The 129,004-nt window shown below is 38.3% G+C and overlaps 3 protein-coding genes and 1 pseudogene across 5 annotated transcripts in view; all 4 read left to right on the top strand.

Annotated features, from left to right (window-relative positions):
* Positions 1 to 1,640: 1,640 nt before the first annotated feature.
* On the top strand, positions 1,641 to 4,777 carry LOC114482035 (synaptopodin 2-like protein; annotated as a pseudogene).
* A 4,061-nt stretch (positions 4,778 to 8,838) lies between these two features.
* On the top strand, positions 8,839 to 20,218 carry LOC114481685 (myozenin-1-like). 2 transcript variants are annotated; one of them, XM_028476681.1, is made up of 6 exons: positions 8,839 to 9,001; positions 12,677 to 12,763; positions 15,747 to 15,916; positions 16,012 to 16,078; positions 16,972 to 17,158; positions 19,570 to 20,218. In XM_028476681.1, exons 2-6 carry the CDS (start codon positions 12,679 to 12,681, stop codon positions 19,802 to 19,804), a joined length of 744 nt encoding a protein of 247 aa, XP_028332482.1. In that variant the 5' UTR covers positions 8,839 to 9,001; positions 12,677 to 12,678; the 3' UTR covers positions 19,805 to 20,218. The 2 variants fall into 2 exon arrangements, with proteins under 2 accessions (XP_028332482.1, XP_028332481.1); XM_028476680.1 differs by having other exon boundaries at positions 8,841 to 9,001; positions 16,009 to 16,078.
* A 975-nt stretch (positions 20,219 to 21,193) lies between these two features.
* Positions 21,194 to 86,361, top strand: LOC114481684 (inactive ubiquitin carboxyl-terminal hydrolase 54-like). 2 transcript variants are annotated; one of them, XM_028476678.1, is made up of 21 exons: positions 21,194 to 21,383; positions 33,440 to 34,032; positions 44,199 to 44,291; positions 49,320 to 49,454; positions 51,310 to 51,423; positions 53,333 to 53,415; positions 56,546 to 56,651; positions 59,949 to 60,095; positions 62,967 to 63,116; positions 63,335 to 63,530; positions 64,364 to 64,546; positions 66,219 to 66,438; positions 67,507 to 67,875; positions 68,140 to 68,255; positions 70,367 to 70,525; positions 76,785 to 76,932; positions 81,649 to 82,397; positions 83,130 to 83,257; positions 83,339 to 83,482; positions 83,669 to 83,808; positions 85,153 to 86,361. In XM_028476678.1, exons 2-20 carry the CDS (start codon positions 33,877 to 33,879, stop codon positions 83,717 to 83,719), a joined length of 3,447 nt encoding a protein of 1,148 aa, XP_028332479.1. In that variant the 5' UTR covers positions 21,194 to 21,383; positions 33,440 to 33,876; the 3' UTR covers positions 83,720 to 83,808; positions 85,153 to 86,361. The 2 variants fall into 2 exon arrangements, with proteins under 2 accessions (XP_028332479.1, XP_028332480.1); XM_028476679.1 differs by lacking the exons at positions 21,194 to 21,383; positions 33,440 to 34,032 and adding an exon at positions 36,210 to 36,433.
* Positions 86,362 to 114,562: 28,201 nt separating this feature from the next.
* LOC114481294 (melanopsin-A-like) overlaps positions 114,563 to 129,004 on the top strand; it is a 25,255-nt gene continuing 10,813 nt past the window's right edge. The window contains exons 1-4 of the mRNA XM_028475999.1: positions 114,563 to 114,751; positions 122,313 to 122,449; positions 124,189 to 124,322; positions 126,710 to 126,913. Of these exons, the coding sequence (XP_028331800.1) occupies positions 114,632 to 114,751; positions 122,313 to 122,449; positions 124,189 to 124,322; positions 126,710 to 126,913 (595 nt within the window). The 5' untranslated portion in view covers positions 114,563 to 114,631. The remainder of the gene's footprint in view (positions 114,752 to 122,312; positions 122,450 to 124,188; positions 124,323 to 126,709; positions 126,914 to 129,004) is intronic.

Raw genomic sequence — 129,004 nt, 5'->3', positions numbered from 1 at the left:
TATGAATGATTGGAAATCTAAGTCTGAGTCTAACAACAACAAGATGAGGAGATTTTACCTGTAATATTTATAACTGTGCTGGTGTCATCATCACTCTTGACATTAGTCGTCACTGCCTTGGTATCTCTGCAGCTATTGGATAGATTAGGATGTTCTGACTTCCATAAACGTCAGAGGATGAACTGTAGGACACTGGTGATCCCTGGGTTCTCCTGTTCTGCTACCAGACATTCTTGTTTCATAGTCACGTTAAATATAAAGGATACACATAAGTTTTTGTTTTAAATATAGTGATTAAGTACAAAAACATCAATGAAAACTAGGACCAGGAATACAAAAAAAGATGAAATATAATAGTTTTACCTATAGCGCCACATTACAGAATAACATGGCTTTTTGTTATAACTTGACAAAATCTCTTCACGATGAAATACCTCACACCTTTTGTCATGATGTGTGTATTCTGATGAAAATAAATTCTGCATGCAATAGTTTTCATGCAAATATGATTGTTATTACAAAATGCTACAAAATAAAAATATATAATCATATGTTTCAGTTTCTAATAACCTTTGCAAATTGTAAGAATTTATCAAAAGTGCATTTATAGTGCATTTATTACAAAGTGTGCTCAGTTATTTAAAATTTTGTTACAAAATCATATAAAAATGTGTTATAATCTTTCACAAACTTTGTTCAGGGTCTGAGGTCATGTAGAAATATCTGTGAATTTAACCAAAATTGAAAAAAAAAGTAAATAACACTACATCAAAATGATGATCACTGTTGTAAGCCTCATATAGTGAAAAGCAGCTTTTTTTCAAATGGGGGTACACGATTGCACTGCAGGGGGCACTTGAGATAGCGAGAGTGAAAACTAACAAAGGAAGCGTTACAAATGTTGGGTTTATAATGGTTATTTTTAGTTAAAAATGATAATCATAACAATTCTTGATGAAAATGGTCTTGATTAGAACATGAACTGAAAATACAAGAGTCAGTCTTGGTCCTACAACAGGGTTAGAAATAAAACTATAGAAATACATATTTTCAGGAGGCACTATATACTGTTTCTTTCCACTTATTTACAAAATGAGGTTGTTTTAAATGTGTTATTACTCATCAAATCCATCATTATGCTCTATAGTTGTTTTTGTATAGATAATAGATTCTGAGTAAAATGTTGTAGTTGGACAAAGGGTTGTATTTGGATTCAGAAATAAGAAAATTGGGTATTTCAACCAATAAAGTTTGAGAATCACTGGTGTAAAGGAACTAATAGTAAGTTTTTAATGCTTGTGTACAATTACAGAGAAAAGTAATCTGATTACAATGATGCATTGTCTGCTTTGTAACACTTTGCACCCAGCTCTCTGTAAGCTTAGTGCGTACATCAGTGTATAGTTATGCAGTGAGCACAGAGTTGTGATGACCAAAGGAACAACATCATGATGATTGACTCAAAGTTATTTTAACCACAAACCACGTAGATTGTAACGATTAGGATCGTTGCCACAGAGATGAGTCACTAAGCATAAAGACACACTGATCCTACCGCTTTGGCGTATGAGGGCATCAGGATTCTCAGATCTAAATCCATCACACACATAATGCTGTATCATTCATCAGTAACAAACACCCAGCATGGGCAAATCATGCTATTACGCATCAGTTATTGTCGCCTTTTTTATCACATCAAATTTATTTCTGGCCTTTTCTTCTCTTCGTGTCTTGCAGAGTTGCAGCGTGGTGAGAGTCTGGTAGAGAAGCAGGTGAAGGAAGCTCGCACTAAATGCCGCTCCATTGCATCTTTGCTGACTGACGCTCCAAATCCCAACTCAAAGGGGGTGCTTATGTTCAAGAAACGCCGACAGAGAGCCAAAAAATACACGCTCACCTGCTTTGGCAAAGCTGAGGGAGATCAAGGAGGAGATACAGAGGGGGAGACTGGGGGTGAGACAGAGGAGGAAGGAGGAAGCTCTGCGTTAAGTGGCTCTGAAGTGGACGAGGAGGGGTTCTCAGCATCGTTTGACCCCACGTGGGATTCTGGTTATCTCGACTTGCTGGACAGGAGAAGCTCCGCCTGCCCTTCAACCGCCCCCCAACTACCCCAACCACTCCATCAACACCAGTAGCAAATAAGAGCTTAGGACTTGACACATCAGGTCATCAGACCCCACAACTTGCCCCCACTGTCACTCAAAGCCCAAGGTTGGAGGTCTCGGGACTGGACAGCAGCATCACGAACATCTCTTTAAATATGTCCCCTCCAGCGGTGGTCATGACCAATGGGGGCTCAGTAAATGTGAGTCGGGCCAATGTTGTCCTGAGCTCACCCAACCAGACCCCCGTTCGAAGTCTAAATGGACACCATGACCACCCGGAGTGTGCACCCACCCTCGATCCAGGTCCAAACCAAGCAGCAGATTCTCTATCCTGCGTCAGTTCTAATCCTTCAAGCCTGAATCGCACCGCTCGTCCTTTCTACCCCGGGCCTTTGTCTTCTCGCCCGACCGTGACTTCTGTGATGTTCGACCTCCACAACCCAAACCCACTGCCCTGACTATGGCAAACAAACCTGTGGCGGCCGTCTCCATGGTAGCCATCTCTCCCAATCAGTATCCATCCGATGCAAAAAGAGCGGTGTCCAGCACCTCCCTGTACATCCCTCCGAGAAATATCAACGGCAACACTCACACCTCAGATCACTCCCCACCATCGGCTCTTTCTCCTCCCTCCTCTCTGTCCTCCACACAGTTTTCACAGCCTTCAACTAGTCCAAACACTCCTCACCCCCCGCCTGTGGCTCCCCCCTCCACTCCCTTCTCACCCCCTGCTGTCCCACCGCTACATCCTTTGAATCCTTTATCACCTGCATCTCATCTCCTCCAAACTTCTTCCCTCATCCTCCTGATCTGTCTCCATTGAACCAGCATCATCCTGCTCCCCATGCCACCCAACCACTTCAGCCCCCGTCCTGCAGTAACATACCAGTTGTGGTGACTCCTGCTCCCCAACAAGCTTCTACAATAGACTCACTGGCAACGCGAGAGGAGCGTATCTCCATCCCAGCTGCTCGCACCGGTATCCTTCATGATGCACGTCGTCGAAGTAACAAGAAGCCAATGTTCAGCGCAATCCGGAAAAAAGACGTGTGCGTAAACCCTGACCTGCTGTCTATGGTGCAGAACATGGATGACCACTTTGGGAAAGCACCTGCTGCTGAACCTGGAGTTCCGACAAATACTGACGCTGGCCACGAGTCCGGGCCGGAGGAGGACTGGTTGAGGCTTGGAGCCGAGGCCTGTAACTTTATGCAGGCCCAGCGGGCCACCAGGCCTCCCCCTGTAGCCCCAAAACCGCAAGCTCCAGAAGTACCACAACTGGGAGGTAAGGGCGGGCAGCTGTTTGCCCGAAGACAACACCGGATGGATCGATACACTGTGGAGCGATCTCCATCAGTAGCCGCGGCTCCTTACTCACCAGCCCAGACCAGAGAACCGTCACCCACACCTTCCCTTCCCGCTACTTGGAAGTATTCCCCCAATATACGTGCTCCACCTCCCATCAGCTACAACCCCCTGCTGTCTCCCTCCTGCCCTCTCAAGGCCCAGAAAAAACAAGATATGACAAAGTCTGGAACTGCTGGACCCAAAGGAAAGAAAGCCAGCCTGAAGCCTGTGGATATCATGAGCCACCAGCCATACCAGCTCAACTCCTCTCTGTTTAGTTATGGAGGTGGCGTACCTCAGGATTCCTCCACCTACCAGGAGCAGAAAGGAAACACAAGTCCTCTGAAGACGGCACGTGTCTACGAAGTAAAACGCTTCTCCACGCCTCCTCCTTCATCCATAAGCCACACCCCCAAAGTCATCGCTCCTCGATCGACTACCACACTTGGCGAACCTTTGTGGTGCTCAGATATCTCGTCTCCTCCAGCAGCTCCAACCCCTTACCAGCCTGGGGCGCATCCTTCTCCTCCACAGTGGGCTTCCACCTCCCTGTTCTCTCCACCTCCTCCTGCCCCTACTGGCCCTCTCCCACAGCTGCCCACATTCTCCCACGCTGGCCTTGCAGTGCAGTCGACCACACCTGGTACAGCACAGGCTGACAGGCAGTTTAAAAGTGCTCCAGATCTGAGCCCTCTGAGTCCCACCACCAGCAGCACCCACCTCAGCAGGGTCCCTCGGCCAAGGTTCAGCACATCCAACCTGGGTCTGCAGGCCAGTGTGTGGCGCCCTGGATCCACTGCACAGTGAGGAGATTTCCTCCTGGACGATTGGTTTTTAAAACCACATCTAACTGTTTGTTTTAAAACTCCAGAGTGTATCACACTGATCCATTTGGATCTACCACATGTAGCAAATTTAATCTTTTAATTTTCTTTATTCACTTCTTTAACACTTTTAGTTTTACAGTATTTTAAAGATTTATGAACTGGAATGAAATGAAAACAAGGAAACAATGCAGCATGAAAGGGCAGAAGAAAAGCTTGGGAAAGTTTTGTAAATATTGCACAGCATGATGGGTAATTGAGCGAAGGAACAGAGCATGTGAATGTTAAGGCTGTAGTATGAGAGAAATTATTACAGAGGACAAAGAAGGAAGGAAAGTGTGTTTAGTTGGTTTGTTTGTAGCCATTCGTGATGCCTGAAGCCAGTTACAGCTATTTTGTTTCTTTTGTTGATGTGAGACAACAGAGGTTGTAACGTGTCTGTTTGGCTGCGATTTCTTTTCCATAGAGGAATGAAGCTGAATAAAAATAGACATGACTCACCTCAGCTGTCACTCGATCTCTCACTGTGTCACTGCCCACTTTCACACTGGGATCCAGTATGTCCCATTACATGTTTTACCACTCTGACCAATTTAATGGGCAGTTCTGATTTAAGAAATAAATTAGGAAGTTGGAGCATGAAGAATGTTTTGTTTTATGGTAATTGAAACTGTTAACCACATGGAGGCACTGTAGGCCTTCTTTGTGTCATTTCATATTTCTTATGAATTAATAACACCTCTATTCAACTCTAACAATGCTCCCTCTAGAATCTGTTATATAATTTTACTAACCAACATGTCTCTTCTCTATTAGTGGCTAAACAGACAACTATTATCATAGACTGTACATTTAAATCTAGTTTTTCTGAGAGTCACCATACGTCCTTGAAGCCCTGAAACCCAACCATAGCAGCGGAAAACGATCCGACCTTTGACCCCTTACAGGGATCAGTTAACGGTGGGCTAACTTTAGCAGCTAACTTTAGGGCCTCAGGTAAGTTTAGCAGCAGAAATCATGGAGGGTAAACTACCAATACAAGTAGGTAAAGAATCATATTTGTAGTGTTTTTCTCTCACTTTCAATATTTTGAATAAAGTAACAATGTGGAACACGATGGAAGCCCATTTCCCCAGTAAAAAACAACAAAAACAAAAACAACTATGAAAAGTAAAAATAATAATTTAAAAAGTCATAACCATGAGATACTATGATATGATTATGAGATACCATCTCCTACGAGATACTAAGTCATAATTATGACATACTATCTCAGGGGTGTCAAACTCATTTTAGTTCAAGGGCCACATACGACCCATTTTGAAGTGAGCCGGACCAGAAAAATCCATAATGTGAAACAACTGGTGAAAATTCCTTGATTTTGCAACAAACTTTCTGAAAATTTACAATGTAATTTGCCAGAATTCTGTCGAAAAATTTGCGATTTAATATCACTGTAAATAATGTAGTATTGTGACCCCTATCGTTTTCATCTACAAATTATATAACTACCTCTTTGAGCAAAATCTTCCCGTGGGCCGGACTACATGATCTGGTGGGCCGAACTTGGCCCGCGGGCCTTGAGTTTGACATATGTGTACTACTATCTCATATTTATGAGATACTACTAGATAGTCTGTCAAAAATATGACTTAGTATCTCATTACTACAAGATAATATTCCATAATCACGACTTAAGGATATTTCGTGATTGTCATTATTATTTTACTTTTCCTAATTTTGGTTTTTCTTTCATTTTTTTTACTGGAGGAAAGGGGCTTCCTTACATATCAGCCCCATACATCCTGAAACTTTAACCTTTCTATATCATCTTATAGACAACGTGTCAAACTTAACTCACCTTGCGTGATTCTGCACTGAATAAAATGAGACAGACTATACTTCATTGATTCCACAGTTGGGAAATCCACTTGTTACAGCGGCCACAGATAAATAGTAAAAGCAAGCCAAGTATATACTAAATACCAATGCACATCGTGAATCAGGTGGAGCTTGATCTACCTCCACATTTGTGCCCAAAGTGTACAGCAGAGCAGACATTATTTTAGGAATTACTGCTACTAGAGTCACTTATTTATAAGATGTATCGCTGAAAAAACAAACACTCATCCATGCCCGTGAGTAGCTGCAGGAATCAAAACAAGACTTCTTATGATTTATTATAAATTGTTTGGTCTGCTGCAGAAGTTTTTACAAAGCAAAATGAATGATATGATACAAAAAGGTTGGAAAACATTGGTTTATTTAGCATTTTCTCTCAGTTCATGATAATACAAACAATAACAAAGAGAACCTGTGCAGGGTAAAGATTTCATTTCATTCTTTACCATAACTAATAATTTACACTTCAATAGAGGTTTCATGGACTACCAGTGTAAATGCAGTAATAACTAAAGTTCTTCTTTAGAATCTGCCTGTTTAACATGTCAGATCTGTCACTTTTTAAGCTTCTTTTTTTTTTTTGGTTAATTCCTCCCTCATTCTGTTGCGTGCATGCAGACTCACTAAGCCTATTTGAGCTGATAATCTGCAGCTATTTGGCCAGATGCTTAATGCCAAACTGATGGGTTTTACAATGTGGTTGAAAATGAAAGAAAAATGGCACCTCACACATCCTATTCCCTCTTGTTGCTTCTGCCATTACCGGTAAATCTTTCCTCCCGTTACTGTGTCAGATCTCAGGGTTTTGGTTCTTTGATCATATTGTCCTTCATTTTCGACAAATATAATTTGTCGTTCCAAGTGTGCGAAACAGTTTGTTTTTGAAAAATACATAATATTGAATTTTAAAAAGCAGTTATTCGACTTTAGTGCAAAAAAATTGTATATAACCACTAAAATAGGGAGTAAACCCTGACAAAAGCCCAAAGTGATGGATTTATGTGCAGTGCACAGTTTTATCAAGGTCATATAAATCCTGTGTCCACAGTACAGTTAGAGGATTAATCAACCTCTGTGGTCCAGACTCAAAGTACAGTAGGTATCTTTCTACATTATATTATGTAGACCTTTCTCATCCATAGGGGAAGAAAATGAGAAACAAAATCAGAAATACTTTAATTATGCCAGCGGTAAATGACTTTTCTTACAGTGGCTCCTCAGAGAAAAAAAATATTGCAAGGAAAAAATTTATAGCAAGGACAAATAGAGGCACAAGACAAGGTAGATACAATGATCGAAATGTAAATATCAGGGACTATCATGTGGTGTTTCTTTGCATTTTAAGTAAATAAATAAGATATATTTATAAAAGAAAAATATTTACTCCAGAGATCTGCAACTTACAAGGACAGGCAAGTAACATAAAAGCATGCTATGCTATGCTATGCTATGCTATGCTATGCTATGCTATGCTATGCTATGCTATGCTATGCTATGCTATGCTATGCACCTTTTCCCAGTGACATCAGCATCCAGGACACTTGACCTAGCAACCCCCGCCGCCATTTTAAGAGGGGTGTATACCAGTGGTTCCCAGCCTTTTTTTGTCCCTTGGACCCCTTTGCAACTTTGTCAAATCAGGTGTAGGCTACCCCCTCTTCATATCATAAACTTCCATAATTTCAAATTTAACGCAATTTTCATGTGTCTACTTCATTAGTTAGTAAACACTTTTCTCAGTAATATACAGCTAACTAATTATTGTGTCCTCACGTCAGAACTTAAACATGATTAAATGGCCTCTGGAACATAAATGATTCCTGTTTCATTAAAGTACAAGAATGACAGCATTTTATTAAGCAATTCATTTTCCTATTATTATTCAAATAAATTGATCAAAATGACCAAGTACCCTCTTGCGATGTGTTGCTATACCCCTGATTGAGTGATTGAATCACTTTGCTAAGTATTGATGGATTAATTTACTTTTGAAAATATGAAATGTTGCCCAAGAGTAAGAAATAAGTCAGGAAGAAACAAAGACAAAATGAAAATGCAAAGTAAGATGTTTGATATATCAATAATTGATTTTATGATACTGGTTAACACAAAACACTGAGCTTTTATTTACAAAAAAATTAAATAAAATTCCACCACCAGGACTCCGTTCTTCTAAGAATCCATCAGATTGTAACAAACAAAGAGAGAGAATGAGATGAGGAGTGGCCCATTCATCATTGAACCCAGGGCTGTACACTTTACATTTCTCAGGTGTATTTTATTACTGTCAATAATAATACACAGTTTTGTTCTTCATTATCCAGTGTTTTTTGCTTGGGGACACATGGGCTTCTTCAACTGGGACTCAATCTTACAACCTTGTTGCGGTGAGACAGCAATGTTATGCAGTGCACCAACAAATCTATAGAAATTAATTAGTGTAACATGAATATTGTCTAAAAAGGCGTCATTTGATCAAATTTTCATTTTTTCTTTATCCTTACTACTTTATCCCATATTATATTCTTATTACCTTATCACCTTAATGCAATGAATGAATGAATGGCACAATAGTCAACACTCTGTGACCTGGCGGTGGGTGGTTTCCTGATTTCTGCACCTTTACCACACCTACCAATATCCAGTACTCCTTTCACCCCCACCCCTGCAGGACCTGGTTCGTAGCTCTGAAGGAGCCCTGCTGATAGGGTTTCACTCACTGCGGGGCAAGAGCAAGGCTGACAGTTCCAAACGAGCTCTGGGACACAAACCTACCTGGGAATCTTTTATCCGAGTCTTCCTGTGGATTTTTGTGACTAATAGGTAGGCAGGATGGTGAAAAGATGTAGTGAAGTGAATGTTTGGGGATTAAGTGAAGCTGATGATTCTGATTTGCCAGATGAAACAGTTCCTTTACAGCTCAAATAGAAGATTCTGCTACCTTCCACTATGTTTGAGTGTTTTTTTCAATTAGATTTTACAGACTTGATGAATTATTGATAGAGATGGTTCAACAGTTTGTCGCAACAGGATAACCGTGATTTCATCAAAAAAGTGAAAATCTACCACATATTTTAGCATGCATGGTTTGAATACGTGTTGAATTTTTTTTTTTTTTTTTTCGTGAAGATTTGTGAAGATCAGAATCCTGGCGTCTTGAAAGCTCCTCTCCAACCACATCGTATACCTAACACTGTAGTCCAGGAATGTGGCCCTCTGCGCTGGAGTTTTTTAGTCCATGTGTGCATTGAGGAATGTGCTGACTGATGCCCTTCCTTCTCAGCTGTCCCCTGGAGATTTATCTGGAGCTAAAACAGGCTGGTGGTCATCAGGGACAAGGAGTGCCTCAGAAACAGAACCCACAACGCACCTCCATCTTAATCTAAACTGCTTGCGTAGTTTGGTTATTAATCCAACTTTTAATCTCCCTCAATGAGGTGTTGAAACATTGGTATGTGGGTGTTTTTTGGAGTATGTACACTTCAGGCTTAGGGTCAATTATAATTGTAATTGCATAATTGAATTAATTACAATTATAGTATAATTGCAATAGTTCCAGCGAGATCCATTTTGTCTTCCTTGTGAACAGTATGTTAAGTTGAGTTTTTGTTTATTCCGACAAGGTTTTTTTTCAGGAAACATTTTGACATATTTTGACTTCTAGTCTTCATCAAAGGAGTTCTGCCAATCGCCTTTGATGTTTCCTTTGAAGTTTCACTTGAAGTTTCACTTGAAGTTTCACTTGAAGTTTCACTTGAAGTTTCACTTGACTCCCATGTAATAGTTCCAGCAAGATTAATTTTGTCTTCTTTTGTCATGTCAGGAGATAAACATTTCCTGAAAAACCTTCTCTGAATAAACAAAACCTCAACTTAACAAATTGTAATTGTTATTTTAGCAATCTGTTGCTGTCGTAATTGTAATTCAATAATAGATAATTGACTTTGTAATTGTAATTGCCATGGAAATTCTATTAAAAAAATGTCAATTATGATTTAACACTCTATGTACAGTTCTACACATATGTAGCTTCATATAAAGCTTTCCCACATTTTAACATTTGAAAAAATTTGAAATCTCGGGGTATACAGACATAAAAAAGGCTCAGACGCCCACACCCAAAATATAAAAATCTATATTTTCATTGATTAGGAAACCTAACGAGGTAACTAAGAGATAAGAAATAAATTAGATGATAGATATTTATTTTTAGTGTATTTTACAGCTGATTTAGGAGACGTTATCATAAGAGAAGCTAACAGAAAGCAAAAGGAAGGTAAAAGCTGATATCCGGAGTTTTTGAGAAATCCGTGTTCATGTATGATTGTTTTTAAACGCGAAAAAATACCTAACGAAACTGTGCACGGAAACAAGGCAACAGCAAACAGGTAAATATGATTTTGGCTCTTACCTGACCCATAGACCTATATTAATGCAACCAGATGCGACCTTGTTATGTTCTGCGATGCACGTGCAGAAAAGTAGAGGCGTGGCCTCTGGTAGATTGGAGAGGCAGTGGGAGGAAGTGATGCTGTTTAGGGCGGGACATTGAGACATTTCTCAGAAACTGGATAGCAGCTTTAAGCAACTTTAGTAATCGAGAACGTAATTGTAATTGACTTCATGAGGATGAAAAGATCATTTTAATTTAATTGTAATTGGAAAAAATGCAGGTCACTGCATTCATGATTGAATTATAATTGAACATGGGTAATTAAAAACGTAATTATAACAGAAAAAATTTAACTGATTCCAACCCTGATACACTTCATGCCGACGCCCCCTCCCCTTAGCTTACAGTGGTGGGAGTCATCAGCTTAGAGGAAATAAGCTTCAATTACAGCAAATGAAAAGCAATTACATTATCTATCTCCCTGTAGACCGCCTGCATTTTCTCCTCTTCTGGGATTCACGTCCAGCTTCACTTAATTGCTTTTGACCTGAGAAATTGACGGCGACGTAGGGCTGGGCCCCATCTGAGCTGCACTTTGTCAAGAGAAGACATGAGCTACTGCCAGAAATGAGTGCTCTCAAGGGCATTTAGGGGTTACACACTCTACTTATTGTGCGCTTAGCTTCATTTAGGGAATCTGGTGACTGTTTGGACGAGAACCGAGAAATAGAACGCTCATGTACACGACTTAAGTGCATGCAGGCTTTCCTTGGGATATTGAGCCGTATTGAACAGCGTTCACACTATGCCCTGTTGCTAATTCTGTCACGCTCGCTTTCACGACATGTGACTGACCAAATGCTTTGAAAGGCCCAGCAGAACTTTTACTGCCGGTTTAAAAATGACATTTCGGTTTTTAAAAAAGTCATTAGCAGGTCATATTTTTTTTATCTTCTAATGGTTGTGGAAGGAAAAGAAGCAGGACATTTATTTACTCAATCCTGTTTTGTACGTCAGAGGTTCCCAATCTGTGGGTCGGGACCCATTTCTCATGCATTGCAGGCTTTTTCCTGGGCCTAGAAAATTGCTTTTTATGCAGTCCAGTCAATGTTCAGTACATTTAAAAACATCTCTTATACCTTATTTGTCCTTAATAACCACATTAGAAAGATAGATAGATAGATAGATAGATAGATAGATAGATAGATAGATAGATAGATAGATAGATAGATAGATAGATAGATAGATAGATAGATAGATAGATAGATAGATAGATAGACATAGACATATTAGTCTAACTACTGTTTATATTTGTTTATTTTTTTTCTAGTTAATGGTTATTATTTAATGTATACATTATTAGAGGGAGCACAGTTCAACAAGTCAAATTCCTCATGTGTGTAACATACATTACATGGCCAATAAAGTTGATTCTATTCTATTCTATTCTATTCTATTAAACTATATTATTCCTTTTTACTTAGAGTAAAAGGGGGTATTTGGCCTTGTATTTCAAAATTATTTTTTGAATGGTGCCCACTGTGATTGTCTATTTCAAACATCTCCGTTTAATGTAAAAATATGAATAGAAATTGAAGAGTTTGAAGAAGATTATATTGCAGCTTGTATTTGTGGGAGGTTTTTGAGTCCCAAACCCTAACAGAACAGTTGAGAGCCTCTGCTTTATTTACTTGATTCTTCAAACTCTCCATAAACTATTGATCCTAGATTTAAGACCCTGTAAAAGAAAAAACAAGTGGTTACAGAAGGTACGAATGAATGATTTCATTTGAATTAAAAATATGAAAGGTAGCTATGAAAACATAGTTACTATATTGACCAAAGGTTCAAAGTAGTTCTTTTAATTTTTGTAATTAAAGATGCTGAAATGCAAAAATATTTCAGGTGTAAAAAATAGATCTATGTTCAGTTTTTGCAGCTAAATATTTGAGCACTTGTGAGTATTTTCAAAGCAGAATTCACAGAAACATATTTAAAAACACTGTTTGTTAATGCTCAAAAAGTTCATTGTGCATCTTTAAACTGAATTAGCATAGAGCAGCAGCACGGTGCAAAATGTAACTTTGACTTTTGTCGTCCTCCAGCCATGCCTTTTGAAACTCCCGCCCCTTCCAATAAGAGGAAGAAGTCCAACAAGATCATCACTGACCTGACCAACATCAGTCAGATTGGTAACGCCCTCGCCCATAACAGCCACACTATCACACACAAAGTACGAGATCTTTCAAAACCAACATTTTGATTTGATCTGATTTATTTTGTAAAAACAAAAACAATACTTATAAAATGAAAAGAACCATCAAAACCAATTCATTTATAAGCTACTTATATATGTACACATATATGCACTTACTGTATACATATATACTGTGTACAGATATACACCTATACATAAATATATACATATACACACATACATCTATATACATAAACGATATACAAACAGTAATATTATAAACTAGCCGTAAACAAGTCACAATTATAATATAAGCTGCCTATATACATATGAGCACAATAATAATTACACTAATTCAGGGAGAGACTTCATTTATATTGTACATAGAACCAAATTTCTATACATTGTTATAACTATACCAAAGATACCATATATACAGCATTTCAATTATATTATTACATATTATTCTGAGTTTTACAATTCTTATTATCTCCACCAATGTGAATGTGCATCAATGTGAAAGTGAGGCAGCATTAATAGATTTTCTCACCTTGCCTTACAATATGTTTAATTTGGGTTTTTATTTTCTAGCTTTGGAGGAGGTTTCCACTGTTTCCCAAATGTCTTTAAGTGCGTCAGAGATTTGACTTACTGCTAGGCCGACCCACCCAATGCACTCTGCCAGAACCATCAGTTGGTCCATCTGTTCAAAGTCACGCTCAAGCAGTCATTGGATAAGCTCAGTACACATCCATCCATCCATCCATCCATCAGTGCATCCATCACAGAGTACGAGTTTTCTTCTTGTTTTTTGACAAAAAAAAAAAACTAAAAACTAAAAAAACAATGATGTTTTGGATCAAATCAAACCAACTTTTTAGGGACTGGATGGTTTTTGTTTTCAGTGTGTATTTATAAATGGGAACAGTTAATAACCAAAAACTACCATCAGCGTGAGGCCAGGCTAAAGGACATTACAGACATTTTCTCACAGCGACAGAAAACGAGCCTCCATTTAAAATAACTGACATAATGAAAGGAAAGACATGCGCTAAGGTAGAACATGCAAATTAGGCATGAAATCATGTAAATGGTGCTTGAATCAAGTACGGTACCTTCCAACTGTGAGGTATTTTTTGACATTTATCAGATTTGCATGTGGGATATTTTTTAAATGTGAGAGAAAAGCAGATGTGGATAAAACTACTGAACATATATGGAGGTAGATTTGTGTCTTTATTATTCAATAAAAAATCAACAACTACCTTTTCAATCAAAGAAAAAGGTGTTTAAATGCAGTTTTTTGGGTCTGAAATATTTTTTTGCATTTGGACACTGAAGTTTTTTTTTTTTTTTTTATTAATGATAAAGACACATATACACCCATAAACATGCATGAAATAGGCAGATCAAACCAAAGCTCTTAAAATCTGTGGGGCCGCATTGTTAAACTCTACAATACACAGGAGCAAGTAATATCAATAGATGCAAATTCTTAAAAGCCAGGTCAGCAGAATGAAAGCAAAAGTGAGTTTAATAATATCAAGTATATTGGTGTGTGGTTTGCATTTTAAAACACATTAAAGCCCGGTTTGAACTATAACTGTAAAACTTTAATGTTGTTAGAATATTAGAGTCACAGTGAGGACCACTGGACTAAAGGACTGACTGTGTGTACCAGTGATTGCCTTTGAATGACTGGCAATCAATAAGTGGGCGAGTTTACTATAAGATCAACTCCAGAGATCTGGGAACCAGGATCAGAATCCAGGTCATGGGACTTAACAAGATGAGAAAGTCAGGGGTGCCTGAGAAGTAAGTCAGCATTGGTCATCATGTCACCAGTACCGTGTACATTTAATTTAGGACATCCTCAGGTCTCAGAGTGAGGTCAGGTATCAGGGAAACCTTTGTCATTTATCAGACTAAACAAACTCATGACTCAGCAAAACCTACGTCAGATGAAACGGCCTCAGGCATCAAAATAAAAGTTATGAGACTTGATAGCCTCAGGCCGTAAAACTCGAAAAGGTGTTTTATTTGAAAAGCCACTCTTTCCTTTTATTTATTTTTTTAAGTTAAGATATATCAAGGTATTGTTTGATTAATAAATACATAGTTAAATGAAACATTGATATATCTTAACTGTTAAAAATAAAAATAAAACAGTTTTACGACTTACTCTCGTATCCCAGTTTCTTCAAAATACAACGCCACGTTATGTTTTACGGCATGAGGCGGTTTTATTTGAGGCCCTTTATTCTGATGACTTTCATTTTGAAGCCTGAGGCCATTTCATGTGACGCCGTTTGGTTTGACAATTGAGGCCGTGTCATTTGACGGAGGTTTGGCGGAGATGAGTCCGTTTTGTTAAGATTAGGTTTCGTTTACTCATACAAGGTTTTTCAGGAAATGTTTTATTTCCTGACATGTTTCGACTGTCAACTGTCATCTTTTGTCAGAGGAGTTCTGCTGATCGCCATTGGTGATTCCTTTGAAGTTTCACTTGACTTCATGGAACATGTCAGGAGATAAAAATTTCCTGAAAAACCTTGTCTGAATAAACAAAACCTCAACTTAACATACTGTACAAAAAGAAGACAAAATGAGTCTCGCTGGAACTATTAAATGAGTCTATTTTGTTTGACAAGTGAGGCCGTTTGGTTTGACAAATGACAGATGTTTTCCTGATACCTGATACATCACTCTGAGACCTGAGGATGTCCTGAAATGTACACCATACACAGGACATAAATGAAGTCAGACAGCGGTGAGGTGTGCTGTTAGTGTGGGCAAGGTGTCATGAGCCTCTTTATTTTTGCAGTACATGGACAGGCTAACAGATGAATTAGGGATAAAGGACGCTCCATAAACTATGATGGAAAATGAATGGAAATAACTTTTATTATTAAAGAAAAAACATCTCAGCATTATTCTTTCATGATGTTACCCGTTTGCATTTTTCTCCTTTTCATCAGATGATGATGAGACGGAAGCCGACGCCACCGAACTGGACCTGGGCACCAAAATAAAGACCCCCAAGGATGTGATGCTGGAGGAGCTTTCCCTTCTCAATAACAGAGGGTCCAAGATGTTTAAGATGAGGCAGCAGCGAGTTGAGAAGTTCATCGTGACCAACGAGAACATGGTGAGAGTAAAGAAGATAACGCATGGGGTTCTAGTGCTTGATCCACGATATAACGTTGTGACAGAATCTTCTGTTCTGTTTCAATGATCCAGCAGAACCTCCAGAACCTTCTGATGTTGCCTCCTCCTGTTCCCCCAAAGCCCGAGATGCCTAAAGAAGAAAGTAACAACCAATAATGTTCTGTTCACTCTTTCATATGCTTTGTGAAACCATTGCATGTGCAACAAATGGCTTTACGTTCTATCAGAGGTGTAAAGAGTACTGATATCTCCTACTCAAGTAGAAGTACTGTTTCTTGATTGAAATTGTACTAAAGTACAAGTACAAGTAAGTCATACATAAAATACACAAGTACAAGTCTAAAGTATCTCAATTGAATTGTACTCAAAGTAAAAGTTACTAGTTACTTTCACCCCCCACGTTAGATTTTGGTAATAAATCATGCCACAGTTTCATTGCATACAGTTAACATCTCATGTATAGCCTTAAAAAGGAAGGGATATGGGATAAAACTTGTGCCAGTCGTAATTAAATTACCAAATCTTGCACAAGTGGAACTTAATTTATTTTCCACAAAGGCATCTGTATAAAATAAAAGGTTTGTCTAAATGTACAATTCTTTTAAAAATAAAATAACACCAATAAATTCAACTCAAAATAAAAAAATTATCAGGCTCTAAGTATAGCTATGTTTATGAACTCTAAAACTGAGAAAATATTCTCCATTCAATGCTGTTTTAGCGCTGTGCATTACATTTAATCTGATTGGTCGGCTATGATGTGATGCATTTGATTGTTGTCTGGTCATTTCATTTTTTTTGTCGTTTCACAATGTCCGTTGATCATTTTAACATAAAAAATAATAATTTACTCAGTAAGGATTGGGTGCAGGAATGTAACAAATTACTTTACTTCTTCTAAAACGTTCTTAAGTACAAGTAAAATGACTGATTTAGAAATATACTGAAAAAAGTACAAGTACCAATAAAAGCACCTCAATTACAGTAACATGAGTACTTGTAATCAGTTACTTTCACCTCTGCTTTCTATCCCAGTAAAAGAGAAGACAGTGGATGAGGAAGTGGAAAAGGAGGAGAGCAGAAAAGTGTATGTACGTACGTATGTATCGCCATGGGAACGAGCTATGAAGGGCAACGAAGAGCTGAGAGCAACAATGAGATCTAGCATGCCGGGACCCATCCAGATCCAACCAGAACTGCCTCTGTACAAGAGCTTCAACAGGTATAAAGACGACAATGTCATCTGAGCTCTTGTATCATCATATAGTGTCACACATAACACAGGCCGTGCTTCTTTATTAAAGAAATAGAGCTCAAAAGGAGAGAGATGACAGGACTGAATGCAGAACAGTTGAGATAATATCCCAGTAATTGTTACTGGGCTTTAGATAAAGAGAAAAAGTATAGCTTTTTATTTATACCTGCAGCTGCACTTCCCTCACTGACCCTTTTGTCATCGAATCACTCCCTCAAACAGCACTTTGCTGTTTCATCAAAGGAAAAAAGAAAGAATTTCCCTCCAGGCACTGTCGCCATGACTTTACTCAGCAAGAAGCTACAACCTTTCCTTCTGCTTCAGAGACATTTAGAAATGTACTTAAACGTGCCTTACCACTGGTCCTACTGTTCCACCCACAGGTCATTATCTTAATCTTATCTGAGCCTCTGATCTCTGCCTGTAATAATGGAGTTAGTGACTATTACGGACCTCAGTAATAGACGCTGTATCCTTTGTGGTTACTAATGGGTCTGGATGAGCTCAGGTATAAAATAAAGACTGGTCTCTGTGGCACAGAAAAGCTTCTCGAATTGGAGTGAGAACTTGCCGACTGAAATAAAACCCGATATAACAATGACCTTGTGGCAGGAGCTTAAATATTTAGCTTTCATGTATGTGTCATTTTGTTACTATATATTTTAGAGCAGTGATTCTCAACCTTTTCAGCCTGCGACCCCCAAAATAAAGGTGCCAGTCAGAGACCAGGGACCCCCACTGTACATGAAGATGGAAATAAAGGGGAAAGCATTTTGGGGTCCATCCATAAAGTCAGCAAAATTATTGTCCATTGTTCTATGAATCTGTGATAACCACATATATTTATTTATCTGAATAATATCCACTGTTATCCAGGAAGTTTAGTATTATTCACGCCATAGTATATAGTCATTTTAAAGATATAAATCCAAATAAAATGGGTTAAAAATGACCAAGAATGGTGGGAAAGGTGGTGAAATGGAATTTTAAAAACCACAGACATTAGTTAAAAGTTGCAAATTAGAGTGGTCAAAAACAGACAGAAAAAGTGGTAAAAAGGGTTCAAAGTGTCAATATTCAAACAATTAGTTTACACTGACAAAAAATGGGCACAACAAATTGTGAATGTGGTTACATTTGAAAAAAATAACCACGAAATATGGCAAAAAGAGGTTAAAAGTGACATATGCGATATTTGGTGGTAAAAGTGGTGGACAGTGTCAAAAATGTCTTGAAAGTGGAAAAAATGTGCAGAAAAGTCATTGAAAATTGATGGAGAAGTGACAGGAATAGAAGTAATGTAGCAAAAATGCATTAAAAGGAGCAAAAACATGTCAAAAAATGGTGATGAAAATAAGTTAAAATTTGGCAAGTTTGGTGTAGTTGCAGAAAATGGTTAAAAATAATGAAAATAAGCTCAAATTGTGTAAAAAATATTCTTAGTTTCTTGAAGGGATCTGGTGACCCCTCCTAGTGTCTCGTGACCCCAAGGTTGAGAACCCCTGGAATAGGGGAATCCACATCCCACAATGCAAAGTGTGAAACTTGAGAGTTTACAATGGAGATCAAAACAAACTTTCAAGCGGCAATTTCAATGTTTTACATCTTTTTTTCGAGCAAATGATCTTTGTTTTATTGATTCAATTCAACTTTATTTATATAGTGCTAATTATAACAAAAGTAATCTCAAAGCACTATCAAAATATAAAATTTGTAATAAAAAGGAAAAAACCGAACATATCCACATGAACAAGCATCACCGACAGTGGGATGAAACAACTCCCTTTTAACAGGAAGAAATCTCCAGCAGAACCTGGTTCAGAGGTGGCAGCCATCTGCGTCGACTGGTTGGGGTTAGTGGACAGAAGGAAGAGAACAGAACAGGATAGAGAGATAGAACATCAGAGTGTCCCAGACTAGTTGAACAGTGAACCATTGATCAGAAACTGCCAGCTCCAGCAGTGTCCAGACGAGGAGAAGGCACAGACTGCAGAAAAACATGATACAGTATTAGCAGGTCTGCCTGCATGGTTTTGGGTTTTGTTCCTAGTGGTTAGGTTAACGTCTTGAGGCGTCTCCATGGTCTGTAAATGCGGCCATCACAGACCAGACTTTGTCTGCAATGGCCGCACGTAATGGTCTGTAAATGTGGCCATTACAGAAAAATTGCTATTGCAACAAGACATCATAGGGTAAAACTAACCTCTCTCACGACTGTCTTTATTTTTTAGAAAAATTATCATCTCCAGTAGCTTTAAGGAGAAACAGCAATTTTCACAAGTTATTCAGAGCAAAAGGGCATGTTTTTGGACTTTTTTAGAGGGTGACGCTGGTGATCCTTTCCTTATTTGTCCTTTTCCTTCGCTGGCCCTCCCTAGGAGTGCGCTGCCATTTGGAGGCTACGACAAGGCCTCCAAGATGCTGACGTTCGAGCTGCCAGAGCTGGGCGTGTCGGCTGAGGAGCCGGAGCCTCTTCCCTCCCTGCAGGCCGACATCCGCTCACGCCCCTCATTCAACCGCACGCCCATTGGTTGGATCTGCAGCGAGGACAACTCACACATCCACATGGACTTGGACACCATCCCCTTTGACGGGGAGACAGATGACCTGTGAACATACATGCACACAAGCTTTTAAATACTGGACATATAGCCAAAAACACACACATTGGCAGTTATAAAGTCACCCACAATAAGATTAGACTGTTACATTAGAAAAAGGCATGAAGTGGATCTTGAATTTACACCACAAACAACAGAATATATGCAACTGAGATGCTGATTAAGCACAAAAATGATGTAACCTCTAATTGTATGAGAAATAATAACAAGATGATGGAACGTGAAGTAGCCAACATATACCTGGACCTTCTGTGTGCTTTTAATCAACTGCATAGGTTTAGAAAACATGTTTGCAAATTACAAGCTCGTGCTAGAAGTGTGTGAATCTAAATGATTCGGCATTCTACACTCCTAAAAAAATGTATCAATGCAAAAAATAAAATAAAAAAAATACTTTCACTGATTATATGATGGCCATTTTATCATGAAGTTCAGTCCTTGGAAGTTTTCTTCAAATAAATGTGGCATAATCATGTATTAATTTATTTTGGAAAAACTCCGATTGAACAAACGGACCACATTGCTCTCAGAGTAGTGAATGGAGCAACAAAAAAGGCATTTCACATACAAAGTAATTTAATGTGGTTTAAATTATTAAAAAAAGTGCATCAGAAAACATTAAAAAAACATTTAAAAACATTAAATCAACAATAAAACGATTTAAAAAGTCCCTCAGTCATAGGCAAAAGAAAAAGGAAAAGCTTTTACCTTAGGTGTTTCATTATATAATTATATATAGTGATATCTGAGCATTAGATAGGTGTAAGGGTACTTTAAGGCACACATGCTGATAATACTGAAAACTGTGATTAAATTCTGAAAATATTTAGCACCTTTACCTCCAAAGGTTGTGAGAAATTAAACACATATTTACGCACATATTACCCCCAAAACTATGGAGGACCAAACCTGCCAAAATTAAAAACAAATGAATAACTAAATAAACGTAAAAAAATAAAGAGGAAAATAAAATACAAATAAATAATTATAAGTGGAAAAAAAGAAAAATTACAAATATATATTTTTTAATAACTTTCATTCATTTATTTTATACAGGTAAAATATTTTACTTTAAATTTTATCATTTTATTCATTTATTTATTATTATTACAAAGGTGAATGCCAATAGTGTTGTTGAATTAAATCTCTTCAAAAATAAACTATCTTCTCCAGGAATAATAAGTTTCTCATTGGTTTCTATAAAATTGTTCTATCCTTTGTATTAATGAATGAAAAAAGCTTAGTCTGCATGTAAATAAGTAGCGCAGAGGACGATTTGTAACGCAAGTAGTAACGCAGCACGCACGTGCTGGCCACGGGATGACGTCACTGGCACATCCCGTGTGCCCAGGAGGCGGCGGCATCTGACCGGACTCACCGGCCCGGTTTCACAGCAATACGTCACTCGGTGAGGATGGAGAATGGCTCGGTATCGCGAGAGCCGCGTGCCGCGACCGCAGCACTGGCTGGCGTGGAGCGGGAGGAGGGGGCCAGGGGGACCGCACGCGCCCACGGCTCGCCCACTCTCCCGGTAAAATATCACACGGCGGGACACGCGAGCGGACTGGAGGGTGAGTACGGGAGCGCGAGGCTCCGCTTTTTTTGTTACAATGTGTGCATAGTTGGCAGCGCGAGACCCAGATGTGACAACGCTGTCCAGATGTTTTCATTTTACCATCACATACTCCACTGTCATCAGCACGCGCTGTGCCAGCCTCAGCTGATTTGTGTTACAAATCATCCATGCCGTAATACTCACACACTTCCATAGTGTGTGCCATTCTTTGCACAGGTGCACTGTACCCGTCCCACGCGGATAACTCCTGTTCTGCGTGGAGTGAGTGTGCGTGTGCGTGTGTGTTCAGTGACTTGTTGATGGATTTTTTTTAGTGAGAACCAAGCAGCCAAAGCGGGTTCACGCGGCACTGTCGTCACTTCACTGCTTTAATGTTGCGGTTTTGATCCGCGTGATTGATGACTTCGGCCCGCGCGCATCACGTCATTCAGACAGTGGCACGTGAATACACACACACACACACACACACACACACACACACACACACAGAGAGAGAGGAAAGGCACGTTTAGTTTGATGCACGAGCGTTTGTAGAACGAACCAATGGGATGCTTCATGATCAAACCTTTGTTCTGTTCTTTTTCATTCAGTTTTCTCCAGATGTGTAAAGAGTAGTGATATATTCTACTACTCAAGAAGTACTACTATTACTGGATTGAAACTAAGTCATACATAAAATACTCAAGTACAAGTAAAAAGTAGTTCAATTAAATAGTACTCACAGTAAAAGTTCCTATAGTTACTTTCACATCCCCATGTTTATTTTTGGTAATAAATCTTGCCACGGTTTCCTTGCATACTGTAAACATCTCATGTATAAACTAATAAAGGAAAATACGAAATCTTGTACAATTTATTTTTCACAAAGGCATCTGATAAAATAAAAGGTTTGACTAAATGTACAATTGTTTTTTGTTTTTTTTTAAATGTTTTAATAAAATAATAACACCACCTAATTAAGCTCTCAGGCTCTAAGTATATCTAAATTTATGAACTCTAAAACTGTAAAAATAACCTCTATTCAATGCTGTTTATGCAGGTGCATTACAATTAATCTGATTTTGTTTGGCTATGATGTGATGCATTTGATTGTTTTCTGGTTATTTCATTTTTATAGTTTCGCAATGTCCGTCAATCATTTTTAATACAAAAAATAATAATTTACTCTGTAACGGTTGTTTGTAGAAATGTAAAAAATTACTTTACCTCTTTTAAAAAATACTCTAGTACAAGTAACATTACTGATTTAGAAATATACTCAAAGTACAAGTACCCTTAAAAGCAACTCAGTTGACCTTCGCAAAACCCCGCCCACAAACAGTCATTGTCCAGTCATACGCCAGAACAACCGTTACTATGTAAACAGGGTCCGCTCATGGCTTGTGCAGGTCGGATACCAGGTACCCCAAGACTAGAGTAGGGCTGGGCGGTATGACCAAAAGTGTATATCACGGTATTTTTCAAAATTCTAACGATTTCACTGTTTATGACGGTATTTTATTTTTTTTCATGCATTACTGAATTACTGCAGTAGATTGACTTAGGACGGTTTTATTTTACTGTCATGAAGAGTGAATATTGTAGAATGATTTCACACTAATAGTATAACAAGTTTGCAACAGCAGCCCAATGGCTCTTTGCCGCGCTAGCTTAGCTTTAGCATTAGCTTGATTTCTAGCTTTGAATGCTGCATACTCAGTGGTGTGGTGGTTTGTTATGGTGAATAAGGTAGCGTTTTGTTTGCAGCTCCACCAGGACTTATTTGCGCATTTAGGAATTACAAATTGTGATCCTTTGCGCTTTTTTTTTGTGTATTACTGCCGACATGCTAAGCTAACCTTGCCTTCGTGTCCGTGAGTGTTGTTCTCCTGTAGCGGAGGCATGCGCACGCAGGCACATGCAGCTTCAAAACTTTCAATTGTGTCTTTCTTATTTATTTACACGTATGATTTACACCGCACCAGAGCGCTACTGTTTACCTTCCATTTTAGAAGTGCAACGTTGAAAAGGGTCCGGTCTGAAATGCGGTGTAGCGTTCTGAAAGTTGTGTAATCAAATACACCGGTTTGGCGATATATTAAAATTCATATCATAACGAAGTGTATGGGGGAGTCGTGTTCTTTCCGTTCCCAAAGCCAAAAACACAACTGTAGCGATGTCTACAATGGATTATAAAACTATAAAAACATCTCAGGGATGTGTGTGCATGTAGTATGTAAGATGTGTATGTTTTTAAGGCTATCTCATCTTGTCTGCACTAATATGTATGTTCAGCAAAATGACAATAAAGCTTGATTTGATTTTCATTAAATAAGGTGACATAACTATACATTCACATACCTATAGCGCTGTGAGCCACGACTCCGTAAACATCAGCAGACTCGCCTCCCGGAAGTCGTTCTCATGCCGGTTAGCGCTGCTAGCTCGTCCATCTTATTAGAGATGTAGATCAAACATTCCCCATGATGACGGACGGAAGGATATGATGATACCTTCTCCTCCTTGCTCGGTGCTTTGCCCCCGACATCCCAGTCGTTTCTTCCTCAGTTTACGGGGGATGTCGTGTCTCGCTGCATAGGCTGACGTAGCATTAGCATGGAGTGCTAACAGCTGGTCGATTGTGAGCTGGAGCTGCTGCTGTGCCCGTTCGGTGAATCGCTTCGACAGTTGTAATGTTTGTTTTAATATGTTGAATATATCCCTCCACAGCATATTGTAACCGCTTTTGCCTGGATCTGGTGGATATCGCACAGGTATTGCTCCAAAAAGAGTCACTAACGCGCACCGGGAGACCATTCCAGACCAGAGCAACTCAGGAAAATGTCGTACATCTCAAAAGTAAACATGGGGGGCGGGGTTTTTCTGAAAGATCAATTAGAGTAACGTGAGTACTTGTAATCCGTTACTTTCACCTCTGCTTTTCTCTTCTTAGTGAGTGAGTGTCAAAACGAGAAGAATATAGGTATTTCTCGATATATTAAGTGCATAGCGTCATAGAATTAAATTATCAAGTTTTGTATTTTGTTATTGATTAACATTTAAACATTTGATAAGACTTCGGCCAATTGCGTTTAAACAAAATTAATTAAAAATGTATGTAACTAGATATGTTCATTATTAGCTTTTTTGCCAATATAAAATTTGCAGATATGGTCAACCACTGAATGTTTGATTTCCGATAATTACCGATAATGAGATATACACACAGAGCCCCTTCCCCCTCAACCTAATTTAAGGTCACATTATATAATTCTCCATGGAAACAACAGGTAAAGGCTCCTTTTAATGAAGGTATTCCACAAATAAACATAATCCGTGCAAAATAAAAAATACTTAGCTTTAGTTATGAAAAAAGTGCCATATTTGTCTTTAATATGTGTTCTCAAACAAAATCACTTATTGGTTTTTCAATATCTGTGGAAAACGATATTAAAGATGTAGACTGATCATGTTTTAGAGCTAATATTGACTGATAAAATTGCCCACCGTTTATTAACCCATTGGTTAATAATAAATGTCAGTTTTTCTCATATCTACTGCTGCTGACTATTATTCTCTGAGTAAAATTCACTTGATCAAGCCTTTTCTAACATTCCACACTCCAAAATAAGCAATAAAACTATGTATTATTTGTCCTAGTGTTGTGTCAGATGTATAAGCCAATACTCAAGGCTGCTATATACAGTATATATATATATATATATATATATATATATATAAATAAGTGAAAAAGTTTGGGACATCCCTAACATTAGTTAGTCATGTGTGTGAGGTGGTTTGAAATAGTATGTTACTCTGGTATTCCTATGACTTCACACAAAAGCATTCAACTAAAAGTTGTTTAGAACAAATTACTTTCGTCCTCATAATATAGTGAAACATTTCCGACACACTCGGTCATTAACAGCAGCGCACCTTCACCTTCTGAACCAAGTCGAAATGTCACTGTGGCATTTACGACGGACTAATCATCAGTTTTAGTTTTGGTTGATGAAATACTTTGGAGGGCATCTTATTTAGTTGCAGCTTCTGTGCTTAGGTTAATAAAGCCATCACTTTTATCTTGCTCTTTGCCAAACTCTGAGGCTATGCATGCTTTATTATGTTCATCGAGCTAGAATTTACTAAATGATAACCTTTGTTACTCTGAACGTATAGGCTGCTGCCAACCAGTTAACCAGTTGACTAATCGGGTCATTTGTCATTATTTTTAAGAAGAAAGACACGATACAGAATTTACTCGCACATGCTGTTCCTAATGAGGGGAAAAGCCGTAAGTGGTGTAACATGTTGATTTTGTTAATAAAAGTGCCTGCGTAGCATTTTTAGGGCCTCTGATTTTCCGTGATTGCAGAATACAGACGAAAAAGACAGAATTTGCTTCTTAAAATTAGAAACAGAAAAATAGTGTCATTATTATTATTATTATTATTATTATTATTATTATTATTATTATTATTATTTAATTATTATGATACATTTTAAACAAAATCAACCATAAATTGCAATATGACGGAATATAACCCACATGCATGTTTTGGGGCAAAATCACACATTTTCTCACAATTTTCTTCCATAAAGCCAGTGGTCTAATGTGTAGCTACTTTAACCAATGAACAGATGTCAAATCTCATGCAAATCTCCCGGGATTTCATCGCGTGCATTCAAATTATTAAATTAATACAATACAATGTTCAGCTCAATTAACCAAACTTAGCATGTTTGGCACAATTTCGGGAAGTTTGAAAACCAGTAATGATGATTTCTGATTAGGCAAAGCTGTTGTAAACTGACACAGAAATTGTTAAACTCTGAAACAGAATTGGTGAAATTTCGGAAAATTGGAGTCTCGACATTTTGCACCAGTGTCATTCCATGTCATTTCAACAAATTTTCAGGACATCCCATGCACTTCGGTCTCAAAGAATTCTGAAAATTTTACCGCTTGTTCATTAATTATTCAATTGGCACACTGTTCATATTTACGTTGTTGGTTAAATACTTTTTGAGTAGAGATGTGGCGAAAATTCTTTCTGAAAATCGCAGTACTTTTTTTAAACAGCAGAGGGCGCTATATATTTATCCTTCTCTTGTCCAAATGCTGAGGCGGCGGGCAGAATCTGCTACTTTTTTTCTGGCCGCCTTCTACTCTTAAACATGTTCATAAATGATTCCTTACCCCTTTGGCACCGAAAGAATATCTGTAATATTACGTGAATATCTGTAAAAGTCACGTTTTTCTATTAACTCTGTCTGCTAGCATAGCATCTCTTCATCACTGCACAGAATAGCTGCATCCCAACTGACCACTGGGTTACCAGCGCCCTCTGCTGGTCCAAACAAATATCTGACGTAAATACAGTGCAGACAGTTTTTTTTTTTTTTTAAAAGTCCAATTATTAAGGCGCAAAATACATTTTCAGTTGCACTTTTAAAAAGAAAAAGAACTGTTATGCAGTTTTGCATTGTTTACTATAGAATCAGAATTTAAATGAATGGGCTTCTTCTTCATTTGTATTATTCCTTTATTTATTTCATTCAAGATTTATTTTTAGTTGAATTTCATTGTTTTGAATAGTTTATCAAGGGATTCTTTTGACAATGAAAAATAAAAGGAAAATAGTACAATATTTTTCAATCAAAATAAATCGTGAGAAAATCGTATCGTAAATCGAATCGTATCGGGAGTTGAGTGAATCGTTACATCTCTATTTTTGAGATATGGACAATTTAGTGAGGGGGTATGAGTCGATTTTTTTACCGTCCATCTTTCTCTTCCCTTTTCAGCTTCCCAATATGTCAAAAATTACACCACATCGGAAACTGAAATTTGCTATAGTAATACAACTGCACCTACTCTCGGATTTCAAAAGACTGTCACCCAAGAACCAATGCATATATCTGACTAATCATTAGTGATGTGAACAGTCTATGTTCAAAGCGCTAAAATGATGAAATTACAGTGAGCTGAGGCATATGCTAAGTAGTTTACTGAAATCCCAAACATGTTGGAGCTTGAAATCTTGACAAACCTTTTTCCAATTTTGAGGACTTGGTATGTCCATTAGATAGAATGCATAGCAGATCTTTTTGTATATTCTGAGAAAGTAGGTGGAGCTGTATTACTATACCAAGTTACAGTTTCCTATGTGATGTAGTTTTAGAAATATTGGAAGAATAGAGGAAAAATAAAAACTTGCGAAAATCGACAAATACACTTAACTAAATTGGCCATATCTCACAAAGTATTCATCTGATCAAAGTAAAAATTTACAGTGTGACTACTGAATAATCACAGAACAATTGGTATATTGGTAGAATTTTCCATGACAGAAGTGCGTGGGCCATTTGTGAAATGTCATGGAATGACCCACCAGTGACTTTGGCTTGTAATTCACCCTCAACCCTGATCAGGATATTCATCCTCAAATGGCAGATGCTCAGCTTAGTTTGAACAACTTATTCAGCTGCTTTATAACTCCCTTACACATCATATCAGTTGCTTGAATGGTCGTTTATTTGTTGGTGAGTGAACATGATTGGCAGCAGCTGTCAGGACGGTGATGTAGAATGATGCAGAAAAGGGAAGTAAAATACCTCCTGTGACCTTTCCACCTTGTGTTTCTCTCTTCTCTTCTCTGTGATGTTCTTTCCTTTCCTCATCTTTTCCTTTTCACTGTCTGTTTTTCTTTCTCATCTATTTGCTTTATCATTTTCCCCTGCTTTCTTCCTTTCCCGATCATTTCACCTTATTTCCTTTCATGTCTCCATTTTCCTTATCTCCAGCTCCACCTGTCTTTTCCTCATCGTTTTATCCCTCTCGCTTCCATTGTTCTCCTCTCTATCACCTAAATCCTCTCTTTTTTTTCCCTTCACCTAAACTGTAAAAAAAAAAGCCTCCCATAATTCCCAGCATGCATCATGAATAGTACTGGTTATGTAAGCGCCTAAATATTAAGCATTGGTTCGCCCCTCTATGTTTTCTACTGATAGGATTGGGTAAGCACATGTGCACAATTATAATGGGTTGCATCTAGGTTATTGTGTGTGGCTGGTGTGTGCGTGTGCATGCACTCCTGTGTGTATGTTATTGTGTCTGTTCTCACATGTACACTTAAACGTTCCACCGTCTGAGCGAGGAAGTGACCTTGACGATCACAGTCTCAGTAATAGGCTCACACATGGTGCTGCACGTGTATGCACCTAGCCATTGTTCTCGGACGCTCACAGCCACACGCGCACACGTACGCACGCACGCACACACACGCACAGAGAACACTTTTTTTCCCTTTAAATCCAAGTGGAAAAGAGAGGTGAAAGAGCAGCGCTGAGTGGTTGAACTTTGGGCCCTCCCTATTGTCAGCCAAAGCTATTTGAAGTTACACATAACCCACTTAAAGGGAAACTACTGTACGTCTGTCTGTGTGTGTGTGTGTGTGGGAAGTTTTTTGGAAACAAAAAGCAGAGACGGAGATGAATGGTTGATGAAAAGGAAAGAGTGAACGAGAATGAAAAATAAAGGTCAGTGGATGAAAAGTGAGAGACGCGAGCAGCAGGAATGATGTGGATGGGAAGAAGATGCCGACACAGGAGATGGGTTCTCAATGATCAGGGCTTCTTTCTTCTTCTTCTTTTTTTTTTTTTTTTTTTTACAAATTACACTAACTCTGCTTGTCTTCATGTTTGCCTGAGAGCAAAAGGAGACAATGTGAGAGACAGCCTATTGTCCTCTGGGACAGTATCAGCTTTGTTCTACTTGCTCGACACAGACGTCGCTGTCACTGAACCACACACACACACACACACACACACACACACACACACACACACACACACACACACACACACACACACACACACACAAAAACAAAGAGTGTGTGTGTGTGGTGTCAAAGGAAGGAAATATATTTCCCTCTAAGGTTGAGGTGAGTTCTGTCAAAGACAAATATATATTGTTCATGTCGGATGGGAAGAAAAGAATAACAGCGTCTTATAGGTTTATTTCATACATATTTGTACATTTATTTTATCCATACAGATTTAAATACTGTATAATAAACCAAAATACTATTCTGAGACTTTTTGGTAAAGTCCCAGTTTGGAAACTAGATACGAAATACAAAGTCATAAATATGAAACATGGATTTAAAGTACATTTTTCTATTTTTTTTTTTTTTGACATGTTTCAAAAATAATACTGGATTTATTTGTTAATTTATCTATTACATTTATTTTTCTTTTTTTCTTTTTTTGTCTTTTTTTTTTTTTTATTTGTTTGATTTATTTACAATCGTGAACAGAAATAAAGAGACCAAGATAATATAGACTTGTTTATCGTAAGCAAGTTTAATATTTGGCTTCCATTATGAACTATTTCAATATTGATTAATTAATTATTGGTTGTGAAAATGTTAAAATAACTATTGTAATCTACATCAACACATTGAATAAAAAATTACTTAATACAAATCCTATGTAACGATATACGTTGATGGCTATTGTGGTGACGTTGACGTAACATTTTTCGTGTTGTTTTTTTTTTGTTACCTTTTCAAACCATGACAGACCCACACACATTCACATTAATGCAAAAAACAAACACAACACCAAATAACCAATAAAGAACATCAAGTGATAATCAAACACCCTCTTAAGTTTTGTAACATGTGAAAGTCACCTCCATGGACTTTTGGTTTCACAATTAGTAACTTTTGAAAACGATTAGCATACCAAAGCTGCATAGTTTTGCACAATCACAGCAACGTATCTTAAGTTTTGCAAGAAATATTACACAGATTTTCCATCTCGAATTTCCCCAAGTTCCATTTCAGGTGATTCTTTTCTGTATATATTCATTTTTGTTGGTTTTTGACGTACAAAATGTCCCAAAATCATGCCAAAAATGCTTTATACTCAGTGGAAGATATTGTAACCATGACGCGGCATTTTTAACCTGTATAAAGTGTTTTCTGTTCATTTCTGCTACCGTCGTGTGTTAGTATTGCAGTGGCAGCAGAAGTTTCACTGATAGAATTACGTTCCAAACATTGAAAACCTGCAGTCACGTGACAAAGTCATACTCGGTGACTGACTTTTTCCTGGACTCAGTCAGACCTCCAAGAACTCTCCACCATCAGTACACATCATCATCATCATCATCACTTGCCTATCCCATGTGTGTGCATGTGTGTTTCTTCACGTTAGTGTGCGCATTCTCACTCAGTGCGACAACAGTGTGTCTCTGCGTAAAATCACATGGTTCGGCTTTCCCCCCCGCGTGCTTGCTGCTTGGCCTATTTCCATGGTAACGAGCCCAAGATGTGGGGACACGGGGCCGGGCGTATATAACGCATGCGTATAAGCACACACACACAACACTGCGTGTGTGTGTGCGTGCGTGCGTGCGTGTGTGTCTGCAGGGTGCAGTCACAGAGAGTATGTGTCATCATCGCACACTCTACACAAGCTCAGCGGGAGACCCACATACACACTCGCTGAGAAACACACGCACATGCACACTGTATGCTGGGATAGAAAGTCAGGATGCTGCACTGTAGTAGGAGGAAATATCCACCCATAAAGCCTCGTTTAAGAGTGGAATAATTTATTTCACCTTTGCATCAGGGTGGGATCAATTATAATTGTAATTTATAATGAATTACAATTATAGCATTATTAAAATTGTAATAGTATTTTTTTTTAATATGCTGTTGTAATTGTAATTGAATTAAGATAATTTACTTTGTAATTATTTTCATGAAAATTTGATTAAAATTGACAATTATAATTTAACGCAAACCTGGGGAACCAAGTTACAGTTCGATGTACAGTTCTACTCATTTGTAGTTAACAATTATTAAAATATGTTCCTTATCAAGACACCCACACCAAAAATATTAAAACCTATATTTTCATTGATTAGGAAGCCCAAACAAGGTAACCAAGAGAAAGAAAAGAGAAATTAGATGATAGATATTTGTTTTTGTTTTTTACAGCTGATTTAGGACCTGTTATCATAAGAGATGCTAACAGAAAGCTAACACAATAGGAAGCTTAGCTTTTATTAGGTTATTTATTTCAGACTCAGTAATTGTGATTATTTGCAATTGAACTTTAGTAACTGAGAACGTACCTGTAATTGACTTTCTGAAGATAAAAAATAATTTAATTTTTAATTGTAATTGGAAAAAATGCTGGTCACTGTAATTGTAATTGAATTGTAACTGAACATGGGTAATTGAAAAGGTAATTGAAACTGAAAAATATAATTGATTACAGCCCTGCTTTGCACCGATGCGTTTCCCTTTCCATATCTGTGGTGATCTCTCATTATCATCCCCTCCCTCGTTTCTGCTCCATAACCCATTGTACTTTGCGGTCGCCATGGTGACGGCCCACGCTGCTCACCTGCTCGCTGCAGCATTCCTGCACCCGGTGGCCTCTGGCCAATGGGTGGGGGTGGTGGCTGTGGCAGTAACGCAGCCTGGCAGTGAGGCCAGGGCTCTTTGCCAAAGAGGGGGGGAAGCTATAAGGGACGGTGAGGAGGGAGGGGCATGGGGGGGGGGAGTGCACTGCGGATCTGTGAGCTACTGCTTTGTTATGCAACTTCAAACACACATCGAAGGGTGACAAACATCACATGCTGCCTTCAGTAAACAATATGAAACTGTACAGAGATTCAACATGAGGTCCAGTTCATGTCCCAAAGTAGAGATTATGAAATGACATAATAACCAATGTGTCCGTGCACTTCCTGTCCCCATGCAAGACCTTGTTGTTGTTGATGTTGTTGTTGTCTTATGATGGTTATAGCTATAGATTTGAGGTCACTCAAAAAAGTCAAAGGGTCTAAAGCAGTGATTCTCAACTGGTGGGTCGGACCCAAAAGAGGGTCAGGGACCCCTTTCTAGTGGGTCGCAGGCCTTTTACTGAAGAATAAAAGAGCAAAAAAATTACCGTCTTTTAATCTGGAAAGGCTCAGAAAGCCGCCTATTGACATACAGTGAGTTTGTAGTGAATATTACGGAGTAGGGGTGTTCCATCTAAGGAACCTCATGATTCGATTCGATTACGATTGAGGGTGCTACGATTCGATTAATCAACGATTATTACAATATTTACTATTATCACGATTTTCAATGCATCCACCCCAGTAATTGTAGCTAAAGAGTTAGCTGCTGCTATCGCCTCCCCTTACCTGGTCCGTTCCATCAGGTGTCCGGGCGGCATGCGCAACTTAAATTTTTGTTCCACGAGCAGCGGTAGTGTTCCTGTCATTTAGTTATTATGAAAAGCAATCAATTTTTTAACATTTCTGAATCATTATCGAATCGGCACATATTGGATTGCGATTATTGAATAATCGATGTATTGGCAGACTTCTAGTACGGAGTGTCATTTTTGAGCACAGCCATAGTGCAGGCCTCATATTAGGGCTGGGAATCTTTAGTTACCTCACCATTTGATGCATTTTTTCCCTTATAAATCTCAATAATTTTAACTCAATAAAGTCTGACCAGAAAGACAATTCTGGGTTAAATTTGCTGATTCAAAATGCTGCACAGGCACATTTATTAACAAACAGCAGCACAAAATGTTCCACTTTAGTTTGTTTCTAATGTAAGGGACAGCACGTGTGAGTGAGTTCTGTAGTGTGGATTGTTTAGGGGAAGATCTGGGTTAGGATGCACTCAGCAATCCATCTGAGTAAGCTTTTATGCTGTTCTGAGAAGTCGCGGAAGCAGCAACTCCTAAACAAGTATTCTAAAAACAAAATAAGATACAAAAAATATATATTATAATATTGTACATTTCTATATTGCCAAAAAAGGAAACTTGATATATCTTGATTCTTGATATATTGCCCATCCCCACAGAGTAATGATCATCAAATGTTTTGTTGTTGGTGTTCTCCTGGAAAACTGAATGTTTTAAACTCTGTAAAAGCAGAGCTGAACACCAATTTCATCAGACGCCTTTACACTTGTGTGGTGAGATGTAAAATGTGTTATACGTTCTGTTTCCTAACATCCTGGTGTTTTTGTCCTGCAGGCAAATAGGAAGACGGGAATAAAAGCATTGAAGGAAGTCCCCGCATGTGAGCAGCCGTGGAAACTAATCCACTTTTATCTGACGGAATCTGCCAAAGGACGCTTTGGAAACGTTCTCATGTCTCCAAACACAAACCGCTAAATCCCAGGACCTAAAAGCAGTCCCACACAAAGCCAAGTGAAAGATTTTAAAGTAAAAAAAACCACGCCTGGCGACGAGGGTTGTATGGGTGCCAAATCTCAGCCCAAGACACACCACAGCTCCTCAGTCTGCTTCCACCGCCTCCTTCCTCTTCCCTCTTCCTCCTCGTCCTCTTCTCCTTTCCGCTCATTCCCACTCGTCTTCTCTCATGGGAGTGACATAGAGGCCGTCCCTTGGTCTGCCGCCCCGCCCCTTCTCCGCCTTGCCGCGGACAACACGGGGGCGTCCAGGTAGTGATGTCGTGGAAGAGGAACTACTTTGCATCGGGCGGCGGAGCGGCAGGCGGGGTGCAGGGGCTGGTGACCCCGAGAACCATGAACTCCATCGCACCCAGCAAAGGCCTTAGCAACGAGCCGGGACAGAACAGCTGCTTCCTTAACAGCGCCCTGCAGGTCAGTCATGGGAACACACACACACACACACACATAAACATGGGAACATAAACCTTTTGTCATAAATTGCTTAAAAGTATCCGAATTTGTTTAAACTGTGGAAAAAAGGTCAAATAATCATTAAAGCAGTGTTTTTTAGGCTTTACACCGATCTGATTGGCTATATTGGATCGACCGATATTTTGCATTTTATGCAATTAATGTGATTGGCTGTAATGTCTTAATTTGCCGATCCGATCAATGACGTCATTGTCGTGATGAAACTTTATGTAGATGTTATTATTTACACCAAAGAGTTGTTTGTTTTACATGACACAGCTTTATTTTACTCACATTTGTGCACAAAGGTGAAAACCTATGAGTGAACGGCAAAAATGTCGATCGGTTGGAGCGAAGCGGCTGAGGCTGAGCACTGGACTTCTTCCCCAGTCCACTGGCTCTGAAAGCGGGGACAGCGTCTGCTGTTAGCGCCTGTGTGTGTTTGTATGTGTGTGTGCGTTTGTTTTGTTTATCCAGCCCGAGCATGTTAAAAGGGAGAGTTCTAAAGCAGAGCGAGGCCTCCCGTTTACTTTCGCGTTCATAGTGTACACTTCTGTCCATTTCAGGGCGGTGGGTGGACACAGAAGCGCACATGTGTATATATAAATGTGTATATTGTGCTTATAATCCATTCAGCCAGCCTGGTGACAAGTGTGAAGCTTAGGTATAATGGTGGTAGTCGTCACTAGAGGGAAGGAGTGAGTCGTGATGCCTAAAACTGGTATTTGGGATCGGCGTGTCTAAGGTTAAGCCCAGTACGACTTTATCCCACAGCCCAAGACATGTCCAAGTCTATGACCAATGTTTGTGCAAGATCTGCTTCTGCGAATCCAGGCTCCACCCCGGGCCCGAAGAGGCCGCAAGGCCAGCAGAAAGAGCGGGGGCCAAGGAGCCCCAGGCCACACGCCCAAGTCCGAACACCCCCCAGACACCCCACAGGCTGAGGGCCCAGTGCACCCTGCCACCGACCCCAACCCCCAATCCCCCCCCTGTACTTTGGAGAAAACCACTTTTAGCAAAACTATTAAAAATGAATGAAACTTTTCAGCCACACACAAATCAAAGTTAAATAATATATTTTGTACAATAATTTTACTCAAGATATTATCCCTTAGTGATATTAAGTATAAATGTCAATTTGTGCGTTACCGTAGTTCAAAAGTGGTCAACTGGTGTCCCTTTAACTTTGTGTGGCCCCCAAAGAAAATGCACCACAAAAAAATTACAAATGAATACATGAGATGACAAAAGATATACGAAATGCTACAAAAACTCACAAAATGATAACAAATAAAACACTATAACTCCAAAAATTTGAAAATTTGAAAATAATGGAGTCATAAAAAACACAAAATGACTAGACAAATACACATGACAACAAAAATGCACAAAATTACTTTTAGCACACAAGACAAACAAAATAAACGGGAAAACAATAGTGAGGATGCTTAATGTCCTAACGTCTCATTTCCTGTATTATTGCTCAGATTGGTCTTTATTCTGAATTCTTACACAAATGTTGATAATGCTGCCCATTCTCTGCCGTTTTTGCTTTATTTTAAGACGTTAGAGAATCTACAATTCTCTCAATTTTTTCCAGTTTGGGTGTAAACATATTTAAAAAAAAAAATATGGAGTGTCCATTATTCTCCCTCACCTAACAAAGATAAATGCACTATTTCAAGCAGCTGCCATCTTTACCATGGTGGTAATTTGCCCACGTTTCGTATGTGGAAACATTGCAATCGTTCATAACTCCTGCAGTTTTTGGATTACAGTACAGCTGCTACACTTTTTTTTCCAATTTCCAAGCTTAAATTGTTCTCACATATCCGTCCCCACAAAATCAACACCCGCCTCCCTTTTGCACACTGCAGTAAATTGCTTTTTAAAAAACGTGACAAGGCTGGGATTAGTGCCATATTAAGGGGAGTTTGCATGTTTTGATGGCTTTTGGCAAGCGTTGTCTGGCTTTAGTGTGGGACGTCCACTCCAGTGTGTGTTTGGAGATGCTCATGCTACGCTGCGACTGCTGCATCTCAAAGACTCTCTTCACTCCTCAAAAGACTTCCAGCTGGCACAAGCGTACCTGACACACACACACACACACACACTGGCGTGAAAAGAAAGAGAGGGAGAGGGTGTGAGGAAAAGGGGGGAGAGAGGAGTGAGGCTGGAGTAAGCATCGGAGCGGTGCCTGGGCGATGGGACAGAGGTTTTTTGGAGAGTCGCAGAGAGCGAAAGGAAAAGTGGATGAAGGAGGCGAAGAGAAGAAGAAAGAGGGATGAGGAGTATACAGTATGAAATAAGCAAGAAGAGTGAAGGAGATCCTGCTGGAGGGAAGAGCAGAGAGTCGGGGAAGGTAAGGACGATGATGGAGGGATGGATGAGAAAAGAACAGGGAGAGACAGAAGGGAAGGACACAAACTTCAAACTTTTGTTGGATAACTTGTGCGCAGAGCTACAGCAGTGTGAGAATTGGATGAATCAAGGACACAGATGTTTTATGTTAACAGGACAATGACAGGAGAGTGTTTACCCTTCTTTTTCTGCCTCTTTGCACAAATATTCTAATAAACCCAGTGTGTATAGGATGAAACTACAAATACTATGTTAAAGATCAAAGATCAACTGTGTGCTTATTTTCCCTTTTGTTGTGTCCAGGCTGTTAGAAACAGCTGTAATGCAGCTCTGTTTGCAGTGCAACGTTGCACTGCTCATGCACTGATAGCGCAGCACTCCTCTGCCCCTGAGGGCCCCTTTGGCAAGAAATGTTTAACCCCCCGCTGCTGCAGTCAACCTGCCGTGTGCAGCATCAGCTTTTCTCCTAAACTCAATGCTGAAAACGAGTGCTGTTGGGGTTTTTTTGGCCAAAGAAGTTTATTTATTTATTTATGAACATTTGATTGGAGGATCAACCTCATGAGATGAATCATCTCATTTTCAAGGGGGATCATGTCCAAAGAAAATTTAAGGTTTAAATCAAGGCTGTTCAAAGATTGCATCTACTGTATAGTGTTATTTGCAATCAGGATGCTAATCTGGTTCAATTGCAGTGTATGTATCTTAAAACTCCTTTTGTTCTTTTTAAAATCAGTTGAGATGCTGGATTAAGGATAGAAGAGGGGAAACTGAAGGATTTCAGCTCTTAATCACCCCAGTTTTTGAAGAAAAAAAAATGTAAAAAAACAAGCTGTGGAAAAATGTAGTGTAGCATTACCAAGGCTTAGATCTGCTCACATATATATGTATCATTTCAAATTCTGACTTTTGTTTTAATGGATGTTTGGTTTCAGATTTCCACATTGTATTTTCACACCAGACTTTTCCGAGAGGGAAAATTTAAAAACACCTGCTGACATTGTCCTAAAATGTATCAACTAATTTTGTTTGGTCTGGATTGGATTGTATTGTACAGAATTGGAGTGTCCTGATTTAAGTTTTTCACTTCCGATGCAATACCAATATTGCAACCTTGGCCGATACCGATATTCACCTGATTCGATATCAACGTGAAAATATATATATTTTTATCACTTATTTTTTTAGTCTGGAATGTTAGAAAAGGCTTGATTAAGTGATGTTACTCATAGAACAATAAAGAAAAACTGACCTATTTATTATTAACCAATAAGCTACAAATAGAGGTGGGCGGTTTTATCGGCCCTCCAATATCATCGGTGGATATTAGCCATAAAACGTGATATTGGTTTACATCGAAATCGTTTTTTTCACAGATATTGAAAAATCAATGAATGTTCTTGTTTAAGAACACATATTAAGGGCCCGGGGCAGCGCCTGGGTTCGCAGAAGCAGATCTTGCAAAAACTTTGGTCATGGACGCACTGGCATGTCTTGGGCTGTGGGATAAACTCGTACTGGGCTTAACCTTAGACACGCTGATCCCAAATACCAGTTTCAGGTATAACCACTCACTCCTTCCCTCTAGTCACGGCCAACACCAATATACTTGAGCTCCACACATGTCACCAGACATGGATTTCACAACACAATAAGCACAATATACACAACTATATCATCACATTTCACTCTCACTTTAAAGCACTCTCACCTAGGTGTAACACTGCCCTCTCTTTTTATATCCTCCCTATAATAAAGTTCTTCTTACCCTTCCTTAGGAATGGCTGGTGATGGTCACAATTATGCAATAAAATAAATTCATTTATTTAATTCCAATAACAAAACATACATTGCTGTCTATAAAAGATTGCACTTCTTGCAGCGCAAAAAATAAATAAAATAATATATACATATTAGGAGAAAGAATGTGTCACTTTCTTCATAACTAAAGCTCAATAAGTGTTTTTATTTTGCACAGGTTATGTTTATTTGTGGAATACCTCCATTAAAAGTAGCCTTTACCTGTTGTTTCCATGGAGAATTATATAATGTGACCTAATATTAGGTTGAGGGAGAAGGGGCTCTGTGTATACCTATATCTGGTTATCGCTAAAAATATCAGAATTCAAACATTCAGTGGTTGACAGTATTGACAAAAAGCTTATATTGAACATCTCTAGTTGCATACATTTTAACATAATAATAAATTAAAAAAAAAAATAAAATAAAAAAATTATTTAAAAAACCTTCAATGCAGTGGAATATTTTGTACAGATGATGTTTGTTTGTGGAATTACCCAGAAAACAATGATCAGGAATAGAGAAAAACTGACCCATTATTTGAAGTAGTGGACCAGAGTCTGGAATGGACTTCTTGTATTGCAGGCCGATATAATCAATACTCTGTATTTGCAGATATCCGATATGATTATCGAATCGGGGCACCCCTACTTAGGGCTGGGCGATATGGACCAAAACTCATATCTCAATATTTTTTCTCAAAATAATTTTAAATCAAATAAAGTCTGACCAGAAAGACAATTCTGGGTTAAATTTGCTGATACAAAATGCCACACAGGCACATTTATTAACAAACAGCTGTACAATATGTGTCACTTTTCGCTTTTTCTCCTGTAAGGGACAGCACATGTGAGTGAGTTCTGTAGTGTGCCTTGTTTAGTGGTAGATCTGGGTTAGGACCATGGGCGACCGTGAGTCAGGTGGTAGTGGGTCGTCTTCTGATCGAGAGGTTGATGGTTCGATCCCAGTACCTGACTATGTGTCGAAGTGTCCTTGGGCAAGACACTGAACCCTAAGTTGCTCCCAGTGGTCGACTAGCACCTTGCATGGCAGTCCTGTCCCACTGGTGTGTGAATGTGAGAGTGAATGGGTGAATGCGCTGATATGTAAAGCGCTTTGAGACTGCTTCAGTGTGGGGATAAAGCGCTATATAAAATCAAGTCCATTTACCAAGTCCATTTACCATAAACTGAAAATAATGGACGGAACATGCTCCTGGTGTAGTAAAGCTTTTATTTTTAGAGCTCCCCCTGCTGACTGGCTGCAGTATAGGTCATAAACCCCTCCTCATCAATGATAATGGGTTGGATGTGGAATGTTAAAATATTGATAGCATAAATTATTTTTTAAACCTAAACTCTGCTGTCATCATTAGTTATTATCACTCTACATTGTGTTCAAGTGCTCATTTTTCTGTGAAGTTTGTTTTGAATAAGTTATTTGAGGTTGAAAAACAGGATTTTACGTCGTATATGATGATGATTGACAGCCGCTGATCTTGCGTAGCTCTCTTTGTGAATAGCAGTTACGTCGTGAAGGAAAGCCGAGACACCGTTTAACTAGACATTTGAGTTGAAATATATTGTGGTTTTGTACTAACATCTACAATCTGAACAAACCGTTGAATATTCAAGATGTTTTGTTCTTGGCGTAGCTGGGCTTTCGTAAGTCATCAGGGCAGTACGCTTAATGGGCGGGGCGTGTTACCAGGGCTCCTCCCGCTGGACCCTACTGCACAGACTCTGGCTCCAAATGACATCAAATTTGCAAGATGGAAGCGCCCCTAAGTGCTGTATTTTGGCTTCAAGAACATTGAGTTGGAGCAGCTACAGTACACGCCCACTGGTTAGGACACAATTAACAATCCATCTAACTGTGCTTTTCATGCTGTTTTAAGAAGTAGAGAAAGCAGTGACTCCTAAAATTAGTATTTTAATACAAAATAATATAGGATATAGGTGATATTGTAATTTTCTGTCACCAACATTGGAAATTCGATATATCTTGAAGCTCGATCTATTGCCCAGCCCTACCCCTACTTGGGATTCTTGGATTCTTCCAATTATTCCTGAACCCTCTTCGTTTCTCAGAGGCAGAAGGTGTTAAACTCTGTTTCCACAGTGTCAGGGTCAGCAGCACTGAGACTTGAGATGGTGTCAAATTATGATGAAAAATCCAAGGTTTGCTCAGAGCGTCACACTGCCTTCACAAACGGGGAGGGGGGGTTAGGCTAATGAGCCTTGGCCACCCATGACCCAGTCCACCTCTTTTTATCCCAGCATCCCTTTTGATAGATACGGCCCATTGCGGAGCCCCATCACCTCACTGGCACTCAAAGCGTTATGAGAGCCCATCTTCTCCTGTTTCTAACTCATAAACTTTTAGGGCAAAATTACCAGGCTGCCTAAAATATCCCACTGACTAACAGGCTCCCACGATGGAGGGATGATCAGTGTTATTTACTTCACTGCTCTGTGGTCGTAATGTTATGGCCGAACTGTGTTTGTGGAGATAACTTTTTATTGCCGACTGTGTAGTATTTTGTCATAGGGATGCTCCAGCTGTCTGCTCATCGTCTATCAACGTCAGGGAGAGAACATTGGGATGAGTACGAGGAGAAGTGAAAAACAAACCATCGGAATGATGGAAGAAGAGATGGAGAAAGAGAGAGAGAGTGAGTGAGGAAAAAGACAAATGGATGAATGCCGGTAAAAGGAGACGGGGATGGAGGGAGAGTGCCCTCCTCGTGGCTGCTGCAGTGTCGTTGCAAAGAGCCGATTCATCACCACGGAATAAACCAGAGGGAGAGGAGGGTGTGTGCGTGTGTGTGTGAGCTCGCACTCCAGCGTCAGCATGCAGTCTGTCATCTGCTGCTTCCTCTGTTCTCCACCTATCACTCTGCCTTTAACACACACACACTAACGCTCGTCTATTCAACTACGTTTTCAACTGGGCCACATTTTAAAACAAACCGCTAGAGCTGGGACGGAAATTTTTCACACACACTTAGACACAGTTTATATGCAAACGATGCATAAATGAACGAATGTTATTTTTTCTTTTGTTTTTTTTAATTCAGAAATCAACAACGGAAGCATACAATGTTAAAAAAAACTTCTACAAGAGACAAACTTGTGGACATTTATTTAAATCGGATGAAATTTTATTTAATGTGGATGATCTTAAAAAAAAAAAAAAAAACCTTAAACGCAATCCTAACAAGACGAACCGCATTTCTCAAAGGAAATGCAAGTGAGGATGCATTATCTGAACCCCTCGGAGTCAGTATAACCCCTCGGAGTCAGTATATCATGACTAACAGCAGAAGGCGCTGTGTAAACGTCCTATGATGTCACTGTTCCAATATGTTTGAATGGAATTTTTAATTTTTTTTTATTTTGCCAATAATTCATTAACAGATCAGTTAAAACTGATTAAATTTGGAGGACAAGTTATCAGACAAAAATCTATTCTATAATAATACTAAAGTACATGGGAAACAAGGAATAACAGGAAGTAAACATGTTGGTTCCATTGGAAGTGATTTCAAATGATTTCTCTGACAATTAAAGCAAATTATTAAAGTTATTAAAAGGTGTAGTCGTTACTTTTTGAGACTGAAATCCAGTTAAGATCTTGAAAATAGCAAATAAACATGAGTGGTGTTAGATATTCACCAGAGACAAATGCACTAAAGCATAAATCAGGAGGTTCCTCACTGCGTCCTGTTCATAGATCAACTGTAGTGCTCGTTTTTAAACACAAACCTTTATTAAATCATCCCCAATGTGTGTGACGTCCTTAGATCTCTGTACAGACTCCAGAGACATTGTTGTGTCAATGTTAACTTTCAGCACACCGAGGCAAAATACTGCTTCCTATTATGCTTTTGAGGGAAAAGGAGACTTTTACCTCTAGTTTCTAACTTTCTACTTTCTCTGAGCCTCGTGCAGGTACTTTATGCATCTTTCCTGCACTTTGTCTTGCTGCGACTCCCTTTAATTGCTGAAATTATACAGAATAGAAAGTGCTCTCAGTAGGAGCTGCTGGGAAAAAAAAAACAATTATCTGAAAATGGCTGAATGCCACGCTGAGCTGCCGACTTGGGTGTTGATTTTCTGCCTCAGTTTTACAAGAAATTAGTGTGTGTGTACTGTGTTAAGATTCCTGATGCAGGATTGTGTTTTTCTCTCCAGAAGTTGGTGATTTAAGTCAAAGCTCCCGACTTGGTCATTAATCACAATGGTAAACTGTTCCTCCATTAGGACCGCACCATTATGTCTCTCATTCAAGTCAATCACACCCAATCAAGGAGGATCAACACTGAAACGCCAGGATGTAGCAGAGGAAACTCACTGTTCCTCAACAAATCCATCCACTTTAAAGCTAATATACACTCACTAAGAGCTTCATTTGGTTAATCCCAGTTTAGGCTTCATTTTTCCCTTCTTTACTAAAGACATTCATAACACAAGTCAACAAGTGCTGGAAATGTTCATATGGGCAGATTATATTTACTTTTTGTTTTTGTATTCTGTTGGTGATTGCAGTGTGCGATAGAGCAGTACTTTCTCAAATGGGGGTACACAATGGCACTACAGAGGAAAATTAACGAATAAAAGCATTAAAAATGTCATTTGTTTTTAGCTAAAAATGATAATCATACTAAATATTACCAACAACTCACAAAAACACAAAAAAAGAGAATAATTTACAGAATAACACAAAGAACAGACAAACGACAACAAAATGACACCAAAAACACACACACACTTACTATAACCAGCGACACACAAAACGACAACAAAGACACACTAAATGAAGAGAATAACACACAAGATCACTACAAAACACGCAAAAATAACAGAGAAACATACAAAAACGACATAAGAAACAACCAAACGACACCAAAAACGGAGAGAATAATTTAAATAACACACAAAAAACACACAAAATAAGAACTGAATAATAAAAAGACAGACTAACAAAACACACAAAATGACATAAAAAACACACAAAATGATGTTAGAAATGATCTTGATTAGAACATGAGCTGAAAATACAAAGGTAAGGGGAGATGACTTGAAATTATAAAAACTATAGAAATAAATCAATTTAGGAAGCACTAAATACAGTTTCATTTCACTTATTTACAAAATGAGATTCTTGTAGTCGGACAAATGGGGTACTTTGATTCAGAAATGAGAGAAATGGGGTGCTTCAGCCCAAAAAAATCCAGTTCAGCCCACTAATGTGTAATATTCCTATAGATGTGTTTGTGGTTTTGTGCCTCAATTTAATGATAAACCATACATTTTACATAAATTACATCTTTAGATTTAGAGATGTTTCTGAAAAAATGTTACCAATGTGTCAAATCAATCTATTAAGTGTTTTTAGATGGTCATTTTTGTTGGTTTGTAAATAATATTTAATGTTTTTAGTAATATTACTATAAGTAGTGTGGTATTATCACTACTATTGTTGCACTGCTAGTATAATATTGGGTAATGGGTATTTTTTGGCCACTGAACTATCAGAAAAGTTGAGGAATTGAACCCAGACTCTCCAGCCTCTGTTTTCTCTCCTGATCATAAACTATTTGTATCTTTCTTCACAAATGCTGTGGCTGAGGCAGTGTTCGTGAGTAGCAGTGAGATTCTATTTCTGTCCTCGGTGTACCTGCAAATTTAACCTGTCGGATAACACATTGTGTTACTATGGCAACCCTCTAACGTCATACCACCAATCTAATCTATTAGGAGTGTTTATTGGTATTTCATATGCTGGAGAATAAAAGAATGAAAATCCTCTTTGGTTTACTGTCTATTTTTCATTTTAGTTATTAAAGTATATTTTAATCGAAACATTATTTGATAAAGTTACTACATTGCTGTTGCACAGTAAGAGCAACAGGGGGAAACTAGAACCAATTTTTGTAATTTTCTTCTTTTTTTTTCCTGCAGGTTTTGTGGCATCTCGACATCTTCCGCAGAAGCTTTCGACAGCTGACCACTCACAAGTGCATGGAGGACTCGTGCATCTTCTGCGCTCTGAAGGTAAAAAAAATGCTGATGGACTGGAAGAACCTTAAGTGAAGTGGTTAGATGTGCAGTAAATATCATCCCACAGATAATGAATACCAGTAATCTGTATATGAAAGTCTTTCACTGTGTTTTTGCCATCCGGAGTTATTACACTTTAATGTTTCTTTTGTTTTTTAAATCCTTATTGCACAAAATACATATTTAGTAGGGGTGTAACGATTGGTTTTAGCACTAATTGGATTAAAATCATCATTCGTTGTTGGTGATTCGATTCATGGATGATATTGGTTAATTTAAAACGATTCAGTAACTTGAAATTGATTCAGTACCTTTTTAGCCAAAATAATAATTCACAGGTGTAACTGTGAAATAAATACCTGAATAGTGCACAGTACAGGGTTTCATACAGGTTTCATAGATTCCTAATGTTTCTTGCAAGGGAATTGTTTATAAATTAATTATGGACATAAACAAGTAAACAACATTTAATGTCAAATGTATTTAGATTTTATTTGAATAAAGGCCAACAAACATTTCAGTTTGACATAACAGGACGTTACCTTTTTCTGCTCTCATTTTAAAAACTCAATACATTTTCAATAAAAATAATACAATACTAGAATATTTGCAGGATGCAGGTGATGGCCTGTGTCGCACTGCATTAGCTAGCATTAGCATTAGCTAGTTTTTACATTAGCATAAGTTAGTATTAGCTAGCATTAGCTAGTATTTACACTAGCATACGTTAGCATTAGCTAGAATTAGATAACATTAACATTAACTAGCTTTAGCATTATCGTAAGCTAGCTTTAGGTTAGCATAGCATAGCATTGCATTAGCATTAACCTAGCTTTAAACATGATAGTGAAGCCTGAGGCTTCTGCAGAGCTAATGCTAACAAGCTAATGCTACCACCGCTGCTGCTACTCCAACTTGCCGAGCACAGATTGATGTTGTTGGACCACAAGAAAATAAATCAATTTAATTTAATGAAATAAACCGTTAATATTTATATATATATATTTTAGCATTTTCCCCTTGACAACATTTCACAACTTAAACATGTAGATACTGCAGTTTCTTTGCTCCACTGTCATAAATCATAACTTGTGCCTTAATTGACTATTTATTTAGAGTTTAATTATGATTTTGGCTTTGTTTTTGCTTTAACTTCTGATAATTTATGCTGGGAATGGAATTAGTCGGCCTTTTTGTTTAGTAATCAATTTTGGTCATGCTGTAACTTTTGTTTTCACACATCTGATTTATTTAACACAGTGAAAATCATCTTATCCTCATCCTACGTTTGTTCTGATCTCTACACACAGGGACCTGAAACATCATATAATCCTTTTACGCTATGATCTCCTTAAGTTATATAAATCTATTAAAATCTACTCACTATTAGTTCAGCAACCTTTAGCATGTTTGAGAAAAAAGAATGATTCAATCACATTGAAACAGGTTAAATGGCTGTTGTGTAACCAAGAGGAGGATGAGGATGTGTTACAGCTTGAAACGCTTTTAATGAATGACTGTTGTGCTGCTCAGTTCCTGCTATTTGTTGCTTCAATGATGACAGATACATGTCTGAGGGAAGGGAATTATGTGTGTGTGTGTGTGTGTGTAATATGCACTCAAATGTGGGTGTGTGTGTCTTAAGTGTGTGTGTGTCCTACACGCTGGCCTGTCTTCAGTGCTTCTCTGTAATTAATTGGCTGTCTGAAAGCGCTGAGCCAGCAGGGTCCGTGCTGGGATTCCACACACACACACACACACACACACACACACACACACACACACACACACACACACACACACACACACACACACACACACACACACACACACACACACACCCCAACACACACACACACACACACACACACACACACACACGATCCTATTTCCCTACCCAGCATAACACACTGCTACACACATGCACCTAAAGATGCTCACAATTCCCTCTCACTGCACTAGGATGCGACACACACCAGAATTATACACGTTCAATTACAACGGAATTACAATTACGTTGACTTGCTCAATTACTAAAGTTCCATTACATTTAATCACAACTACTGAGCCTTTACTAAATAAGGCAGTCCATAAAACTGTTTTGACCCATGTCTTAAATCAATTTTAAAATACACAAAAAAATATTGTCTGTCCTCCAAGTACTTTTTCATTTCTTGTTTTCCTTGTTAGACTTCCTTATTCATGAAAATATTACTATTATTATTTTTAGTGTGGGTGTCTGAGCCTTTTCGCTGTCAGTGTACCCCTTAATTTCAGTTGTTTTTTAATTAGAGAGGCTTAACGTAACCGTAAGAGGTTGAGGGTTTTTTCCTCTGCCTCTGGCGTTTGAGCGATGTTGACCAATCAGAACGGTGGAGGCTTGCGATCTCAGATTCAGCTGGAACAGATAAAAGGTTGAGTTTCCATGAAGCAGATCCTAAAGTGTTTCGACAGACGCTCTGTGATTCCTCCAGAAGAGGGCGCTGTCCACATTAAACCAAATATTTTTTAAAGTAGATTAATGTGTTGTTTGACAGTCTACAACTAACATGACTCCTTCACGCATCCTTTTAGCAGTTTATGCATTTAAATGTATCAAATATAAAAAGTGCAAATCAAATCGCAATCGCAATATTGGTCCGAAAAATCTCAATTAGGTTTTTGGTCATAATCGTGCAGCCCTAACGAACGGGTAAACCTAATCTGAAAAATATTTTAATGATTGTTAACTACGTATGTGTTAGCCATAGAACTGTAACATGGTTCCCACAGGTTTGCATTTGATTGCATTGTAAATAAAACATTTTTTAAATAAAATGTTTATACCAATGTGTGTGCGTGTGTGTGTGTGTGCGTGTGCGTGGAAATCAAAGTTATTGTCCCTGTGTTAAGCCATTCACATTTTCCTGTCACTTTTCATTCCACTTCCTGTCAGAGACCAGATGCAACGTTTGCTGCCAAAGCTACAGCCGTAAAAGACTTTGAATAAACCGATTAGGATACACAGTAAAATAACTTTTAATGGGATGGTAAATTTTCAGGCATTCATTGTAGGGAACTGAAGCAACAAATGATGATTAGGGGGTACTTTAATTTTGGCCTGTGCTGAGATTTGTATGCATGAAATCTGTAGCGCGCGCACAGGAAGAGATGAAACGGCAGGCGACAGCGAGGGGAAAATGGAAGTGGGAAAGATGAATGAATGTGGGAGTTGGTGTCGATTGCTCCTGTCTGTGCACACATACGCACACATGCACACACACACACACACACACAGATACACACTTCCCTCTCTCACTCACTTGGCAGCCTTCCTTTCTCCACCGACCTCTTCCCTGCCCTCCCTCCTTTTCTCTGTAGGGTATATTCCCCCTCCATTCTCCTTGGCGCATTGCTGCAGTCAGCACAGTCACACTGCCACCATGACACACACGCAAGCACACACACACACACACACACACACACGCACACACACACACACACACACACACACACACACACACATACACACACACACACACACACACACACACACACACACACACACACACGGACACACACACGGACACGGTCCTTCATGTCAGCATGACTGCATTACCTCTTCCTTTGCAAACTGTCATCATGCACATGCTAAAGATATAAAGTCTATTGTTTTAATAAAATGCTCCCTCCATATGAACACAATGTTGCGTTTGGTTATGATTTCATTCACAAATTTGGCTTCAAATAAAGATCTGACATCTATAGGTGGAGTTTGAGATTCTTGCTGGGGGGGGCAAAAGAACAAATAGAATTAAATATATAAACCTTCTCGAGATTCACGCTAACCACAATGTGTGTAACATATACAATAAAGCAAAAATGATCAGTAACATAATTAATGATGTTGACTACAAAAATTTGCATCGACGCGCCGTTTAATGTTGTAAATTTTTACAATTTTACATTATATTAAGAATACACATTTTTGAATTAATTTGAAGAAACTGTAACAGAATCCATCCCCTAATTCAGTTAATCATTCAGCTGATCATGTTCCATGCTTCCCATTGGTCAGAGTTAGTCACAGCGCTGCATATAAACCGCCACAATGCCTCGCAACCCACCCCCATCCAAGCTCCTCCTCTTCTGTCTAATTAAACAATGTCTTCTGTTGCCAACATCTGTGGTTCTGTTCCTGGGGTTCCTGCTGACCGCTCTCTCTGCTTATGAATCTCAATGTAGCTCATGGAAGAGCGAGGGGGGAGCTCCCTTTGCTTCGGGCTTTCCATGCAGCCGCGTGGAATGGCAGGAAGATCCCAGACCACAGCTTTATTGCCAAATTTAAACTAATTTTTTTTTTTTTGTGATACTAAGGAGACTATAACTAATTTAAAAAAAAAAAAAATACATGTGAACGAAAATTATATCAAAATTTATCTATGTTTTTGTCAACCAATAAAAACGAAACTACGATTTTGTCACATGGGATGAAAGCCAATCAGATCACATCAAATCTGTCTGTGTTTACACAGTCTCTTGCACATGGACATGAAAATTAATGCCACAACTTTGTATTCATTCATAATTCAGGAAAACGGAACAGTGTAGTAGAACCAACAGGAACAATGAACAATAGAATGTGGGATTAGGTTTGTTGCTGTCCTGCTGTAACTTTCCTCTCCGTTCTCTGATTAGGTTTCTCTGCCTCACAGCTCTCTCATATCTGTGTTTGTCGCAGGAAAGTGCAGCACATATTCCATGTATAATTGATGGTCTGAAACTGAGGCTAGTCAGTTGTGATCCCCGTCCAACGTGTTTGTTGAGCAACACTTTGGTCCCAGAAGATTGGACGACTTTTCTCACTGTTTAACGGATCGTTTTGATGCGTTTGGACTAGTTTTGTGTCTCAGAGACGCAGTGATACGCAGCTAGCGCTCTCGCTACCAAATGTGTTTAGGGGTGCAGTTTGCATTTGTTGCAGGAGAATAAATAATTAATGGGATTCCATATGTTTTTTTTTTTCTTTTTTTATGTCTGCAGAGTATCTTCGCTCAGTTCCAGTTCAGCAGTGAGCGAGTCCTGCCATCAGATGCACTGCGGAGCGCCTTGGCCAAGACTTTCCAAGACGAACAACGCTTTCAGCTGGGAATTATGGACGACGCTGCCGAGTGCTTTGTGAGTGTGCAACGACACACACACACACACACACACACACACACACACACACACAAAGGTGATTGGTTGGATAAAGACTGAGTTAGAGTAACAGATCAGCATGCATTAAAAAGTTAATTTAAAGTGTGAACTTTGGGAGTGAGAATGTGTGGACTGTGTTTGCAGGTATTTTTTTTCTATTTACTGTATGGTGCTTTGAGACATTTCCGAATTAGTTGTTGCTTTAATCTTTAACCCTTTACAAGTAAGTGACCATTTTCGTATCATTTTCATTTTACATGAAAAAATGCCTCCTTTGTGGCTCCTAGTGAGGATTTTATACAAGGAACTGGCAACCTAAACATAAATAGATCACCTTTACTACTTGTTTGAGTGAGTGGTGTGTGAAGAGGTTAAGTTGATGGTGTGCAGGCGTGTTAAACCTTTGTATACTCATAAGTGGCAGAGTGTTTTTTTTTAATGGTGCACTTATAGTTTACTTGTGGTTGTGAACTGCTTTAAACCCACAACACATGAAGTTGTAAAGGGAAAAAGGACGCCATGGAAAAATGCAAACAAAGTCTCACATCTTGATGAGTTAACACTCATTAAATCCAGAGATGAAGTACTTACGTTACTGTTATTGAGTTGCTTTTATGGGTAATTGTACTTTTTTGAGTATATTTCTAAATCGGTAATTTTACTTGTACTTGAGCACATTTTAAAAGAAGTAATTAGTTGCAATTCTACACCCAACCGTTACTGAGTAAATTATTATTTTTTGTTTTTAAATGATTAAATGTAATACACCAAAACACCATTGAATGCTTGTTATTTCCTCTCTTTTAAAGTTAATAAATGTAGCTATCCTGAAACCCTATATTTTGAATTGATTGAATTCATTGGTGTTATTTTATTTAAAAAATAATTGTACATTTTGACAAACCTTTTATTTTATACAGATGGAAATTAAATGAAGTTCCAATTGTGCAAGATTTGGTTTCTTCCTTTTAAGTTTATACATGAGATGTTTATTGTATGCAAGGGAACCGTGGCAAGATTTATTACCAAAAATAAACGTGGAGGGTGTAAAAGTAACTAGTAACTTTTACTTTGAGTACTATTTATTTGAGCTACTTTTTACTTTACTTGTGTATTTTATGTACAGTATGACTTACTTGTACTTGAGTACAATTTCAATCAAGTAACAGTACTTCTACTTGAGTAGGATAATATCAGTACTCTTTACACCTCCGATTAAATGAGTTTGTGCATATTTCATGTGTTTAAATAATAAGATAATATGGTAATCATATTATTATAGCTGTAAATGTAAAAACTTAGCTGTTTATGGGTTTATTTTGTTGGTGAAATATGTAGGTTTTGCAGAAAATCTCATAAAATTGGTTCAAAAAAAAGCAGCCATTGTTAGACAGTGTTCTGCAGCTTTAAAATTTGACTTCAAATTAAAAGCACAGGATTTTTCACCACTTGGCCCATTAATACACGAACTCTTGTCTAAACCATTGAACTGTTGTTTTAAGCCATTTTTTTTTGGACGCCACTAAACAGCTTTTGTTGATTGTTGATTAAAGTGGTTAAAAGGAATAAGGAAAGAAATGCTTACGGGAAAAAACTTGACTACTTTATTGTCTTGTTCTGTGCAGCCAATCTTGTTGTTGTTTCGTTTCTGCCACATAAACCTCCACCGTGTGTGTGTGTGTATATGTTTTATGTTTGTGTCTGAGAGTGGCTCTATGATCGATTGGTACTAAATATGTTCTGTCAGGGAATCCTTCGACTTTCCCATGAAATAGAAACAAATCAACAAGAGTGTGGACAGAGATGAGAGATCAAACATGCTGTGTTTTTTCAGGAGAATCTGCTCATGAGAATCCACTTTCACATCAGCTCAGAGAGCAGAGAGGACATCTGCACGGCCAAACACTGCATACCGCACCAGAAGTTTGCCATGACTCTGTTTGAACAGGTAGGACAAGCCTCAGTGAGTAAACTCAGTGTAGACCATGGTGCTAACCACGCATATGAAAACGACTTTGATGAGCTGCATCTTGGTTCACTGTGTGCAGCGAGTGACTGCATGGAATGTGTAGGGACATAAAATCGACAGCTATTGTGGGAAAATCTGTTCCTAACTTCCATTTGATTGGATCATTGATCTAGAAACTGTTTTAATTTTCTTTTTATAAGTTATGTCTAAACCAAATATTTGGAAACATTACCTGCATCACTCATTACATTTGGTTGTGGTGTCCTAATGGGTAGAACAGTGTTTTTTAGCCTTTGGGTCACCTAAAAAAATCCATTACTGATTAAAATTATATTTTCAAGTTATCATATAAACACAATAAATCTCAAACAACTGTGTTCTATTCTTAGATTTTCTCTAATATAAATCTAGTAAATAAAAAAAAGCATTATAAAAATATCTTGTTGCTACTATTTGTAATGCCCTTTAATAAACATAATCAAAAACTAATTCTAGGAAGAAAGAAAAAAAATGACCCTGGGGTCGCCAGAAATTTGTGAAATCAAAATGAGGTCATGACACAAAAACAGTTGGGAACCACTGGGTTAAAGAATCGAGTGGTATGTTTGACCCCTAGAGTGAGGTATCTATTCAACAACTTCACTGTTCCTTCTTTATTTTGGATTTTTTTTCTCATTTGTTCCTATTTTTGAACTGAAGAAAATGTGACGGAACAGAATTCTGGACAGTTTTGAGCTAATGTACATGCTTCTCTCCAAAAGAATATTATGCACTATGTGACAGATACACTTATTGATGTATGATGTCCCCTCGCACCTTTTTAGGTTAAACCTAGCTTCTTCTTAAATTATACAGCCTTAGCGTGAAACAGCTTAAACAGCATTGACTGAAATTACAATGTTCGGGTATTCCATGACAAAGTTGTTTGTTTTTTACGGAAGCAGATTAGGGACAATTTTGATCAAATCAAGAATAAAGTTGAAATGTCGAGAATACAGTCGAAATATAATTTCAAGATTAAAGTGAAAAAACTAGATTAAATTTGAAATATTGTGATAAAAGTCAAAGGTTTCTTAATAAATTCAAAATTTTGACTTTAATCTCAACATATTTCAACTTTAATCTCAACATTTCGACATTATTCTTGATTTGCCCAAAATTGTATTCTCCATTTAAAATTGGCCCCAATCCATTTCCGTAGTTTTTCAATACAGATCATTTGCATTAAATACAAAATGACATCTAACAATATCCTTCATTATGATGCTTTAAAAAAAAAAAAGTGCAGAAAACAGGCTGTAATTTTTTTTTTTTTCCTATGTGCATTGGTGTAGAATTCACCACGATAAACATAGTTTCAATTACCAATATAAGTCAATTTTATTTATAGAGCACATTTTAGAACAACAGACATTAACCAAGTGCGGTACAGAGGTTATAAAATGTACACAAGCAAAAGAAACTGAGATAAAATAAATGTAAATACAAAACCAAAAATGCCAGTTCATAGTTTGGTTAAAAAGCCACAGAATATAAATTGGTTTTTAAACGATTTTTAAAAGTATCAACTGTAGGAGAGGTCCTGATAAGGAGGGGTAGGCTGCTCATTGTAATCTATCATCCTTCTCTTTGCACTATAATTAAAAATGAGGATTTAAGGTGTGAAGTGTAAGGCCTTCCCGGGTCATCATTTCCATGTAATTGTTACTCATCGATGTAATTCTATTGTGCCGCTTGTTGAATTTAGCAGATGGAGCTTATAACAGAACGTGTTTATGGACAATAAAGTTTGACCTTGAATGTGGCTGAAAACAAAATTACTTCCTGATAAACATGTGAGACGTTTAACCTCAATATGTCTTTTTTTATTTTTTTCTTCTCTTTGCAGTGTGTGTGTAACAGCTGCGGAGCCACATCAGACCCCCTGCCCTTCATTCAGATGGTTCATTACATCTCCACTACATCCCTCTGGTAAGTCCAACGTACACACACACACACATGCTGCAGTAAATCTGGCAGTAAAGGAAGGTACAGCGTGTTCTCTCCCTTCCTGCCCGGGTCTTTGCTGAATGAGCACCACCCATACGTGCACACGTAAGCGTGCACGATCATGCATATTCAAAAGCATATAAGAGGCTGATCATCATAGCCCCTGCATGTGAAGGTGGATGTTAGCGTGTCGCTCTGCACGCAGGTGCATGGACACGCAAAGGAAGTTGGAGTTTCTGTGTGGGTGTGCACGGCGACCCGAGCTGTTGCATAAGAGTCACACACGAAAGAAGGAAACAAGGGGAAGAAATCAATTGTGGTGTTTGATTCAGTGGACTCGGGGGACCGCATCGATCTATAAGTGGAACAGTTGGCCAGAACGATTTAACAGGAAGAAAATAACAGGAAGTTTTGTTTTATTTGTCTCAGAGAAATGAAACACTGCAGAGGAAATTGAAGGATGAATGGAGGCAGAACCCTAAACAAACACTGCGTGTCTAGGTAGTTGTGTGTTTGTTTGCATTGGAAAGCATTTTTTTTACTATCAAATACCAAAAAATCAAGTGAGTTCACTGTAGTACAAAAATTGTTGTACCATTGTCTTTCTTTGGCATCAAATTTAATTGTATGTGTGTGAAGAGGTGGCAGAAATCGAGACTGGGGAGGAGAAAAGTTCACATCAGGCTAATGGTGTGAAAAGGCAAACTTAGGTCAGATTCATAACTGGGTAAAAATATGTTTTCTTAATGAACTACAGCGCAAAATGAAAAAGTTTACTCTGCCGAGAGGATGCTAGGTGGAAACAATCTACTGTATATACAAAGCTCTAAATCTGGATATCTGCTCCTTTTTGCAACATAAATTTATAGTAAGGTGTTTATTAAGTAACTGTACTGAAAGGGATGATTCACTGTTTTTACAAAGGTGGCCTAAAACCTTTGAAATGTACTTATAAGCAGATCTATGATAACGTTTAAAAATAGGACTACTTTGCCATTTTTTATCCTGTGTTCTGCCATCTTCAAATCACGTGATTGAAAACATCACATGGCCCCACTGCCTGTAAACATCCAATTGTTTCCTATTGGAGTGAAACATTCAGCCTGACTTTTAGATAATTTAACAGTTTTTTTGGTCAAAATGAGCCACGCACTGTTTAAGGGAGAGTAAAGGCCCCTTAGGAGAAAGCTGCCAAATGATCTAAAAAGCAGACTGAATGTTTCACTCCAATTGAAAACAATGGGGTTTAACTTTCCACAGCCACCACCATTATACCTAAACTTCACACTTGTCACCAGACTGACTTGATTACACAACATAAAAAGCACAATATGTTCTACTATAACTTCACATCTCACTCTCACTTTAAAATAATCAATTCTTCCCCACCCTTTCTATTACCTGCCTTGAGTTTCTCCTCCCTGCTCCCTTCCCCTTCCCCCTCGGCCACCACCCCCTCACCTAGGTGTAACACTGCTCTCCCTTTTTATATCCTCCCTATAATAAATTGTTTCTTACCCTTCCTTAGGGAGGGCTGGTGATAAAATCAAATAATTTATTTTATTGCAATAACAAAATATGCATTGCTGTCTCAAAATGATTGCACTTCTTGTAGTGTTGACCTTTGACAGCATGTGCAGACAAGTGAAAAAAGAAAACAATGGGATTTTTTTAGGCAGTGTGACATCATCAATCATGTGATTTCAAGATGGCGGAACACAAGCTCTAAAACGGTAACGCAGCCCCATTTTCAAAAGTTAATAATACAAATATGGTGCAAAATAATGCATTTTGTTAAGCATAGATCTTTTAATAAGGACATTTTAAAGGTTTTAGGCCACTTTTGTAAAAACAGTGGAGGATCCCTTTAATGCATGACTGCTTAGCTCAGTTTTCCCAGGCAGCAGTTTTCACCTTCAGAAGCTTCAGAAGTTTAAACACAAACAAAATCTGCCTGACATCACAGAAATGCTTTTTATTTTTACTTTGTGTAGCCACATTTGTTGCTTATGTGTTGTATATAATCGACTGTTACAGCCTGTGCATATATTTAGCTGTAAAATTACTTATTCATAATATAATGGCACAGGATGAATTATTAATTTAATGCTCTATACGTTGTTTTTATTCACTGCCAGACTACTTCTACTTCTGGTTATAGACAACCCCCTTTTGCAAATCATACAAAGTTCATTCTAATTCAACGTCTAATTTCTAATCTTTATTGTACATATGTTCAAAGTATTGCTACTTGTGTGTAGGCCAGGGATTCACCATTTTTGCCTCAATTTATGATTTAAATTATTTTGGTAATACAAAAAAAGAGTAAATAATTACAACTATATTGTTTTCATTTACTCTGTATATTAGGATTTTGTATTTTGCAATGTGAAATGTCACTGTATTTGTAATCCTTTTCCACTTAGCATGCTGCTGTTGTATTTTGGAACGTTAAAATAAAGTTGCTCGCCTTAATATATTAATTTAGCTAATGCGAGCAACAATATTTCCAGCAAGTTCATTTTGTCTTCTTTTTCGAAAAAATATGCTAAGGTTTCATTTGTTCAGACAACTTTTTAGAAAATGTACTTTGATCTCTTGACATGTTTCGGCAGCCAATTGTCAGTCTTCCTCAGAGGCGTCTACTGATTACTTTGATGTAGCCTTACAAGTTATTTTTTAAGGAAAACATCAAAGCATCTACCAATTGCTTTCATCAAAGTGATCAGTGATCAAAGCGATCAGTAGATGCCCCTGAGGAGGCAGAAGACTGACAGTTGGCAGTCGAAATTACTTATTCATAATATAATGGCCTGGACAAACTGAACTTGCTGGAATTATTATTGCTAGCATTAGCTGCTGGTGTTTGAGCTTGTTTTCCCATCTCCTGTCCCCATAGTAGCAGACTGCTCCTACTTCGGTGTTCTAGTTTTAATGGTGACCATTTTATCTGATGCCAAATTTACAAAACCAATGAGCTTTGCTTTCATTCAGGGTGATTAAAGAAACTGAAAAATCAAAGTTGTTTACCAGTTTCATTTGCTGTCCAGGTTTATCATCCATTATTGATTGTAAGCAAACTGTGTGTGTGTGTGCGTGTTCAATGTTGCAGTAACCAAGCCGTGAGGATGTTGGAGTGCAGAGAAAAACCCACACCGGACATGTTTGGAGAGCTGCTTCGCAACGCCAGCAACATGGGAGACCTGCGCAACTGCCCCGTGAGACTTTCACACACACATGCACACACACACACACACACACACGTCAATGCACACTCAGCAGCTTTGATTAAAAAACAAAACAGTTTTTAGTTTAATGTTTGTGGGTTCTTGTTACATCTGTCAGTAAAATAGAAACAAAGTGAAAAGTCAGATTGGAATAATTTTTTCCCTTCTGTAGCACGGTAGGTTCATTATTTCTTCCCTTTGTTTTGGTGTCTGTGTTGTATAACCAGGAGTTAATTTGCATTTTTCCCCATTTTTCTCAGCACTTTCAATTACCAGCAGCAGCAGTGTTTGGCATGTCTATGGCGACCTCATTTTCATTCGGCTGTAATCATCATCATCATTGTGCATCAGAAACGCACGATTCAGTGAACAGGCAGCATTGGTTTGACTTATATTTATTAATAAGTGGTAAGGCTAAGAGCATTAGATTTAATGTACATCCAGCAGCGTGGAGGATTATGTAAGAGGAAGGCGTGTTGATTCAGAGGGGATGATGCTCTAAGGAGGGTTTCAGTCCTTTGTTCTGCAGGGTTGTGTTGTTGTGTTGCCACATGGGGAAAACGCTGCCGTTGAATGGATTGGTCTTGGCACGACACACTCTCTGCTCTCTGCCAGTGTCCACACATGAAGCCTCCTGTTGGGCCTCCAGCAGGCAGCGGCTCCTCACCTATTACACCAATGACGCATTTGGGCTTCAAACGTTGACACTGTGCAGTGCACAGTCCTGTGGGGGACGCACAACCTGTGTGTGTTTATCTTCCGTCACGCTGCTCTTTTGTTAAGACCACGTTGGGCTTCGCTCAAACAAACGGCTGGTATTTGGATGAACGTGCGGCTGCTGGAAGAGACTGTCAGCAGCAGATTGGAGTCTATGCGCGCACGTGTGTGTGTACTTGATGCCACATTTTTTTTGGATTGGGAAGATGGCTTCAGTTGGATGTAATGAACAGGATAGGAAGTGTTTAACCTCTTTACAGTGAATTTCTATTTTAAAATCCATAATATTTCAACTAAACTTCAATGAAGCAAAGAAGAAACACCAATCAGCTGTTATTATCAACAGTATCAGTATTGTCCAATATTGATATTCTGATATTAACCAATACCGATATTTACATTAACACTCCTCCCTCCACACCTAGTTTTAGGTCACATAGTTTACTTCTCCATAGAAATGGCCTACTTATAATTTCATGTATCTCACAATAAACATAATTTGGGCAAGATAAGAATACTTATTCAACTTTATTTATGCTAAATAGTGCAATATTTCTCTAGTCGTTAGTATTGTGAGTCCTTTTTTGTGCCATAAATTAGTCAAACAGTAGAAATTATAAAAGTATCATAGTCGCACAATGTGTTCACATTTTGAATTATTTTTCTTTGTATATTGTGCAAACTTTTGTTTTACCTATATTAGATATGAATTTACTTATTTATTTCTTAATGCATTATTAACATTTTCATTATAAACAAGAATTAAATTTTTTTACGACAGTGACAAAACCAAAAGTGACCTTTAGGGGGAGCGCTAAGCGCAAGTTACTTAGTTCTGCTTTAAATAAAATTACGATTTCCCACGTTTGTTTAAGTTTGATTAAAAGCCTTCATTTATTTAAACCATGAAGAGCTTTACAAACAAACATTAAAATCTTAAAATCTATTCTAAACGTAGTTAATATGTCATGTTGTTGATGTCATGATGATTTTACTGATGATTTTAATTGATTTTACTGATGATTTTAATTGATTTTACTGATGATTTTAAATGTTCTTATTGATTTTAAAACAATTGAATGTTTTATCATGTAAAGCACATTGAGTTGCCTTGAGTATGAAATGCGCTATACAAATAAATTTGCCTTGCCTTGCCTTGTCTAATAAAATACAATTAAATTGGGTTAATTACAGTTTTATAATCCTTGCAGGGCAGGTAAACCTTTACTTTGGATACAATTCCTAAATAATAAAAGCTGTTTTTAATATTAAGCTAAACAACCTTTACCTGGCTACAGTCTGAGAACTTTCACTGGTGTGTCATCTGAGACCAGTTTGTATCATTTCCTTTAATGCCTGGTTTGTTTACTTCCTGTTTATGAATTCTAATAATTTCCTGCTAATCCTCACTTCCTCTGAGGTGCTTTATTTTGTTCTGAGCAAGGCTTTAATCAGCATTCTGCAGAACTGCTGCATTGTTTGAACAACAGCCGTGTTATGTAACTCAAAGTCATTTAAAAAGGACAAAAAGAGGGGAAAAGATCACTAAAATTTTGCAGAGGCTACTGTGGGGACTTTTGTTTTTATTAAGAGGCCAAGCAAGTTAGTTTGCACCACAATATGATGAATGATAATGTCAGCAGAGAGGGAACATGTCAAAGTGAGAGTGCCGTGTGTGTGTATGTGTGTGTTTGGCAAAGCTTCTGGTTACTAGAGTGTTTTCAGGCTGTTTCCAAGCTCGCTCTGCCAAAAGCCGTGTGTGTGTGTGTGTGTGTATCTGTGTGTGTATCTGTATGTGCGTAGCTGCTTCATGGTGGGTCACGACTCAAAGGAAGTACTCGGAACAAGCGGTTCTGAACTCAACAGAAGGGCCCAAAGGACAAAAAACGACTTAGCACAGCTCTTTTTTTTTTACTCCTTCACTTCTCCTCTCTCTGCAAACTGTGATCCTTTGTTGATTTAAGTTTTACATTACACTGTCATTATTTGTCATTGGCATGAATAAGATGTCATGAAGGCTGTCATTAAGTATCGTTCGCTAAATTATGAGACATTTGGAGCCATGTTGGCTTTTTTTGGGTTTGGTGGATGGATCTAGTGGGGTTCGGTAGGGTTAGGGTAACAAACAACACTTAATGACAGACTTAATGACACCTTATTCATGCTAATGACAGGTGTCATGTCATAATAATGACAGCATAGTGTCAGCCTTTACTGTATGTATAAAACTTCAACTAAAGTGCTACCGAATATTTCATAAGTCCACAATTTATAGTGTAAAAAAAAGCTCAGGGCTGCTGTATTGCACAAAAGCACAAGGAATTTTTTGTCCAGTCAGGAAAGACTTTTGAAATGCAACCTATATAAGAAGTTAGTCGCCTCCATGACAGTTTGTTCAGAACCAAATATTCAGATAACCATACAATGTCTTTGCGTTCCACGGAGGTTTACGTCACTGAAAAACATTAAATGGAAAGAAGAAAACCGTCCATGCTTCATTCAATACAACAAAACATCTCCTAAAAATAAAAAAATAAAATCCTCTTCTTTTTCTTGATTTCTCGTTTCCAGAGCAACTGTGGAGAGGTGCTGCGCATCCGTCGGGTGCTGATGAACTCCCCAGAGATCGTGTCCATCGGGCTGGTGTGGGACTCGGACCACTCTGACCTGGCAGAGGACGTCATACACAGCCTGGGAACCTGCCTGCGTCTTGGAGATGTGAGGGCATCGCACAATCACAACATGAATTTATTTACCTGGATGTTATAAAGCCTGTTTTCACATTTCAAAGTCGGTGTCAAAAAACACACACGATTTATGTAACAAGACGTAACAAACACAAGGCCCAGGGGCCAAATCCGGCCCTTTGGAGCATCCAATTTGGCCCGCATGACATGAATCATTGTGTAAATAAAACTTGACAATATTTGTAGGTGCTCGCCATTTTGCTGGTGCTTATATCACATGATGGCAGTCATTTTTATTGTTAAAATTCTTACAAAATCTTTAAATTTTCCTCAAATTATACATATTCCTTAAAATAATTGAAATTAGTCAAAAAATCGAGTAAATTTAAAGTGTAGATCCTGTTGGAACTGATATCTGTCACTTGTTGCTTGGATATTTTCGGCTTTCTACATATTTTGTATTTTGTGTATACATAGAAATGCAAACTCGGGGTTCTCGCCAGCGCTGTTGAGTGTAGGGGCCCTCCATGCTGTGATTCTGATCAATGCGTTTTGACCAGCGTAGGGGGCTTTTCTGTTGTTTTTAAATTATTTTTGACACAAAAGGGACTTCCAGGCATGCATTGGTTGTTTTAACTCTCTTTAATCTGCGTAATTCTTAAATCTGCCCCTGGACCTCCCTATAAGACTTGTGCGCCAAGCGATCCCTCTATGCTGTGAAATATTGAATGGACAGAAAGTGGGCAAGGCTACGTTTGATTTTTCAAAATAAAAGCCAGGGTAATAGTCAGGAAAAAGTCAAATATTATTTGAAAGTGACTTTTAAAATATGGCAATAATACAGTATAATGCAATAATAATAATTTGTCATCATTGTAGTCATGAAATCCACATGCACACATGTTGTAGTGTGTCATATTTGCTTCCCTCGAGTGTCAATGTGTGCACAAATATCACTACGAACGCAGAGTTATATAGTTAGAAAACCAACATGCATACTTCTCCTGACCAGCACTTCCGTGTCATGTTTATTCAGTGTATTTCATCATGGCTGTCTCCACTGAAACTTCATCCTGAAGTGATAGCCATTTATAATGGATTAGTGAATATGAATATATGCTACAGTGAGTCAACTTTTACCCATTATCGTCTCTCTTTGCCGGCGCCACAACTCAGGTTTTTTTTCCCCCTGAATGCAGCTCACAGTGAGATTGCAGTGAGAGTTTAGTTCTTTTTCATGTCACTGTTCAAAGCAAAGCCATCTGTTTCACTTCCCTACTGCAGCTTCCACTTTGTCTTTCTTCTGAATCTGTCTTCTCTCCGGTTTGATAAAATGCTTAAAATCCGCTCTACCTTCAAAACTGAAACTTTTCAGTTTCGTCTCAGAGGATAGACTTTATATCTTCCAGGAAATTGGAAGGTTTAAGAAGCTTTTCACCCAAAAATGTGCCCTTTGATCTCATTTCAGCTCATGGTGACATTTTAACAGGGTTGGGGTCAATTATAATTGTAATTGAAAAAATGTGTTGCTGTTGTAATCATAATTTAATTGTAATTGGCATGGAAATTCTGTAATAATAATTTATAATTTAATTAAAAGCAAAACTGGAGAACAATGTTACAGTTCTGTGGCTTACACATACACAGTTACCAATTATTAAAACATGTTTTCCCATGACCTGTCGGTTCTCTTGAGGATCATTTCACCATTTAAAGAAAAAAAAAATGAAATTGAGATGTGTACTTACAGAAAAAAGGCTCAGACCAAAAATATTAATATTAATATTTCGATGGATAAGGATGCCTGATATTTTTTAGTGTATTTTACAGCTGATTTAAGACGTGGGTCAAAACTGACCCATTATTATAAGAGATGCTAATAGGTAGCTAACACAAGAGGAAGGTTACGTTTTATGGGGTTCATTATTTCAGTAATTGTGATTTATTGTAATTGAACTTCAGTAATTGAGAACATAATTGCGAGGATGCTAATCTTAATGCTATTACTAGGTTATTTTTATTGCTAGGTTCAGCTGCAAATAAATAAAATAAAAGGAAATGCTAATGCTAGGCTAATGCTGTTGTTATTTTATTGCTAGGTTAATGCTAATGTTAGGTAAAGGCTAGGGTAATTCTAATACTAGACTAATGCTGTTGCTAAGCTAATACTAAGGCAAGGTTAATATTATTGATATGCACATGCTAATGCTAGTTTAATGTTAGGCTATTTTTTAATGCTCGGTTGATGCTATTGCTAGGCTAATGATAATTTTAAGCTACTGCTAGCTAATATTAATGTCAGGTTAATTCTCGTTAATGCTAAGGCTAATGCAGTAGCCAGCACCTTGCATTTTCTTCAGGAAATGCAAATGTTCTTGTTATATTTAACTCTCAGGGATAAAAAAAAATAGTTGTAATAAAAATGCTGGTCACTGTAATCGTAATTGAACATGGATAATTGAAGATGTAATTGTAATTGAAAAATGTAATTGACTCCAACCCTGCATTTTAAACTCAGGTGGTTCATTGTGTCAGGATTTAATGACAGGTTGATTGTTGAATGACTTTTCTGTGTGTGTGAAAGTGTGTTGGGCTGCTTTATCTGCTGCAGGTGACCTTTACTGAGACATCAATGTGAGATGTGGGCAGAGTTAGTGCATGAGCAGCTGCAGTGTGAATGCAGCAGCAGCAGTGTTAGTGTGCTGTTTACAATAGGACGGCAGTATGTGAGGGATTACCGCATGCAGCATCTATACTTGCTTGTTTTCACAGTAACTCCTGTGTTTCTACCTCCCCTCCTACCGGACACCTCGCTCCTGCACGTGTCCCCCCTCCTCCTCCTATCCCACCTCCCTCCCCTCTCTTCCTCACTCTCTCTCTCTCTCTCTATTTCTCACTGTAGTTGTTCTACCGTGTGACAGAGGAGAGGGCTCGCCAGGCAGAGCTCTACTTGGTGGGCATGGTGTGCTACTACGGCAAGCACTACTCCACCTTCTTCTTCCAGACCAAGATACGCAAGTGGATGTACTTCGACGACGCCCACGTTAAAGAGGTGAGTGTATGCAGGAGTTCAGTGGATTTTGTGCATTTGAATTGTCCTTGACACGTCACTGACAGTTCACACAGGTCAGTGACAGTGTGATAATATGATATGATTAAAAGGACGCTCAGCAGCACAAAATGCGCTCGACCTTCTGCTTTTTGTCGGAGTGTGTGTAATGTTATATCTGAACATGAATAGTCGTTTCTGAGTGTGTTTTTTGGATGCAGATCGGACCCAAGTGGAAGGACGTAGTGTCGCGCTGTATCAAAGGCCACTATCAGCCCCTGCTGCTGCTCTACGCTGACCCCCGTGGGACACCCGTAATACTGCAGGACGGCCCCAACCCCTGTAGCAGCTCCAACCCGCAGCTGGAGCTCCGGCACTGCAGCAGCAGCAAAGCCGGCTACGACAGCGAGGACTCAGGTACGAGAAAGTCAAGCAAGAAATTAAAGTTCTTGGCCGAAACCGAAAATGAGAAGTTGCTTGCAGTGCACACAGGGGGGCAGACATCACCTGCTCAGCAGCTGATCCTCTTCCACAGAGCGTTTAAATGCGTCATTTTAAGTGAAGTTTTCACACGGTTAAAAAACCATTTTTTGTTTTGTTGCACCTCAGATGTGAGAATGTCGATTTTCATCTTGGAAAAACTTATTTTCTTGTTTGACCTCATTGGGCGGGGCCTCCGTATGAGAAAACAAGATCGGATGAGTTTGTTTTTACAAGGGATGCACCAAATTGAAAATTCTTGTCCGAAACCGAGGCAGAAAACCGAAACCGAAATTATTATTCCATTACATTTATGGCTCTGAATGTCTACTAACCTCACTGAAGCAAAAAAATTGCTCTTACAGGATTTAATTAATATTAATGCTTCAAAAAATAAATCAATTAAAAATATGAAAATATTTATTTAACACTGACATTAAGTAATATTGTACAGGCCTATAACTGACTGGGCTGCTGGTAGATAGTCAAATTAAATTTGTTCTCTCATTAAAACACAAAGTGCATTGAACTTCTTGTTAAAAATCAGCTTCTCTGCTTAATTTAGTATCTATGCATGTTCTAGGAGATGCACACAGAGCGTATGCGTCTACTGTCAGCGATGTTTGCTTGCGTCTTTACAACATCCTGTTTCGTTTGCCTTTTTTCAGTTGCTGCATCACTTGTTTTTTTTTTTGTCTGACCAGACCTCAGAGTCCGTGTGCAGCACTTACCTACCTCTGTAAACAAATGGAGGTCACTTCTCTCTTCAGGTCGGGAACCGTCCATATCCAGCGACACCCGCACCGACTCCTCCACGGACAGTTCGAGCCACCGAGCCACTCGCAGTCGCCCCCTCCACCAGTCGACGGGGAGCCACTTGTCCTGCGAGTCCCAGACCACCGTGGTCTGCAACTACAACCTCATCACACCGCCACTGGGCTCTGACACTGGAGGTAAGACTGTAAGTGTGGAGTGCAAATACTCACACTAAGGCTGCCTCCCATTACCCACACTTGCACCCTTGTGCCCCTTGGTTGCGTGCTCCTGCTGAAGGGTGCGAATGTGTAGGGTGTCCCAATCCTAAGGAGTGTGCTTTAGCTCCACCCACTATGCAAGTTTCATGCACATCTGTGTGAATAGTGCATGCAAGCAGACTTTGATGAAGGGAATTACCCATAAATCCTTTTGTCGTGGGACGCTCCAATTAAAAAAAAAAAGAAATTGATGATATAAAAACTGTCACAGTAAACCATGCTGCTTGCAAAAATGGGAGAAAAATGTCTTTTCAAGTGTAAATAATGTATCAATTATGTAATTTCTGTAATATGTATTATATTAAAATACTTTTTGTATTGGAATGGCTTTGGTACATGTAGTTATGTCCCGTACATGTCCCCAAATTCCTTGTAATAGTGAAAATATTCAACATACATGAAATGGCTGATTCAATTTCTAATCTTTTACAGGGACAGAAAAAAAAATACACTTAATTTTATCCAGTTGAGGACAGAAAATTATGACGTCCTGACTCAGGTGGATGGTGTAACCGCAAACTGTCCTAATTCTACCCTCTCAGCACACTTGTTCCCTTACACACTTTACATCCAAAGTGCACTTTAACCAAGTGCGCCCTTTGTGGAAGTCCGTAGGGCGTAGTGTGTGTATTGGGACGCAGCCCACATTCTGTTAGTCTAACACACTTTTGTCAAACTCAAGGCCCAGGGGCCAAATCCAGCCCTTTACACCAGTGCTTCTCAAACTTTTTTGGCTCAAGTACCATCATTCTCTTATTTCTGAATCGAACCCCTTTGTCCAGCTTCAACATTTTGCTCAAAATACTATAAAAAAAGAAAACGTAATGAGCATAATGATGGAATGAATGAGCGATAACACACATTTGTAAATAAATGAAACAGTATTTAGTGCCTCCTGAATAGATTTATTTTTACAGTTTTTATAATTTCCAAAATGATAAATGAGGAAATGAAAATAACCCTTGTATTTTTAGTTCATGTTCATGATTAGTATTTTTAACCAAAAGTACACATTTTAATATCCCCATATTTTTCATGCTCTTATTTGTTAATTTTCCACTCTCTCTTTCTCTCTCTCTCTCTCTCTCTCTCTCTACCCCCTGTAGTGCCATTGCATACCCCTAGGGGTACACGTACCCCCATTTGAGAAAAAATGCTTGAGACCATCAAAGTCGGCCCGCAGGAGAAAGTTAAAAAGACAGAAAAAACATCAATTATTGTCCAAATTACCAAGCAATGAAGTTGTAGATACCTCAAATATCTAAATACACAAATTCAATGAAACTCCACAATATTTGGAGGATTGCAATTTTCTAATGCTTTTTCATCATTTTAAATCTCAAATTGTTCAAAGAACTTTATTTTCCTGAAAGCATTTCACATAAGACACACAACAGAGAAGATAATTGTGGAAATAAACAAAGATCTAAATATTAAAATGGAAACATAATTCAACTTATTTACTATTTAAAAAAAGCTGTTCCACTTTTTATTCTTTTCATTCAAAAGGACGTTACACAAGAGAGACGACATTAACTTTCTGTGACACTTTTTCTCCTCTTTTTCTTCTTCTCTGTTTTCCTGCTTTCAGACTCAGCAGTGGAGGGTCCGCCCCGCCCTCCCTCTCCTCCGCTGCAGGAGTACAAGGAGACGGCCGTGTTCCTCCTCTCCTCCCGCAGGCCCCTCACCTCCTCTTCTTCTTCCTCTCGTCCGCTGTCGTCGTCCTCTTCGTCAGGAGTCGGGGGCTGCGAGAGTGGGGTCGGCGGGCCTCACTGGGAGGATGAAAGCACCAGCAGTGAGAGCAAGTCCAGGTACATGGACACACTTCGGACCTTAAAGGAGGTCTAAGTCATATTGAAATAAGTTGATTTTAATTAGCATTTTACAGTCAGATCACTGTTATTATTCACCACTTTTGCATACTTAATCACTGGAATTAGGGAGTAGTGTAAACATCCAGCCAACTTTTTTAAGCCAGTGATGCAGATTTTTTCACTCTACCGTGGCACATTTTGTAGTGCAGTCGTCACTACTTTTTCTACTCAAGGTTTTACAGTAAAACACGAAACGGAAAAAAACTTGATCTATTTTATATCATCTGGAGTGGAGCTTTCCCAGCATACTTTGCAGTGTGTTTTAAGATCTTGTTATTCATTACAAAATTGAATTCACTTTGTGTTTAAGAGTCCTGCTTGCATTAATATGTCACTATGAGTAACTAATGTGATATCCTGGTGGTGTTTTCTCTTTAATCTGGTTAAAGCTTTTGCAGCCTTAAAAAGAGTTGCAACACTTTTTTTTATTTTTTATTTACATTTTTTAAATAAAATTTTATCATTAACAAGCTTTGTTTTAAAGTCACATATATTGAAAGTAATATGGAATATCTCAGAGTAATGTATATTTAAAAAGTGAGTTCCAGGAATTTATTAGCCAAAGATAAAGATATTTAGCATAATACATTTAAAAAAATCGTGCATAATTTAGGGATAAACCGAACTAAAAATGCCTGGTGGTAGATTTTAAGACATGGCTGGAAATGTGAGTAATTGTGAACTAAAAATAATAGATAATATCTACTGACTAATTAAGTTTTTTTGACTGTGTAAGCTCACTGTAGCATTGAATAGTTTATGCTACTAAGTTTGTACTTGTACTCATTCCTTTGAATGTGTACAACCAAGTTGTTTGGATACATAATTATTGTTTGAAGTCAGTTATTATGTTAAAAATATCACCATGTATTTAGCATAGTACAATAACAGCTTTTTTGATTTCAATATTTCATATCTCCTGTTATGAAGGATCATTTACTATTTTTCATCTTTTAGAAAATAAATTCCAGCCAATATCACAAATCTTCTTGTGCTTCTCTTCAGTTCCTCTGGAGGCCATTACAGGCCAACCTGGAGACCCAGGAGAGAAGCCCTGAACATCGACAGCATCTTTACCCGCCACCGAGGCTCTGCTCTGGGCTATAGCGGTCCCACCGCTCCCCCTGCAGAGTCCCAGGACTCGCCCCCTCTGGCAGGAGCCCCCACTGCACAGCCGCTGCTCCAGGAAGTGGAGAGGAGGGAGGTTGGCGAGTTGGAGGCTGGTTTTGGGCCGCCCAGGTCTCCGGGCAGCGGGCGGACAATGGGTCCCCCTGCACCTCCGCTCCTGAGAGGGGTGGAGCACCAGCCGCGTCTGATTCAGAGGATGGAGAGCGGCTACGAGAGCAGTGAAAGGAACAGCAGCAGTCCCGACAGGTGCAAGACTCACAAATAACAATTACTGTCGCGAGCTCTCAGGCTTTTGCTCTTCATCATGTTTTCCTCTCCGAGGCTGTTGTTTTCTCTTCATCTTCCACTTTGTCAGCATGAAATGTGATGCGAAGCAGAACAAACGATCCACAAGTGGAGGGTTTTATGGCGACAAATCCATCAATGAGAACATATTTTCTGCATTCTCGTCAGTCCTCATCTCGTTTTAATCTGGGCCGTTTTCTCACTTTATTTCCACTTCCTGTGCAGGGAGCTGGGCCAGCAGAAACGAGCACTGATGTCTGGACCTTCGTGGCGTTCGGTGCCCAAATCGAAAAGCAGCAGCGCCATCCTGCAAAAGCTGCCCTCGACGAGCAGCGACACAGGTGAGCTTTTGAACTCTTAGCTGCTTAGATGCTTCCATTAAACTCTGAGCATCATGTCAATAGGACTAATCCAATAATTACTGTTGAATTTCCTGAAAAAAGTTGTCTGAATATTAAATATTATTAAAAAAGAGGACAAAAAGCTTGAGGAAGACTGGCAGTTGACAGTCAACATGTCAGGAGATCAAAGCAAATTTCCCAAAAAAAACAAATCTGAATAAATGAAACCATAACATATTATTCAAAAAGAAGACATTGCTGGAATTATTACGTGGAAGTCAAAAAAACATCAAAGCAATCAGCAGACATTTTGGAAGAAGACTGGCAGTTGCCAGTCGAAACATGTCAGGAGATCAAAGTAAATTTCCTGAAAAAATGTCTGAATAAAAGAAACCTTAACATAATATTCAAAAATACGACATAAAGAACTTGTTGGAATTACCAAGCAGAAGTCAAAGACACATCCAAACGATCAGCAGACGCCTCTGAAGAAGACTGGCAGTTGAAAGTAGAAACATGTCAGGAGGTCAAAGTGAATTTCCTGGAAAAAAAGTTGTCTCATTTTTATATATTTTTTCAAAAAGAAAACAAAAATAATTTGCTTGAATTATAACGAGGAAGTCCAGGACATATCAAAGCCATCAGCGGACACCTTTGAAGAAAACTGGCAGTTGTCAGTAAAAACATGTCAGGAGATTAAAGTAAATTTCCTGAAAAAAGGTTGTCTGAATGAAAGAAACCTGAACATATTATTCAAAAAGAACTTGTTGGAATTATCAAGCGGAAGTCAAGGACACATCCAAGCAATCAGCGCAGATGCCTCTGAAGAAGACTGGCAGTTGACAGTTGAAACATGTCAGGAGATCAAAAAAGTTGTCTGAATAAATGAAACCCTAACATACAGTTGAGCCGTTGTTATTAGCAGAACAGAACCATCTGTAGCAGTTACTTTATTGAGAAATATACAATTAGAAACAACTTTCCTGTGAAAGAAAAATGAAAATAATGACGTTTCATCATGATAATAATATTGGCGTTATTACAGTAGAAGTAATTCCCTTAATGACCAACGGAGCATATTGCTCCATTTCTTTACGCTGTAGCTGAATATCCATTAGTGGAAGCACACAGCACTGTTTGTTTGAAAGGAGGAATGTTTGTGTTTATAGAAATGTAACCATGAAGCCACAATACTTTTATTCTAGTTATTTTTATGTTAATTAACAGAAAGAATGAATATGTATCTTCTTTTGTTGTATTGCAACATCAACCCTGGATCACAAAACAAAAAAATGGAGTTGGCATTTTAATAAATAGTAAAGCCTCAGCATTTTAAAACAGTGTTTATTTTCTTGTCGTGATGCCATTTTTATGTCTTCGACCTCGGATACTTTTTTTTTTCTCTAAAATTAGTTTTTTGATCATGTTTGCTATACAGTGTTATAATACAGAGTAGCCACTATCAGTGCACAAAGTAACAATTAGCACCACCTCAGATATTTTTATAATGCATTTTATTTTAACTAGATTTATATTTGAGAAAGTGAAAGTATCGAATACAGTTGTTTGAGATTGTGTCTGGTGTTTTCATATGAAAATATTATTTAATCATTCTCCCTCTTTCTGCTCTGTATATCTTTTTCTGAGATATGATGTGTTGATTTTTTATTGTGCAAAAATAGATAAATATAAATTAATCAATTAATTAAATAAAAAATGTACTAATAAAAATGTTTCATTGTTATTATTATTATGAAAAAATATTTATATTATAATTATTATTAGTAGTAATGTTGTTTTAATGTAGAATTTTTAAAATATAATTTGTCATCTTTTGAAAGTTTTATTATTTCTAGACATTTTAGGTGACCCCAAGGTTCAAAAGCTCTGATTCAAAAGCATGAAGTATTGGGTATTTCTGCTCAGTGTGATGCTTAAAAAAAAGGCCAAAGGAACAAAAGTCCAGCCTTAAAACTCTAGATTATGTCCAAACTGGATAAATGGCTAAACTGGGAGGATGATTTATAAACTGTGGGATATCAGTTGTTGTTCTCTGCTTTTGTGAAGTCGTGCAGCGTATTTACAGATTGCGTTTTTGTTTGTGTTTGCAGGCTCAGGGCGCAGCGAGCTGGACGAGCTGCAGGAGGAGGTGGCGAGGAGAGCTCGTCAGCAGGAGCAGCAGAAGCAGAGGGAGGCGGAGCGGGAGGCGGCCCGGGGCTTCAACCCCAAACCCAGCAAATTCATGGACCTGGACCAGCTCCAGCACCAGGGTACAGATCAATGTTGGGGTGTGAGTGTGAAACCGTCCCACGAGAGAAAAAGAACGAGTGAATGTTTACGTGTTTTTACCCTATGGGTCATTCCATGCACTTCGGTCTGAAAAAATTCTGACATTTTTACCAATTGTTGCTTAGTAATTCAATTGACTGTAAATATATAATATATTATTATAAGATGTTTTATGTTAATAGTGAAAAACTAATAAACAACAAATGTACGTAGCATAACATGTAATGTACATAGCTCAAAGCTGATCAAATTACAGGAATCTGAGGCGTATTTTAAGTCGTTTACTGAAAGCCCAAACATGTTCCAGACCCAAACTCTGACAAACTTTTTTCCAATTTTGATAGGTTGGCATTTCCACCAGATAGGATGTATGGCAGATGTTTTTACATATTCTGAGGGAGTAGGTGGAGCTGTATTGCTATATCAAATTTCAGTTTTCTATGTGGTGTAGTTTTTGACATATTGGAAGCTGAAAACGGAAGAAAAATAAGAACGCGCAAAAATTTACAGTTTGCCTATTAAATGATTATGGAACAATTGGTAAAAATTGTCGGCCATTTTTGTAATAATAATAAGGATAATACATCAATTTTATATAGCGCTTTTTTGGACACTCAAAGTCGCTTTACAGAATTAAGGGATTATTCTTTCACTCCACACTTAGTGGTGGTAAGCTACTATTGTAGCCACAGCTGCCCTGGGGGAGACTGATGAAAGCAAGGCTGCCATAGTGCACCATCGGCCGCTCCGACCACCACCAACAGTCACTCACACACTACATTACATTCATACTAGGCAATGTGGGTGAAGTGCCTTGCCCAAGGACACAAAAACAGATTTCCAGAATTCCAGGTGCCACTGTGGCACCTGGAATTCTCAGTGGTCTCCCATCCAACTTCTAACCAGGCCCAGACCTGCTTAGCTTCCGAGATCTAACGAGATCGGCCACAAATGACATGGAATGTTCCATATATCAAAATCAGATGCTTATTTAAGTAATTTAATGTAGTTATCCCACAGGTGCTGAGTTGCAGTTACATCACCTTTGGTTTTGGTTTAGCATCACCGTGACCTTTGTGTCCCTGCTTGTGTCTGCCCTCGTCTCCGTCCTACAGTCCCATCTGTTGGCTCATCTCCCCCCCCATCTGTGTCCCTATGCTCCTGTTTTTTCAATTTCCTAATTAACTTGTTTCAGCTAAAAAAAAACCAAACGTGCATCACATTTGTTCACACAGCATTTCCCCTACAGATCCAGAACACTCAGGGCGGGGGTCTTTTTGGTCCAGTGTCTGTTTGTGTGTGAGTGATTGTGTTTTTTATGGTTTTAGATGTAAGATTTGGACTCGTAGCCTACTTTTAGAGGTGATTCGTTCATGTTTCATGTTCGGTGGGGATAAGTTCTACGTGTGTGGTGTGTGCGTGGCTCTAGAAGAGATGTCTGGTTTTTTGGCACGATTAATTGGCCCACATCCTCTTGGATCCTCATTTGAATGTTTCTGTGAGGCATTTGCTTTTGTTGGAATGAAATCATCTTTTTTTAATCCAAATACAATAGAAATATATGATTGTTTTTGCCATTATTTGCTATTCACTCATATATACAGTATGCAGGGTTCTCACTAGGAATATTTCCCAGCATAGGGGGGATTATGTCGCGCGCGAGCGAGGGACACCAGCCTGGAAAAATGTGAATTGTTTAACTCTCTGAGGACCAAATTTAGTGAAGTAAAGCAAAAGTTTGTTTGTTTTTGTCTTTGTTCCAGCCTTACTTTAAAGCTAAAAGTTATTTGTTGAATTGGTGATGATGCATGTAGTTAGTGACTCATCCTTGGTATAGATCCTCCACTAATATGGACAAGAAATACAATTTTATTCAAAAGACTGATTCCAAGATGTGCTTTTCAAATTTAAATGAGGTATTATGTGGGACCTGCAGTAATATTGGAACACAAAAACATACACACACACACACAGTAGAGCTTTAACCAGGCCAAAATAAGAACACCCAGGTCGGGAGAACATGGCCTGAACCCATTTGATCAGAATGAAGCCGATGTCTCTTTAAGCCCGAACATGTTTAAACTCGACGGTGTTCACATCCATGCGCGTGCAAGTAGAATGATTCGTTGCGAGTTATAAATATGACTGACGAGCAGCTTCATGTGCACACAGGCAGCATTGGGAGTAGTTAAGTTGCTGCAGGGGTCCTCAGATAAAGACGGAAGTATCCGAGCAGATCACCTGTATTAAATAGACAGTGCGGTTGATGTACAGTATGTGTTTCTCAGTTATTCTGATTAAAAAGAGAGTTAAAACAACCCGTGCATGCCTGAAAGTCCCTTTTGTGTCCAAGTGTGCAACAAGTATTACAACGGTACCGAATAAAAACGGAAAAAAAACAACAGAAAATCCCCCCTACGTTGCTGAAAACTGAATGTAGGGGGCGCCATCGCTCCATAGTGGAGAAAAATGACACCGTCGAGGGCCCCTATGCTCAACAGCGCTGTTGATATCCCTGGTATGTTTTGTGACATCAAGACTAAATTATTGTATTTGTATTTATTTATCAGGATGTCCTAAATGTTGCAGTCTAAGTACAAACAGGTAGAGGCAGGAGAGCATGAATATTGCCCCAGTATTGGCTTCTCTACAGGAAAAAAGAGGAACATGATTAGAGCATCTGAAATTTAAATACTTGGAGAGAAAAGACAGTGAAAATGTCCCACATATGCTAAACCTCAGACAGCACGAAAACAGGGTTTAGGATAATTCCTCTGAGCCAGAAATTTAAAAAATTGTCAATTTTTACACTCGTATTTAGGTGTTTTCCTACTATTTGTGTTATTTTATAATTCTATGATGCAAACAGGAGTATATATAGTTGCTATATTGGACAAAAGAAAAAACAAAAAACCCTTTCAAAATGTCCATTTATTTTTAAAGTGCAGCACAGCTTTGCTAAGCAGCACCAGTCAAAGTGACAGCTGGAGCTCAGGCTGAGGCCAGCAGCTCAGTGACAAACATCTGTGTGACAGCTCACCTGTCTGAGCAGAGAAAAAAGACATAAATCATTCGCTGTCGTATCCCAAGCAATCCTGTACTGCTGTCAGGCATCAGTAAATAACAAGGTTCCTGCATATCACTCTCTGGATTCTGCCAAAGTTGGGGAAATAGTTTACCATAACCGCGGTTATTTTTAATAGTTTAAGATGTAATTTTATTCTGCTTTTAATATGATTTACGGATGTTTGTGAGTCCAATTCAGGAAAGGCCTTGGATTTGGAAGTAAACACTTTTACCTTTTGCAGAAAAGAGTTTAAATGTGTACTAGAGGCACTTATTCGGTGCAGCTAACGGATTATTTTCAAGGAGCAAAGATGCTTTTCCTCCAGTCATTGGCTGTAGCTGGAAAACATATTCCTTTGCAAAGTAGTTAAAAGAACAATAAAAGTCTGCACTCGTCACTTATGGCCTAGTTTTCATCGGTTTGGTTCTGTGTGAAAAGGATCTTAGCGAGTATTACGGCCCACAGCTACCTTCATATTTGTATCGGCCCAATAAAAGCATGAAGCAGAACTGAAAAATGTAAACTTTGTCCGACAAAGACTCTCAGCTCACATTCTCACAGTGTGTTAGAAGCTCTAATCTGCTTAGCATCTGCTCATTAGCATGGAGCTCAAAGAGCTTCTCTGCTCTCAAAGCCCTGATCGTTGCTCCCGTTATCCCTCTTTTGGAGTCTGTAGTGCTGATCCACTTTGCCCTAGACATGGATTTATTTATTTATTTTTACTCATTTATTTATTTTACTGTAAAGGCTTTCTTTAGTTATATTACACCAAAGAACTACCAAAAATATCTCATCCTTCTCCACTTTCCTCCCACACTTTCTACAGTAATTCACACAACTTTTAGTTACTGTTTCAGTTAGTGGTGTTAGTGTGTTTGGAAAGAACTTAATGAAGAACTGAAGTAATGTCTGCACTGTCTGAGTGTATATGTGGGTAAGAATACACAACTTTGAAATGTATTATAAATACATTATTATATGATATGTGTATAGATATGTACATGTTGATATATATACAGTGTGTGATGTACAATATATGATAAATTGAGTTCACAATTTGTTAGACCAGTGGTGTTCAACCTTTTCCACACTTTTCTGCCAGCAATATAATTCAAGAAGTAGAAACATTTTGTTTAAACTAAATAATGGGTATGACAAATTGAGAAAGTGGTTAAATTGGCAAACAATAAACATGAATTATGGGGAAAATAATTTAAAAGTCGCAATAATGGGTCAACAAATGTGACATTAGGTGTGAAAAGCGGTGGAAAGGGTTTAAAAGTGCCGAAAATGTCTTGAAAATGGAAAAAAATGTGCAGAACTGACATTGAAATTTGATGGAGAAGTGGCAGAAATGGGAGTAATGTTGCAAAAATGCATTAAAAGGAGCAAAAAGATGGCAAGAAAAAGTCATGAAAATAGGTTAAAATATGGCAAGTTTGGTGTAGTTGCAGAAAAAGGTTAATAATAAGCAAAAATGGGCTCAAACTGTTCAAAACATTCTTAGTTTCTTAGTGTCTCGTGGGTTGAGAACCCCTACGTTAGACAATAGTGGGCTCACAATAACGATGTGATACTATATTTTTTAAATTGTTTTTTTTTTTTTTTTTGCCTTTTCAAAAATGTTTTTTAGACCAATTAGGTGAAATTGAATAATATTCCACGGCACAGTGGTTGAAAAAACCTGTGTTAGTGTGTGTTGGAAACATGATGGACTGGCAATGGCTTTGATTTCTTTACATGGGATTAGAATGTATTACTGTGCTTTGTTACAGTACTCAAACAATACTATAGGGACGCTAATCATAGTTTTTGCAAAAAATGTATGTGCATGTGCGTATATCTACATGCGCGTGTGTATGTGTGAGCCTGCAGGGTGGCAGGTTTCTCCCCCTTAGCATCATCACTACTGTCCTGCCTCTCCTAGTGTGTGCTTCACCCTCAAATACCTGACACAAACACGCACGCACAAGCCCACTCCCATGTGAGTACATTCAACCTTGATGAAGTGAGAGGACGCCTCGTAAAAGGAACAGATGGCATCAGTGTGATTATGTAACAGAATTTAGGATCCCACATCTCCATCGATGGATTTAGAATGCAGACAATCTGCCTCCGTGTTTTAAAGGCCGTCAACCATCGAGCTGCCACCAGCATTCGTTTTCCCCTCTATAATAATCAAAAGTCTGTGTAATGGAGCCTCAGCGGGGGGTGACAACATCAAACTGGGGTTTTTAATAAAACATTTTTGCTACAGATGGTTTTCTTTTTTGAAAAAAACGTATTTTGAATTTCCGTTTGGCGTGGCAGCAGTTTAGTTAATTAACTTTTAATACTTAACATATTTCTTAGTTACACCATGAAGTTACAAAGTGGGAGCGAAGCTAAATGCCTGAGGGACTTTTCCATTTTCTTCGTTTAGAGTTGCCGATGCAACTGCTCTTATTGACACAAGTGGAAATCAGATTAATTGTGGAGTCATTGTTACGAGTGGAGTTTACTGCAACAGTAAAAGTGGGGGAAAAAAACTGCAAAGGCAAACTCTGACACAGCAGAGTTGTCTGCTCTGCGGCAGTAGGAGCCAACTTCATATGCTTGTGTTCTTAGCAGGAAAATGAGAGCTTTCACAGTACAACACCCGCATCAACCTTTCTATGTTTAAAAGTGACACCGGTGTGCAAATTCATACAGAAAATCAGAGTTTACAAAGCTTTGCAATCAAAACCGTCTTCAAACTGTGGATTATTGCCAAAAACATGTATTTAATCATTTTAAAAAATTAGGAAAAATTCCGGTCTTTTTACATTTGTGGTTGTTACAAATCAGGCTATAAGGTGGCACATTAAGTCACTCTGCCAATGAACAGTTAACACAACACTTTTTCACACATCACACCACATCTTTCATGACGCGTATAGAGAGATGATCAGATGTCTCTTCTCTCTTAGACTCAGACGTGTGACATCTTCATTAACTGCAGTTTACATTCACAGTAGAGAAGCATAAATCATGGCGTCCCCATCGTAACCTCTTCTTCTGCTCTCACTGTTTCATTTATGTCTTAAATCCATGTATTTCTCTTTCTCTCGCTGTCACTCTCACACGCCCACTCTGTCCTTACGATTCTGTCTTTTCTCCTGTTTTATCTCCCGCTCTGTTGTAAACCACCTCAGCTGTGTTTAGGCCCCTGCATGAGGCTAACACCAATAGCGGATTGGCTGTAGCTGCGTGCATGAGGAGCGCTGGGGGCCCAATCACACGCAGGCAGGATCAGGAAATGGAACGGGAGACAGGAAGCGCCCGCCCACAGGGGCCTCGCAGGTACCACCACTGTCCCCCCATTTATGTGTCCTCAGCGGTGCCTTCAATGTGTGTGTGTCCTCAGAGTGCTGGCTGTATTAAAATGCCTCAGCACGTGTGTGCGCGTGTGTGTCCGGCTCTGGATGGCCAAAATCCTGACTCTATTGTTTGCGCCTACATCCTGCTGTGTGTTTGTGTGAAAGTGTGTGTGTGTGTGCCCTCGAAAACACACTCTTAGCAATGTGAAGCAAAGGTTCTCAAAATGTTGGTCAGGAAATAAAAGGGAGTCGCAAACCGACTTTTTATTTACATTGATTAACAAAAAAGATCACATGCTTTTAGCTTGTGCTTTTATTTTGAAGGGAATTATGTTATGCACTAGAATTTGGTAAATAAATGACTCATTATTTATTAGTGTTAATTTGTCGACAACATTTTTTGATTGACAATAACGACACTAAGACTAATTTAAAAACGATACACAGAATCTATATAAAAAATATTTATACTAATTACGTTAATTTTGTTAACTACGGTAACTAAATCTATAATTTTCACATTGGACGATATCCAACCGGAACTAAGTTTATTTTTTCAAAATTACAATACGTTAGTTAAAATTTTAGTCGACTTTGTCCATGAAGGTTTTAGTCGATTAAAATCTTACTGTCGTTTAGCTGAATAAAACTAGACTATAACTGAAATAGTGATTAAATGTTGACTAAAATGAAGTGGCATTTTATTGACTAAAGCTAAATTAACACTGAGATTTATCTTTTTGATAACAAGAATTATTACATGTATCTACATTTTTCTTATTATAAATGACAATTTTTTCAGCTTTTCAATGAAAACATGTTCTGTTAAAACTCTTGATGAACACTCAACACATAAAAATGTATTTTCAATGTTTCTGTATTACCTCAGGTTCAAAGCATCATTAGATGAGTTAAAGTTAGTGATGGTGGGTTTAAATGCCCGACGCGTTGAGAACCTCTGGTGCAACACAGCCTCTTCTCCGTGCGTGCGTGCGTGTGTGTGTGTGTGTGTGTGCGCGTGTGTGTGTGTGTGTGTTGGCGTGCAGTGAAAAGCTGCTTTTGCTCCCATTGAGGAACAAAGAGAGCGAGTCAGAGCAGCTTTTTCTGCTTCTCTGTGCTTTGCTGCTTTTCTTCATTGTTGTTCTGCTGATGTCTGTGGCTGTTACGTTCCCTGTGAGCTGGTCCGCCATCGCTCTCCTCTCCTCTGTCACTGATCCGTGATGCTGTGATTCTGTGAAGCTGCAGTCGGCTGCTGTCCAACCATCCTGTCTCGCTTTGTGATTGTGGATCTTTAAATGTTGTGGTTTTTTACTCCTTGCTGCTGTGTTTAGATGTTTACCTCCAGGTTTCTAATTTTAGGACGAGAAAGGAACTTTCAGCAAAATGAAACCAACATTCAGGTTGCAAGATTTAATGCATGTACTGGAATTTGTTTACTTAAATATATTTTCTAGCACATTTATGTGTTTGCTTTAAAAACCTCAAACTTTAGCCATTATTTAAGTTTTTTAATTTTTACAAATGTGGTCCAGAAGTAACAACAAACAACTGGTTTCCTGTTGATCAAATTGCGTTGGATGTTAATGCTGGTTTTGAGAGAAAAGTGTCAAAATACAGAGTGCATTGCCTTTCAAGTGGACAAAGTCAGAATTATCCTAAGAAATAACAACAATCTAAGCACTATTCTGCCCTATTTAATCATTATTACACATTAATGAATAACTCTAGTTATAAAATAATCTGCTAAAAAGCAAAGCATTCCATCAGAAATGACCGAAACTGAGGTTGAGGGTTGAAATAACAATAATAAAAGCACTCAGAGCGCAAACCTCCGCCAAGCGCCAAATCTCCTTTTTTCCAGCTATTGGCAGTTATCTGGATCAGCGCCATGATCATTAACACCATCAATAACAATATTGTAGGTCCAAATGTATCAAAAAAAAATCACACTGAAATGTCAGATCCAGATCCAATCGGGATGAAACTCAGTGAGGTTCTGAAGTAACCAACTTAACATAACAGAGTAATATTTCATAAAGATCAGTCAAATCCAACCCGAGATATGAATTTCTATAATTTGGTCAATGACGACAGATTGAAATTTTTTGATTTTTGAATCCGAATACATTGATCCTGATCTACTCCAAAATTCTTTGTTTTTTTAGTAGTTTTGATGTAATGTTGCTGATAAACAACTAAATAAGCGCCAGTGAAAATTTGACATCCTTAGCACAGGTAAATATTACCAAATTCATGCCGAGGGCCACATCAGAGCTGTGATGGGCCAAAAAAGGGAACACAGGCCTCGGGTTTGACGTGTTTTTTAGAAAACAAAAAAAGCCGCAACATTGCTGGTAAAATCTCACTTTTCTGGTTCAGTTCATTTGAGATTTTTGTTCCTTATCTGGCCTATGAACTAAAGTGAGTTTAAATTACCACGTAAATCCTTCATTGGAATAGAAATGTTTGCAGAAAAGGAAGCTGGTGCACATCAGTGATACATTCACAGAAATATCAGAACGTACCAAATTCCCAAGTGACAAAAGTATTTTTATATTCCACGTTTTCCTGTGAGAGCGACTTCCTCTGCTCGAGGCTGCTCTCTCAAAAATGTAATTCAGCACAGGATAAAATAAACGTCTCCAGCATATTTGTGTCAAGTGTAGTTGAATATTCATAAATGTTGCACGTTATGAACGGGAGCAGGCCTCAGGTGGTAATGACTGATTAATAATGAATGCTGAGCAAGAAGACGGCGTCATTAGGATATCCACACAAATACGAGGGTGAATTATTCACATTTCAAACACAAATAATTCATTTTAGGGACAAATTTTACAGGAAGGCTTTTTTTGGGGTTTATTTTTTTACACAGACATTAAGAAAATAAAAGATAAGAACATCTGCTGCTGAACTCCTGAACTTGTGCTAGGGCTGGGCGATATGGACCAAAACGGACATCTCAATATTTTTTCTCAAAACGGTGATATACGATTCAATTCAAATAAAGTCTTACCAGAAAGACGATTCTGGATTAGATTTGCCGATGGAAAAATGCCACACAGGCCCATTTATTAACAAACAGCTGACCAATATGTGCCACTTTAGTCTTTTTTCTCCTTTAAGGGACAGCACATGTGAGTGAGGTCTGGGTTAGGATGCACTCAGCAATCCATTTAACTGTACTTTTCATGTTGTTCTGAGAAATAGCAAATCTCGATGTATTGCCAGCGCTAAGAAACGCACTCTGACTGAAACCTCGAGTCATAATCAATTGTAAATCCACGCTGGTAAACTGCAGGATTGAAAAGCGGAGGTGGAGGTAAAGCTAAAGCTCTGCCTTTTTTTTTTTATTACCTCCTCCCACCTCTATTGATCAACATAAGCCTGTGATTTATAGCTTGCTGCTGCAAAGCCTGCTGGGTAATCACTGAGAATGAAACAGACAGGAGAGTTAATACAAGGAGGGGGGGACAGAGGACCCAAAAGCATTCATATTTTTGGTGACTTTTTACTTTTACTCCTTATTTTTTTGAACAAATATCTGTACTTTTTACTCCTTAATTTTACAAATAAGCTCGTTACTTTTAAGACCTTTGAAGATGACGTCACAACATAAAAAGACGCAAACCAACAATCTGCTTCTGCTACTTGTGAAAGGCTTTTCAGCTCAGCTGAGGAACTTCTCCATTCAAGAAACCTGGAGAACATGATTCTATTGATGCTAAATGACAAATGTTGGTAGTTTGAAAGAAGTTAAATTCCAGTCCAATGTACCAGATTTCTACAAGTTGTTAAAAAACATAATATAAATATGGGATTTGATGATTTTATTGTTGAAGGGACATTTGTTTTACTTTTTACTTCAGTACATTTAGTAGCATGTACTTTTTTGACTTTTACTCAAAGAGCAAAGTCAGTACTATTACTTTTACCAGTCATTTTTTTATTGAAGTGCCTATACTTTTACTTGAGTACTGAAGAGTAGTACTAATGTTCGGCAGCTCATAAAAGTGTATGTAAATCAATGAGGTGAAAGATTGAATTAGTTTGCACAGTACGAGTCCACATTTATTCGTCGATTCACCTTGTTGTTGTTTCAGTTCAGGTCTGGAAGCCACCCCTCCAAAAAAAAAATCCGCCCCCAGTGGTCAAAAGTTTTCCAAAATTCATAAGAATTTTTTTTTTCTGCTGCTTTGATTCCAAGATATTACTGTTAGTTTAATGTCACAGATTTTAGTTCGGTTGTGTAGTATTTGGTATTTAGTGAAATGGTCCCAAATTTCTTCTTCTGTTGCGCAATTTTTCTTCACAATGTAAATGGTGAAGCGACACTGCACCCAGCAGTTCCTGTATTTAAATCAATAAACGAGGCGTCGACGCACATTTTTGGAGTCAACTTTATCAATTATGTTACTAATCATTTTTGCATTATTGTATATGTCACACAAATTATGGTTGGCGTGAATTCGAGACGGTTTCTTTACAGTATTTAATATTTCTTTTCTTCTCAAACTCTGCCTATGAGCCCGACTCATGAACAGCATGGCTGTGAACGGTGGCTGCACCACTGTAGCTGTTTGTTTAGTGTGTGTGTGCGTGTGTGTGTGTGTGTGTGACCTTCCTGCGATGCAGTAACTCACCTGACGTCAGAGCAGGAATGTTTTATCTCTTTTTCTCTCTCTCTGTTGTCCTACAGTGAACAGCCTGGCCCGCTCCAAGTATTGCTGACGCCCAATCAAGAGGAGGAAGAGGACCAGGTGATGCCCAGCCAGGCCCCGCCCCCGCCCCCTCCACCATATCGCCCCCCACTCCCTCGCCACGCACTCGCCCTAAACAGCGCTCGCTCTTGTGCTCCTTACAACCTGGTGGAGGGGAGAGATGGAGGGGAGGAGGTGGGGTGCGCTGGTAGGAGGGGGGAGGAGGGGGCGAGGGTGAGGTTCTGTGAATTGCTGCAGGCAGGGGGGGTGAGTGTGAGACCCCTGGGGAAGCACTTGGCCATCTCCCTACCCTCGCTCCCTCTGCGTCTCTGGGACCCTAACACCTCACAATCCACACACTCAGACCCTCCCCCCTCCACCCCCCCGCCTCCGAAACCTCTCAACCCCCTTTGGCAGGCGCCCCAGCACCAGTCCCCCACCGCCGTCCCCACGCCACCACCACCACCACCGTACCTCCTGGACAGCGGCACGCGTCATTGGTCCTCCTGGAGCCTGGACCACCCCAATGCTGTGGTGACGCCGTATGACACGCCCCCCGACCGCTGTGTCCCCTTCAGGCCACAGACCTCCACTCAGAACCTCAGCTACAGTTGCCAGTCGTCGCCGGGGCACCACAGCTCCCAGCATGCACTGGGGCGAAACGGAGATCCCAGCTGTGAGGGGGAAGATGCTGAGGTGTCTGAGCTGGACTCACTTTACCAGGCCAGTCTGCAGGCTGGGAGGACAGGTACACACACACTAGCACACGCACACACACACTAGCACATGCACACGCACACGCACAGACGGCTTTGTGCAGGTCACAGGTCGCACACTGCGGCCTGCGTGTTCCTTATGGCCCTTTGAGCACATTTTTCTGGCCCAACTGAAATTCTGCCTGTGAAATAACTTTTTTAAATGGTCATTTAATTTTTTTTTTTTTTTTTTTTTAAATAATCCTTTTTACGAAGTTTACTTTGATCTCCTGACATGTTTTTGATTGTCAACTGCCAGTCTTCTTCAGAATCGTCTGCTGATTGCTTTGATGTGTCCAGTGCTTGGACAGTTTTGTCCATGACTTCCACAAAGCAATTCCAGCAAGTTTGTTCAAGTTCGCCCGTGAGGAAGACTGGCAGTTGACAGTCGAAACATGTCGGGAGATCAAAGTAAACTTAGTGAAAATAAAAGTTGTCTGAATATATGAAACCTTAACATATTATTCAAAAAGAAGACAAAATTAACTTTCTGGAATTTATAATTTTTTTGTTTAATCAAGGTAAAATAACAGCTACTTTAATATTCCTTTAAACAAGTCGTGTAGTTACAATGAATATCAGAGAAAAGAATTGCTTTACGATGAAATTATTAGTTAATGGTCATTTTTGTCATTTATTGAATTAATAGAATAGTGACAGTTTGAAGTTGTGAGAGTTGCTGTGTGTGTGTGTTAAGTGTGTGTGTTATGTGTATATGTTGGCAGGCTGCAGCCCCTCAGAGCGGCTCATATCCAGGGTGGGGGGACAGGTTCGCTCCAAAACCCCCAACGCTGACTTGGAGAGAAACGTGTACGGGGCCGGCTGCACCAGCACCCCCACCTACCTCAAGAAGGCAAGACCAGCGACCCCCACACCCCCATCACACCATCAACACTTTGAATCAGTGTTTAACAGATCACTTCTCCCTCTGCAGCCAATGAGAGAGAGGCATATCGGAGCAGAGCCAGGTGATGACGCTGAGGAGATGTACAGTGAAAACCGGAGGCGAATCGGACGCAGCCTGAGTGGCTCCGTGGTGACGTCACGTCGCAGCCGCCTCAGCTCCACACGCAGCTTTGTGAGTTCACGTCAACACTGAGACGCTCCCACGCTGCACACATGGCTTCTCCCAGTGCTCGTCCTCTTCCTGCTGTTTGTCTCACTTCTGTTTGCCCTGCTTCTCTGTCTTCTTGTCCTCCTGCTCCCTCACTCTCTCTCTATTTCTCTCTCTCTCTCTCTCTCTCTCTCTGTCCATCTCTCAAAGGTGAAGCAGGCTGATGTCAGTGCCTCTCCTTGCTTGCTTCCTCTCATCTGAGTCCCTGTTGCTATCTCACCGCTACCATCTCCTCCATCCTCTTCATCACCAACACCTCCTCATCACCACCTCCCTCCACCGCCTCACAGGTAAACACTCGGCTCACCTTTTAAACCTGTACACCAATTTTTTTTAAAGGAAATCATTTCAGTGAAGTTTTTTTTCTGAGTCTTCACAACTTGGAACTTTTCCAACGAACTGCAAAGAAAAGTCACGTCACATTTTATTTGACGGTTTATACATAGAGCTGATATTACATGTCATTAGCATTAATAAGGTGTCATGAAGGCTGTCATTAAGTGTCGTTCGCTAAATTATGACACCTTTGCAGCTATTTTTTGGCTTAGGTGGAGGGATCTACTGGGGTTAGTTAGGGTTAGGGTAACAAATGGTTAACAAACGACGCTTAATGACAGCCTTTACGACACTTTATTAATGCTAATGACTGGTGTCATATCATAATAATGACAGTGTAATATCAGCCTCATGTATAAAAATTCAGGTAAAGTGTTACCTGAAGTTTTATCATATTTATATAAGTCATATTGACTATAAAGCATGTAACAGCAAAGTAGAGAGAGTTAATGTAGCCTTAACTTCTGTTTGCTTGAAATGTCCTTATTCTTCTTCTACATCTTGGTAAACCCTGGTTGGCATCCAGCATTTTGATTAGCATTAGCGCTACTACTGGTGTAAACTAAAAACACATTATTTGAGTTGCAGATCTTTATTAGACACATAAAGGCTGTGTTCAAAATGTCATACTAACATACTACTCATACTAAGTTTGATGTCAAAATGAGTATGTAGTGCGTTCACGTTAGATGGGCACACTAGTCACACTCATCCGCCCCATGATGCATTGCGAGCGGAATGTAAAAGCGTCCTGGGACTGGCTTCAAGCTCAAACCTTTTCAAAACAAAAGTATTTCTTCTTGTCTTCCATTAGTTTTTTAAGGCTTTTGTAAATAGGGCTCTTGTTTTGAAGTGAATTGGTTAAGTTTTCTCAGTAGCACAATGGAAAAAAAATCATATTCATGACAAATCTTGAATGTGGTTGATTTGGCAAAAATAAGCTTGAAATATGCGGAAAAAAGGTCAAAAGTGACAATAATGGGTCAATATATGCGACATTAGGTAAGAAAAGTGGCGAAAAGCATTTATAAGTGCTGAAAATGTTTTGAAAGTAAAACAGTGCAGAAAAGAAATTGAAAATTGATGGAGAAATGGGAGTAATGTAGCAAAAATGCATTAAAAGGAGCAAAATAGGTTAAAATACGGCAAGTTTGGTGTAGGGTAAAAATGGAATCAAATTGTTTAGAAAATATTCTTAGTTTCTTAAAGGCATTTGTGGGTTGGGTGAGAAGAGATTTTTTAAAGAAACATGACTAATCGTGTGATTTGTCGACCGTGTTGTGTCTCCTGTGATGCAGGAGCTGTCGGGGGGTGCAGGGAGTTTCTGGCTTTGTCTGACGGGGGTCAAGCTGTCGTCTGACCAGAGTCCCACTTTCCTCCACTGATGTTTCCGCCACCACAAACCTGGATCAATCAATCAATCAATCAAAACTCTCTCCATTCTAACACAAACACATGCACGCACACACAAACATTTGCACAGACATGGAGCCTCCCTCAGCGCCTGCAGCATTTGCTTCGCCTTCCCTCGTATTCCACCTACTACTCTGTCTATGCAGTCACTCCAACCCCCAAAACGTTGGTGTCCCTCCCTGTGCAGTCTGAGAGGGAGACGTGTTGACTCACTGCTTTTACCCAACGGGACCCTCAGCTCAGGGGGGAGACGCTTTACCAAGTAGCCACGCCTCTTCCTCTTCCTCTTCTTTCACGGGCATTTCCAGTTTTGGAACGCACACGTAGCTGAACTGTTTCAGATGGACAGCCATATTAGTTTTTTCTCTTTTTGTTCTTTTGGGGTTTTTCTTTGTGTGTGTTCACACAGTAAACCTGCTGAGACTGAACTCTCTAATACCTACAAGTCATGTACAAATAACTCAAGTATGAAACCTGTATATTAATTAATAAGACCTTATGGAATGTTGGTAATGATACTTAATTAACTATTGAAAACTAAACGTGGTACTTCCTCATGTCTGCATTTCAAATAGGAGTGGAGTGCACTTCACAAGTGTCTAGCTGGAGTTTTCCACCCCACCCCCCCTTCGCTCCAAAAACCGCTCACCGACCAATGACAGCTCTCCCGTTTCTACCGGGAGATTATTCAAAGACAAGCGCTTCCTGTTCAGTTCCTTTCCTGCTCCGCTTCGGTTCCAACGGAAGAAGTCGCGATGGAACGAGAGAATGTAGGTTTCGCTTCGGTCAAGTTTTCTGAAAACAGATGAATCAAGTGCACTTTGCATGGTTACTGAGCAGAAGTGCACTTGGAAATGCTTTGTGAGTGAAAAGCTCAAGAGAAGTCAGTGGTTTGTTTGGTTTTTACTCCAAGGCCTGAGGTCACAGGTCTCAAACTCATGGCCCGGGGGCCAAATCTGGCCCTTTAGACTCGAGCAGTGGTGTTAAACTAATTTGACTTTAGGGGCCAAATACAAACTAGTTTGATCTTAAATGGGCTGCAGATTTTAGGTGGGAAATCAAGTAATTTTATAATTAATGTCACCAAGTTTACACTTGACACAACATATAAATGATACAAAAAGTAATCAAGGCGATAAGTGACAGATATTAGTCCCTGCAGGATTTTCACCTTTAAATTTATTTGATTTTGTGACAAATTTTTAGTTAATTTGGGATAATTATGTGAAATAATTTCTGTAAAATTAAGTTTTTTGAACAATTTGAGATTTAAAATGACTGCAGTCAAGTGAAAATAGCATAGGAAAATTGCGATGCTCCAAAAATTGTGGAGTTTCATTGAAGTTGTGTATTTAGAAGGGCTTAATTATTTGGTAATTTACACAATAGTTTATTTTTTCTGTCTTTTTTTTATTTCTCTTGCAGGCCGAATTGGATGGTCTAAAGGGCCAGATTTGGAGCCCAGACACATGTGCTTTAGAGCGTCCAATACGGCCTGCAGCACTAAGTAAAAATGCCTAAAATCTGTGGCCCACTTCAGGTCAAACTAGTCTGTATTTGGCCCCTGAACAAAAAAAAAATAGTATTTATGTATGTATTATTATTATTTAAGGTTTGTTTTCAGATATGAGCAGTTTCTCAGATCAAACACTGATTTGACTTCACTCCCTTCCTCAGTAGCATTCTAACATGTGTTTAATATTTTTATTATATGCTTTAAAGTTAACATCTACCAGTGAAGGTCAAGTTCTTTGAGAGTTTGCTGAGTTTGACTGATAGTTTTAAGGAAACCAAAGGTTGGCACCTAACTTAGAGAGCGACTTTAATGTTTTCATTTTTCATGTTTGTTTATTTGTTTGTTTTGGGGGGGTTCTGGATGTGGGAGAATGTAGCCAATTGTAGCGCATGAGTCCGCTATGCAAACGAACCTTCCCTCACTATCCTGTGTAAGCAACGGACAGAAGGTGAACACACCCACCCAATGGGTGCTCCCATGGACTCGGAGGTGGAGGAGACCTCGTGTTTAATGCTGCTGGTCAACTGTTGTTGTTTCCTGTCTATCTGCTAAGTCTCACCCAATGGGTAACAGAAAAAAAAGAAGCAACCAGGAGGTGAAGAGAGAGAGAGAGAGAGAAAGAGAGAGAGAGCAAATGAATGTAAACTAAAAGATGAAAGTGTGTGAGGAATGTGTTGAAGACGGGGAAATGTGGGGGTGTGTGTGTGTGTGTGTTCATGAGGGATTGTGTTGCTCTGGGATAGAGGGAACCTGTATTTTTGCAATAAAGTTATTACCAATGCACTCCCACAGGGGGCGTGTCCACCGTAACTCGTCTTTTTCTCCTTTTGTTTGATAATCACTCAATAACATTTTCACTCCAACCTTACCATAGCTAAGCAATGCCGTAACGGCCTCTAATCAGATATATTTTAATCAGTTTTAGAATAACATTTCAAGTGAATAAAACTTGTTATAAAATTAGAGATTGATTTCATCCAAAAACTATGAATTATATTAAGCTCGGAATGATCATATGGAGGACCAACTCCGCCACAATTAAAAGTAAATAAATAAATAGCTACAGGGCTAATAATTAGGTATTAAGTGGTTTATTTATGGCAGATATATGTTGGAATTTATCATTATATATAGTGTGTGAGTGTTATATATTTATATTCCTTTTTCCAGTTTTTTATTTAAATGTGTGGGATGTTATTCCTTATTCTTGGAGAGAACATTCATTATGTTGTACAATGACAATATAAAAAGCTTTTTTTAATTTATGACATTTTTAATTGTTTAGTTGAACAAGTCACAATAATTAGGTTCAGGTTTATTTAAACATGCAGGAATTTATGTCATTCTGTATTCTGTTTATTGTAAGCAATTTGTTTTTTGTGTCTCCGGAACAATTAGAAATGAATTGATGGCTCTGTTGAATCAATTCTCTCACTGACTGAAACGACGATTAGCAAGTTTATTTTAGAAATGATTTGATGTTTTGGCATCACTGTAGAGGATGTACTGTGAACATATAAATAGGATTGGCTGATAAATCTCACAATATATTTACTTTAAAACCATAAATCTGTGCCTGAAGCACAAATGTCAAATTTAGATTATTTTTTTTTCTTTTTTTGCAGAAAGCACATTTTTCTTTAAAGTGTTTTTTGTGAGTTACTTTTCTAACTACTTATATCTGATGTGAACAATGGATGAATAAAGACAATAGAATAAAGAGATGAGGATTACAAAAATGTCCACCCTGTGCAAAAAACTAATAAACTATTCAAGTTTTTCGTGATGCTTTTACCAAAGTAATTTTCTTTTATATTTTATTACATTCCACTAAATCTAATCATTAACGTAGATTTAAACCGACATTCTTACCTTAAACTAGAGATACCTGCAGTTTTCTTCTCCTCCACTAGATGGCAGCAGTTGTACAATTCAATTCAATTACAAATCCTCATATGCAACATATTCCTGGTTCGTGTTTTTTTCATCAAAAAGAGGAAATTGGTGAGTTGGTACATGGTTACAAATAAATAACTATCACCTGTGAGTGTTTATTTAATGTGTGTGAACTGATTTCTCCTTTCTCACAGTCAACTGTTTGAAGTGACACGTGTAAACATGCAGAGCTCACAAACATCTCAACAGCAGCGAGAAAACCACTCTTCATGAATGTTTGGTGAGTTTTTCTTCTTTTTTAAATGTAAAAATGTCAGTCAAGAGCTGAGTGAAGACACCCAGGTAGTCGTCTGATCCAAAAAGAAAACTAATGTACTGAAGAGGTCTGTTTAGGTGGTAATGCAATGAAGACATGAAAAATCAAGTCTACAATCCCAATAACAAAGGAGCACATGAACCAAGAAATGTACAAAACTGACCAACTAATGAACCAACAGACAGAATGCAAACGAACCGAGAGAGAAAACGGACGGTCCAACAACAAACCTATCAAGACAGTGAAGGAAGGCAATCAGGAGACGAGGCACACCTGAATGGAAACAGCAGGGAGTCAAATCACTTTCCAGGCAGGGTGTGTTGAAACAAGCAGATACCCTAAGCCTACAGATAGAGAACCCTAAAGCAGATGCTCTTATATGAAATAATATAACACCAATCAATCGAAAGCCACCACATCACAAGTAATAATGATAATATTTGGAAGGACAATTACTGCAGAAATACTGGAGTCATTTCATCGGCATCAAAGCTTGCTGACTCTGCATTCGGGAAGTCGGTCTTATGTCACAGAATAAGTTAGCGATAGTAAATAAACGTGCGCCATCTTGATTCATATCTCTGTATTCTCATAAAATGGCTACAATTATAAAGACACACTACCAGAAGAGGGGATGATAAGGCCTAGTTAACAGTGCTAGGGATATCTGAGTGTCCATACAAAGTCCATCAAAATATCCATGTCAACTTTGCCTGATAAAGCCCATTTTATGAAATATCATGTTAATAACGGTGTACTTTACAACGGATATAAATATGTACAACACACTACCATTTAGAAAGAAAACCAAAGCCACCGAGATGACCCTAAAATCCTCAATCCTCACTTCAGATCTTAATTGTTCACTTACCTTTTATGAAATGTAGAGATCACGCGTAGGAATAGGATGTTTTTGGAGACCAGTTTTTAGCATTGTCCACTCTACCAGATTTTAGCATTTTTGACCGCCCTATGAAGGGAAAGCCAGCATTTTCTGCAATTTTTCTCTCTTGGAATTATAAAAAACTGTAAATCTGAATAATTTTTGCTGCGAGACGAACAGCCAAACACAGCAGCTCTTCAGCATTGGTGAAACCTTTACTGTTACAACAGGAGTCAACACTAATGCAGGAAACTAAACTCTGGCCAGCGTGTGGCCAGGGTCAGTTGGTATAGGTCTGACCTTTTCTAAAGATCAAACCTGGAGCAGGTGAGAAAAGTCTTTCACATTCTAAATGGAGTAATTTCACCAAATTGAAGGACAAAAGACTAAAAACAGGACTGTTGGCCTAGCCGCGAGAATTTAGAACTTTGATGCATTTTATGTACAGGTATAGATCGCATGAATTGGAAATCCTACTATAAGAGGGGGTAAAAACTGTAATTATTCAAACTAGAACAAATGAAATGACTGATTCCATCCATCTACTACTGTGAAGAATGTTCTCGTTGAGAGAAGCAGAACACTGATTCAATCCAATCCGACTCATTCTTTGTGAAAGCAACATCAGACCTTCAGAGGAGAAACAGCTCATTGTTTCTTTCTCTGCATTCCACATATTGTGCAATGCGAGTTCAATACAGTGATGTTTTATAAAGCACGAACATTTAGCCAAGCATTTTCCTCATTTAGCCTTCCATCAACAACAAACGTTAGCATTGTTCCACGTCAAATTGGTTGCACAGCAGATGCATGCACTTTTATTAAGTTTTTATGTCATTAAAAACTGCAGATTTAAGGCTGAAATCATTCAAATTGTGTTTGTTAGTAATGTGGAGCATTTTAATGACTGATGTTGCAAAGTAAAGCTGCACTAGCAGCACAACGTGGCACATCCAGGGAGAAGGCCTTTCTAATGTGCAAATTAAACCGCACAGCGATGTAAACACAGGCAGCCGAGCTGGATAACGGTCATTTATGTCATGATGATCATAATCTTTCCTTTGCATCACAACGGATTCGTCTAATTTTAGATTTGGGAAATAAAACGCATCACACAAATTGATGGTTTGCCTCTTTTCACGCTGTGATCTGTGTGTTGATGTTTACATGCAGCTTTAGAAGATCAAATAAATGTGTTAGCATCATGATGATCGTGATAATTTGTTGACCAAAAAATGTTGTTGTAGTTTTCGTCGAAAATTCTACCAAAATGTATAGATATTTGGACTAATAAACAAAACTGTAACACTCACTCTTGTGGTCATGTGATCTTATGCATTGATCACAATTCATATTTTATGAGTAGGAGAATATATGATTGTGACGGTAATTACTTGCTTTAATTATTGAAATATTTTTTGATTCATGGTTTCTATTTTCTGTCACATACTTCTATAGGCAAGGCATATGTATTTGTATAGCATATTTCATACACAAGGCAATTCAATGTGCTTTACATGATTAAAAAGTGCAACAGAAAACATTTAACAGTTTAGGAATCAATAAGAACATCAAAGTCAAAATTAAAAACAGCTGTAATATGATTAAAAATCTCCCACTCCGTCATACGCAGTAGAGAAAAAGACAAACCTTTAACTTGAATTTAAAAATGTTCCCATTGGACGCTGACTTCAGCTCTGCTGGCAGTTTGTTCCACTTCTTTGCAGCTTAACAACTAAAAGCTGTGTCACCATGTTTGCTGTGAACTCTGGGCTCCACTATCTGACCTGTGTCCATGTCATTCTTTCCATCAAATATGTTCACTTTACTCGTCTACGCAGAATGGAATTTAACTTGGAGAAGGTAACTGCTCAGCTTTTGAGATAAGACCACCATATTGGTTTTCCTGCTTGAGAGATGGACCGAAAAACTGTGCTTAGCCTGACCAAAAAACAAATCTTATCTCATTTGACTCCTTAAGCCAGCCTTTCAAGGCTGACTATTCTCCAGGATGTTTGTGTTGACTGACGCTCCGTCCCCTCCTCCTCCTCCTCCTCTTCCCCAACACCACCTGGAATTTTGCTTCTGAACCAGATCTACCCAAGGTAGCTTCACGTCATCTGCGACGGATGAACTGTACAGAATAAAGCGAATGGGATCACGTTTCAACGCCTTCTTTGGCCCACCAGTTCATGACTAAGCAAACAGATCAAGTGACGTCACATTCAGCCATCCATCATTTGTACCAATTTAGAAAATGTGCGTATATTATACTGTATATACACATCAGTAGTACATTATCAGTAAAGACAGCGCTGAGGAATTTAAGGTTTAGAGTTTCCTCTTTTCTAACGTACATTAGTTACAGTTGTTACAAATGAGACAATAGTCACCATCGTCATTTCTTTTTCATTGCTCTCTGTGGTTTTCCACGCTAAAGAAACACAGATGTTGCATAGATGCAAACAATTATTGTTAAATGATATTTCACTGCAGTTTTTCAGCAGAAACAACATTGACCTTGAGCAATGTTCACTCACAAAAGACCAGATTATAGTCCTCTCTTCATTCTAGTCAGGTGGGAAGATATATTGAGGCAGAGGTGGGATGTGGTATGCGTGGACAGCATATCCCCTATAGCGTTTGCTCTAGCCATCAAAACTCCTCGGATCACCAAAGTCAGTGAGATTTATCCTAAGCAGCTCTTGAAAATCTTTGCACAGAATGTAATCAACAATCCATCCCAAAGCTTTTTAGATTGAGTCGATACAAGTGGTCAAAAAAGTGTGGATTTAAACACAGAGGCCCCCACTTCCTGCAGTCAGCTTCAATTTAAAATGGCTAATATCAACACAAAACACATGTGCACTGTACGGTACTGACGTGTAAGAAACACACTTTTGACAGTGAATCCAAAAGTTCATATAAGACCCGAAAACAGTAAAAGAACAAAATGTAAATATCCTTTTTAAATCCACTCTACTGCAAGACACCAGTGACAGTGGGAACGTGAGATTTGAAACATGCTCATTTATGGCTTCGGTAACACTTTAGTTTAAGGAACACCTATAAACCATTACTTAGTTGCTTTTTAGCATTAATAACATATTGGCTCTTAATTAATGGCAGTCTTGCAGTCCAAACAGGGTTAGTATTAGGATTAGGGTTAATGTTAACACTAATCCTAACCATATCATGTTGAGACCATAGTTCATATACAACTTACTGGTTGTATAATAAAGCCATGCAGAATAAGGCATTAATACGTACTTAATAATGTCTAAATAAGAGTCAGTACGTTACTAATTTGCATGCTAATATGCAACTAACTAATGGTGAATAGGTGTTCCCTAAACTAAAGTGTTACCGAGACTTTTGATCGATTGATCTGAGTATTGGTTGCATTCATGTGACGTCATATTGCTGCATCGCAAGAGTGTTGAATTCAGATGGAGGGCAGGAAGTGAAGTAGCTTGAGAATCTGCCGTCTGAAATCATCAAAATGCCCATGTTTTGTGGAGTTTACAGCTGCTCCAATCATTCTAACCGAAAAAAGGAAAAGAGATTTTATAGAGTCCCGAAGATTGTCGTTCACAAAGGTGAGAAATGTAAAAAGCTCACAGAACAGTGGATTTTAAACCTACGTCTGCGGTCGGGAGAAGCAGAGTCTGCTAATGCCAGTATCTGTAGCGACCACAGAGGTATGTTAGCGTATGTTAACTTTGTTTTTGTGGCTGTGCTTATATAGCATTAGGTTGTTGTTAAATGCTCATTGACGATATTATTTACCTTTTTTCTTTCACCCCTGCACACTGTGCACAGTTAAAGCCGAACACCTCACTCTGGCGAAGACCAAACGATAATCATCGTGGAGCCGTTTGGTACCGAGGTTGTGGACCCACTGGCTCACAAAAAAGTTATATTTTTCCATATTTTTATAGGCTTTCATCTGCTGCTTGGTGTGGTAGGATGTCTGAAGGACCAGATAGTTTGTGATACCAACAGCCTCGATTTGTAGTGAAACTGGATTTAAATCAGTACAATACGTACTCTCTGCAACCGTTTTTTCCCATAGGCGTATTCTCCATTTTTACATCCTTCTCGCGTCGTCATAATCACGTGACTGAAACCCAGCTGTTGTCGATTAAAACAAAGGTTCTAGTGGTACTTTTAGCCATAGTTTGCGGAGGGGGGCAGTGGTTTTTAATAATAACTTTTATTTAACATGATGTGCATCTTGGGAACTGTTATTTTTTTTGGTGCTCGAGTCATGTGACGATTGTCTTCCTTTCATGGCTAAGTTATTGAGATTTTTTTAAATAAAAGTGTTTTGCTGCATTTGATTCTAACATATTACTGTTAGTTTCATGTCACAGATCGAGTATGACTTTTCAGTGAAATGGTCCCAAACCTTTGAGACTTTAGGTTGGTTCTACTTTTGTTGTGCAATTCTTTTTCACAATTTAAATGGTGAAGCGACACTGCCCCCAGCAGTTCATATATGGTACTGCAGCAAAAATGAAGCAGGAAGCGGCCGCCGGCCTGATTTTATCATGAATTTACAACATTAAATAATGTGTCAATGCAAATTTTTGTAGTCAACATTATCAATTATGTTACTAATCATTTTTTCATTATTATTATCATATGTTACACACAATGTGGTCTTGAGACAGTCTTTATATTCAATTCTATTTTTTCTTTTGTCCTCCCTGGCAAGAATCTCAAACTCTACCTATGCTTTTTTGTGCTTTTGGTTTCATGAATTGTGTGTAATTTACTTTTTTCTCCTTTACATTCCGTGCATCAGATGAAGACATTGGGAAGAAGTTTTGCAGACAATCTTTGAGAAAACCAACTGTTTTGCATAAACCCCATACATACCAAATTGATTCTGTAAAGAAAAACACGGTGAACAATGAATGGATGATTAATTTGGTAGATCTGCAAGGAGTGAGATTTTCTTTGGAACATGTTTCTATTGGAAAAACAGTGACATTTATCAGCTTGGAGTCGCTAATGACCTCATGTCGTTTTAAACAGTTACTTTAAATAGACTTAAAATAGACGCACTCGCATGTTGAGTAAGAAGTGTTCAAATATTTATGCGTGTCATTATTTCCCCCTGATGGGGACATTAATTCCACTTCTTTCTCTCTGGGTCTCACCGGAAGTGTCTGACGCACCATCAGTAAGACGAGTTGCACGTGCGGAGGGGCTCACGTGCAGCCCAGTGGCAGACAAGGAAGCTCACGCGCTGGGTTTACAATTCAACGGGAGCTAAAAATAGCACGTACACGGAAGGGAGAGATCAACCGGAGAAAATAGAAACTTCAGGGGTATTTTTATCCTCTGCCGCATCCCGAGCGTGACTCTCATCTTATTCTCGGAAGAATAAAAAAAATCCCTCTTCAGAGGAGTTGTTGATGTGCATTCCTCTCTGAATTTCCACATTTTCCCAGTTCAAACTGGTATTTTCCTCCCCTCAAGACTTCACCCAGAGTTGAAGTGTAAATTGAAGGAATTCCTCTAATCATTGAGTTCAACTTTATGCACAAACGGCTGCGGTTTTGCCTCAAAGCGAGCACGTGCACAGGCCTTTGATTGACTGAATGTAGATTATGCTGAGCGTCCTTTAAAGCCAGCCCTAGCTGTTACCGTAGCAACCGCAGACCATCCTCCCATAACACGTGCACGGGCTTGGTCATTCAATTTCTCATTCATTCATCCATTCATTCATTCAATTTCTCATTCATTCATTTATTTTTCAGTGCCTCTTTGACTAGGCTGCACACATTTCAGTGACATCACAGCAGAGTGAGTGAATACCATGCAGTAAGTTTGCAAAACAGATGTTTGGAAATGGATAAATGTAGAGATTTTTTTTTTTTTAAAATACTTGCAATAATTAACAAAAAATCATTGTCACAGGCAACTGTCATAAATTAAATAAGTCAAGAAAAAAAAATTATAAAGCAAGGAAAACAAACAAACAAGAAAAAAAAGCAAAATTTTAAAAGAAATACATAAAAGGAAAAAAGGGGTAAATAAAAAGGGAAAGTGCCTTTTTGTCACACATCATTTGAAGCAATCATGTAATTGTGTAGTTTACTTAGTCTCTACTTTCAGGGTAGATTTTTGTCTTTTTTTGCAGATTATTTCCATTTTTTATGTTATTTGTAGAGATTTAAGCTGATTTAATAGTTTAAAATCATCTCCATCGACGTCTCATTCACTCACTATCAAAGAAAAACAATGGGTTGGAACAGTTGATTCCATTCAAACAGATGAGCCCCAACGTAATATAGTGATAAAAAAAGAAAGGTTTGTGGTGGTTCTGAGGGAGAGAGTTTAGAATATAAAGGCAGCAGTTGAATGTGTGTGAGGCTCAGAGGTGAAAGTAATGGATTATAAGTACTCACATTACTGTAATTGAGTTGCTTTTATGGTCACTTGTTATTTTACTTGTACGTTTTAGAAGAAGTAAAGTAATTTGTTACATTTCTACACTCAATACATAAAGTATATATATATATATAAAACCCAATATTAAACACATCTATTATCTTAACTTAATATTCATGAGTAATTTTTTTCATGAGACATTTTTTTTTGGTTTGTAAAGGTAGTAAACAACTTAAATTTCTCACTGAGGCCATTATATAATTTTACACCCGCAACAGAAAAACATCTAGACTTCACATTTGTCCAAACTTTTGGATATTCAAAATTATGAATACCTCTTCAAACCTAAATAAAGGTAAGAACATATCACTGTAAACCCGAATATTCAAAGTAATTAAATAGATAAAGTAGTTTATACTCAAAGTTATAGAAAAAGTTCTACTGACTAACTTAATTATATCAAGTTGATGTAACCTTCTTCCTGTCTGAGTAACTTCAACTAATAATTTCAGAATAAATAGAACTATATTTGTTTATAAGTAAGCACAACAAAATGACATACTAAGAATGATACATTTCTGTTATTTTTGTTGTTTCAAATAGGGACTATTTAGAAATAAACTTAATTTATATAGCACTTTAATTCAACTGTTATCAAAAAGGACATGTAGCCAGTCATCCAAGTCTCTTAAGTTCTGGAAAAAATTGACTTTTAAGTTAATCAACTTAAACATATTAAAGCAATTGATTGCCTCAATTCGTTTTAGTTCTGGTAACTTATTTGTGTTTACAGTGTACTGTAAATGAAATCAATGGTTCCATGGTTACTTTGGACATCAAAAACAATTCAGCAGTTTTTTGATCACACAACTTCAGGTATGAAACACAACTTTTGCGAGGCGGTCATTTGATTCAATTTGATGGTAATTTATTGCCGCCACTGTTGCTGCGTTGGGACCACGACTCCGTTGTGCTAATTAGATATTTGAACCATATTGTAGGAACTCCTGAACTGTGAGGAATGACTTCCAGAGGTTTCTCTTGTTTCATGTGAGGTCCTCTGATTGGAATATTAAACACACACACACACACACACACACACACACACTTTTTAATGACTGGTTCACACACACACACTGGGGCTGGTTATCAATGCAAAGCAGCTGCAGCTTCATTACAAGTATCACCAAGGCAATGGTAATCATTGGATATTCTGTAACACCATTAAAATTCTAATCGCTGATGGAAATGGGAAAGCAGACACTGGACAACATAAATCCAGTAAAATGAGCATTATTTTATGGAAATATATTCTTATTATCTGATCTCAATAATCTTGAAATGGCAACTCTGTAAAATATTTTGCTGTGTGTAAAAACAAAACATTGACTGCCGTATCCAGAGTTCTGCGACAAATTGACGCAGATCGACATGTTTCTTACAACGTTTTCTTCTCACAAGTGATTTATACGCCTACGCCACACTGCACATGAGACCACCCCTCACTTTATTTGTCACCGTTTCAAGATACCACAGCTGAAGTAAACATCACAGTCCACGATTAGACAGCAGCAGGCGCAGCTCCTGATGCTTCTCCATTTATTCCAGTTCCTCCTCAGAAGTGCAGTAGCTACAGCCTGATGACAGATGGAGTAATGTTGAGCAATGTGAACTGTCCAATAAGTGATGATGAGATGAATTTGGGTGTGTACCTGCACTCTTATTTTTACTGTAATTGTGTGTATTGTGTGTACTTTATTATTTATTTCTATTATTCTATTATTACTATTTGTTTTCTTGTATGCCGCTGTTCCTGAGAAACAATTTTTTGTTTTGTTTATGGAAACAATATTTTGGGACAATAAAAAACCTTGAACGTTGAACCAAATACTCATTCTGCAGACAATTGGCCACTGACTCATGACATTTTACGTCCTGTTTCATGACGTAACATGTCAGCACTCTGTGTAACCCCAGCATAAAACCCTTATATCCTTCATGTTTCTCAAATGGGGGTACATTTGCAATGTCAGTGTTGGTCATACGTCAGATGTGAGATGACATGAAATGAGAAAACTAAATCTATTCAGCAGCCACTAAATACTGTTTCTTTCTACTTATTTACAAAATGAGATTTTTTTAAATGTGTGTTATCACTAAATCATTCCATCATTATGAGCTGATAGACAATGTCAAGGGAAACAACATAACGTGTTTGTCCAGAAGAGGTTATTTGAGCAAGGATATTTTAAAAAAAGTTACAGATTATTTATGTATTTATTTAGTTATTTTGTTTGGAACAGTGTGTATTAATGTACAGCCACAGTTGTTAATACACCGGATTTAGCTAAATGCTAATTTCCATCCATAGTCCCATGGTGCAGAGCGTAGAAGCAGATACAGAATATAAAAAGCTAAACATCACAACTCCACATAAACAGTACATGATACAAATACAATCATCTGATTTAAATGCTCAATTAAAATGCCTAAGCCTGGACTATAACATACGTATAGTGCTTTTTGGACACAAAGACGCTTTACATGCAATAAAACAAAACAAAAAAGGGTTTATGGAAAAGCTAGTTTGAACAGGTGAAGAATGAATTTTAAGAATATGCATACTTATGATCACAACTTTTATTACTAATAATCCATTCTTTACAGTGCGTAATTTACATATTTTAAATAAAGAGAGGGAGAAAAAAGAAACAGAGACTCCACTATGGAAAAGGGCTGTGTGTTTTCACATGACATGATGATTATATATTCTACTTATTCAAGCTATACGGTACTTTTAAGAATACTTTTCCTTTTTTCTGCACACTCTCCGTGTGTAAAACATGTGAAAAATGGCTCTGAGATGAGCGAGCGAACAATCACCGTTTCCTCTGGTGCTTTTGATTTCAACCCTCGGCTTCACACATCATTATTGTGTGCATATTAGAGGTGCAGCTGAACATTAACTCCTAATCTGTCACAGTAATTCTCCAAGTCAAGACCATCCACTTTGGATCCCGTCCTCCACAGCTCTCTGCTTTTTCCTCTAATGTCTATGTTTTTACTCCTCTCTACCGTAGTTCTACGGTTATATTTCTTTATCATTTCCCAAGGCTATGCTACCCACATTAGATGCATTAGAGATGAATGAGGTATCAACAATGATGGAGGTAACTGAGTGGCCACTAATCAATGCATCAACATCTCAGAGCTGGAAGACTTTTTTTGTCACGTAATTGAATCAATTGAAGCATCACACGCCCTTTTGTTCCTTTTGTCGATGCTTCCACTCCATCTCGCCTGATATTTTCAGCCCCTTGTACAATAACTCTAACTCATCCTTTATCAGATTTCTATACCACCTTGGTTTTTTCTTCAATGTTGTACATCTCAGCGCTTCATCCTTTCAGATCTCATGTCTTAACTGTCCCCTGTCACTCGAACTCAGCCCGAATGAAACGTTATTAATGATACAACGGAGCCAAGAATTGGAAAGCTACTGGAGGGGAGAGAAACATGTTATATTACTTTAAATGTCAGAGGAAATGATTAGATATGTAAGCTGTAATTTAATTGGTTTGACATATGCAGTGTTCGACAACTAGTTTCTCAATTAGCATCACATTCATAGATCAAATGATCATGTTGCTTTGTGGGAAACTTGTTGATAGATTGAATATTTTTATATTTTTACTCTTTTACTCTTTACTTGGAGTTAATTACATTTTTCAAGTACAATTACATTTTCAATTACCCATGTTGAATCATAATTCGATCACGATTACAGTGACCAGCCATTTTTTCCAATTACAATTAAATTACAATTATTCTTATCCTCAAAGTCAATTACAATTACGTTCTCAATTACTTAAGTTCAATTAATAAATAACCTCATAAAAGTTAACCTTCCTCTTCTGTTAGCTTGCCATTAGCATCTCTTATGATATCAGGTCCTAAATCAGCTGTAAAATACACTACAAACAAATATCTATCATTTAATTTCTTTCTCATCTGTTGGTTACCTTGTTTTGTTTCCTAATCAATGAAAATATAGGTTTTAATATTTTTGATGTGGGTATCTGAGCCTTTTTTGTGTCTGTATACCCCTACAATTATTTATTAATTACAATAACAATTATAATTATGCCATAATTGTAGTTAAAAATCAATGCTGTGATAACAATTAGAATTGACCCCAACACTGGTGGCTGTTCACCTTCATATTTAACTACTACAATCCAATGCAACCTTTAAGCTCCAGTTGAATTCAATTTCTTGTGAAGTTGCAATGCACTTCATTCTATTTATAACCAAATGTGTTGACGGAACACGTGCCGGGTCGACGCCGTCACATGTCAATCTTCCCGTCTCACCATGAGTTGGTTAGAAATGGACCAGATTTGGTGTTAAGCACTTCCCACGGCGCCCGTGGGTCTGAACAAGCAACAGAGCTGGACAGAAACACAGGAAGTGGGATTTATCTACACCTGAGAATTTCTCTGATTCGGGTTCACTAAGGCTAAAAAGGTAGCGAGGTCGGCCTTCAACGTATTTGATTCTCTAAACCACGTTGGATGCTTCAACGGATTCCAATCTTGAAAGATTATGGGATGAGTATACATCTTAAAGTTGTTGTTTTGTTCCTAAAACTCTTCCTAAACCATTTGTTATTTGTGACAGGCGATATTACTTACAGAAAAGAGGTCACTACTAGGGTAAGACATTTTTTCAGTATGCTGCACAGTTAGGTGGTATAAAACTACTGTAATTTCAGTGATGAATTCATGAGAAGCCTGTATTTAGTCAGAAAGGTTATATTTTTTGTTTGATGTAGGGGCGTATGGACCTGGTCCTGGAGCGCTGTGGTTCTGCAGATTCAGATGCTTTTCTCCTCCAAGAGACATACATCTATACAGTTTTACCATAAATATATATTTTGTAGTCCGTAGGTGTGTTTAAAAAATAACTGAACCCCTAATTCACCTTTTTTTCTGCTGAAAATAAAAATGTACATGGGTATGAAGTAATGTTGATTAATTCGAGTCCAACTCTTGGGATTTTAGACAAAGTATTTTAATTTGGCATATTTTTTTGTAAACATTTTAGAGTTACTGTCCTCTGTATGTTGAAACCCAACTATTAAAATATATTTTTGCTATTGGATGATAACCATGGTTAGCATAACATAAATGTAGACTGTGCGTGTATTAAGTGCTCCAGGAGCTCTGCCCGTAATTTGTTGAATTTCAGAATAGACCCAATGTTTTTTCTAAAGGTGACCAAAAAAAACAAGATTCCCATTCGTAGATTTTTTAATTTGTTTTTTCTCGTTTCAATTTTCTCCCTCATTTCTAATTTTTTTTGTACCTTTTACATCTTTTGTTGTAACTCCACATGTTACATATGGTACCAAGCAAGTAAATGCAGAAATGATGTGGACATGAAACAGAAAGAAAGTGCAACCCAGTGCTATCAGTGGTCCTCAAACTGGGGGAACCTAAGCTTCTATATTTGAGGAGGTGAGGACAATACATCCATTAAAAAAACATGTGTTCTACAGGATTTATAGATTAAAAAAAAAAAAAGGAGGGCTCATTATTTAAAAGGGTGAGTCAGTGTACCAGAGTGTAGGAGAGAGACCAATCCTTTCCCAGTGACATCACCACCTTTTTATGTTGGAAATAATGTATAATCAAAGAACAACAGAATGCACCTGCAGTATTATTTTCTCTGCATTCACATGGGCTTGGACATTAGACACCACTTTGATAGAGGTCGACCTTCTCCGTCTTGTGCCCCCCAACCAAGTCGAGCGACCGCCCACATCGCCCAATCACAAATTGGTACTGAAAGTAGTTTACAATGATAGGTTGATCTCACTGTGTATGGTTGAAAACCGGCCACTTCCTGCTTGCTTAAATGATCCTAAGTCATTCTAACAACATAATAGCATTGATTACTTGTTGCTCGCATCCTATCCCAATGCAATTTATTGTTTATTTATTTGTATTATCACGTTTTTTTTAATATAAGTCGTTGGTTTGATGTGTCAAAGTGAACAATATCTGGATTTTATTTCCATGGAGGTCATCGATAGAACATTTCTAATACCTCGACCAACCAATGGGCAGCTTCTGTGCATTTTCACCTTCTCCAAGAAAGTACGGTAATATTTTCACTGGCGTTTATTTATTTGTTTTTCAGTATTAAGGCAATACCATTTAAGAGATTTTGGAAAAAAAAATACGAGAATACAGACCTTACACCCTGGAATATTCCATTATGATCCAGATCAATAAACTGATTCTGGTTCAGTTTCTCTCATCATTGGTGAAATTTCAAAAAAATCATATCTCGATTTGTAATTGATTGATCTTTATACATTTTGACTCTGTTATGTCGGTTTAGTTCTCCAATTACTCCACCATGTTTTATCCGGCTCAGATCCCGATTGTGCATTTCATCGCAGTTTTGCAAAAACATGCTGGTGCCCAAACATGTGGACTATACTGTACTGCATGGTTAGAAATTTCTTCCAAGCCTTTGAAATGTAAATGATAATGCTACCATGATCAGGATCATTGATCCAGATAACTGGTGATATGTTGAAAAGAGGAGATTTGGCCAAGGTTTGTTGGTAGTGGTTTTTACTGGATTCAGTGTAAAGAGTGTTAAAGAAAGCTGTTTCTTTAAAGTGATAACACCATATTTTCTAGTTATTCTAGCTCCCAACAAGAAAATAGAAAGAGACCTTGTTGGAAAGGTAATACTGACGTCAAAATTAGTATGTAGTGCGTTCAGATTAGATAGTATGGAATGATTGAGTATGTGAGAAATACCTGGATGTATACTATATCGGGACATTTTTTTAGGTATACACGGTGGGCACACTAGTCATATTTAATTGCCCCATGATGCATTGTGAGTGGAACGTAAAATCGTCCTGGCACCAACTTAAAGCTAAAAGTCAAACATCCCCTTTTCAAAACAAAAGCATCTCTTCTTTTCTTCTATCATTTTTTAACACTTTTGTAAATCGGGCTCTTGTTTTGAAGCTAACCAGAAGTTTTGTCAGTAGTACAAAGGAGGGTCTTTGAAAATCTCTGAAAATGTTGGAATGAAATGTGTTTTCCGCGAGTTTTATGGATCAAATGAGCACATGTTGATAATCTATTTGGTTACGTTCTCACTTTCAAAGGTGGAGAATCAACGAAGATACTTTAGCCTTAGTGTGATTCAGGTTTTTGATGCGTAATGCATATTGGGAAACCTGGAAAGTATACTTCAGTAGGAACAGTCATCATCCTAATAATACTTATAGTGTACAGTAGACAGAATATACTCATTAAGTTTGTAGTGTGTTGTGTTCTTCCATGTTCTCTTCATTTCCTTCTGTTCTTCCTCTTCTCCTCATCTTTCTAATCCAGGTGACAGAGTGAGAGCGATAGCAATAAACTGTGTGTTTCATTCATGTCCGTCTCTTATTGAGTTCAGAGACGAGGGTTTAAAGTGCGGATTAACGTTCATTCAGATAAATCACACATCCCATTTCACCATTCTGATGGTAATCCCGTGTCATCCTAATCCTCCCTGCTGCTGCTGATGATCCTGGTGACGAGTTACTCGATGTCAGGAGGACTCAAACGTTTTCCCTGGACATCTCACCTGGTTCTTTAAACATTCATGTGCAACATTCACCCTCTTTGTTCACTTTACAAATACCTGTGCAGCAGCAAGTCATTGGCAAAAAGTGTAATTTCTTTATCTGTAACAGCAGCCTGGTGTACGGTGTACATTTTAGGACATCCTCAGGTCTCAGAGTGAAGTATCAGGAAAACCATCATTTATCAGACCAAACAGACTTTGCTGTCTCAGCAAAACCTCCATCAAATGACACGTCCTCAGGCTTCAAAATAAAAGACGTCAGACTCAACAGCCTCAGGATATTGTATTTTGAAGAAACCGAAAATACACGTCATCAATATGTGCTGCTTCAGACATGAGAGTAGGATGAAAGCTGTTATTTTCTATTTATTTTTAAAGGTTCAGATATATCAATGTTTCATTTAACTATGTATTTATTAATCAAACACTTTGATGTATCCTAACTTTTAAAAAATAAAAGGAAAGAATGGCTTTTCATCTTACTTCTTTATGTGTACTTTCAGTTCCTTCAAAATAAAATGCCATGTTATGTTTTATGGACTGAGGCCTAATAACTGATACATTGATCTCTCCATCACAGGGCTTAACACACAGAAGTAAAGTTTATTCTCATTTGATTTCTGTTTTCAGTCTTGTTTCCTGCTGTGATTTCACTGCAATGTCCCACTGTTTGAGAACCAATTAAATCCAAGATGAACTCCGACAGCCTGTTTCAAACTCTCTGAATTTCAGACGTCTCGTATCATCAAAACTTATCACTCACAATATTGTGTTAACCCGTTTCTCCAAACTACCCTAAAATGAAAAAAATCATCTGCACACAACGTTTATCTCTTACTTGTCACATTCCTCAACAAAATTCTAATTTACTTTGAGATTATTAATTTGTATCAAATATTTTCTAAATTGATTTCATACATAATTCAGCAAAAGCAAATGTACCTTCCTGTAAGGTGTGAACAGATTATAATCATAGTTTGCTTCTGAATTTTCTACAACCCGTAATAAAGCACATTTAATGAATACCTGATATATTCTTTAAACAATTCTCACCTCTGAAATATACAAAGCACATATATTTGTCACAAAAAGGAAAATATGACGGCTGTCTTTTATTCATAAACTTACAACATCAAAGAATTAAGTTACATTAATTCCAGCAAGTTCTTTTTGTCTTATTTTTTAATAATATGTTAAGGTTTCATTTATTCAAACAAATGTATTTCTGGAAATGTACTTTGATCTCCGGAAATTTTTCCACTATCAACTGCCAGTCTTCTTCAGAGGCGTCTGCTGATCGCTTTGATGTTTCCTTGACGTCCACGTAATAATTCCAGCAAGTTATTTTTCTCTTCTTTTTGAGTAATATGTTAATGTTTCATTTATTCAGGCAACAATTTTTCAGGAAATGTACTTTGATCTGAAATTTTTTGACTGTCAACTGCCAGTCTTCTTCAGAGGCGTCTGCTGATCGCTTTGATGTTTCCTTGATTTCTGCGTAATAACTCCAGCAAGTTCTTTTTGTCTTCTTTTTGTATAATATGTTAAGGTTTCATTTAATCAGACAACTGTTTTTCAAGAAATTTACTTTGATGTCCTGGCATGCTTCAACTATCAGTCTTCTTCAGAGGCATCTGCTGATCGCTTTGATTTTTCCTTGACTTTAGCGTATTTAATTTAAGTGCTTTCTGTCCAGAGTTTAGAAATCTAAGAAATAATGGAAAATGCAACAAAATGAAAACCCCACAGGATGCATAACAAATAGCCTTTATTATTATAATATACATATATACAGTAAGGAAAAAATGTGTTTCCTCCTCCGTGCACCCTGCACTGCACGACAGACGCACTTCTGTAAACAAAGCCTATTTTATTTTCAGCTGGAGGCCAAATCTGGGAAGATTATGCACACATGGGAGAAAGAGATCAAGAAATTCTGCGTCAGCTGTCGTGTCCTAGAAACTCTGACTTGGTTTGTGTTGAACTGGTTGGTCTGGAGCAACGCCAGCTCTCAGAGCAGCTTACCAGTGTCAGCAAATACCTGCTGCTGCTGCCAGCTCTCGCTTGTGTAATCAAATGAATTCACCCATGTATCTGCATATAAGAGCTGTTACACCACTGTAGTTTTCCTACGATGTTGTGCGTTAGTGTGTGTGTGTGTGTGTGTGTGTGTGTGTGTGTGTGTGTGTGTGACCGGCTGAATATTTGTTTTTGGGTGACAGAAACCTGACATAGTAAAACAGTGCATGCTTTGGTCATTCAAGCAATCCACTAGCATTGGCCCCATAACAAGCGTCTTCATTACCAGGTCCTAAATGAGTAGAATTATACATACAGTAAGTGCAAATGTGCAATAGTTAAAGCAGCTCCAAGAGAATCGAACCATTCCAGAGAAGCAATAGTTAGCATTGTGTTCAAACCACTGCGTCGTCATTCATTGTGATGAAGAAAAGAAAAGAAAATTTGTTTGTTTTCTTGAGAAATTCTAAAAATGACACAAATGTGGTCGCATCGTTTTTTACACATTTTTCATTGGTAAATGCATAACTTTGACCTTTGTAAAACAGAATAGAATTTAATAATAACCAATACATTCACATTTTTCAAAGTATTGTATTTAATTGTTTGAATGTTCAATTGTAATTATAATTTTTGTTATTTTTCTTTTATATAACATATATCTTATTATCTAGAATTGTATAGATAATGGAAAAATTAATTTTCTTGAAATGATTTAATCTTTTTCCATTAGAACATGTGGCTTCTTTAGAACAATAGTACAGCTTATGTAATAGGTCAGCATGTGCACAATTTATAGTGAATAAGGTAAATCAGCCAAACGAAAGCTTCACAGCTGAATGGAGACAATGTAATTAGGACAGTTTGTGAAGCCTCTGATCGTCCCCTCACATCCACTGTCAGCTGAGACAAGGCTGTGTTGGAAATGTCACACTCTGTACTATACACTGCAAACTGAATAGTATATAGTCAGTATCAACATGTGCTCATTTGATCCATAAAAAAGATATTTCATTCCGACATTTCGGAGATTCCATATTGTCCTCCATTTACTACTGACGAAACGTCCGATTAACTTCTAAACAAGAGCCCTATTTACAAAAATGTTAAAAACTGATGGAAGACAAGAGATGCTTTTGTTTTGAAAGGGGATGTTTGATTCTTAGCCTAAAGCCAGTCCCAGGACGATTTTACGTTCCGCTCGCAATGCATCATGGGGTCGTTGAGTATGACTAATGTGCCCATCGTGTATACTTCAAAAATGTCCTAATATAATATACATCTGGGTATTTCTCACATCTTTTCCTACTATCTAATGTGAACGCACTACAGTTATTTTGACGTCAAACTTGGTATGAATAGTACGTTAGTATGACATTTAGAACACGGCCCTGGACTTTGAACCCATGCCACATCCATCTCCTATAGGCTTTGTCCTCGTACATTGTAGACATGTGAATTGCTCTCCATGACCTCACTTTAGTAGCTGTGGTGACATGAATTAGAAACAGTTTGGCGCTGGTGGATGATATAACACCGAAAACTTCAGCCATAAATCTGCATCCATGGCATTTATTCATTTTTGAATCTGCAGTGAATCTGAGGCGCTTTTATTTTACGTTTTACTTCTCAGGTTTAAAAGCTTGTAAAGAGGATGTGAATAAAGTCTGTAGTGATAGATGATCCTCTTCTTCATCTGCAGCGCACGTTGTCAAATCTGCAAGCTTGGGAGCATGTTTGCACACATTATTACCAACTCTTATTTAACTATTCTATATTCAATACGTTAATACAAAGCTCAAGATAAATATATTGTCTTTGATCTGGTTTTCTCTGCAGAATCTCATCAGAGGCTAAAGCTCCTAACCCTCCCTGCAGCTCTTATCCATCTTGTGCATTCTGGGGTTTCAGCAGCATGTCAAAAGGAGCCAAATTTCAGCTTAATTCTTTTTGACAGAAGAGGCTCGGAGCCCTTTACGTCCGTCCCTTTTCACCCCAGCCATGAAAACTCTCATATTTTCCCATCTGGTGGCTCTTGTCTTGCACAGACACAGATGGAAGCATCTTCCAGACAACCTGTCAGGCATCAAATAGCACTAATCACACAGCTGGGTCAGGCCATATCTGCTGCCAACAGGAACTGTCATTTTTGGGTTCTCCCATAACTGATAAGTGTTGTATTTTTGACAGTCTGTGAGTTACAGGTAAATACAGTCTTTAATTGGGGTTCTATGTGGATTTCATTGGCTGTACATGTGAGTGGTCACTGGTCTCAGGATGAGACTGATTATCAGTGACCATGGTTAATGCATCCCAGTGCATTTCCTGCGCTCGCTTACACTGTGACGCACAGCAGCACGTTTGTCAGCATCTGACTCGAAAGCAGATGCTTCTCTCCTCAGTGTCACGCTGTGCTGTAATAACTGTGCACACTTGTTTAATCAAAAACACACATTAAAGCACCAGCAACCCCAAATGAGAATTAGGTTGTTTGTTGGAAGATAAAAAATAAATAAATCACGTTATACCAGACATGGATTAGAACTGATGGAGTTTTGAAGCTGCTTAACCTGATAACTAACATTGTTTTAAACTGTAGATTACAATTATGCCTCACACAATTTCACTAGGGGCCTGAGGGCCCCTTTTTTCGGCAATTTCCATTAAAGTCATTCTCTCATTTATTTGTGAGTCAAATATTGCGACAGTTGGTGGTATCAAATGACTACTCCTCCGTTAATGCTCATTGACATGGATATTCAAGAACCTTTTGGAGACCTTTTCCACTTGGTGGAACCGAGTCATTTGACTGAATTCTCGGGCACGTGGTACTTGCTATTTGGCGCGGAGACGTTTTGTGGGCCTGGCCGTAGTTCATTCGAACTTGTCACATAAGCATTTGGCACTCTCATGGCCACCGTTGCACCTTATCATTAATTTGCACATTCATTCCTTTGCACCTTGTTTACCTTACAACCTCTGTGTGTAGTCTTGCTCCTGGTTTTCCGCATTTGTGTTTCTATTATTTATTATTAGTGCTGTTTTTTTCTTTAAAAAAACCACTTTTTGCCTTTCTAATTACCCCTTGGAGATTAATATAGTTTTTCTCTGATTCTAATGCTGATTCTGAAAAGTACCAATAAGCCCAAATTGGCATGAAATTATATCACGGGCAACACAATAAACAAAGCAGAACAAAAATGGTGCCAAACCAATCACTGTCCTCCATGTCTGATGAAGAAACACAAGAAATCACTGTAAGAATACGATAAAAACACTTTTTTAAAGAAGCTTTTCCACTTTGATGCCACCTTTGTGTTCTTCTACGGGACTCCAAATCCCACAATGCAAAGTGCGGAACTTTTTTGATGGTGGAGTCAAAACCAAACTTGCAAGTAGCATTTTTCAAACTGAGGTAAATCCTTATCAGAGTATTTATGAGAACAACTTTTGGATGACATTTAGCGACATTTTTGTGCTTGCCTACAATACCAAAGACACTAGCTGGGTTTCCATTACCTTGGAAAGGCGCAGTCTCTGAATAGCACAATAAAAAATGGCAATGGAAACATCTGAATTTGGACGTATCTGGTCACATGACCACTTCTGGCTGAGAAAACATGGTTTCTTAGCAATAGATTTAAAAAAATTATTACTGCCACATTAGACGTGAAACAACAAAGGATGAGATTTGACCAGAGTTACGAGGCTCCAAAACACCTTCAATGGAAACACGTTTAAAGTGCATTTCTACTTTGTCAAAACTGTATAAATACTGTTTTTATTTTGTGAAAAACTGTAAGGGAAACGCAGCTAATGATGTATGCAACATTTGACAAACATTTAATGAATAAAATCGATAGTTGCACACCTCATGATAACCCCAGGCCCCACTACACTTGCTTAGTCACTGTAAGTATAACCGACTGAGTCAAAGAGGAAGGACAGGGTTTAATACACATACAGTGGTATTGTTTTGTGTACTATTGTGTAAGTCCCAGACTCTGATCCTCTTAAAATGTCCTAGAACGCCCCAATCATGGGACCAGTTTTTATGTGTTCCGCTGTCAGGAGTGTCGATCTCACAAGTATTTGTTCATGCTTCGTTGGAACAGGCTCACATTTTCATTTTCCTTTTTAATGGACGAATAATAAAATTCCCAAAGGGTGACATTTGAGCTTTGCTCTCATGGACTTTCCTCACAACATCACGTGGCATTCCAGTGTGAGTTTAACGTAGTTAAAGAGGTCGTTGTGCTGTAATATGGGGCATTGAACAGCATTAGAGAGCATTAGCGGCATATGGTTAACAGCGGAAAGCAGCGGAAAGAGGCATTACATAAACAATAAAATGGGTTACAAGGGATGAGGTTAGTGTGCCTTAATGTGCAAAAGCTGAATGTAACCCCGAAGGCAAATACAGTTGAATAATAAAGCACAGATAAAGAAATGAGGTCAGGGAATCAGAGGTATCCAAACAGAAATGAGAGGAGCATCACAAGAACAAGCTTGGATTCCTCTATGTCTCTCTTGTGCCGACAATGGGCCAATATTTCCAATCTAACACCGAGTGTCTCTATCCTTTTTGTCTGTCCACAGGATGAGTGCTCTCAGCTATAGAACATCTTAACAGTGAGGAGTTGAGGGGAATGCTTTATTTATCACCTGCGAGCGCTCTCAGCCACAAACAAAGCCGTCTCTGGGGTCTCAGGTGACACTTTGTATCTTCTCACAAACTATAAGTGACCCTGTGATCTTTGTTAGAGTGGTCTGCCCTACTATTAGTGCTGAATACAATTACATTTCACCACCAAGAAACCTCTTATGAGACAGCTTTCATCTACTTTACCCAGCGGGAGCTTAGAGCCACCGTCAACACTTAACCAGGTCAGAACACAGGAAGTGTCTTCACTGGAAGAGTTTGACCTTTGAACTACTGGGGCAAACAAAATATAATAACCTTGTGTGTTAGACTTTGGAATAAAGTAGATGAACACACAGCTATGTGTAATAATTTGGAACAATTTATACGCAGGTACAAGCAATCACTCCTGAACTGCTGAATATGTGCGTTGCACTTAAAGCTGCAGTATGTAGAATTGTGAGACTGGAATGGAAATAGCCACTCCCCTCCCTCCCCTCTCTGTTTTGAATTCACAGGCTTCCTCGTAAACAAGAGAATGAATATCCGACTGAAGCCCAATGGTACCCAACAGGTCAGGTCGTGTTCAGACAGATATTTAGAATTGGTGGTAGGTTTAGCTACCAGGATCATGTAAATAGATTCACTGGGTTTTTGCGTATGTGTTTGACGTTCGCTTGTTGCCCTGTGCGCTGATTTCCTTTGTTGACATTAAGAGTTGTTTGTTAATAAAGCAAACATGGCTCAGGTGGTAGATTGGCTTCTGATCCTCAGGTTGGGGGTTCGAGCCCAGTCTATATACGTCTATCTATGTGTCAAAGTGTCCCTGGGCAAGACACTGAACCCTAAGTGGCTCCCAGTGGTCGATTAGCACCTTGCATGGCAGCTCTGTCTCATTGGCGTGTGAATGAGTGTAAATGGTGAATAAGCTGATATTGTGAAGCACCTTGGGACTACCTCTGTGGTTATAAAATGCTATATGAATCAAGTCCATTTACCAATAAAAGTGGGTTTATTGTTAAAACAAATATAAATATGTCATTTGTATGAGGAAAAAAATAACTGATATAAATATCGGGTTGGATTCGGTTTGGCTCTGTCGGGTTAAACTCCGGTGAAAAAAAATCACGGGCGGTCAGGTTTGCACTCAGGAACCAAAAAAAAGCCAAAAAAACAATCTTACATACTGCAGCTTTAATTCAGAGAGGATTTCAAACCTGCCATTTGTTGCCAGTTGTTTGTGTTTCTTTTAAGCTGCTTCTGATGACTGACCCATATTCAAACAATGGCTCTTGTTGAAGTTGTAGCCTCAAACAATCACAGAACTTTAGATTCCCCTTTGGTTTGCTGTGGTATGTTTCCTCTTCTCAGGCACTTATACTTGCCGTCACTGCATCATTGTAATTCATCATCTGCCTCCATGGCAATACAAACTTAAAACTTATCCCACACGGCCTGGAACGCATCTGATAAGGTACGGCGTCAGTTCACTGCATCAAAATCTGATTTTAATGCAGGAGTCAGCAGCGCCAACTCAAAACAGACCCAAAAAAAAAAAAAATGTAAATATTTGATTAACAATCATTGATGCGAGTTCCAGCTAAATGTTGATTTGTGTGGAATATAAACAGTTTGATTACTAAGCCTGTCAGAATTGGTGCCGTGCGAGACATCGCAGAAGTCAACATCTCCTGATAAAAAGGATGTTTGTTGAAGAAATTCTAAACTATTTCTGATAATAATAAAAAAAAAAACTAAAAACATGTTGTCCTGAGGGAAAGTGTCCAAACATTTTTTTAGTTATTGTATTGTATTGTATTTTGGTTTCAGTAATGTTCTTTTTGTCCAATTTTTGTGTTCTTTTCAGATATTTAGTGTGTGTCTGTGTGCATTGTTTTAACACACACTCCTCCCTTTAAACAGACACAGCTGAACCTCAACATTTTTATTCAGTTTCTCATGCCCCTGTTGGTCCAACAAAATAGAAATTACATGCACCGTCAATAAGGAATACAGTATGACTAACATTTACAGAAAGGTCTTACACTGTTGTGGTGAAATCAGATGGATTCTGCCTTTTTTGATGCTATTTTTTTTATTCTTGCGTACCATGTTGTGAAGCAAAACACTGCTGTTGTCAAGTGCTTGTTTTCCGTCACACGTTAGCACAGTTATTAAAATGAGAACATTCATACAGTGCCTTTGTTGATCTAAAACTGGTGCAAACACAAGCTAAGAGTCAAGGCCTAAAGCTCCTATGAAGGAGGGTCTGGGATTATTATTTTGTTATCACAGCACGTAAGTAACATTTGGCCAAATTACAACATCGCCAATATTGGTATATATATATATTTTATAGATTATTTTGTTTAAAAACACTTGTTTTAGGAGTCGCTGCTTTTACTACGTCTCAGAGGAGCACGCAGAGCTAAGCTAGATGGATTTCTGAGTGCGTCCTATAACCCAGAACCTCCCTGAAACAAGCCACACTACAGAACTCACTCACACTTGCTGTCCCTTATGAGAGAAAAGGCCAAAATTGGCACATTTTGTGCAACTGTTTGTTAATAAATGTGCCTGTGTGGCATTATGCAACAGCAAATGTAACCCTAAATTGTCTTTCTGGTCATTTGAATTAAAATTATTGAGATTTATATTGCATATCACTATTTTGACAAAAAATATTGAGATATGAGCTTTGGTCCATATCGCTCAGCCATATTTTACAGCTTCCAACAACGACAGCATGATGAAAATAAAGAAATATAAATCAGAGAAAAGAAAGAACAGTAAAAAAAATTAAAAATAAATAAATTTAAAGATGAATTTACTGTCAAATATATACTATGTAGCCTATATGTTGTGCGTCACTGATTTGCTGGTAATCAGTGATGTCACACATGATGAGATCCTTAATTATCACCAGTGTTTCATGTTGAGTTCTGTTGATCTGAGAAATCAAAGTCCTCATTCTGACACACCTGATTCTGACAACAGCTGATCATTCAGCCCTGATAACGAGCTGCTGATCACAATCAGGTGTGATGATTACGCACGAGAGACAACGAGCAGGAGAGCACGAGGCTCACATGGAGCAGGAAGGATGAGTCGTATAGAAAGGTTACATTAAATACTCTATATCTAGAATGAATGGACACAGCGTTAGTGGCAGTTTAGTTTTGTACAGCCACAAAATGACTTCATCAGGGATGGTTTTCATGTCCTGTAGTGGGTGGACTGGGACAAAAATTCAGCCCTGGCATTTTGTGTCCAAACCAGAGGACACCATGCAGAAGCACTTATAAGGTCAGTGATGCTCAACATGTGGCTTTTTATGTTTTAATTATTATTCCCCTAGAAAACAGTTTTTACCCGTTTTCTTTGGCCATTTTGCAGCTTCCTTTTTCCAATTTTTGCCTCTTTTTCAAAAACATTTCTTTTTTTTTTTTTTTTTTTTTTTTTTTTTTTAGATTTTAGCTACGTTTTGCCAATAAATCTTCTTTTCCCCCCTATTTTTTTAAGTCAATTTTTGGTCACTTTTCATCCAAATAAGCCAAAGCCAACTTTTGCCCAATGCACTTGTTTCCTGTCTTCCCTACATTTTGCTTCTTTTCGTAACACATTATTTTTTTTTACTATTGTGTGCCACATTTTACCCATCTTTTGGACATGCTGCTTTTGGCCCATTTTAGTCATTTTTCACTCTTTTCTTGTCACTTTTGGGCCATTTTTGACCACCTGTTCCCATGTCTGCCTCCACTCGGTCCACCGGGACGATGCGCGGTATATGCCAGATGTCCACCCCTGCCTGTAGTGAGTCTGTGGAACACAAACGGACCTACTGACACACTGATCCATCCTCAGTCAGACTCAGGGATTGGATGAAGGAAACGGAGTGAGTTTTCCCACCCCTCACAGATGCTGCTGTTGCCACTTCAGTAGGATATGAGACGGTGAGGATGACTGACCACTTGGATTGTTAGTTTCCTCCCGACAAACACGCACGTACATTCTCTCTTTGGATGGATTCTAGACTCCTGATTGGACCGGGGGTCCCGACGGAGGACCCAGTCCGGACACCGTGGAACATCAGCTCCATCAACCGGCACCGGCTCATGGAGCTTTCTCCTGCAGCGACAGCGGTCAGTATAAATTATATTATATTATATTATAATATTATATTATATAATATTCCCTCAGTGCGTTCTATCTGTGCGTAACTGCTCTTTTAATCCTCTGGGCACCTTTGGAGACCAAATGTCTACCTTCTGCTTATTCAGTGTTTTAAATTCTCACTATAAATACTAATTGTATGAACCTCGACAATAAGTTTTCTTTCATTGTCATGTTCATAATTCCATGATTACTTTTATTGCAAGATGTATATAACAGGAGATATAAAATGTACCAATTTGGTGCCATTGACTTTCATTATAGCCACATATTGTAGGATATACCGTTATCCTGACATAACAGTGGTTTACCCATAAATACCTAATAAATATATAAGCCTCTACCTTCAAACTACAGGGAACATTGGTTTTCAATCCTTTCCAACTCCAGGAAACAAGCAAATCAACGACCATCAACAGGTCACTGTTAATGTTGTGAGGTTCATTCATAAAACGCATAAATATCATCTGAATCCGGTGTATAAGCGAGCGCACAGGAATCCTTGTGCTTTTTATAGAATTAACATGTTGGCACGAATGACATTCCATAAGTTTTACAACCAAATGTTGTAAAAACCTAATCCCAGAGTCATTTTATTGCATTTGTAGCGTCATCACGCACATCATCAAATGTGGGTTTTTTTTTCTTTTTAGGAATATATTTCCAGCAAATCAAAGAGCAGTGGAAATATGTTGTGTAATGACACTGTCAGATAAATCTAGCAGAAGCTGAACGTTTCACCTAAAGGAGAACATTTCTACTGTTACGCAAAACCAAGGCTGTTTTGGGTTTTACGCAACCTTTTCTCTTCAAATCTGCATAAAAGTATCATTTTTAACCATAACATTCAGCTCGGTCATCCTTAATATTGCAACAATATCTGATATTTTGCTTCAAGGATGTCTCCATAAGGTTGGCATTGTTTTAATCAGCCTTCGGTGGAAACAGTAGATTTTACACAGATGTGTATGATATATTTATTGCTGTAAAGTACAGAATACAAACGAAAACACGGTATCTAGTCTTCAGGGCAGTGGTTCACATAAGAACTGGCTGTAACAGACTTGGAACCACATGGATGAACGTAGAAACAACAAGTGTGAGTGGTTTTAAAGCCCAGACTGCAGACTAGAGTCACTGGGAAGCTTTGATGGTCATGGTGGGAGTACTGGGAAAGCTGACACTGAAGTAAAGCCCAGGGGCAGCTTCTGCAAAGACAGATGAGATCTACATCTCCAGGGTCGGAGTGGTTTTCATTTTAAAAAAAACCTCTTTTACTCCACGGTTTGCTGCCTTTTTTTCTCCACCTATTTCATCTGTAATCTAAGCACAGATGTAAAGTATGGCTCCAATTTATATATCAAGGTCTGCTGCATACATGCCTGGACACTTGTCTGTATAAAGTCAAATATTTTGACCGTGTGTGTACATAGGGAGAAGATAGTCAAGAGGAACAGTTGCATGTGTAGAGACTGGTTTCTGAGCTGTGCAACATTGCACTGTATAGTTACATCAGTACTGCTTATCATACTGAAAAATCACCACAAAGGATTTCAAATGTGAAAATCAAGATATACTTTAATGGCAGACTTTCATCTTCTCTTTTTTTTAATTTTTTTTTTTTTTTTTTTTTTGACGGTACACATACAAAGGGAACAGTGTAGAAAAACATGTTTACCATTGTTATTTTGTGTTTATTTAAAAGGGACAAAATGGAAGTCCATTCCCACTAGTAAAAAAAACCAAACAAAACTAGGAGAAGTGTAATAAAATATCTTATTTCATAATTGTAAGATATTAAGTCACAATTATGAGATGAGAATGGGCTTCCATACATTCCTGCCAGTAAGAAAAACAATAACTTGGAAAAGGATAATGATAATAAAAAATCTAAGTCATAATGAGGCTATCTCATAATATCTCAGAAGTTTGACTTGGATCTAAAAATACAAGTCAGAATTATAAGATACTAAGCCACCGTGGCTCAGGTGGTAGTGGGTTGTCTTCTGATCGAGAGGTTGGGGGTTCGATCCCAGTACCTGACTATGTGTCGAAGTGTCCTTGGGCAAGACACTGAACCCTAAGTTGCTCCCAGTGGTCGACTAGCGCCTTGCATGGCAGTGCTGTCCCACTGGTGTGTGAATGTGAGAGTGATTGGGTGAATGAGCTGATATGTAAAGCGCTTTGAGAGTGCTTCAGTCCAAGTCCATAATGACACTATCTCATAATTATGACTTAGTGTCTCATAATGACATACTAAGTCATAATGATGAGATACTATCTCATGACTTAGCATCTCATAATCATGACTTGATCTAAAAACATAATCTAACATCTCATAATTGACTTAGTATCTCATAATTGAGACAATTTTTGTTTTTTCCTGTAAAGTAATATAGGCACAAATGGACTTCCATAGAACATTGCACATTAATGAGCATCTTTTTTTTGTTTTCTTTTTTGCACCAAAAAAATAGCTGATTTGCATCCACATTTACTGTCGACGCAAACATGACGAACTTGGCAATAACACAAATTACAATGAAAGCACAGAACAGTACACAAAAGTTAAGTCAATGGAACAGCAGTTAACAGTAAATGCATTAGAAAGCAGTACATACAGTATAATTTACAGGTGAGTAGGACAAGAATTCACAGTGAAACACATAACAGAACAGTACATAAGTTTTTTTTTTTTTTTTTTTTTTTTTTTTTTTTAATTTTTTTTTTTTTTACCATAAATAAAACATCACTTGAGTTTACTTCAATATACTCGGTACTCTGCAGTCTAAAAGCATTTTTGCTAAAGAATCAAACATGTTTTTGTACTGCGGAAGGCAATAAACATGTAAACAACACAGTATGCCGTAGAAGTAGTAGCCTAAAGTATTTGTACGTAACTATCTTTTAAAGGGCTCAGTGCCAAACTGTTCTTACAAACATTTGCATCTTTCGTCAGTTGGAGTATAGACCACAGGTTCAAATACATCTAACCTAATGGCATCGGAACCATTCCCCACTTTGAAACGCGACCCTTAGTTTTAGAAACGCTGCTACGCATGATAAATTCTGGGTTAAAATAAAGAGGGATTGAGATTAAACCTGAAGCTTTGATCGATGTGTTGTGGGCGAAATTAAATGACCGTAATAACAGGCAACACACAAGAGCATGTGAGAGAGAAATGTACAACATCAGACGAAATCAGACATAAATTCTTCAAGGTTTTTTTTAATAGTTTTTATCAATTCCTGTCATCTCTCACCTGGTATGGAACCAAGACTGAACCTTGTATTTTCAGTTGTTGTTCTAATCAAGATCATTTACATAATCATTATTATGATTATCAGTATGATTTCTCCATTTAAAATGTTCACTATGTCCATCATTCTGTTCCACGTATTAGAGTCCAAAGGAATTCACATGCTCTACGTATTTTTTGGACAGAAGGAAACTCGGAACATGCAAATTCCTCCCCACTGAAAAACTATGACAGTGATTCATTCCTTTCCTTTTTCATGGTGTGATTGCAGTTACATCCATTAAACATTGTTTTTCCAACCTCCAGTGAGTCACGGCACACTTGGGTGAGCTCTCAAAGTTCCTCCTAAAGTACCCCCCCCAAACTTCCTTTACGCACATTCAAAGCAGAACAATATGTTTTCATGGGAAGCCACAAGCATCTCAAAATCCAGTTTGTTCTCTTTATATTTCCTTTACATGAGCTTCAACGCTGCAGGTACAGTATAGGATGCTTTTCCACTCTGCCGTTCACAATAGAATCCCACCAAAGTGACGGACCCTATAGCTTTATAAGTGACCTTGTGGGTCAGTGGCTCAGTTCTATCGAGTTCACGGCTCATCTGTTATCAAAGGACTTAAAGAGATGAGCAGCTGATGGAAATGTTCTTATTTTCAAGTGAAAGTGTCCCTTTGGCTGCACTCAGCAGGTCCACATCAATGTTTTTCTGCACTGTTGCATGCAATTTTTAAAAAAATGTATTTCCATTCACACATTTAAATGCAAGCACACACAGCTGTGAGCCTTTACAGTGCATGTGCACAGGCATGTTTACATGCATGTATGCATTTATTAGAAATCTGATTACAAGCTGGCCTCAGGACTTTTTTCTCCCCATTCCTATTCTCCATTTTTTTACATCTCGCTTCATTTATTTGACGCTGCCTGTTTGATATCAAAGTGCATGGGACAGTCACTGAACCATTTACATTTATATTGCTTGCACTCTGCTGATGAGATGATCCCGGATCAATGGCTTTTATGGTCACAGACCTCAAATACAGAGAGATGTTAGTACCTACAATTTCAAGCTAAAGTCCCACAAATCACAAACAAACTGAGAGGTTGTCATTTTTCTGGTTCACTGCTTGTGTAACAGGAGGACGAGCAACATCAGAGAAATTGTGTAGTGGTGAAAATAATGGGTTTAAGTTCGAAAAGCAGAAAATCCCATGACTGATACGAAACTCCTTTTAGGACTTGGAGGAGGAGGAAAAACAAAAAGAAAAGAGAAATATCTCCAGCAACTGAAGTTTAAGGAGAGTTTGACCGTCATCCACCAAACTGCTGATCTCACCAAATGTCAAAAGTTTGTTTACATTCCTCGCACATACACTCACACACACATATCTGCATACCAACTTGTCCTCCATTCCAGTGATACAGATCCATGACCTTTTCAATCACACTAACTTCACTGCTCCTTCACCTCTCCCTTAAAAAGCAATGATCTATGGCGACTGGAAAAAAGAAAAGTAGGTCAGATAAGAAACAAGTATGAAACTCTCTCAAAAGCCTCTAGAGAACCATGGAAATCTTTTACGATCAGGTTTGGTGGATCAGCATCTAAAACACACAGGACAGAGGCTCTCTATTACCACACTTGTGGTTCTTTTAGGATTTGTAAAAAAAAAATAAATAAATGGGTTTGCAAAAGTGACGAATCCCTGGCTTGTCTCTTTGGTTTACTTTTTTGAATATTCGGTATGTATGAAATGTTTGACTATAGTGTTCTGAAAACACGAATTTTAAAGATAACGTCTGAGTTAAGTAATTGTTTTTTTTAATTTGGATTTACAAAGCTGACATTGTTTTGTTTTAACCATAATACAATACTTTTTCTGTCCGTTCTAAGCCACTCTAGTTTGCAACTTTCAAACCATTTCTGTGGTTTTTAAAATCCCATTTCTCCACCTTTTCCACCATTTTTGGTCACTTTCAACCCATTTTATTTATGATTAAAACAAGGAATTACATCTTTAAGATGACTGTATACTATGGTGCCAAATAATAAACTTCCTAGATATCAGTGGATATTATGCAGATGAATAAAGAAATGTTATCACAGATTCATAGAACAATGAACCATCATTTTGCTGACTTTAAGGATGAACCCCAAAAATCTCTCCCTTTTCCCCCCTTATTGATGGCCATGTCTCCACATGACTGTTCTTCAATGTTCATGTCTGTGTTCAACCACCTTCAGGTACAGTGGGGGTCCCCAGTCTCTGGACCCTTTATTTTGGGGGCCACAGGCTGAAAAGTTTGAAAAACACTGGTATAATAGACATCAAGCAGGCAATTTTTCCATGCATTCCAACATTAAATGGCTCAAATAATGAAAATTGATTTACAAAGCTGACAATTTTAAAAATAAAATAACCTAAAGCATTTAATCTAAAATCATACTAAAAGATGCTGTGACTTGGAGGTCTGGTGATATTCCTCATCACTACTTATTTTTGCAGCAAAGTGAAATTGCATTAAAATTCACTCCAATTTCAAAATGTTCAGTGTCTGCTGCCTGTATTTTTATCAGTGATCTTTAACTAAAGCTTATTATTTCGCAGCCAATCAATCACCGTATGTCCAGTTATTGTCTAGCACACGGTTAAGGTTGGAAATCTTGAATGAATAGAATTTGTCTCTTCCTCCCAGAGTAATTACATCCTTATCATGGAAAGGTTGGAAGAGGTTTTGTCATTATTATTCTACAATCACACACGGAGCGGCAAAACGATTAGCTTCACCTGCCACTGGCCTTGGTATCATGGTTGTGTGATTGAAGACAAATGGGTTTACTTCTGTACCCCAGAAGTGTGAGCTCCTTCAACTCTAGGTTTTTAATTATCTAGAATGTAAGCTGGACGACTGTAGTTGAGTAACAACAAGTGGGGAAAAGACAACTGTGCAATTTCCATCTGAAATAAGTGAAAATACCGGCACTGATTGTAATAGGTATTTTCACACTCTCATTTAGTTCAATGGTCCAGAAGGATAAACTTGTTTTGGCTGACAACGGGTCTGACAGAGATTTAGATTGTTTTTTTTTCCGTTATTGATTCCTTGAAAGATTTTTTGCAGAAATGTGGTATCGGTCTCCAAGGCAGAAATGCTGAGTTAGCTGCTAAAGCTAATGCTACACACGAGCTTAAAATTCAGGTTTTTCCTACTTTTTAAACAGTGACCAATCAGCTGATCAGTGCGGTTTAGTGTGCATCTTGTGCATTTCCTTCAGATTTGTAAATTGAATTAAAGTAATTGGTTAATAAAAAAATAATCATGGACCTGGTTAGTGAATAGCGTACCTCGTAAATTTACCTTGTCCCATCAATAATAACGATACATTTTATTCATAAGCACTTTTTAAAAACTCAGACACTTTACAGTTGTTTAAACAATTCCATACATTAAAAAAACCAATAAAGGTAAATACAGAAAACACATAACAATCACAAGTTAAAAGCTTGGGAGAGGGAATGTGGTCTGTCGCTTTGATACAGCTTCTCTCATCAGTTTTGCCTTGCTTACATACTGCTGCTGAGCTGATCCATCGGCTTTTAAAAGTGCTCAGATCAACCAAAAGTGGCTTCAACGGAAAACCCGGGTCCTTGCTCGAGTCCGAATATGTGTAATATTAATATAAACACTAAAGATCTCTGGAATAAAATTACAAATGCTGTTAGGTTGGAAATATCAACAGAGTGAACGAGCTTGTTTACGTTTATATCCATCTCGACCTATGACCTCCAGCAGGTTATTCATAGTGATGTATCAAATAAAACGTTATGTCTTTATTGTCTTATTATTAGAATTCCTTTGAGTCAGTTATGTGTGAGATAAATGAGTTCTTCATTTTATGGTTAAGCTAAAAATATGACTTCTTAACAATCATTTATGTTCACACTGACGGCCTTCTTTTTTTCCAAAAATAATTTATTTAGATTGTTGTACATTGTTTCTCGTGTTAAATATGGATTAACAATTTATTTTGAACTGTGTTCCAGTTGTAATTTACCATGTGGAAATTCTGAGAGTTTTAGTTTATAGGTGCTTCATTTTATCAGTAATTATTTTATGTTCTCTTTTGTTGTACGTCTTTTGGCTAATGCTGACTCATTTACAGTATGTCTGTCTATTAATGTGCATTGTTCCTATTTAAATAATCAATAAAGGAAATGAAAATGGTTATGGTTCTAACATCTAATGTGAAATTACAACCTGTTTCCAGGGTTCCAGAGTCCTGAACCACGCGTTTCCAACCGTGGACGTCCCAGATCACGCCCACTACACCATTGGAGTCGTAATCCTTTGCGTCGGCATTACCGGCATGCTCGGAAACATCCTGGTCATATACGCATTCTGCAGGTATCTATCATTATTCTAACTTTTATATTTAGTTATGAGGAGCCAGCTGTTGTGTAATAAATACAAGGCACAGCTTTTTTGTGCTTTGAAATGCACTATAAATTACATTTTCATGTTCATTATGTTGGCTCAATATTTTACTGCATCATCTAGGCTCACTCTCACAGCAGCTGGTCTATTCGCTCATGAAATTACACAGTATGTCAGACAGTGTGAAACATATTCAAATCTACTGTAATAAAGGCTTACGTGAGCAGCACTGATTACAGAGGTGCTAAAATAAAATGATAAAGGGAAACTGCACCGCGAGTTTCTTTTGTTTAAAAAAAAAAAAAAATGAGAACTATAGTCAGTCACGAACATTTGGCAGGAAAGTCGTAACCACAGGAAGTAATTATGAATAAAACAGTGATCCCTAAACTCAAGGGGCATGCATACCTCTGGTGGTAATTGATAACATTGCAGGGGTTATAGTTGTATAATACAAAGAATTTGGGTGCATTTTTGCTTATTTTTACCCTTTTTCTGCAACTACACTAAACTTCCCACATTTTAATATATTTTCATCACTTTTTCTTGCCATATTTTTGCACCTTACTCCCATTTATGCCACTTTATCAATTTTCAATGCCTTTTCTGCACATTTTTTCCACTTTCAAGACATTTTTGGCACTTATAAACCCTTTCCGTCACTTTTCCCACCTAATGTTACATAAGTTGACCCATTATTGTCACTTTTAACTCTTTTCACCATATTTCATACTTATTTTTGAACTTTGTGAATTAGATTACGCACAACCCACCTCCCCTTTGAACCATTTTTACCACTTTTTCTTGTCCGTTTTTACCACTTTAATTTGCAACTTTTAATCAATTTCTGTGGTTTTTAAAATCCCATTTCACCACCTTTTCCACCATTTTTGGTCACTTTTAACCCATTTTATTTCATTTCTGATTATAACAAGGATTTACATCTTTAAGATGACTATACTATGGCACAAATAATAATAAACTTCCTGGATAACAGTGGATGTTATTCAGATGAATAAATCATTTTAGGGGGTCGTGGGCTGAAAAGGTTAAACACTGGTATAATAGACGTCGACTAGCCAATTTTTGCATCAGTTCCAACATTAAATGTAAAAGCTATGAGCTCTGATTGGTAGTGTTGTAATGATGGAGGTGGGGACTTGCTCAAGGTCGCAGGGTGAGGGAGATGTGCTAACCAAGATTACGCTAAGATCATGATCTTTTTATCATGATTACTAATCATTTTAGTTAAAGCAACCAAATCCGGTACGGAAGTGAGGAAGCCTCTTGGATCAAAGGCGTAAAACTTCAGGCATGTCTCGCTGCTATAACGAAGCTACTATAATTAACATGCTCGTCCTCAGACCGGATTGAAAACGGCCATCCACCAACACAGTGACAGCCCTGACGTTAAAGGTGTATGTCAGCCACCAGGGAGCAACACACAGTTCAGCATTATGCACAAGGTCAACTTGACATGTGAGCATGAAAGAGATGAAAGTGTCACCGCTTCTATTGGAGGATAATGTTGTGCAGCTCCAGAGGCACACACACACACACACACTCTTGCCCTGTGTGTCAATGGCCACCTCTGCACTTCACCACACGTAGTTCACCATTAGCTTCAAATAGTACTTGTCAGTGAGAGAGAACCAGGATTAGTCAGATTACAGTGAGATGTGAGCGGTTTTCTCTTCCTCTGTGTGCAGGAGCCGGAGCTTACGGACTCCTTCCAATATCTTCATCATCAACCTGGCAGTCACAGACCTTCTGATGTGTCTCACACAGACGCCCATCTTCTTCATCACCAGCATGCATAAACATTGGATCTTTGGAAAGAAAGGTAACGGGTGAACATCTGCATCACATCTCACACAGAGGTCACATTTATATGAACTACATCCCTCATATTAGCTGGTTTAATTACATATATATATATATATATATATATATATATATATATATAAACCCAGATCTATCATTATATTGGTAAAATGTATGAATATTAAAGCTGCAGTGTGTACGTTTTTTGTTGTTGCTTCATTTGGTCGATAATCCATAATCTCCTTTGAGCATATTGTAATCCAAAGTGTTCTGAAAGGACGGTGCACATCTTCTCTTGGCCCTGTATAAGGGGTTTAGAAATCCTGGAGCGAGATCAGTGTTCCTCAGAGGCGTCTGCTAGTCGCTTTATTTTGTCCTTATGAGTTCTTTCTGGGTGTGGCCAACTTGACAGTTCTATCCAAGTGTGATTCCTGGTGTCCTCTGATGTGATGATTACCGTTTAGGATGGAGAAGAGTTTAAATCGTCTTAATATGTTGATAATGTGTGGCTTCAAACTGCAAGGACAGAATTTCCAAGGATTATGAAACACATCAGTGTTGCTGTGTCTGGACGTTATCGGCTTCAGTGACTGAACTGTGGCGAGTTACTGACTATTTGATTGTGTGAGTGTTTGTTTTCTTGAACAACGGTGACTCTTGAGAGTTTGTCTTGAGCAGTGATGATGAGTCTAACACACACACACACACATGGGGCCTGCAGGGAAAAGCATCTGATTTGGTGATGACAGTGTTTGTGTTTCATTAGTTGGTTGTGTCTCTGTGTGTGTATTTAACAAACTGACTCGATGGTAAATAAGTGCAGAGGTAGTCAAGGTGAAGGAGAAATCTGACACATTTCCAGTATATAACGTCCCCGTTGCCAACATGGTAATGGTGGTAACCACTTTTATTTACTTGATTCTCTCACATTGTCTCCATCCGTCCTCTGTTTCTGTCCATTATCCCAACTCCATCTCTGCTGTGTGCTGCACGTGTTGTTCTTGTAGATAATTAGAAAAGCTGCAGATCAAAGTTGAAAATCCATCAGATTCTAATTGAAGAATGTGTGAGCTGTCACTTAAATTACATACTGTCCCACTATCTGAACGCCATCTATCTTCTATCCGCTTTCCTTTTCCCGGGATGCTCGACGTAGGACTTGAAGGTCATCAGTCCATCACTGGGTTTACTACACAAAGCTAGAAACTCAAATAAACATAACGTACATGTTTGAAGCTGCAAACTCCACACAGAAAGATTGGGACCCCCAGCCTTCCTGCTCCACTAAATGGTCCAATACCTAGTCCAAATTTTATGAGAAGTGACATGTTTGAATGTAGAATAAATTAAAGTTGTTGATAATAAAAAGTAGATTAAAATATCTCTACCTGTAACTCCTTATTTCCTGTGATTATTTATAGATGAGATGTTTTTTAGTGTTAATCAGGACCTGAGTACTACTGTCTGCTGGTGTTTCTAATGACATGGACATCAGTCAATTTCCATCTTTTATCACCTCACACAGGTGACTAGATGCATTAACATAATTAATAACTCTGATATGTCGTAATCAATAACCGTGATACATGTAAAGCTAGGAGCTCGATCCAGGTTCTCTGACATCTGGAGCAATCTGCTGTGAAGGAAGCTCCATCTGACTCCTTTGTTCTTTTGGTGCTTTTCCACAGTTCAGAGTCCGCAGGTGGGGGTATGAGCTCTAAATTCTTCACCATTTGCTGGTTTTGTGATAAGGGCATCATGACTTCCTGGGTTTTGTTCTCTTCTGGTTCCTGTTCAAACAATCATTGTCTTCACCTCTGGTCGGCTCCTTTTACGATGCTGTCTGTGTGTTTACACATTTACCATGTTCAGTTCCCCCAATAAAAACTCTACTCAAGCATTCAGGTTAGAAGATAACATTCTAACAATGTTTACGCTTAGCTTCTAGAATCAGTGTACAGAATATGACAGTATTTTCCCCTAAAGAAAAGTGATTATAAACCTCAAATTGTACTTTTTGTTGCTTAGTTTATTACATAATGTAAACCTAAATTAGATAAAATAAAAAAAAAATACATTAACATTATTTTAGGGTCTGACACGTGTCCAAATCTCAGTTCAGTTCACCTCCTGGAGCGCAAGGTATGAGTGACTTTCTACATCAGTGCCACTTTCTTTGGTGTCATCACTTCCTTTCAGTTGAGAACAAACCTAGTCAACTATTGATCCGTTAACATTGGCTCTGTGAATTAATTTATTGAACAGCACATGAATGCCTCTAAAAGAGTGTATCAAGCATTAAAACTCAGTCCCAGTTCATCTAATAAAGCTCCCTGCAGGCTTTCCCGATCTGAAAATGTGTTTTCTGTCACTTTAATCTGCTTTTCTCTCACGTCTCCCCTGCAGGTTGTGAGCTGTATGCTTTCTGTGGGGCCTTGTTTGGTATCTGCAGCATGATGACACTAATGGTGATAGCGGTGGACCGCTATGTTGTGATCACCAGGCCTCTGGCCTCGCTGGGGGCCATGTCTCGCAGGAAAGCTCTGAGCATTCTGGCCGTGGCTTGGCTTTACTCCATGGGCTGGAGCCTGCCTCCGTTCTTTGGCTGGAGTGAGTGGACACTGCTCCTTTAAAAACCTGTCAATACTTTAAATTGTTGCGCTCTATCACTCATATCAAGCTTTGCCTCTTTACACATGCCTTAAAATCAGATGGCGGAAGAAAGCCCACTTCTTACCACAGCCAACAGTGATGTTTGAAGGGAACCGTACACTGGTCCTAACCGCACAGCATCTGTTCGGATCATTTTCCATTTCCTTCATCTCCACACGTTATTCAATCTGTGAACTGCAACACAGGCTGTGCAGTCAATCAATTATAACACACTCATGCTGTCTACCCAGGCTGAGATTAGGCTATGCTGAGAAGATGTGAGGCTCAGGTATTAAATTTATTTCAAATTTAATTTTGTCACATAGAACTAAGTTTTTTTTTCTTTTTTTTCTCCTTGTCTCATTTAATTACTTTGTGTGTTTTTTTTTTTTTGTTGTTGTAGGTTTTAAGTATCCACTCATTCTTTAATGTGTATTTCAGATGTTGTCTTTAAAGCAACAAGGACTTTGGTTTTACGTCAATTTTCTTGTCTTTTACTGATATTTTGGCTTTTATTTTACTGTGCTTTGTCAAACTCATGCCACAATTTATTGTAGATTGATTGAAGGATAAAACATTTTGAAATAAGTAAATGCAACATTTTTAAAGGGAAAAATAAAGAGCTCTACATGAGGAAATGTACTCAAATTGGAAAGTTTTAAACCGAAAACTCTTCCTGAACTGAAGCTAGCAGCCGGTTTCACTGAGCTAAAACCTTTATTTCATTCATTTGAAAACTTGCTCATAAGGCCTTTTTAATTTAAACCTGTTTGAAAAGCCAAATTCAGCCCCAGAACTTTGGAATAAGATCAACTATTTGTTTTTGTTTTTTTAAATCCTCTTTGGCTTTTAACTCTTTTTGAAATGTAAGCTGTTGCTGTTTAATTTTTTAAACTTTGTTTTTTATTATTTAATGCTGTGCCTTTTTAGTCCCTTGTTGCCACTAAACATATGCTAATGTTGCTGTTTTGTTTTAGTGACTTTTACCTCACATTGGGTTGGAGGCTCTTAACATTTTGATTCTTTGTCATTTCTTTTTTGTTTCTGAAATTTATGTCTTCAAAGGGCATTTTTAATTTTGTCTTGACACAGCGGTAAAAACGTACCCACATTGGTTGCCCTCCCTCGAATCTGCAGCTTTACATCGAGGCTTTTAGCCTTTAGTTGCACAACATGTAATAAATGTGACTTACTGCTTCCTTTCGTGCCTGGTAGAGAAAGGCGTGACGATGTTTCCCAAAGCCTGTCGCTTCCTTCGTGCGTTGTAACAAGGTTCCACTAAAGTGCAAGTGACTGTGTATTTTGTGAAGGAGGTTGAACCACCTTGGGTTGTCCGTATTAAACAGGAAAAGAATGCTCTTTACCTATATTGATGGATTATCACTTGGATACTCTTATCAAATGTGGCTTCTAGGAAGAGACTGCTTACATTTGTATAATGTAGCTCTGTCACTTTAACTCTGCTGAAAGGAGGAATTACTTATGTAACATAGTCATAAACCTAGAAAGAGGAATTTATTGTCCCCGGAGGAGAGAGAACTCTAATTCTTAAATACACTGCGTAACGCCTCAGGTTTTTTTCCCGGTGCTGTGCATTAACAGATTTAAAGCAGCCTCACTGCCTGTGTAGGGAACCATCGATCGAAGTATTGACCGTGTACCACCAGGACTACACAAACACCTACAACAGAATGTACACTATTGCTGCTGTTTTACACAAGACCATAAACTGATTTGAAGTCAAAGGCCACATCACAAACATTATTAGCAGAGCAAGTGTGAGAGCAGCGGTTTTTATTCTAATTACGCACTTCACGAACCTCTGTGATGTCTTTGGCCATAAAACATCCACTGCATTAAAACTGACTATATTTGAATTAATGTGGAAGTAGTGATTTTAGCTTATGAGTTCAATCGTTACCCATATTATCTACTGCTGATTTATTACAAGTCAACAATTGATTTATTGATCATGGTATGGCCACAAACTGCAGCCCGGGCTCAGTAAATACGTAGGAATCGGCTCCATATAAAGATTGAATGCAAAAC

This window comes from Gouania willdenowi, chromosome 19, assembly GCF_900634775.1.
Source record: "Gouania willdenowi chromosome 19, fGouWil2.1, whole genome shotgun sequence".
Taxonomy (NCBI): Eukaryota; Metazoa; Chordata; class Actinopteri; order Blenniiformes; family Gobiesocidae; genus Gouania; species Gouania willdenowi.
The sequence above is the reverse complement of the archived record's forward strand: the minus strand, read 5'-3'. Positions and strand labels throughout refer to the sequence as shown.

Coding starts and splice junctions, on each gene's coding strand:
- LOC114481684 (XM_028476678.1), top strand. CDS start 33,877: ATGTCGTGGAAGAGGAACTACTTTGCATCGGGCGGCGGAGCGGCAGGC. Junction 53,416..56,545: donor ATCTCCACTACATCCCTCTG/GTAAGTCCAACG, acceptor TCAATGTTGCAG/TAACCAAGCCGTGAGGATGT. Junction 63,117..63,334: donor ACGACGCCCACGTTAAAGAG/GTGAGTGTATGC, acceptor TTTTGGATGCAG/ATCGGACCCAAGTGGAAGGA.
- LOC114481685 (XM_028476680.1), top strand. CDS start 12,679: ATGCCTTTTGAAACTCCCGCCCCTTCCAATAAGAGGAAGAAGTCCAAC. Junction 12,764..15,746: donor GACCAACATCAGTCAGATTG/GTAACGCCCTCG, acceptor CCTTTTCATCAG/ATGATGATGAGACGGAAGCC. Junction 17,159..19,569: donor CTGTACAAGAGCTTCAACAG/GTATAAAGACGA, acceptor GGCCCTCCCTAG/GAGTGCGCTGCCATTTGGAG.